Source organism: Muntiacus reevesi, chromosome 17 (genome assembly GCF_963930625.1).
Source record: "Muntiacus reevesi chromosome 17, mMunRee1.1, whole genome shotgun sequence".
Classification (NCBI taxonomy): Eukaryota; Metazoa; Chordata; class Mammalia; order Artiodactyla; family Cervidae; genus Muntiacus; species Muntiacus reevesi.
The window spans coordinates 43,448,471-43,557,390 of record NC_089265.1 but is presented as its reverse complement, the minus strand read 5'-3'; the positions used below and the strand labels follow the sequence as shown (position 1 = coordinate 43,557,390).

The 108,920-nt window shown below is 37.2% G+C and overlaps 1 protein-coding gene across 2 annotated transcripts; it reads right to left on the bottom strand.

Moving 5' to 3' along the window:
- Positions 1–3,841: 3,841 nt before the first annotated feature.
- Positions 3,842–108,436, bottom strand: SMC5 (structural maintenance of chromosomes 5). Of its 2 annotated transcripts, XM_065907929.1 has the most exons (25): positions 108,153–108,435; positions 102,250–102,391; positions 90,743–90,795; positions 66,722–66,884; positions 65,706–65,840; positions 64,073–64,213; positions 60,675–60,836; positions 59,806–59,877; positions 36,845–37,100; positions 34,919–35,073; positions 31,983–32,096; positions 21,707–21,801; positions 20,937–21,069; positions 18,305–18,478; positions 16,915–17,084; positions 14,400–14,523; positions 14,009–14,131; positions 9,945–10,070; positions 7,983–8,027; positions 7,438–7,533; positions 6,909–7,013; positions 6,599–6,718; positions 5,275–5,454; positions 5,100–5,195; positions 3,842–4,071 (listed from the first exon to the last, which is right to left on the bottom strand). In XM_065907929.1, the coding sequence occupies exons 1-25, from the start codon at positions 108,341–108,343 to the stop codon at positions 3,928–3,930; spliced, it is 3,315 nt and encodes a 1,104-aa protein (XP_065764001.1). In that variant the 5' UTR covers positions 108,344–108,435; the 3' UTR covers positions 3,842–3,927. The 2 variants fall into 2 exon arrangements, with proteins under 2 accessions (XP_065764001.1, XP_065764002.1); XM_065907930.1 differs by lacking the exon at positions 7,983–8,027 and having other exon boundaries at positions 108,153–108,436.
- Between the last annotated feature and the right edge of the window lie 484 nt (positions 108,437–108,920).

Sequence of the window (108,920 nt, the reverse complement as noted above, 5' to 3'; positions counted from 1 at the left end):
GAGGTGCCCACTGGCAGCAGCCACAAAAATCAGAACACAGATTTTTCTGGTGACACTGATTGTTACAGTCCCAAGGGCCCAGGAACACAAGCTCCTCTGGCCTCCAGAGCTAGGTGGTCCAGAGGTGTCCTCTGGGCAGTAGCCAGCAAAACCAGGGCATCAGATGCGTGTGAACCCTCTTGGCTAGGAGATACTTGTGCTCCGGGGCATGGGCATGAAAACAGCACTTGCCCGTCTCTGTACTGCCAACTAACTCCTACATGTGTATGTCAGAGTAGATGCCGCCTCTTAGGCAGACTGTTGCTTCAGTTTAAGCAGGTAAGCCTCCTTCATTTTATGTCTGGGTGTGATCTGTTGCTTCTGAGCTGGGCCCTGGGTAGATGAGTCTGAGCAGACTACCCTCTGAAGAATCACTTTTCAGATCACAAGCCTCACTGGTTATCAAAATCAGATGGGGGCTTCTCTTCCAGTGTAGGTCTTAAAGGTTGGAGTGCCTGAGGTGGGGTTCAAACTCCTCACTTCTCATCAAGCAGCTCTGGGCTTTCAGTTCTCTTCCAATTTGGGACCCACTGGGGGTGGGGTTTATGGTGAGTTTGTTCCAGCCTCTCCTACCTGCTTGCTTGATGTGTGGTTGTCACTCAGCCAGTGATGAAGAATTTTCTATTATGTAACACAGACGCAGTGTGTCTGTGGCAAAAGATAAGTTCAGGATGTTCAGGATGGGGTTTAACATCTTGAACTGGAATCACCACCCTGAACTAAGTTTCTTGACAGTGGAATCATATGCAGGCTGTATTTTTATTCTTCAAAATATACATCATTGTGTTTTGCCAGTGGTATATATTAGTGGCTTAGGGATGATACTTTCAGAGAAGGCAATGGCACCCCACTCCAGTACTCTTGCCTGGAAAATCCCGTGGATGGAGGAGCCTGGTAGGCTGCAGTCCATGGGGTCGCTAAGAGTCGGACACGACTAAGCAACTTCACTTTCACGCACTGGAGAAGAAAATGGCAACCCACTCCAGTGCTCTTGCCTGGAGAATCCCAGGGATGGGGGAGCCTGGTGGGCTGCCGTCTATGGGGTCACACAGAGTTGGACACAACTGAAGTGACTTAGCAGCAGCAGGGATGACACTTTAGATGAGGGCAGTGGGGGGAGATATGTATAAGTCTTGAAGGCTGTGACAACTGGATTTTTATGAGTGTGATGAAAGCTTATGAAGTCTTTCCCTCTGAAAACACTGTCAGCAAACCACAGGGTGACTTTCCGGATCGTGGCAGAGACTCCTGCTTATCTCTACTATTCACCCTCTCCCTCGAGTAACACAGCGAATGAAATTTAACTAGGTACACAGTCATATAGGTGAAGATGCCATATTCAAGGCTCTCTTGCAGGCCATCTAAGGTTTCAACCTAAAAATATTTATACTTACCTTGTAACTGGTTTCTTTAGATGATTTAAATACCTTTATTTTTCTGGTATGGCTTTATAAAAGACTAGGATCACCTTGCAGCAAAACAAGGGACTAAATTTTCTATCCTTTTGAACACAGACTGCCAAATAGTATTCTGTAAATGGTAGGCATTCAATAGACTTTTCAGCAAATCTGAAAACCAAAATGACTCTTACAAAGATTCAAAGTATATAAAAAACAGTGCTCATTTAAAAAGACATACACTAAATGAAAATATGCATTTATTACCAACAAAGTAGCATTTCCCACAAAGAGTTTTTTTCCAGTTACACCTGCAGATATATAGTAGCAGGACAAGTTACACTTTTTTTTTTGGCCATGCTGCACAGCTTGCAGGATCTTAGTTCCCCCACCAGGACTGAACCTGGGCCCTTGGCAGTAAAAGTATGAAGTCCTAACCACTGGACCACCAGTAATTCCCCCAAATTACGTTTTTTTTAGATACTAAAGATTCATACTCCAAACAAAACAAACACACGTCCAAAAGACAATTAGAAAGCAGCAAGAAACCTTTCCTTTTAATGCTAAAATCCTTAGGCAAATCAATTAAGATTTTGTCATTATAAATAATTGCTTGTCACCTTTTAGGGTTTTAAATATTTTATTCATCAAATGAGACTATTATATGAAGTTTTTACAACTTGTAATTAAAATCAACTTTTGCAGAAAATATGTGAAATTTCAAGTGGTTGAGTTATTGTGCAGGACTTACTATTTTATTAATGTTAAAATACATAATTTATTCTTCGCAGCTCAACTTTCAGTGTAAAACCAAGTATTTGTCCACTAGAAAGATACAAATGCTTATAAACAAGGTTTGGAATAATTACTGGCATATGCAAACTGAAATAACCTTCAAACTTTTTTCACATTGATGATCATTTTGTAGAAATAAGGTGACTGGCACTTAGACGATAAATGAACTCCACCAAGCACAGATTAGTAAAGGTACTTTGATGGAAAACAAAGTATTTAACAACAGAACATCTGGTAACAACATTCATTTACTAACATGTTACCAACATTTTCAATGTTTACATGAGTTTGCACTAGTAAAAATGTTGTTTTAAAATAATATTTTCATAGTACATGCATTAGACTTAGTTTAAGAGGGGAAGGTTCTTTAAAATTTTTATGAAGAAAAAAATAGTTTTTTAAAGAGAAAATGTCCAAATAAGAGGACGTAGACATTATTTTTTGACTTAACAAGAATATAAATTTCAGTAGCTATTTAAGAACATACAAAACCCAAACTCAATACAATTCTTCAATTTAGTCAAGCTACCAAGTCAAAAAAATAATTGTCATTACCTCTACAGATCCAATCCACTTTTTAAAGATATGTCCTTGATCCAATTCTTTATTTTACAAGATTTTAAAGAATAGAATGTTTTGGCACTGTTAATTAGTATAACTCAGAGATAAACAAATTATTTTCTAATCTGATTCTTCCATGCTGCAAGAACAGTTTAAATTAGATTTTCTAAGATAATGGGGTAGAATCAACACTGTAAATTAGAAGGACCTACATAAGCTTAAGGTCTAAAAACAGTTACGGTTTTAAACAAATCAATGCTTTTGCTCACTCTACATGACACTGAGAAATTTCAAATATAAACTGTAGAAACCAGTATAAGAAATGTTAAGAAAAATTTTACTAAAAATAATTATAAAAATGCTTTAGAAATTTAAGATGTAAAAATTTACTTTAAATTAAAAAAAGAAAAAAAAGATTAAGCCCGAAAAGACCCACCCACATTTTACAGGGTTATTCTTTCAAAACTCTTGCCACTTTATTCTCTGTCAATCTTTTGGTTGCATTTTGCATCATCTAGTGGCCATCTTGTGGCATTTCAAAGAAGTCCTGCTACCAGTACTTTCCCCTCCTTTGAGATACCAATACAATTACAGTATCAAGTTTCATAAAACTTTTTTTTAAAAGGTTCCTAAAATCCCATTTCCTAGTGGAGATAAGGTAATCTTTTTAATAGGAAGAAATGAATAGATTTGTCATAAATTATTACTATACATTAGACATTTCCATATCAAATTTTAAAAATTAAATATAACACTGGGAGAAACTATGACTTTTAGAGTCTAAAGATGACTCTAAAGCTTGTTAAAATTACATTGCAAGTGAAGCTCAGGGTTCCCATGTCAACTAAATTTCTTGTAACCAATAATACTGAGTTCTGATTTAAGTAGGAAATACTGTAGAAGTGGGGACCCAGTCACTTACGGTCAGAGTGCCAAGGACTCAAGATTTAAATTTTACTACCAAATGATGTTCCACAGAAAGAAGTTATTATGGGCTCTCTTCATCAACCCATTTGTATCTAATAGCAGGTTTCAAAAATAACTGATCCTTTAGTCTTAATGAATCTAACTTTTATTCAGTTGAGCCACACTTACATATAGGATTTAACAGAAAAGTCCCAAAGTTCTTGCCCTTTCATTGAGAAGGCTGAGTGAATGTAATACGGCGCCGCCGCCTTTGGAAAGCCTTTAAATTCCATCTGTTTGGTTCCAGCATATGAGGACCATTGTAGACAAACAATACTGTCATCTTTTCAGAATAAGGAAGATTTTGAAGGAGCTGTGAAGTGTTAAAACAAACTGTTATGGAATGCTATATATTAAGCACAACTTTCTGAACTTGCATGTATATTTTATTTGTAAAATTAATGAAACTCTTAATGAAGTTCTCAACTCAACATACACCCTGCCAGATGGTGATTTTTACTTGAATCAGCACATCAGAAACCTGGCCTAAGGACTTGTCAACATATCTTAGGAGCCTTCTATATTCACAGGCCAATGGGATCATGCTGTTTCCTAGGTTGACCCTGGAAACATATATCCTTCAGAACTTTCCTAGGATAATTTCACTCTTTTATCCACAAAACACCTTTCAAGCAACTTCTATAGTCAGGTACTGTAGATGAAAAGTAGCCTGAAAAGTGTATTAACAGAGTGGTTTGATTTATAGGCCAACAACAATAGGGTATTAACAGATCTAGCTATTCCACAAAGTATCTGCTGGAATAAGGAGAGATTATACTATTCAATAAAAAACTGAATTTAAGATAGGCTCTCCAATGAAATTTCTTTAAAAAAAAATCTGATTACATTTAATAAAAACATCTTTGATTGTTATACAGCAGTTTCATAATTAACCCATAGCACAAGAGGTAACAAAAGAAAATTTCCCATTGTAATGGTTCTATAAAGGTAAGTCTGTTTTTTATGTAAATAGAAGATTTTGAAGATACTTAGGATTTCCTCTGGGCCAGGACAGAGCAAAACAGGCCTTTCTAAGGAAATGAGGAGGACCAGTGCTATTTTTCAGTGCTGAGAGGAAGTTCCCTAGAGGAAGAATAAATGCCAAAAAAGCAGAGGAACCCTCAGTTCTAGAACATAATGCCATGCCTACTACTTTCTTCCTCTAATGATAAGGTTTCTGATTAAGTATGTTATTGGAACTTGTTCCCCTTTACTATAATCTTTAAAATTCTATTTTGGGACTGTTCCTGCTCATATTTACACATACTGGGCCAAAATCTGCTACATGTTTTAGCCATAAGGGACTTCCAAGTACGTATTTTTAGATTACTTATTACCTACCTTTGGTGTAATAAAGAAGTACTGAGATGTGTTTTCTTTGCAAGCAGTATTTACAACCATTTCAAACACTCTTCGTTCATTGATTGGGTCCATTCCCTAAAGAAAGACAATGATGATGATTACATTTAAATCTATTACAAGATACAGTGAAACCCAATAAAAGAATAAGCTATACCTGATTGATTTCATCAACTACTCGGAATGGACATCTATTAAGCTCCTGAAGTGCCATCAAGTATAACATAGTAGAAACACTTCTTTCACCTCCACTTTGATGATGAGGAGTTAATTCATGCAGTTGAGTACTACTGCGAAATTTAACTCTAATTCGAATTCCATATTTATCATAGTCTTCCTACAAAACATTTAAAAAGTTGGTGAAAGGTGAGTGTTTTCTCTGGCAATTTTATACTGTTTTCTTGAAAATAAACTGAAGTTCTTTACTCTTATAATGGACTTATTCATGATATCAGTTTTATCTAAATAGATCTTTGGAGACCTCTAGAGCTTGTAGAGAGCAAGTGGTTCTAACATTGTTTCAGTATAGAGTCAATAAAAAGTACCTGCTTTATAGAATGGTTCTGAAGATTAAAGAAGATAAACCTAGAAATGCTTGGCACAGTGTCTGGCACAAAGGAAATATATTATAAATTACATGTTATTACAATACATTTCTTCTTCTATCAAACCCAGACTATGTTGATGATGATTCTCTTGGCAGGTCTAATATCTTACTAAAACTTACAGTTACATGATGTTTGCAATCCTTATGTTTCATAATAAACAGATAAAGAAGTAATGGAACAAAATTCCTAAGGAGAAATAAAGGCTCTACCTTGCTTTATGTTTCTTCCTTCTTAAAAGAAATGCTTTATTAGGGAAAAATTTCAACATTTACAAAACTAGAACTCCCAAATAAGCTCAATGTATCTACCATCAACTAGTCTCAACTGTGATCCATATATGACCAATCTTGTTTCATCTATAGCTCCACCCACTCCTATTTTACCCACAATTGCAATGCACGAAACGTATACAGTTCAAGAAATCAGTACCAAATTTTTTCAGTATTTTTGTTCTTGTGAACTCAAATTCTTGATCAAAAGGAAATCACTGATACTATTCTATATTTCAGTTATGTTTGCCAATTTGTATATGACTCTTCAAAGTTGAGGAGTAGTGATTTCAAAAAGCAATGCATTTGTTCATCACAACTGAATAACCATTCAGCTATTCAGCTGGATATGAATTCAGTTAGGCTGGATATGAAGACAGTCTGTAAGGTATTAGTTGCTAATCCCAGATGTCACCAAGAAGAAAATCCTCAAAACAACAAGTGACCCTGATGGAATCCTAGATACGGTCTCTTCTTTCCTTTGGACATTTTTTTTAAATAAGCAGAATTTTCAAATATACCTTTAGAGTAAATAAACAATTTACATATACTTTTAGCATATAATTAAAATTCTTATCAGGAAACATATCAAATGCAATTTTACCTCATTTTCTGTATGGAGGTCAACTTCACCAGCACACTGCATAGAACTAAAAAAATAGCTAAATTTTTCGTTAATTTTTTCTACCAGCTCTTTTAAAGGATTAAGCCACCTTTCTTTTACCTGTAAGTAAAGCAATATAAAAATAAAAATGTAAAAGAAGTGTTATGACATTGATACAAGACTTTACATAAAACAAATTTAGTATCAATCTGGTCCTGAGAACATACATTTTTTTCTTAGAAATGTTATTTCATTTTGCATTATTCTACATTCCCATATTAATGCACATGAGAAAAAGTTGAATAATTACCTGTGAAATGTTTTCTCTGTATTTATCCAGTTCAACTTTCTTTATCTTTAGTTCCTCAGTTAATTGCTCTATTTCTTCTTCTCTTTTTGTGTATTCCTCAACAACCTGGCAGAAAAAAAACCTTTAAGAATAATCTACCAAAGGATAAAGGTACAAAAAATTTTACATCAATTAAAACATTAATTGAAAATGCCACTGTTTGTATGCAGTTAATTTATGTTCTTGTAACATACTAAAAATGTCATTTTTTTAATTCTTAAAAAAGACATCTCAGTATTTCAGGTTAGCCAAAGTATTCTTTTTATAAAGGAAAGGCACAGAACACTGTGTTCCTTAGGAAGAATCTATTTAAAATTCTAATAGATTCAGAATCTGGCATTTAAAAGTACATTGTACTAGGGTTCTTGGTAATAATAAGCTAGACAGCAGGAACAGAGTGGGAGGCAAGTGCTGGAGGGAACTGTGTGTGGGGCGGGGGTAGGGTGTGCTGTGGTGGCGACTGCAGCAGGCGTTAGGGGAGGACGCATACTGTAGGATTGAGTCCTGTGAAGCAAGATGCTCTCGATCTTTCCTCAGTTAATAAAGCATCAATTTCATCCAAGGTGTTTGGAAGATCTTGGAAAGCCTAAAGAAGGAAAAACTGTCCATTATTATGGGTAGTGCAGTGAAAACAGTTCAACTCAAATAGTTTAAACGGAAGTATTCTGTTGCGTGTCTGCTACATGCTGAACAGCATGCTAGCACACACAGCCAGGAATCAAAAGAACGACAAACATGGCTTTTTGCTTCAAAACGGGGTTTATACTTCAGAAGGAAATGAAATGTATAGACTTAGTAACAGGAGCTAACACCTTAAGGCAATGTAATGATGTTGAGTATTAAAATAAGCAGTACATATCATACAGGTTATGGAATTTAGAGAAAGGAATTATCAGTTCATGCTACAGGAGCTACAAGAAACAGTAAGAGAATTCAGAGGCCTCGAATTCATCTCTGGGCCTTAAAGCAAACAGCTAGGGAGAAGTAAGGCAGAGGAGAGGCAGGAGCTTGGAGAAAAAGAAGAGCACTGCATACCATGGGGGGTGAGGAGTTGTGTCCATTTGGAATGGTGGGTACTTGCTGAATTGGTAGAATGGGTCCAGAATATGTGGGGCATTGAAAGAGAGCAAGAAGTTAGAACTTTATACTGTACTTGTGAAGAACTACAAAAGCATCCTAAGAATCCAATTACTTTGACAGTAGAATTTCACCACAGTACTATCTTCTGAGACCATATCACAGAGACAAATTAGAACAGGGTGGGGGCAGGCAAGCAGTACAACGTTTTGTCGGCACAAGTTGCAAAAGCTTATGTACTACAATGTACAAAATCAATCTTAAAACTCTGAAAAAGACCCTAACATGCCACATAAATCTAATATCTTAACCTGTCTTTTTTTCCCTCTAACCTTCTGGAAAGCAGTTCAGCTTCTATAGGTTTTCAGATATTAAGTTCATTTTGTTGAATCTGACTTGTCCTTTGAGCTTTGAACTCATGTGCCACACACTTATTTCATATCTTCATTTGATTCTAAGAGACCAAACTTAAGATGGTGAAACAAATCTTCAACTTACCCACCTTCCCCACCAATTTGAGCAAACCTATTTGTCCTTCGAGCTTTTCCATCTCAGTAATTGGCAAAATTTAGGGATCCTCTCTCTACCCTTCAATTCAAATCCATTAGCAAGTCCTGCTGGTTCTGTCATTAAAAGATACCTCAAGTATGTAAACTGCTCTATCGTTTGTGTTTCCACCCTAATCCACACCACAATAGTCTCTTGCCTGGTCCAAAGCAATAATCTCCTAAATGGTCATCTTCCATTCTTGTATCCCTACTTTATTCTCCAGATTGCAGCTGGAGTGCTCTACAAACAGCTGTCCTACCTCTATCGATCTTCTGTTTAAAATTCTCCAGTGGACTTCATCTCAAAGTAGAGCCCAAATTCCTTCTGTGGTCTATAAGGCCCTACAGGATCTGACTTCTGCCCTCCTTGGATAATAAATTTTAGCCCCACTAAGATTCTTTCTATTCTGAAACAGGCCAAATATACTTCTGCCTCAAGAGCTTTGAATGAGCTGTTTTCTCTGCCTGGAATGCTTTTCCCTCAAACCTTCACTTGACTGATTTCTTCTGTTCATTCAGGACTCATCTAAAATAGTATCTTCTCAAAGGAGACTTCTCTGACACTAGCCTTTTACCTTGTATTATTATTCTTTTTAGCACCTCCTGCTATTCCCAACATAATCTATTTGCTTTTTGATTTGTTTTCCCCACCCTCCAGACTAGAATATAAATTTCAAGAGAGAAGAAAGTATGTGTTTTGTTTAATGTGTGATAGAAGGTAATCAAGGCATTACCCCTACCTGTCAGATAAAGCTTCAGGTCAAGGGGCTACCTACTCAATGGTAGAACTGGCAGGAAAGGGCAGTATCTTCTCATTTTACTAACTAAATGATATGTCAGAATATAAAGTACACATAATGAGAAGAAGGAAAGGCTCTTTTCTTTACCAACAGATGTTAGTCATAAAGAATCCACTCCCAAAGAACCCTAAATAAACACCCTGATTTCCAGGATAACATTTTCATTTTGTCTTTGTTTTTCTAACTATCACCTGTATGTACTGTTTCTTATATATCAATTACTAGTACAACTATATCCCATCTCCCAAACCTCTCCTAAAAAGGTGCTTGGGGAAAAAAAGCTTTTTACTGGATAAATGTTTTGGTAGAAACAATTTTGCAAAATGATACCCATATCTGAATAATTTTGGTACTAAGCAATAAGATTGAATAGTGTCCATCTGAGTACCAGGAAGAAAAAATTCATTGAGCAAAACTACATGCATACTCAGTTTAAAAATGGCGGCAGGGGTATCTCATTTTTTATGGCAAATCATGTTTTTCATGGCCTGTAAAATGCCTAACACACTTTAAGCTTAAAAATACTATGTTAAATATGTTAACTTGTAGCATTATATACTTTTTATACTTACTGTCTGATATTCTTGAGGAACAATCTGCTCTGCGCCCAGGTTACATACTTGCCTGGCTCTCTTCATAAGTTCCTTGCATTTCTGCAATAATCTCTGTCTATTTTCATCCAACTCAATGAAATGTTGCTATTATAAGAAAAATATTTTGAAAATGTATATGTTACTGTTCAATCAGAGGGTTCTTTATTAATAAATATCACCACACTATATCACATATATTACAAATTTTGATAACAGTAAGCAAATCATCCAAAAACCACATCTCAAATTATGACTGAGTTTATTGCTAAGGTAGAATTTGAACTTAAACTTCAAAATATATTAGGACATTAATAATATGGCATTCTTGAATCCCTAAAAGCTTTGAAATTTAAACTTCATTTCCTTTTTATGAAAGTTTAACCTATGTATAATTATACTCTAATAAAACAATATATACAATACATAGGCTTCATATCAGAAAACTCAGCAGAACCTTTAAATGATTCATGTAGTTATCATTTATTCATGGACCCATTCATTCCTTCACCAAATAATTACTGAGAACCTATTAAATATCAGTATTTTATCATGTATTGAGCATAGAAAGGTAAATAATAAGATGCACAGTCATTTTCATAAAGACACAGTACAGAAACATCCTTTGTATTTCTGCAGATTAAGTAAAAGAACTAAACTTGTGTAATCTTATTCACATCCATCATGCAGTGTGTGTCTGGTCCTTCCTCCCTCCCTCCCTTGTCAAATTTGGAGTTCAGACATCAGTGGTCTTCACAACGTTTAATATACAAGCTTGCAAGTTCTATTTCAATCAATCAAATAGTAAACAATGGTACTGGCAATAATACTGTTTACTTGGTAAAGGTCCCCTCCCTCCCCAAATACATATATATCATCTAAATCGAAAAAAAAGTCTTTCCTGAAGTTCAGTTTTTGCGGGAGAGTAGCGAGCAGGTAGGTAGTGTAAAGAACATTAGATGAAAGCACAATTTCTAAATTTGATAGTAGGAAAAAAAGTAAATTTAGCAACTTCCAGTTCTTATAATATGAATCTTGATGTAAATCCATACATGTTTCATGCTAGGGAGCACACTAAGCATCTTGATGTATTATTAAACTTACTATCACCATAGCCCTGCAAGTTAGGTAGGTATTGTAATATCTGTGGCTGAAGACAACAGGCTTGGAGTGGTCAGGAAATCTGCCCAAAGTAAAAAACCAAGTAACACGTTCATCCATCTGTCCACCTCCATATCTGGATTTATGTGCAGTCAGCTTATTAACTTGTAAAAATATTCCAGATGGTAGTGACATACCTCTGGAAATATTTAATGGGTTTGGATCCCTTTCCCACTATTTGCCCTCCAGTAATTTGAGGACGTTATTAAACTCAATGGTGTTTAGTTATCCTTAAGTTCCTTCATGAACACAACCTGTAGTGAAATTCTGTGTCAATCTTTTTTGTGTATGAATTTGTTTTTCATGATCAGGGTAAAAGACAAACCCCAAAGTAAGGTGAGGGGAAGAAAAGAAGGAAGGAAATGATCTCCTTTTGTTTCAAATAAAGAACAGCAAGAAGAATAAAGAAGAGCAAGTGTGGGCAAGTGACAGAAAACGTGAGAAGAAAAAAGAGCAAATGAAAGGCAAAATGAACTACTACAGACTCACTCTTCTCTGTGTCTCTCACTCATCACTCTTGACTATTTAAAATGCACAGCTGGTGACTATGATCAGTCAGTAACAAATACTTACCAAAACACAGTGCAAGAAAGAAAAGAACCCTACAAAAGGGTTGGTAAGACAATTATAAATAAAAAGCATTTAATAATTTTCAGATTAACGTATAAAAAAAGAGAAATAATGATGTAAAATATTGCTGAGAAAATAGAAAATAAAGTCAGGGGAAGTATCAAGATTAGTATGGAAAAACCTGTCAGAGTTTGTGTATATATCCAGGTAAGAAAACCTAGTGTGACAAGTAGCTAATGAGATTATATTTCGCTGGACAATATAATTAAGAGCCTTTCTACTGCCAGAGTAATCAGCTCAACTCAAAAATATTACTGTCTGCTGCTACTAACAATATGGACAGGAGACTCCCCTGTCAGGTTAGGGAAGGCAGCAGGTGTAGAAGTCTTTATTCTGATTATGTATGTAGACGTATGCTAAACATCCTTCCATTTTTATTTGAAAGATTATTTATGCGCAAGTATCTTATATAATATCCTTGCGGCCTGAGTATCTTGACATACTAGTTCCTACTATAAACAATGTTGAAATTCTCCCTCACTTCCCTCTCCTGAACCATCTAATCTGAGGTAGTATCCTTTTATTTCCTAATAGTACCTACAGGACAGTCAGCAAATACACTGTTTTACTTACACTGTCTCCCTTCCTGTGTTTGAGTGCTGTGCCTTTGGCTACCGTGTCGGCCTTCTGACCACATGACACACGCCTGCTGTCTCCCTAGCCTGCCCAGTGGTTCTAGTTCTCCTCAGTAAGCTACTCTGCTCTGCAAGGCAGTTTCAGGTGAGCAGCTGTTCATGGGACCTCAATCACCCCAGCACCACCTGACCTTTCTGGAATCTAAAAGTCACCTCCCAGTTTCAGCTGCTCTGAAATTGGTCTGCTAAACTTTGCACACCAAATGGGGCCTCTTTTCTTAAAAGATGAGAACCTGCTGGTGACTTAATTTTTGGATTCTTTAAGGTTTCTCTGTTTCTTACCGCATACTTGCAATACCACACCAGTCTTGATGCTGCTGCTGACTATCTTACCCACCTGTACTCTTGGGTTCATGGGTGTTGTAAAACACAGAACTTGACTGATGTTTGTCCCTGGTTCTCAGGAGGAAGACTGTAAAATCCTAGGAATTTTCTGAGTGATAGGAGCGTCTGAGTTTATGCTAAGGAGTGACGCAGAATGGGGGAAGTCAATGCCAGAAAGACAAATCATGTGACTAAAGGGTTGGGGCTTTGAGTCTTATTATTACCCCCACCCAGTTTCTTAAACTGCAGAGAGAAGGGCTACAGCCCAAGTTTAGCCACATGGCCAATGATCCAATCAGTCATGCCTAAGTAATCAACCTGGTAAAAACTCCAAACACTGATGCGCTACGAGAGCAATAAATTATTTCACCAGAAAAGGGCACAGAAACTGTGTGCAGGGCCCTCCCTGCCCTATATACCTCTTCACTTGACTAGTAGGGATTTGTATTGTTTATATAATAAAACTGTAATGGTTAAGAACAGCTTTTTCTTCAGTTCTGTGAGCCACACCAGTTAATTACCGAACTTGGGGAAGCCAAGAGAACCCTTGAATCAGTCACCAGTTGGTCAGAAGTGCAGGTGGCATCTGAAGGGCAGTTTCATCAAGGACTAAGCCTTTAACCTAGCCTTATGCTAATCCTGGGTGACGAGTGTGAGAATATGCTGCAGTGCACCTACAGGGACATCTTTAAGCCGAGTCTGTTGTCTACATTGTCCCTGGGCTTGCTGTGATCATAGTATCCCAGCTGCTCTTCTATTTGGGGGTAAGGATTTGAAAGACTCAAAAACTATGTCACTCTTACTACCTCATTTTGTTGCTTGGTCTTCTTTGGAATTTATGTTAACTTAGTACATCACCCCCTGCCCTCCCCCATTTCAATATTTATCATTAACAGAAGATTAAATCACCAGGATCACACACTAAGGCTATTCTTAGGAACTCATCTGTAGTTTATGGGATACAAACTGCAATAAAAGCTATTAGTTGCTTCTTGGCAACAGTACTAACTATAATTTGTATCAGCTAAGAAAGCAGAAATGGTGAGATTTTGATTTTCAAATGACTAAATCAGGTACTCTTTTTGTTATTTAATTGGGGAAGGGGAGTAATAATAATAAAAGGTACACAAAGGGTTTCAAATATTACTTCCTAATCAGCAGAGTGCATGAAATCTGTAAATTAAAGAGCATACCAAAACCTGCACACTGCAAGGCATGATATATACATACACATGTATATATAGCTTTCAAACTGGTCTGAAGTCCCAAAATAAAAAATAAAAGCAAAAACTTTACCTCTGTGATACGTAGCTGTGATGAGGTTGCCATATAATCTGATTCTAATTTGTTCTTCTCAGAGATCACTGTAGTATTTTGAAGAATTAAATCTACTTTTTGTATATGTAAAGCAGTACAATTCTAGGAATAAAAACCTCTATGAGTTTTATTTTACAATATAGTTTCTTAACATTTTTCTAATGTGATACTTCTCTTCAATCTTAAAATAGTTCTCCTTTGAGTCATTTGAAATAAATCAATTTAGCCTAATGAGTACTTTTAATCAATTTACTGATCTATAAAGAGAAATGTCAAACAGAAAGCTGAAATTACTAATAAAAATCTCTTGCTAAGATTTTACTATCGACTTGCAACAACAACAAAAATGACTAAAATGAAAATGTCTTACCTTTATCAGGTTTGTTAATTCAGTAACAAGTTTTGCTTTTTGAACATTTATTTCTTTGATTTTGGTACTTGCTTTTCGTTCTTCCTCTTCAAGATTGCAAGTATCCTGTTCCATCAGCTTTAAACTGTATGAAATGCATAATGATGTAGAAGTCAGAGAAAACACAAGGATTGCGCTCAATTCTCAGGTTTCCTGCTGCTTTATGGTCTATGTAGCGATGCTACTCAGATGTTAACTGATAGGTTCCTGATTAAATAATCATTTTATGCAACCACTCAGGATTGAAAACTATTTGTTGAGATGTATCAAATGCCCAGCATAGTCTAGGTAATGCTAGTGCTAATGGTATAGGATCTAGAGTCAGAAAGTTGGGTTTAAACTTCCTCTTTGCCACCAATGAGCAGTACAACTGAACAAGCTACTCTTCTAAGCTTTGGTTTCCTCATCTATAAACTGTAAATAAAAATAGTGCTTCTGCAGGGCTTTGGTGAAGACTAAAAAAAGGCAAATTGTGCAACACACTTAGTATAATGTCTGGTCCATAAGTGATAAGCATTCTTTATAAAAACAGTCCCTTCCCTTAAGGAGCTTAACTGTGGCAATCTAATAGGTAAAATAATAATGATGATGTCAAGAGACAATACAACAATTCTAAAAGTTAATACTTTGCTTTTTAACATGGAGACACAAAGGCTGAGAAGTTTACTTAAGTTACCTACCAATACAGATACTAAATTTTAAGATGTGTTTGACATCAAAGGCCAAGTTCTTTCCACTACAGGGAAAAATCAAAGATGGAAGCAATAAAAACAAGAATAAACAAGTTCAGTGGATGTTGTCGAGAGTGGGCTGAATGGTGAGTGAAGAGTGTGTCGGGGCAGAGAGGGAGGAAATTAGAATGGGTGGAGTGAAAGAAGATTTTGAAAAACGTGAAGGACAAGCTAAAGGAAAGCAGTATGTAAATTTCATACAGTAAAGGCAGGAAGCCACTAGAGATATCTTGAAGGGGGCAGGACCATGAAAAGATGATAGACTTGAGGACAGTATTCTCTATGCACTGAAGGGAGGCGACAAGTCAGGGGGAGCCCACTAACCACGCCCCCACTGCAGTGTTCCAGAGCAACTGCAGACACGAGACAGCAGGACGACAATGCACGTGAAAGGTTAGCTCACTACACAATTCAACATCATAAGGAGAAAGTTTAGTTTCAGGCCATGAGTTCAATACAGCAGTGCAATAGTAAAAGGCTGACTTGTGGATGACTAAAAATAAAAGTGAAGGGTTTATGTAGAAAAGAATTCTAGGCAGTTAAGACTCAGCAGATATATTTTCTTTTAAGCAACCAAGGTACATACACTACTGACTTTTAAAAGTTAACGGGCATTTTGCTTAAAAAAAAAAAAACATAAAAACCCAAATTTTCTAGAAGCATTTTAAATATTCAACTTATGTGTTTAGAAACACTATTATATTAGATCAAGGTAAATTTATACTGTACTCAAGGCAAGGAGCTATCATTTATTATGTCTTTAACACCTATATCTTTATTCTATAGGAAAGAAGCATAAAAGAACAATCACCAAAAAAGGTGTGCATTGTGTCCTGAAATGGGCATGGGAAAAACTTTGAAACTGGAAATCACTTTCCTCTCCCCTGGACTGAACACCCTAACAGCTTTTATCTGATCTTATATATTTCAAGTTTCTACAAAACCTCTAAGTTCAAAATAAAACTTACAATCAGTTCTGAGAACAATTGCCTGGGATCTCACAGTAAGCTAGCATAATGTGACAAAGTCATTCATGGGTAAAAGATGCACTTATGGTAATGTTAAGAGTATATTTCTTCACTAATGATTTCAGTTTCCATGTTGCAGTTAAACGTTAACAAACCACACTTTGGCAAGTTTTGATGTAACATTAAAGAATACATATGCTGACAAGTCTATTAAAGCAGTCCTCCCTTTCCTAATTGCATATATATGTGGGTCCAGATTTTCTTCATACACGTCAACCAAAATATCTCATAACCAAGTGAATGCAGAAGCACTTATGAAAAAACAACTAACTTCATCTAAAGAGATTTACAAATGTAAAAGTAATGTCCCTCTTCTTATGAAATGTATTTTGTTTGGAAAATTGTCTCATATTTTTTGTTAACATATAACAAATTTATCATTTTAACATACTATTTAATTTCTAATTTGGTAAATATCAGTAGATATAATCCATATAAACAAAACTTTCTCAAGGTCCTCAATAACTTTTGAGAATATAATGGGGTCCAGGGATGAAAATAGCTGACCAAGGAACAGAAAAATCTGTAACACTTCTAAGATTCCCCCCGCTTTGTCCTGTGTTTTGTGTAGAAGGGTTTGAGTTTGAGAGAGAAATTCTACACAGCATGCTGGTGGGAACTGTGTTGTCATTACAAGGTATGTATAACTAATAATATCCTTATAGTGCATTTGTATCACCCTCCCAACCCCCCAGCACAGAATAGGCTGAAAGATACCTTCCTAGTTTGGAAGTAATTTTTTGTTCCAGTTGTCTTTTCTTGGTTTTCCTTTCAAGAAGCTCCTTCTTCTTTTGTCTAAGTTCATTATCTTTGTGTTCCAGATGCTTGTTTGTCTCACGTAAGGCAATCAATCCTGATTCTACTGCTTGCAATTTTCTATTAATTTCCTATGGAATATGCAACATTGTTAGTATATTTAAAAAACATAACTAAAGTATTATAAACTAATATTTTTAAACACTCAAATCAAAATAACCAATCTTTAACTTCAATAGAAGATGTAACACCATAATTCTGACATGAATCATATCAATGTTTTCTTAAGTCAATCTTCCAAGACAACAGAAATAAAAGCAAAAAAAAAAAACCACAAATGGACTTAATCAAACTTACAAGTTTTACACAGTAAAGGAAACTATAAACAAAATGACAACCTGTGGACTGGGAAAAAAAATATTTGCAAAGGATGTGACTGACAAGGACTTAATTTCCAAAATATACGAAACAGCTCAGTAACAAACACAATCCAAACACTAAATGAGCAGAAGACTTACATAGATATTTCTCCAAAGAAAAACAAATGGCTAATAGGCACATGAAAAGATGCTCCACATTGCTAATAATATCAGAGAAACACAAATCAAAAGTAAAACAGAGTACCACCTCATACCACTCAGAATGGTCATCATTTTAAAAAGTGAACAATAAATGCTGGAGAGGGTGTGCAGAAAGGGGAACCCTCCTACACTGTTGGTGAGAATGTAAGCTGGTTCAGCCATCATGGAAAATAGTATGGAGGTTCCTCAAAAAACTAAAAATAGTTACCATATGGTCCAGCAATCCCACTCCTGGGCATACATCCAGACAAAACTATCATTTGAAAAGATACATGCACCCCCACTGTTCACAGCAGCACTGTTTACAACAGCCAAGACATGGATACAATCTAAATGTCCATCAACAGGTGGATGGATAAAGAACGGTACATTCAATGAATGGTATATCCAATGAAATAATACTTAGCCATAAAAGAATGAAATAATGCTATCTACAACAATATACTAGGTTAAGTAAGTCAGAAAAACAAATACCATATCACTTATATTGACAATCTAAAATGTGACACAAATTTCTTAATAAAACAGACTTGGATGCAGAGAACAGATTCCCAGTTGCCAAGGGAAAGGGTGAGGTGGGGTCAGATGGATTAGGGTTTTGGGATTAGCAGATGCAAACTATTATACACAGAATGGATAAGCAACAAGGTCCCACTGTATAGCACAGGGAACTATATTCAGTATCCTGTATCAAACCACAATGAAAAAAAATACAACTGAGTCAGTTTACACAACACTGTAGATCAACTGTAAAATAAAAAATGACCAACCTTTAACTGTTCTTCTAAGTGTCGTCTTTGCTCTAGATCCACGGTGACTGTGAGAAACTGGGCTACTTTTAGGGATGTGTTACTTGAAATGACTTTGTTCGAATAAAAAGAAGTTTTCACCACATATTTTTCTTCTGCTGTATAAATTTGTTTTAATCGGGTTTCATGTATTACCTATAATGTAAAATAAACATTTAGCAGACATCTAAGAATTATCAGATGGGGCTTCCCTGGTGGCTCAGACATAAAGAATCTGCTTGTAATGTGGGAGACCTGGGTTCGATCCCTGGGTTGGGAAGATCCCCTGGAGGAAGGCATGGCAACCCACTCCAGTATTCTTGCCTGGAGAGTCCCCATGAGAAGCCTAGTGAGTTACAGTACATGGGGTCGCAAAGAGTCAAACATGACTGAGTGACTAAGCACAAGAATAATTATAACATTAAAAACAAAAAAAAGGACTAAAGAATTAAAAATACAGATCAAGTGAAATACAGATCAAGTGAATTTTAGATCAAAATAGATTTATCTTCACTTTTTAAAAGAAATGTAACCCAACATCTCTAAAAAGGTGAGTGATAAATTTCAGGTTATTATTTTGGAAAAAAACACTAAGGAAGAGAACTATGAGAAAACTGAAACAACTACCAAAGTTAGCTGTATTTCTACTTTACTATACAATCTCTCCCAAGCAAGTGTACTTCTGGGGAGTCGGTTGCCCAGCAGAATGAAGTCTGTTATCTCAATTAACACATGTACTCTCCTTCCCCTTAGTTATATTGTTCAAAGATACATAATCTTATATTTAATTCCTATACATTTGGGGAATACTTAATGCACATACTTTTCAAGGATTTCAAGGACTTCTTTTTGCATTTTGGGGGAGAGTTTTTCTCTCAAGAATTTATTAAGGAGTTTTATAAACTACGCACATTCTAAACACTATAACATTGTTGGATCGGTTTCTGTATATTTATAAAGAATGGGCTGCTGTAATGTAGTTTTTCCCAATCTCTAAAGGTTTATTACCAGTATTCTTGTGGCTTGTTTCTCTGCAGAAGTTTACAGTCTAAGCGATGAGATATGACATATTTAAACATACTTAGCTTAACAGGGTATAAACTAGCATCCACAAATGGTCAGTAATTTGAAATGAAAGGAGAGCCCACATGACGTTAGCCTACCCACCACGTGTCATGAAAATAATCATTTACAGAGTCTAAAATGTCAGAATTTGATAATAAAGCAAATCTTACACTAAAGAATGCTATTTTTTTCTACGGGAGAAATATGACCATTGTTGTCAGGAGATAGACATGAAACGTTTAGATAGTAAATTTCTTCAGTGCAGGTTTGTGTTTTCTGAAAGATGGCCAAGACAATGTTAAGGGCTTCACGAGGTGTCTGACTTTGCTTTTCTATATACCATGTTTTTTTTCTAGTATAGACAGTAGAGTTAAAGCTCTCTAGGTGACCTAAACAGAATGTTAAAAAGTAAAGCACATAAAAATATTTCAACTTGAAGAACTGTTCAAAGAATGACAGGATTTTCCAAGTGCAGCACTTAGAGTAAAGCTATGAAAACCCTTAGCAAATTTTCTAGTCTTTTTGCAATAGTAAAGAATGCCTACTATCCTAACCTTAAGAGGTAGCACCCTACCTACCCCTGAAGTTATGACAGAAATTGGATGGTCTGTGCATATTGTCTTTTTTTTTTAAACCCCACCGATGAGTATTAAAGAACGGTTCACACACATAGTTCTATTTTTTTGGTTTCCCCAAATGATCACCATAATAAGATATGCAACTTAATAATTTGCTTGTCTTCGCAAAACAGGTTAGTAATGAGGCCCCATTTCTATCTTCTGTTAATGAGGTATACAAAGGCGCCAGACTACAAATGAATATTCTAGGGATACTTGTAGACGGGCTGTTAAAAACTTAAAACACATTCTCTAATAAATTCAGTGTTATAAACAGCAGTTAGGTCTGTAAATGCATACAAGCAGTATTAGTATTATGGACAAATCTGGCTGTTTCTCCCTGTGATTAAAAGGTGGTTTGGAGTCTTGGAGACTATTGGTAAGGAGAAGAAAACTTGAAGCAGCATCAGAGAACCTAGGAACCTAAGAGTTTATGTGGCTGTCAGATAAGAAAAGGAGATCCTCTTAAGAGTGGTCATTCACTTATGAGATAATCTTAAAAGGAACTTTAAGGGGAGGGCTTACCAGAACAGTTCTATATCCTAGCCTACCATCCTAAAGTATAATCTGTTTGAAAAATAATCTAGAATACAAGAATTTAAATGAATAAACCATTAATGTTTGAACAAATATTTGTCAAGCAAAGCAGAATTCAGTAAGAGAGTCAGGTGTCTCTTTTCAGGCTTTAATTTAGTTACCCTACAGGTATTAAGTATTTATTTAGGTAACTCCACATCCTTATTGTCATAAAGTATTAGTCAACATTCACTGTCCTATGTAATATCAGAAATGTAAAATTATTATTATAAGGTAATTCCTGTTTAGTTAAAAACAATGACAGGTTTCATTAAATTTCTCACCAGTTTTCCTTGACTTTAGTAACTTTTAACAAAACTACATTTTTGGTACTGATTGATTGAGTATTTTCTTACCCGTTCAATTTTTTCTCTGGTTCTTTCAGTTCCTACAGGAACTTCATGAATGTGATACTGGCAGCAAAGGTAACTCATGACAGGGTCAGGGGCATCAAACAACTCTCGCAAATAAGAGAAAAATCCATATTGTCTGAAAGGAAAAGCACCTTTTAGGATTTTCTTCTTAAAACAGCATTAAAAAAAAAAAAATCTCATAGTTGACAAGAGAATAAACAATAAATAAAACATAAATGAAAGATGGTACAGAAGTTAGTCACTTAAGTGATTTTATTTCCTGATCAGAAGATTCATTTCCTGATCAGAGAAGTTTAATATTTATAATTACAAACTATTAATCTCTTCTTTTGTGGTTTCTACCATTGCTTTTATACAGAGTTAAGACTTTATTTACTTGTAGGCATTTTATAACTGTAGTATTTCCATTTGATCCTTCTGGAAATTACTTTTACATTATGAAGTAATTTATCCTTCTATTTCCCCAATAACTAACCAACTCTTTTAGGAGCTCACTAAGTAAGTAGTCCAATATTATTCCAATGATTTGAAAAATTACCATCATATACTAAGAATACCACAATCTGTTCCTGGGCCTAGATTTTGCCTTTTTAGACTTAAGTAGAGATCCTAAAATGGAATAATACGGCCTATAACAAATTCGTGTTATATATTCGTGTGACAAAGAGATAATTTACATATATTTAAGAGACAGATGATTATTCAATATTCAAAAAGAACAGCTTAGTTCTAATACTATTTTCAAGACTTACTTCAGGTCATTCAAAGATCTTGAAGGTGCTTTGTCTGCATATGAACTCTTAGGAGCAATAACAGCATTTACTCTTAATTTTTTATTGTCACGAACCTTAATATAAGGAAAATAAAATACTTTAATTACCAAATACTTTAAATGAAGATTTTTAAAGTTATGATATTATTCTTACTGGCATTCATGGGATGATCAAAAAATTAAACACTGACTAGATACTTAATGGTACTCATAAGAAACTTTTTAGTGTGATATTAATAGTTATGTGTTTTCACAGAAAGTACATTTCTTTTATTATTTTCACTGATAAAGTCTATCAAACAGATAAGGAAGCAGTAACACCAAGTCAGAACACAGAAGGACAGAACACTTGCCAAGTCATTTTATGATTCCAGTATAATCCTGACAAAAACATTACAATATCCCTCCTGAACACATAAACAAAAATCCTTAACAAAATATTAGTAAACAGAATCTAGCAATACATCAACACTGTACATGACTCAGTCAAGTTTATCTCAGGAATATGAGATTGATTGACTTTGAATGCTACATCAGTCTAACTTACTGTATTGTCAGAATAAAGTACAAAACCATAAGATTAACTCAGAATTTTCAGTTAACTAAGAATAGAAGAAAACTTTCTACATGTGATAAAGGGCATCTATGATAAGCATATAGCAGACATAATACTTAATTGTGGATTAAAAGTGCTAGGCTTGGGAACAAGTAGGGATATCAAATCTTACCACTTTTTTTCAGCATTGCCCTAGAAGAGCTAGACAATGTAGTGAAGCACAATTAAGAGGTAAAAGATTGAAAAAGAACAAGTAAAAAGATCTGTTTGCAAAGATGGCAATTTTCTACACAGAAAGTCCTATGGAATCTATAAAGCAACTACTAGAATTCAGGAAATGAATTCAATAGTGTCACAAGATAGAGGTCAATGAAAAAAATCAAATTATGTTTATGTACTAGCAGTGAACAACTGAAAAATGAATTTTAGAAATCCATTTCTAAGAGTGTCAAAAAGATATTAAATACTTAAGAACATATTTAACAAAAGATGTATAAGACATCAACACAGATAAAGGTAAAATACTTCTCAGAGACATGATGGGATGATGGACTGGAGGGATTCCATGGTGGCACAAATAGCACTGCTGAAACTACTTTCACAGCCTAGTATGCTGTGACTACTTTCACAGCATTTTAGGCTTGAACAAATCAGTAAATAAATTGATGGTAAGGGGGAGAAGGAGGTATTTTTCCACTGCTACAGTAGGAAATTACAAATATGCAAAGGAAAAAAAGTAGAAGGTACCCTGTTGTGTTCGACTGTAATTTGAACACAAATTACAGTGCCCTTATGCACTTTTGTTCTCCAGATAAATATATAAATAAATATGGGTATAAGAGTTTGCACGTGAGGGCTTAGAAACCATGAGAGACTAGCAGCAATGGACACACCCAGCATCCAGATCCTAAGTTTCTAATAACTAGGGTTCTTTGGGGAAAAGGCTGATTTTTAAGCCCCAGACAGAGCAAAGATAAAGTTAAGTCAACATGCTTGCTCTGCCAGAGAGTAAGCAGTGCTCAAAATACACTGGCAAAATACCACACAGGAGTCAGCCTGAAGGTCTCACTGGAATCTGGAACAATTTGAGCATTCAAATAGAAAATTATAGTCATGGATTAAAATCCATAAGATGTAAAATCCTATGAATCTATATGATATAATAAATGAGTAAATAAATGGAGAAGAAAAAGCACTATCTTATAGTGTTAGTTGCTCAGTCGTGTCTGACTCTTTGCAACCCCATGGTCTGTCCATGGAATTCTCCAGGTAAGGATACTGGAGTAGGCTGCCATTCCCTTCTCCAGGGGATCTTCCTGACCCAGGGATCAAACCTGGGTCTCCTGCATTGCAGGCAGATTCTTTACCATATGAACTACCAGTGAAGTTCAAATAAATGAAGAAGAAAAAGCACTTCCTCATATAGTCGAATACCAACTAATAAATACAGAAAGAACAATTAGAATCATTAATGGTTCTTAAACCTATTAGGTAGTTCCATGAACAACAGAATATTTTAAAATTCTCTCCACATACATAATTACAAACAGAAAAATAGTTGTACTATAATGCTTATTTTTTTTCACTTTTGAACTTTCTACTTTGTATTCGGGTATAGCTGAGTAAGTCTCCTGATGGTTTCAGGAGAACAGTGAAGGGACTCAGCCATACATATACATGTATCCATTCTCTCCTAAACCCCTCTCCTATCCAAGCTGCCACATAACAGAGTTTCATGAGCTATACAACAGGCCCTTGTTGGCTATCCATTTTAAATACAGCAGTGTGTACATCTGTACCACTGTACCAGTGTGACCATCCCAAACTCCCTAGCTATCCCTTCCCTCTGGCAACCATAAGTCTGTGAGACTCTGTTTTTAAAGTTCATTTGTTTTGTATCATTTCTTTTTAGATTCCACATATAAGGGATGTCATACAGTATTTCTCCTTCTCTTGACTTACTTCACTAAGTATGACATTCTCTAGGTCCATCCATGTTGCTGTAAATGGTTAAAATGCTTGTTTTGAAGAAAAATTTCTTCCAAGTAATTTATATATTAGGGGACAATTTAAATAGTATGTGACTCTCATAGTTACTTATGTGCAATTAAATACATAAGAAAAATAAGGTTTTCTCTAGGTGAATGCAAAAAAATTACACCCAGCTGAATGAAGCTGTGAGGGAAGAGACATAATTTGTACACTAATACTTCTTCTCAAACATCCACCAGCTACCTCAGTTTACCACATATTATGAGACACACTCAACCACAGCTGGTGTTACAACTTTTCATCCAATTTCTGATAAATGCCCTGTAATTGCTTAACCCACAAAACAATTCGCAAACAGAACCCCTACAATGCTTACTTCCACAAGCCAATTTCAATAAGGCACAGTACGCGGAGCACAGCCAATATTTTACACTAACTTTGTGGGGTATGTAATCTGTACAAACATAGATTTACTGTGTTGTAAACCCAAAACTAGTAAGTCAACTATACTTCAATAAATAAATGAAACTGAAAAAGCACAGACTTAGAGAACAAACTTACGGTTACCAGGGGGAATGGTGTGGGGAAGGGATAGATTAGGAGCTTGGGAGTGACAGGTACACACTGCTGTATTGAAGAGAGAAAACCAACAAGGACCTACTGTGCAGCACAGGAAACCCTGCTCAGTACTCTGCAGTAACCTAAAGGGAAAAGAATTTGACAAAGAGTAGATACATGTATATCTGTTATATAACTGAATCACTTTGCTGTATTTCTGAAACTAACACAGAACTGTTAATCACCTATACTCCAATATAAATATTTAAAATTATTTTAAATTAAAGCAAATAGAACAAAATGCAAATAATTAGTAAATCTGGGTAAAAAGTATACAGCTGTCACATGTATGACTCTTGCAACTTTTCTGGAAGTCTGAAGTTATATCAAAATAAGTCATTAAAAAAATAGAGGAGTGTAGGCACAGATAAAACAATATTGGCCCTAAATCAATGGTATTAGTATGCAGCTCATTTAAGTTTAAAAATCTATTGTCTTAATGGTTACACTAAATAAAATTGTATTAGACAATGAGAAAGCAATTTCCTTTTCAATTCCCTTTCAATATTTCCAATCATACCAATGACATATGGTTCAGCATATCTTTAACTCCTTATTATGTCCTTTAAAACAAAATATTAGATTATCTGCTTTCAGGAAGCAACAACACAGATACAGGATTTACTAATACTGTTGTTCTTATTTTTACTGTTATGCAAATTATTTTTCTAATTTGGTAATGACACTATACTTCCTTTTAAAATTTCATTTCGGGAACAAGAAGTGATTTAAAAAAATTTAAATAATAGTATAGTTAGTACCTAGATATGATAAAAATTGTGATGGCAGTACATGTGTGCTGTGTGTGCTAAGTCGCTTCAGTCGTGTTTTACTCTTTGCAACCCTATGGATTGTATCTCGCCAAGCTCCTCTGTCCATGGGATTCTCTAGGTAACAACACTGGAGTGGGTTGCCATGCCCTCCTCCAGGGGATCTTCGAAACCTAGGGATCAACTCTTGTCTCCTATGTCTCCTGCACTGCAAGCCTGATTCCTTACCACTGAGCCACTGGAGAAACCCCATGCAGTACATGGTAGTGTATAAAAATGGCAAACACTATGAAGAGTTGTTTCTGCTTTGGCTCAGCCTCTTCATTCCTTCTGAAGCTCTTTCTCTGCTCTTGTCCAGTAGCATGTTGGACACCTACCAAAATGGGGGGTTCATATTTCATTGTCATATCTTTTTGCCTTTTCATTCCGTTCATGGGGTTCTCAAGGCAAGAACGCCTAAGTGGCTTGCCATTCCCTTCTCCAGTGGACCACGTTTTGTCAGAACTCCACACCATGACCTGTCCGTCTTGGTGGTCCTACGCAGCATGACCCATAATTTCACTGAGTTAGAGAAGGTTGTGATCCATGTGATCCGTTTGGCCAGATTTTTGCGATTGTGGTTTTCATTCTATCTGCCCTCTGATGGATGAGGAAAGAGACTTGTGGAAGCTTCCTGATGGGAGGGACTGGCTGTGCGGAAAACTGGGTCCTGTTCTGGTGGGCGGGGCCATGCTCCATAAATCTTTAATCCAATTTTCTGCTGATGGGTGGGGCTGTGTTCCCTCCCTGTATTGTGGCCTGAGGCCAAACTATGGTAGGGGTAATGGCAGTAACATGGGAACCTCCTTCAAAAGGACTTATGCCAGCATGCAAAAAGCTGCCTCCCAGGAATGCTGCAGTCAGAGGCCCAGCCCGGCGGCAGGCCACCACTGACCCAGCCTCTGCCAGGCTCCCAAGGACACAGGTTACGTCTGCCTCAGTCGCTTGTGGCGTCCCCGCTCCTTTCTCCTGGGTCCTGCTGTGCCCAAGACTGTGCTTGTGTCCTCCGAGTGCCTCTGCTTCGGAGTGCTATGGAAGTCTGTAATCAAACCCCACTGTTCTTCAAAGCCAAATTCCCTGGGGGTTCTCAGTCCCTTCGCTGGATCCCCAGGTTGGGAAGTCTGTTTTGGGGCTTAGAACTTTTGCAGCAGTGATTCAGAACTTCTTTGGAATAGCTGTTCTCCAGTTTGGAGAAGAGTAGAGAAATAGCTTCAGAAGGAATGAAGAAGCTGAGCCAAAGTGGAAACAATGCCCAGTTGTGGATGTGTCTGGTGGTGAAAGTAAAGTCCGCTGCTCTAAAGAACAGTATTACATAGAAACCTGGAATGTCAGTTCCATGAATCAAGGTAAACTGGAAGTGGTCAAACAGAAGATGGCAAGAATGAACATCAACATTTTAGGAATCTGAACTGAAATGGACAGCAATGGGCGAGTTTAATTCAGATGACCACTATATCTACTACTGTGAGCAAGAATCCCTTAGAAAGAACGGAGTGGCCCTCACAGTCAACAAGAGAGACTGAAATGCAGTACTTGGGTGCAGTCTCAAAAATGACAGAATGGTCTTTGTTTGTTTTCAAGGCAAACCATTCAACACCACAGTAATCCAAGTCTATGCCCCAACCACTAATGCCGAAGAAGCCTAAGTTGAACAATTCTATGAAGATCTACAAGACCTTCTAGAACTAACACCAAAAAAAAAGATGTCCTTTTCATCACAGGGGACTGGAATGCAAAAGTAGGAAGTCGAGAATACCTGGAGCAACAGGCAAGTTTGGTCCTGGAGTACAAAATGAAGCAGGGCAAAAGCTAACAGAGTTTTACCAAGAGAATGCACTGGACATAGCAAACGCCCTCTTCCAATAACACAAGAGATGACCCTACACATGAACATCACCAGACGGTCAATACAGGAATCAGACTGTTTATATTCTTTGCAGGCGAAGATGGAGAAGTTCTATACAATCAGCCCAAACAAAACAAGGAGCTAACTGTGGCTCACATCATGAACTCCTTATTGCAAAATTCAGACTTAAACTGAAGAATGTAGGGAAGACCACTAGGCTACTCAGGTACTTCCTGAATCAAATTCCTTATGATTATATAGTGGAAGTGACAAACAGATGGAAGGGATTAGATTTGATAGACAGACTGCCTAAAGAACTATAGACAGAGGTTCGTCACACTGTACAGAGGTGGTAACCGAAACCATCCCCAAGCAAAAGAAATGCAGGATGGCAAATGGTTGTCTGAGGAGACCTTGCAAATAGCTGAGTAAAGAAGAGAAGTGAAAGGTAAAGGAGAAAAGGAAAGATATACCCATCTGAATGCAGAGTTCCAAAGAATAGTAAGGAGAGATAAGAAAGCCTTTCTAAGTGAACAATGCAAAGAAACAGAGGAAAACAACAGAATGGGAAAGATTAGAGATCTCTTCTAGAAAATTAGAGACACCAAGGGAACATTTCATGCAAAGATGGGCACAATAAAGGACAGAAAGAGTACAGACCTAACAGAAGCAGAAGATATTAAGAAGAAGTGGCAAGAAATGGGCTTCCCTTGTGGTTCAGCTGGTAAAGAATCTACTTGCAATGTGGGTGACCTGGGTTTGATCCCTGGGTTGGGAAGATCCCTTGGAGAAGGGAATGGCTACCCACTCCAGTATTCTGGCCTGGAGAATTCCATGGACCATATAGGCAATGAGGTTGCAGAGTTAGACACACAGGCAAGAGTACACAGAAAAACCATACAAAAAAGATCTTCATGACCCATATAACCACGATGGTGTGATCACTCACCTAGAGCTGGACATTCTGGAGTGTGAAGTCAAATGGGCTTTAGGAAGCATCATTACGAACAAAACTAGTGGAAGTGATAGAATTCCAGTTAAGCTATTTCAAATCCTAAAGGATGATGCTGTTAAAGTGCTGCACTCAATATGCCAGCAAATCTGGAAAACTCAGCAGTCACAGAACTGGAAAAGGTCAGTTTTCATTCCTATCCCCAAAAAAGACAAGGCCAAACAATGCTCAAACTATTGCACAAGTGCACTCATTTCACATGCTTGCAAGGTAATGCTCAAAATCCTTCAAGCTAGGCTTCAACAGTATGTGAACCAAGAACTTCCAGATGTACAAGTTGGATTTAGAAAAAGCAGAGGAACCAGAGCTCAAACTGCCAACATCCACTGGATCATAAAAAAAGCAAGAGAATTCCAGAAAAATATCTACTGCTTCACTGACTATGCTAAAGCCTTTGACTGTGTGAAAGTGAAAGTGAAGTCACTCAGTTGTGTCCAACTCTTTGCGACCCCATGAACTGTAGTCCAATAGGCTCCTCCGTCCATGGGATTTTCCAGGCAAGAATACTGGGGTGGGTTGCCATTTCCTTCTCCAGGAGATCTTCCCAACCCAGGGATTGAACCCAGGTCTCCCACATTGTGACTGTGTGGATCACAACAAATTGTGGAAAATTTTTCAAGAGATGGGAATACCAGATCGTCTTGCCTGCCTCCTGTGAAACCTATACGCTAGTCAAGCAACAGTGAAAACCAGATATGGAACAACAGAATGGTTCAAAATTGGGAAAGGAGTACATCAAGGCTGTATACTGTCACCCCGCTCATCTAACTCCTATGTAGAGTACATGATGTAAAATGTCAGGCTGTATGAAGCATAACCTGAAATCAAGATTGCTGGGAGAAATATCAATAACCTAAAGATACAAAGATAACACCACCTTAATGGCAGAAGGCAAAGAGGAATTAAAGAGCCTCTTGATGAAAGAGGAGAATGAAAAAGCTGGCTTAAAATTCAACATCCAAAAAACTAAGATCATGGCATCTAGTACCATCACTTCATGGCAAACAGATGGTGACTGCAGCCATGAAATTAAAAGACGCTTGCTCCTTGGTAGAAAAGCTATGGCAAAGCTAGACAGTCTATTTAAAAGCAAAGACATTACTTTGATGACAAAGGTCCATATAGTCAAAGCTATGCTTTTTCCAGTAGCCATGTATGGATGTGAGAGCTGGACAATAAAAAAGGCTGAGTGCCAAAGAACTCATGCCTTTGAACTGTGGTGCTGGAGAAGACTCCTGATAGTTCCTTGGACAACAAGGAGATCAAACCAGACAATCCTAAAGGAAATCAGTACTGAACATTCATTGGAAGGACTGATGCTGAAGCTGAAGCTCTAATACTTTGGCCACCTGATAGGAAGAGCTAATTCACTGGAAAAATCCTGATGCTGGCAAAGATTGAAAGCAGTAGGAGAAGGGGACCACAGAGGATGAGATGGCTGGATGGCGTCACCAACTCAATGGACATGGGTTTAAGCAAACTCTGGGAAAGAGTGAAGGACAGGGAAGCCCAATGTGCTGCAGTTCATGGGGTCACAAAGAGTCTGATACAACTGAGTGACTGAACACCAACACAGTTGAGCAACTGGTTTGTAAGTTACCAAAGGATGGGAAATGGTACTCTATAGAAGATATAATTACAGGAGGAGATTACATACAATAAACTTCATAATTTAAAATACACACACAAAAAATCACATATGTAAGCAGTTCTAGTCCTAATGATGAGATGCAATGGATAGTTCTCATAATACAAAGAAAATAAAATGTCAAATTTCCTGGAAACTATGTCATATTGTCATATTGGGGCTTCCCTGGTGGTTCAGTGGTAAAAGAATCTGCCTGCCAATGCAGGAGATGCAAGAGATACAGGTTTGATCCCTTGGTTGGGAACATGCCCTAGAGAAGGGAATGGCAACCCACTCCAGTATTCTTGCCTGGGAAATCCCATGAACAGAGGAGCCTGGTGGGCTACAGTCATGGAGTCACAAAAGAGGTGGATACGACTTAGTGACTAAACAAAAAATGTCTCATTGTAGGGTTCAAATTCTTAGCACAGAGGAAGTATGAGTTTCTGAGGCAAATCCAGTTACTCAGTGTAGGCTAGGCTGGTCATCTGCAAAACAGAAATCATCTAATTATACCTGACTCCAGGCCCTTCACACTGTGCCATGTGTCACAGACTTGTCATCCAAGTAAACTACTTTTTCAGTGACATCAGGTCAAGAACCCAACTGTTTAGACTTAAATAGCTCTAAATACACAAATGCTTAACTTTTTGGAGTCCATTTTACACTTCCGTAGATTCAGCCTTTTTATCTGGTCATCATATATTCACATTCCCTGCCAACACCCAAACCAGAAGGAGGTGAATACAGTGAATGTCAAAGAAAGTAAAGATTTTTTCCCAGTAACTTGTGTACCAGAGAAACAGAGGACCACTTAAGCTGATTCAGGGTCCTGTCCTTACTTAGACTTACTATAAAAAGTTAAACCAAAACAAAATCTAAACGTCATCTTTCCAGGGTTTTTTAAAAAAACAGAAGGCATATTGCAAAAGGAAAAAGAAATCTTACTGACAAAATAGTAACATACATAGCTCACAATATATATTAATATTATACAGTGAAAACTATAGTACCTAACACTGCTCTTAACTTTTTCATTTAATAAGTTATTTAATCATCATGACCAGATTTTGAAAGTAGATATTACTCCATTTTATAGTGAAGAAATTAAGAAACAAAGTATTGAGTTTTTGAAAACAGCAGCAAAGACAGAATTCAAAGTCTGGTAGCCTGTCTATTGAGTCTATGCTCATAACTAAGCCATGCTGGTTTCTAGTGGCTTAGATTCTTGGTCAGTGGTGTTTTTCTAGTCAGATATAGGATTCTCACTCTTTTTAAAGTTTTATTTATTTGGTTGCACCATGCAGCCCATGGGACCTCAATTTGCCAACCAGGTACTGAACCTGTACTCCCTGCACTGGAAGTGCAGTATTACCCACTGGACCATCACGGAAGTACAGATGTTTTATTTATAAGCAGCAGCAATATTATATTAATTCCCTCTCCAAAGAAAAACTGAGTTCATTCCAATACATTTCCAAAAAGGATGTCCAAGACCAAAGGCTCATCATTAAGATGTTTCTTTTTCTTAATGTGACAGAATTACTTTATATTAATTCCAAATTATAATTTCAAAATATGTTACAGATGGAATTATGGCCTGTTTGTCCTCTTGTAAAACAAATTTAATTCTCAATAATGGCACAGAAAAGAAATTAGTGAATTTGAATGATTTTATACAAGAGTTATTGCTGGTAAAATAGGCCATTATCATTTTTTGCTCCAGGATGAAGTTAAAAACTCAAGCACTGGAAAATAAGTGTGAAGTGAGTTAAAATATGCTGGTCAGTACTTGCCTCTTTGAGGAAAACCTCCATATCTTCTTGACTTTCAAACACAAAAGCTCTCAGGTCATTTGATGGAATATGATTTTCAATGTATTTGGCATTTTTATTATCTTTCATATTTATCTATACAAAACAAAAAGAAAAGCTGATTTTCATGATACCCAAACTGATTACTAGAATGTAACTATATCTAACTTAGATTTATTTAATTAGGTTAAATTCAATCCTTGAGAAAAAAGTAGATCAAAAAAGAACAGTTTGGTATTGAAGAGTCAACAACTTAAAACACCTGTTTCATTTACTGTCCATACATAGTAAATAAAGCAAAAGCTAAGACTTTAACAGCACCTAATGCATACTGTCTTTAAGAGATATTCATACTATCCATAGCAAAAACTAATTAGTATAAAAACACAAAGGCCTAAATAAAATTTTGAGACTAATGAAAAAAACTTGCTATGGATTAATTATAACTATTAGTGTTTTCAAGGGAAACCTTGGGTTTATACTACAAGAGCATAAACTTAATCACTTATTTTAAAAACATTGACCAACAGATATTTCTGCATGTGAGGCTCAGTGCTATGAAAAATACTAAGGTATCAATAGTTCAAGAGCTAGGACTCTAGGATCCAACAGATGTCACTTCCATTCCTATCCTGATCTTGATCAAGTACCACCTAAATCTCTGAAAGCTTTAGCTACTTTATCTGTAAAATAGGTAAACAGTTTATATTTCATGGGACTTAAAGTGGATTAAAAGAAATAATATAAAAAAATTAGTACAGTGCTTGTCACATAAATTATTGGTCAGTATTACTTGAAATGACAGAGTATCAATCGGTATAGAAACATGGGAAAACTGATACACAAACAGAAAAAATAAATCACAGCCATATAGAATATTGTTACACAGACATAAATGCTATAGACATTAGATGTCTATTGTTCCATAATTTTTGGTATAAACTACTTTGTTGGAAGGAATGGAAAAAATGAAAAAAAAAAAAAAGTGGGTAAAGTAACCCCAATATCACTATAGGAAAATGTCTTTTATTTTTTTAAATAGATAAGCCAATCTAGGACTTAGCTCTCAATATCATTTTCCCCCAGGATACACTTATCAGAGATTTTCTGCCGTATCAGACTCTGGGGCCCACACATTCTGTAAGTTGGTTACATGGACATCTAACTCTGAGATGAATTTCACCTGCTTGTTTAGGTAATGAATCTCAAAGAAGCCACATAAGTAGGGGTCATTTTTGTCATTGGTCAGTTCCTGCATTTCCTGTAGTAATTGCCAATTTTTTCCAAGTGTATACACATTCCATTGCTGATATCCTGAAGGAAGATTTGGCCACCCTGTTGGTTTTGCACCTTGATCAGCTTTTTAGTGAACTCTTACTCCTTATGAGATTAGTGAAGAAAATATTTGGCAAAGTTCTTCAAAGCCACATCTTCACAAAATACTAAGACATAGACAGGTACCCATAGGAGGTGCAGCACTCCAAGATGTTCTGGTAGTTAATGGCAGACTCCTGTTTCGCTATTTTTTAAAATGAAATCTTTCTAATATCTATCCTGTAATCTGTTTTAAAATTCATGAATGTATCAAAAATGCCCCCCTTGTATTAGTAAATAGAGACCTTAAAGTGGCAACACTTTAAGGTCTATGGAGGTAGAGTGAAGTGTGGACAGGATACAGCTGGAAGGAGGTGGTAGGAAAGGTAAAAGGTTATTCCAGGAAAGGATAAAATGTAACAGAGTATCTCCCTGTATCTCAGACTCAAATGTAATTTAAAAAGTAAATACATGCCAGCTAGTAATCTGACTTGGTGACTGACTACTATCAGGAAATCAAGTGACAAAAAGATGACAGTATTTTGAGGTTGGCATTTTAATAAAAAATCTGTTGAAAATAACACTTGCATTATAATTTATTATACTAACAGTCACGTATTTTTCTTGTGTTTTCTTTCAATCCTTACTAGATTAATAAAAACAATAATGTCTGCATCCAAAAGAGGTATTCCCTTCCTGATCTGGCAAAAATATTCTAATAGTACATATTTGAGCAAGAAGAGAACACAGTATCATGCATACTAGTTTTGCTAATACAATGCACGTTATAATAAAAGACAAAGAACTATATGAAATGATTTTGAATAAAGAGTATTACAAACAGGAGTTACAGAAAACAGAACTTGTCATGAATCCTGCAAGGATCTGCAATGAATTCTTTCCCAAAGTTAAAAAACAATCACCTAGTAAAAATGATCCTTTTATCGTTTGGGGGTAACTTTTAATGTCTAACATATCATTAGCAAAGTGTTTTTATCTTTTCATTCCTCCTCACAGCCCAACTTACTATTATAAATATTTTAGATGGAAATCTTCCTATTAAATCCACACCCACATTTCATTAAATAATTTACCAAATACAGCCTGCCCTATTCTTGATGACCAATGGTCACCAATAAAACCTATCAAATGTTTATGAAGTCAATAAATTTGTTGGTTTTGACTCTCAGAATCCTCAGAATGCTTCATTTTTGTAGCAGATGATTTTCTTGTCTATCCTGTCAGATATCCCCTTATCAGTAGCATGTATTTACAGAAGTTTTCTACCCCTTTGGCAGAATTTACTATACTGCCTATTATAACTGAAAAATTATAACAGCAATAGCCAAAGGAACCAGCTAACCAAGTTTATACATGATTCTTGGATAATAAGCTGCCAGTTTCATACTTCTATCAAAAAACAGTTGAAAAGTTTATTATCAAAGACCCTTTAAAAAGGGTGCAGATTCAGCAGCATACCAGATGCCACAAGTCTACTAATAGAAAACTAGGGTGTTAATAAGACTAAGAATTCTTAAATCAACAAAATCTACAATGATTATAATAAAACTAACAGATATTACTAAGGTGAACAAATTTCTTACCGTGAGCATTATGGGCTCACAGACTCTTTGCTTAAATTTGTCTCTATTATTTCTTAGCCATAAAACAGCATCATAGGTATCACGATATCTCTGTCTCAGTTTATCTTCTTTTTGATTCATAAGATTGTCAAAACGTACAATATGATCATCTACACCTAAAATTGGAAAAAAAAAAGCATTATTTCTCTGAAAACTTTAATTAGTAAAATAACCTATTAATACAAAAGAGTATCTCAGATCTGAAAGCTATAAATATCACTCAGCAAGTATCCAGCACAGTGAAAAAGACCCACTGTGGACAAATCAATTCAAATTTCCAAACATCTGGGATAAAAGATGATCTTTAAGGTATCAAAAATAAACAGGTCATGTACAAAATAGTGAGAAAACACTAGACTTCCTATCAAAAAACAATCACAATAGGTGTTCAAAATTCTGAGAAAAATTGTTTTCAGGCCAGATTTTTATATACAACAAAAAAGGGGGGTAACAAAACAAATATTTTCAGGGATGCAAAGACTCAATTCTCAAATATCTCTTCCTAGGAGGCTACCTGAAGATGTACTCTTGGAAAATAAGGAATTAAAAAAAAAAAATGAAAACACAGAATTCAGCAATAGCTTTTTATGCAACACAGAAAAGGTGTGAGACAAGTCCTAGGTATCAGTCATGTAACAGACCTTGAGAACAATCAGTTTAGATGGGAGGGGGAAGACAGAAGGTTTCAGAACTCGAAGATAATTTTGTTCCCAATTAAGGAAATGCCAAACTAAATGTCATTTCTAAAATATGGTAAATTAAAATTTTTAAAAAAAATTATCAATGAATGGAAATTAGGTCATAATATACTACCTGGCTCTGTTGTGAACAAGTTTTACTGTTGTAATAACATAAATAATACTTAGTATTTCTAGCTGTTAGAATTAACCCATAAACAGAACATGTAACATTTAATTATGGTTCTCAATAAAATATATTTCAGCCTTTAAACTATAAAAACCAGAGTACACATTACAGATTTAGATTATGAGAAAGGAGGAAAGTAAAAAGGAAGTCTGGGAGCACCAATAATTTTAGCTTATAAATATGCAATCAAGCATTATCAACAAGTGCTAAACGGCAAAAAAAAGAGTAAGAATATTTATAGTAAGTCACATTAATATATGTTATGATTACTAATATTAAAATAATAATCCCACTTGAGGAATTACAACAATAGGTAAGGGAGGTGTCATGAGTTGAAATCCACATCTAAAGTAACAAACTATTAAAAGATGATATCTAAAGTTGATTAACCAAGACATGGAGAAACAAAAATATGATTAAGCTATATGAAAAAACACTAGAAAGAAAATTATTGAAATAGAGAGTGCTTACTCTTGACAGTGGATCAGGAAGTTGTCTTATCTAGTTCTGTCTTCTCTTAAAACCATACACCTAGCATTTTGCTAAATATATTTTAAAATGTTTTTAAACTGATTTCAGTCTTATATAGTGAGAAGACAGAATGCCAGATTTCCTCTGTCTGAACAATGATCTAGCCATATGATCTACAGGAAAAAAAAAATTATGAAACTGGAGAGGTTTCAAGGAATAAAGCTAACAGAAGGTTGTGAAAGCTAGAATAAAGAGCTTAAATTTGACCTGGGAAGTAACAGAAAACTGAGTGACTGTACAGAAAATATTTTTAGGGAATTAAATCAACTGCCATAATCTGATCTAAAACAGTGGTTTGCTAGTGGCAAACCATTACACAATAGATACAGGTATTAAAAAAAAAAAAAAAGAGATACAGGTATTAAATAAGCTTCCTCAACAAGCAGAGCTGAACATTTAGACATGATCAGGGAAAGAAGAAAGCCCATCAACAGAGACATATCTTCCATTTTATTAACATGTCTTCACCCTAAGTTTAGTAAAACTTACTCCTCTTCTCCTTCTCTAGAGTTTCCCTCTCTCTTCGCTTATCAATTATCTCGCTTTCGCATAATGCCTTTTCTTCTTGAACTCGTCTCAGATCATTTGTAATGGCATCAATTTGGGGTTGAAGATTCTCACAGTTTTCTGTGGTCTTCAGTTCATTTTGCAAATCTTCTATCATTTTGCGGGTGTTACTTATTCTCCTCTGTCGGTCATGCTCTTCATTTTGTTTTACTGTTAAAGCCTGCTGAAGCTCCTCAATCTAATAAAACAAAAGCAGATTAGTATTAGAGATTGTTTTTTCTCCTGGTTTATAAGGTTTTTATAGTGATAATAGTTTTAAAAATGCAAACACTCTAAGAACATGGGTTTTTTTCTCACTAAAAGGTATCCTGCTAGAATTAGACTGCTGCTCCTACCAACTACTTGTCTCTTTATTTCTTCAGTAATACATACCAAGTATCCAGAGCAGTGCTTAGTATATAGTAGCATTTATTATATATTTGCTGAATAAGCAAAATATTTATAAAGCCAATCAGCAGATCTCTAAATATTTACAGATTTTACATACATCATAAAGCTGAAAATAGTCACATGGTACAACAGACATTAAATAAAGCAGTAATAATAGAAACGATGATGAAGATTATATCCTACTAATTTTAAACCAAAATAAACCATTTTCTTTCAGTTACTTTCTACTAGCTTGTCAAATTAATATTTTAAGATTTCAATCCTCATCTGTATGCTCATGTTCAGGGTACGTGTGTGCTAAGTTGCTTCAGTTGTGTCCTACTCTTTGCAACCTTATGGTCGGCAGCCTGACAGGCTACTCTGCGCATGGGATTCTCCAGGCAAGAATACTGGAGTGGGTTGCTGTGAACTTCTTCAGGGGATCTTTGGAAATTTGGGTTGGTATCAATTTTCCTTTTTAAAAGTTTAGCTTTGACAGTATCAGACAATGAACTGAATATATGCCAAAAATCCCTCTCCTACAACAAACACACAGAAGAAAAAATATTTGAAAAAAATAAGATATATGTATGTGTGTGTGTGTATGTATGTGACTGAAAATTAACAATGTTCAACAGGCCTGAAAGAAGGAAGCAGACAAGAAGCCATAGTGTTCAGCCAGGAAGCCCATGTTTTAGGAGACTAAACTGGCAGGTCATGGGAGACAAGGATGGAATTAAGAATACACCAAACACATGAGGAAGTCCAAGTCAATCAAAAAGGGACAAGACATTTAATAAATATAACTTCTGCAATCCCAGCAAAAGAGACCACCAAGCTACCAAAAATCACTGAGCTGCTGAAAAAAATTTTACACCAAGAAGTATCCTGACACTGACCTGAAAAACTGAAAAGCAACCTGATGGTACCCTGTCCTTCTAGCTAAGTTTTGAGTTCTATCTTTAACTCATTCAACACCTTCATCCAACAAACTACCATAACTAATTCTGTATACCCAAGTTCAGCTCAGGCACAGTAAGTCCAAGCCTCTTAGATAATCCATGTTCACTAGGATACTATCCACATACTGCTCTATATATTTAATTTCTATGAAAGTCCTCTCTTCTTGTTCTAAGTAAAATTTGGTGATTGCTGGAAGACACTTCTCCCTGGAGCCCTTTCAAATGGTCACCTTTTCCTGCCATAATCCTTCAGGACACTTCAGGACTCAGGTGGGGAGGGTGTCCTTATTAATCTCCACTGTACTACTTTCTCCGTTAACTGAGCCCCACTTCAGATCCTTTGAAGACCATGCAATCAGACCACCCATTATCTTTGCTATGTTAACTACCTCCCTCAAACCCTTCATTCAATCATGACTTTAGCACCTGACTATGACTACCTTTTCTCTCCATCATTATGCTGGCCATCATCATACTTCAACATACATACAGAAAACCAGTTTAAGTATTTGGCCTCTGTGTTCCTTGACTTCTTCAACTTCAACCGTCTTTTCCTAAACACCACCTCAGCCAACCTCTCCTATAGTTGTATTTAATGATATCTATGGTTGTATCTCTAACTAGATCATGTAGATCACCAAAAATTCACACCACCTCCGAAAACTGTACTTACACAATCCTACTCTTTGATCACCGCCTTCCTCCCCTTCCATTTTACATCCATGGTATTACAACTATTGTTTGACTACACAGAGTCCTGCAAACCACAGAGCCTACTATCTTTCACCATCAACCGTCCCCCTCATTTCTTTCCTTCACCTGCTGAGGTTCCACAACTCAGCATGAGAATCACTCCCATACAAAGACCTCCTGACTCTGCACCATTCCTAATTCACATTAGCAAGGGAAAAGGTCAGTCCTTATTAAACCTAAATATATACCTTCTATTTATCTGGATCTAAACAACTGAACTAATTGGAGAAATTTCTGAAAACAGGTCTTAGTTCAAATTTATGGCCACATAACTTAAACAGGCACTCAGAACTCCCCCCAAAAACTACTGCATTTGTCTAATAAATGTATGCTCTCATTCTGAGATGAATTCACATCTTCTCCTCCCTCCTCAATCCAATATTGCTAAATGCTATCTACTCACTCAGTTAATATGAGACACTGTCTCAGATCTCATTAACAGCAGTGTTAAAAGCAGACTACTCTGATCAGAGTACTTCCCTCCTTTTAAAACCATCACCCTACCTCGAAGTATAATCACTCTGCTTTACCTTATACAATATAAGAGTTCTTATAGCTACCTAAATCTAACCCTCCAAGGCTACTCCAAGCAATATTTCCCAAGTTATTCATTGTGAAAGAACAGTAAAAAAATTCTTGGCAACCACAAGTCAACTTTTATCGATTGTTGTTCAGATGCTAAATCATGTCAAACTCTTCGTGACCCCATGGATAGCACTCAAGGCTTCCCTGTCCTTCACCATATCCCAGAGTTTGGTCAAACTCATGTCCATTGAGTCCGTGATGCCATCATCTCATCCTCTATCGTCCCCTTCTTCTCCTGCCTTCAATCTTTCCCAGCATCAGGGTCTTTTCCAATGAGTCAGTTCTTTATATCAGGTGGCCAAAGTATTGGAACTTCAGCTCCAGCATCAGTCATTCCAATGAATACTCAGGACTGATTTCCTTTAGGATTGACTGGTTTGATCTCATTGTTGTCCAAGAGACTCTCAAGAATCTTTTCCAACACCACAGTTAGAAAGCATGAATTCTTCGGTACTCAGTCTTCTTTATGGTTCAACTCTCACATCTGTACATGACTGCTGGGAAAACCATATAGCTTTAAGTAGACAGATCTTTGACAGCAAAGTAATGTCTCTGCTCTTTTGTATGATGTCTAGGTCTGTCACAGCTTTTCCAAGAAGCAAGCATCTTTTAATTTCACAGCTGCAGTTACCATCCACAGTGATTTTGGACTGTCAAAAAAGTCTGTAACTGTTTCCATTGTTTCCCGTTCTATTTGCCATGAAGTGGTGGGACTGGATGACACAATCTTAGTTTTTTGAATGTTGATTTTCAACCCAGCAATTTCACTCCCCTCTTTCACCTTCATCAAGAAGCTCTTTAGTTCCTCTTTCACTTTCTGCCATAAGGGTGGTATCATCTGTATATCTCAGGTTATCGATATTTCTCGTGGCAATCTTGACTCCAGCTTCTGTTTCATCCAGCCTGGAATTTCACATGATATACTCTGCATATCGGTTAAATAAGCAGGGTGATAAAATACAGCCTTGACATACTCCTTTCCCAATTCTGAAACAAGTATGTTATTCCATGTACAGTTCTAACTATTGCTTCTTGACCTGCATACAGGTTTCTTAGGAGGCAGGTAAGATGGTCTTGTACTCCCATCTCTTTAAGAAGTTTCCACAGTTTGTTTTGATCCATACAGTCAAAGGCTTTAGCATGGTCAATAAAGCAGAAGAAGATGTTTTTCTGGAATTCTCTTCCTTTCTCTATGATCCAGTGGATGTTGGCAATTTGAATTCTGGTTCTTATGTCTTTTCTAAATCCAGCTTGTACATCTGGAAGTTTTGGGTTCACATACTGCTGAAGTCTAGCTTGAAGGATTTTGATGATTACTTTGCTAGCATGTGAAATATAAGAAACTGAGCATTAGTGTGAACATTCTTTGGCATTGCCCTTCTTTAAGATGGGAATGAAAACTGATCTTTTCCAGGTCAAAACCCTGTGGGCACCAAGACCCAGGATAAACAAGCAGTGACCCCACAAGAGACTGAGCCAGACTTGCCTGTGAGTCTTCAGAAGTCTCTGGTGGAGGTGGTCAGCAGTGGCCTGCAGCAGGGTCAGGGGCACTGACTGCAGCAGCCCTGGGAGGTGTGGCAAGCTGGCATAAGTCCTTTTGGGAAGGTCGCCTTTATCCCTACCATAGGAACACAGCCCCATCAGTTAGCAGAAAATTGGATTAAAGATTTACTGAGAACAGCCTTACCCACCAGTTCAGTTCAGTCACTCAGTCATATCCGACCCTTTGTGACCCCATGGACTGTAGCACGCCAGGCCTCTCTGTCCATCACCAACTCCTGGAGCTTGCTCAAACTCATGTCCATTGTGTCGGTGATGCCATCCAATCATCTCATCCTCTATCGTCCTCTTCTTCTCCTGCCTTCAATCCTTCCCAGCAACACAGTCTTTTCCAATGAGTCAGTTCTTCAGATCAGGTGGCCAAAGTACTGAAGCTTCAGCACCAGTCTTTCCAATGAATATGCAGGACTGATCTCCTTTAGGATTGACTCTTTTGATCTTGCAGTCCAAGGGACTCTCAAGAGTCTTCTTCAACACCACAGTTCAACAGTATCAATTCTTCGGCACTCAGCTTTCTTTATAGTCCAACTCTCACATCTATACATGACTACTGGAAAAACCAAAGCTTTGACTAGATGGACCTTTGTTGGCAAAGTAATGTCTCTGCTTTTTAATAAGCTGTCTAGGTTGGTCATAGCTTTCCTTCCAAGGAGCGAAAAAAAAAAAAAAAAAAAAAAAACCTCAAATCACTGCCCACCAGAGTAAGATGCAGTTTTCCCCACAGCCAGTCCCTCTTATCAGGAAGCTTCCACAAGCCTCTTATCCTCTTTCATCAGAGAGCAGATAGAATGAAAACCACAATCACATAAAACGAACCAAACTGATCACTTGGATTACAGCCTTGTCTAACTTAATGAAACTATGAGCCACGTGGTGTAGGGCCACCCAAGAAAGATCATCTGCATATCTGAGGTTGTTGGTTTTTCTCCCAACGATATTGATTCAAGCTTGTAATTTATCCAGCCTGGTATTTTGCATGACATACTCTGCATGTAATTTAAATAAGCAGGTTGACAGTATAGGGCCTTGATGTACTCCTTTCCCAATCTGGAAGCAGTCAGTTGTTCCATGTCTTTTTCTGGCTACTGCTTCTTGACCCACATACAGGTTTCTCAGGAGACAGGTGCAGTGGTCTGGTACTTGCATGTCGTTAAGAATTTTGCACAGTTTGGGGAGACAGAAGAAGATGGAAGAGGAGTAAGACGGTGAGATCACCAGCCTCCCCACAAATATGTCAAAATCTCATCAAGATACAGAACAATTCCTACAAAGAACCTCTAGGTGACAGCAGAAGCCCCCCGGCCTCCAGGAGGCAAGCTAAGCTCCCTGGAAGGAGGTAAGAGAGAGTATGGAGACACAAAAAGGGAAGAGATAGAGAACTTCTGGATCGGAGGGAGGGAGGGAACAGTGAAGGAGGAAGAGTTTCCAAGCACAGGAACTCACAGTTGAGCCCAAGGGGAGTTGCAGAATCCTGGAAAGCCAGGCACAGCAGGGATCTAGGGGGCAGAAAACAGAGAAAGCTGCTGCACTTCTCAGCTCATAAACAGCTCACGGACTGTGGCCCTGACTAGACAGTGTGCTTGGGAAACCCAGAGAAGCCCACAGAGCCCTGCAGGGAAGAAGGTGCTGAGAGAGGCGCAGCATACAAACCTCTGCAGCGCAGACAAACCTCGCGGTGTAGAGGGTGAGGGGGGCGTGGTGTGAGAGGCACAGCGGCACATACAAACCTCTGTAGGGCGCACAAACCTTGTGGCACAGAGGCTGGGCCCTGGGGGCTGAAAGAGGGGCACACAAAAACCCCTGCAGGGCACACAAACCATGTGGTACAGAGGGTGAGCTCAGAGGGCTGAGGGAAGCCCACACAACTCTCCATGATGCAGAGGGCAGGGGTGGGGAGCCAAAAAATGATCCACACCAGTCCCTACCTAGAAAGCTTCGGCCTGTGGGGTGGGACTGGGGACAGAGGCACTGGCAATGATTCCAGGAACAAGTAGGGGGCTGGTGGCAGTGAAGATATGCTAAGAGGGCCACTTTGAGGTGGCTGCAGAAATAGATACATCTAACACTGCCAACAGAGAAGGCAATGGCAACCCACTCCAGTACTCTTGCCTGGAGAATCCCATGGACAGAGGAGCCGGGTAGGCTACAGTCCGTGGGGTTGCTAAGAGTTGGACAAGACTGAGTGACTTCACTTTCACTTTTCACTTTTATGCATTGGAGAAGGAAATGGCAACCCACTCCAGTATTCTTGCCTGGAGAATCCCAGGGACAGAGGAGCCTGTTGGGCTGCCGTCTATGGGGTTGCACAGAGTCAGACACGACTGGCGTGACTTAGCAGCAAGACTGCCAAACCAGAAAGGCTGCCCAAAGACATACTGAACCCACAGACACCAGAAACCTACTACTGGACACCACGCTGCCCTTCAGACAAGACCCAATTTGATCAACCAGAACACAGGCACAAGCTCCCCAACCATAAAACTATTACAGGACACTAACCCAACCCCATCCACGGGGGCAGACTCCACAACCAACATCTATGATCTTGAGAACTTTTTCTTCTTTTTTAAATCATACTCTTCATTCCCCCTACATATTTCTACCTTCACATTAGACTTTTGTGGTGCTGGGGAGTGTTCTTCTTTTTCTTGTTAAAAAAAAGAAATTAAAAAAAAATTTTTCACCCTTTCTTGGGTGATTTTTTGGATTTTTTTAATATATTTGTTTATATATATACATGCTTTTATATATATTAAAATATATTAAAATATTTTATATATTTTTATATAATTGATTGCTTTCTTATAGTTCTTCACCAGCTATAGCTGTTCCTGAATATATATAAATCTTTTTCAAATTAGTCTATTTATTTTTGTTTTTCTACTCTATTTTTAAGCTGTCTTTTCCTCCCCTTCTCTCTCCCTTCTCCTTTTCCTTTTCTTGGCCTTCACTCTTTCCTTTCACCATGTAGGTTAAGCTGCTGTGCTCTCCTGGCTATATTCCTCAGCTGGCACTCTGCTCAGGCTCAGTTTTCCAGACAGAGCATTAGCTAGCTCTGCTTTTAATTGGTTGATACCACTTTTGGTTTCCCTTGTTCACCAAGTCAATCTCCTATACTCTTTTCTTTAAAATATTTTGGTTATAACTATGCGTGGAAGTGTGTGTATATGTCCCATTATTTCTGTAATGTTGATTTTGTATTCATCATTCATCTGGGTTCATCTTTTATTTCATGGCATGTTTTACTTTTTGTCTTGGTGTTTGCTTTAACTCCCTTTAATCCCATAACAGGTGACTTATGGAGGCCCAATCCACAGACCAAGGATCACACCTGAACCAGTGAGCTGGGAGCATTGAGTCCAAGATCCCAGACTGCCAGAGAACTCCTAACCCCAGGGGGTATTAATTACTGAGAATTTTGACACCTGTACACAAAGCCTAGAATCATCCAGCTGTTGACAGCATCCACCCAGGACACTTTACTGAAACAACAAGCAAGAAAAAAACACAAAAACAATCATCAACAGATAGGAGTCCCACAGGCGCTCTAAAATATACCACCTCACACAGCCCTTCCCAAGGGGGGGAGGGGCAGGCGGGCAGGGAACCTCCCCTCTTCCCACCAGAACACAGGCACAAGTCACCCCTAATAAGAAGTCAACACAAACCACTAAACCAATCGTTCCCTCCAAGGACAAAAACCAAAAGCAAAAAGGTATACAACCCTAAAGCCTGGAAAAAGGAGACGTCAATCGGAGGAAGTTAGAAAAAAATAAATAAAAAGACAGAGAAATACAGTGCAAATGAAAGAATAAAGGAGAAACTCACAACACCAAATAAACAAAGAAGAAATAAGCAATCTATCTGAAAGAGAATTCAGAATGATGGTAGTAAAGATGTTCCAAAGACTTGAAAATAGAATGGAGAAAATGCAATAAACAATTAATACAGTTGCCAAGGGCATAGAAGAAATAAAGAATAAGCAAACTGAGATGAATAACACAATTACTGAAATTAAAAATACTCTAGAAAGAACTAACAGCACAACTGAGGCAGAAGAATGGTTAAGCGAGCTGGAAGACAGAATGGTGGAAATAACTGCTGAAGAGCACAATAAAGGAAAAGAATGAAAAGAACTGAGGACAGCCTCAGAGACCTTTGGGACAATATTAAACACACTGACATTCGAGTCATAGGGGTCCCAGAAGAAGAAGAAAAAAAGAAAGGCACTGAGAAAATTTTTGAAGAAATTATAGTTGAAAACTTCCCCAACATGGGAAAGGAAATAGTCAATCAAGTCCACGAAGCACAGAGAATCCCTTACAGGATAAAACCAAGGAGAAACACATCGAGACACGTATTAATCAAGCTAACAGAGATTAAACAGAAAGAAAGAATATTAAAAGCAGCAAGGGAAAAGCAACAAGTACCATAAAAGGGAAAACCCATATGATTAACAGCAGATCTTTCAGCAAAAACTCTGCGGGCCAGAAGGGAATGGCAGGATATATTTAAAGCACTGAAAGAAAAAAATCTACAATCAAGATTACTATACATAGCAAAGATCTCATTCAAAATTGATGGAGCAAATCAAATGCTTTATAGACAAAAGTTAAGAGAATTTAGCACCACCAGCCTTACAACAAATATTAAAGGGATTTACACTGCCAGTAAACCCAAGAGAAAGGAAAGATTACAAAAACAAACCCAGAACAATTACGAAAAAGCCAACACGAATATATATGTGTATATATATATATATCAATCATTCCTTTAAATGCAAACGGATTAACTGAACCAACCAAAAGATACAGACTAACTGAATGGATACAAAAATAAGACCCATTACATCTTGCCTACAAGAGACCCACTTCAGACCTAGAGACGCATACAGACTGAAAGTAAAGGACGGACAAAGATATTCCATGCAAATGCAATCCAAAAGAAAGCCAGAGAGGCAATCCTTATTGCAGACAAAATAGATTTTACAATAAATAATGTTATTAGAGATAAAGAAGGGCACTACATAATGATCAAGGGGCCAATCCAAGAAGAAGACGCAGCAACTGTAAATATTTATGCACCCAACACAGGAGCATCTCAATACACAAGGCAAACACTAACAGGCATAAAAGGGGAAATCACAGTAACACAGTAATAGTAGGGCACTTTAAAACTGCACTTGCACCAAGGGACAGATAGTCAAAACAGAGAATCAATAAGGAAACACAAGCCTTAAATGAAACATTAGACCAAATGGATCTAACTGGTATATTCAGGACTTTCCATCCAAATGCAGAAGAATACAACTTCTCAAGTGCACATAGAACATTCTCCAGGAGAGACTACATCTTGGGCCACAAGTCAAGCCTCAGTAAATTTAAGAAAACTGAAATAGTATCAAGTATCTTCTCTGACCACAAGGCTATGAGACTACAGGAAAAATGCAAAAAACACAAACCCATGGAGAGTAAACAATATATTACTAAGTAACAAAGAGGTTACTTAAGAAATAAGAAGGGAAATCAAAAAATTCCTGGGAAACAAATGACAATGGAAACACAATGCAAGACCTATGGGATTCAGCAAAAGCAGTTCTAAGAGCAATACAATCCTATCTCAAGAAACAAGAAAAACATCAAATAGACAACCTAACGCCACATCTAAAGCAGCTGGAAAAATAAGAACAAAAATCCCCAGAGTCAGCAGAAGGAAATAAATCATAAAGATCAAAGCAGAAATAAATGAAAAAAGAAATGAAGGAAACAATAGCAAAGATTAATAAACCAACAAAGCTGGTTCTTTCAGAAGATAAACTAACAAACCACTAGCCAGACCATTAAGCAAAAAAAAGGGAAGAAAAATCAACAAAATTAGAAATTAAAAAGGAAAGGTTACAACAGACCACACAGAAATACAAACAACCATAAGAGAATATTTATGAGCAACTATATGCTAGTAAAATGGACAACCTAGAGGAAATGGACAGATTCTTAGAAAAGTTCAACCTCCCATGACAGAATCAGGAAGAGAGAGAAATTATGAACAAGATAATTACAAACACTGAAATGAAACTGAGATGAAAAATCTCCCAAAAAGCAAAAGTCCAGGGTCAGATGGCTTCACAGGGCAATTCTATCGAACATTCAGAGAAGAGCTAATGCCTACTTTTCTGAAACTCTTTCAAAAAACTGCAGAAGAAGAAACACTTCTAAACTCATTCTACGAGGCCACAATCACCATGATAGGAAAACCAGGCAAAGACAACACAAAAATAGAAAATTACAGGTCAATATCACTGATGAACATAGATGTAAAAATCCTCAACAAAATTCTAACAAACAGAATTCAACAACACATTAAAAAGCTCACACACCATTGACAGCTTACTGTGAACAGTGTTGGATTTGAGATTTCTGAAGGAGAGAACTTTGCTTTGGGACCAAAGACATGGCTGCAGTTACTCATATCTTCTTAAGACACCAGTTTTATTAAAGTGGAAATGGACAGAGACAGCTTCTGACAAAGACACCAGAAGGGGCAGAGAGGGACCACTCACTAGGTTTATCAAGGTCTTACACACTTTTTCAACTGGTTATTAACAACAGAAAGGTCTGACCAGACTCACTCCCACAACATACATGTTTGGATAACAGGATTAGTCACAAGGTTCTTAAGGAGAAAACATGTCCTTCAGCAAGATACATTGTTATATAATCATTAGTACAGAGTTTAAGGAAAAACATACACGAGCAACATGAGTTGCTTTGCTATGTAACCATTAGCTCTGGGCTTAAAGAAAGTTAAGTCTTAGAAGAAATAGATTGTTGCCATAACAACTCAGAGCTTAAGAAAAAATGTCTTAGATGACTAAGACAAAGGAATGTAGGGAAAAAAAGTTTGTCCCTTTCTTCTCCTCCAGGGTCCTGAACCCTTTTCTCCTTGAGGGTCCCAGATTCCTTATCAACCTACCTAAGAATTCACTCCCTCACCATGATCAAGTCAGGTTTATTCCAGGGATGCAAGGATTTTTCAATATACGCAAATCAACCAATGTGAAACACCATATTAACAGATTGAAAGATAAAAAACATACGATCATCTTAATAAATGCAGAAAAAGCCTTTGACAAAACTCAACACCCGTTTATGATAGAAACACTTCAAAAAATGGGCATAGAAGGAACCTACCACAACACAGTAAAGGCCATATATGATAAGCACACAACAAACATTATTCTCTATGGTGAAAAACAGAAAGTATTCCCTCTAATATGAGGAACAAGACAAGGGTGTCTACTCTCACCACAATTATTCAACATAGTTTTGAAAGTCCTAGCTATGGCAAGTAGAGAAGAAAAAGAAATAAAAAAGAATCCAGATAAGAAAAGAAGTAAAACTCTGTCTGCAGATGACATGATATGATACACAGAAAACCTAAAAGAAACTATCAGAAACTTACTAGAGCTAATGAATGAATTTAGCATAGTTGCAATATATAAAGTCAATACACAGAAATCACTTGCAGTCCTATGTACTAAGAATGAAAAATCAGAAAGAGAAGTTAAGGGAACAATTCCATTCACCACTGAAACAAAAAGAATAAAATATCCAGGAATAAACCTACCTAAGGAACACACCTACCTAAGGAGACAAAAGAACTGTATATGGAAAATTATAAGACACTGATGAAAGAAATCAAAGACGACATAAACAGATGAAGAGATATTCCATGTTCCTGGGTAGGAAGAATCAATACTGAGAAAATGAGTATACCATAAAATGCAATCTACAGATTCAATGTGACCCCTATCAAATTACCAATGGCATTTTTCACAGAACTACAACAAAAAATTTCACAATTCATATGGAAACACAAAGACCCCTGAATAGTCAAAGCAGTCTTGAGAAAGAAGAATGGAGCTGGAGGAATCAATTTTCTTGATTTCAGACAATACTACAAAAGCTACAGTCATCAAAACAGTATGGTACTGGCACAAAAAAAACAGACCAATGGAACAAGATAGAGAGGCCAGAGAGAAACCCACGCACCTATGGATGTCTTATTTTTGACAAAGGAGGCAAGAATACACAATGGGGCAAAGATAGCCTCTTCAATAAGTGGTGCTGGGAAAACTGGACAGCTATGTGTAAAAGAGGAAATTAGAACACTTCCTAAAGTCATACACAAAATAAGCTCAAAAAGGTTAAAGACCTAAATGTAAGACACGAGACTATAAAACTCTTGGAGGCAAATACAGGCAAAACACTGCATGACATAAGTCAAAGCAAGATCCTCTATGACCCACCTCCCTAGAGTAAAGGAAGTAAAACCAAAAATAAACCAGTGGAACCTAATTAAACTTAAAAGCTTTTACACAGAAAAGGAAACTACAAACAAGTTGAAAAGACAACCCCCAGAATAGGAGAAAATAATTGCAAAGGAAACAACTGACAAAGAATTAATTTCCAAAATGTGTAAGCGGCTCAATATCAGAAAAATAAACGACCCACCCAAAAAGTCAAGAAAAAGACCTAAACAGACATTTCTCCAAAGAAGACATACAGATGGCTTACAAAAACATGAAAAGATGCTAAACATCACTCATTATTAGAGAAATGCTAATCAAACTACAATGAGATACCACCTCACACCAGTCAGAATGGCCCTCATCAAACAGTCTACAAACATTAAACGCTGCAGAGGGTGTGGAGAAAAGGAACCCCTCCTGCGTTGCTGGTTGGAATGTAAACTGACACAGCCACAATAGAAGATGGTATGGAGATTCCTAAAAAAACTAGAAATAAAAACCACCATATGACCCAGCAATCCCACTCTTAGGCATATACCCTGAGGAAACCAAAATTGAAAAAGGCACATGTACACCAATGTTCACTGCAGCACTATTTATAACAGCTAGACATGGAAGCAACCTAGATGTCGATTGAAAGATGAATGGATAAAGCAGCTGTGGTACATATATGATGGAATATTACTCAGCCAGAAGAAGGAACATATTTGAGTCAGTTCTAAAGAGGTGGACAAACCTAGAGCCTATCATACAGAGTGAAGAAAGTCAGAAATATGGAATCTAGAAAGATAGTACTGATGATAGGGCAGCAAAGGAGAAACAGACATACAAAACAGACATGGAGGGAGAGGAAGAGGGAGAAGGTGAGATGTGTGGAGAGAATAACATGGAAACTTACAACACCATATAAAAACAGACAGCCAATGGGAATTCGCTGTATGACTCAGGAACTCAGAGGCTCTGTAACGACCTAGAGGGGTGGGGTGGGGAGGGAGATGGGAAGGAGGTTTAAGAGGGAGGGGACATATATATCCCTATGACTGCTTCTTGTTGCTGTCTGACAGAAAACAACAAAATTCTGTACAGCAATTATCCTTCAATTAAAAAAATAAAATTAAAAAAAAACTTTCCAATTTGCTGTGATCCACACAGTCAAAGGCTTTAGCAGAGTCAATGAAACAATTACAACAACAAAAAGTTGATGATAATCATTTTGGAAAACAGCTTGACAAATCCTTCAAAAGTTACATGTATATCTACGATAGCTTACTTATAGGAAATTATCCAAAAGACATGAAAGCACATCTTGTATTACGTTAAGAACTTCACGACAGTTTTAGTACTAGCACCAAACAAGAAACAAACTAAACATCTGTGAACAGATAAATGGATAAACAAATTGTGATCTCAAGAAAAGTGGAAAATAAAACCTGAGCAAAAATAATAATACAATATATCAAAATCTGTGGGACACAAGTACAGCAGTGATGATAGAAAAACACAGCATTAAGTGCATATACACAAGAAAAGGAGAAAATTCTCAAATCAATAATCTGAGCATCAACCTCAGGAACCTAGAAAAAGAGCAAAACAAACCAACATCAAGCAGAAGAAGGGAAGTAATAAAAATATGAACAAACTTCAACGAAATTAGAAAAATAACAGAAAAGTCAGTGAAACAAAGAGCTATTCATCCCGAAAAACAATAAAATTAACATACCTCTACCAAGACTGAACCCATCCTCACACTCCAACAAAAGAAAAAAAAAAAGTAAGACACAAATGACCAATATCAGGAATCAAACAGGGATCAATCATCACTACAGAACCCACCTAAATCGAAAGAATAGTAAGAAAATTTGTGAACAGATAAATTTAACAACTTAGATAAAAATGGACCAATTTGGGGGGGGCGGGGAGGGAATCACTAGCACAAGTAAACCAACTGAAAGATTATTTGAACTGCCCTATAACTTTACCAGAGAATGCACTGGTCATAGCAAACACCCTATTCCAACAACACAAGAGAAGACTCTACACATGGACATCACCAGATGGTCAACACTGAAATCAGATTGATTATATTCTTTGCAGCCAAAGATGGAGAAGCACTGTACACTCAGCAAAAACAAGACCGGGAGCTGACTGTGGCTCAGATCATGAACTCCTTATTGCCAAATTCAGACTGAAATTGAAGAAAGTAGGGAAAACCACTAGACCATTCAAGTATGACCTAAATCAAATCCCTTACTATTACACAGGGGAAATGACAAATAGATTCAAGGGATTAGCTGATAGACAGAGTGCCTGTCTCTTCCAAACCTGGGAAGAGGAGAGAACACTTCTGAGTTCATTTAAAAAAACTAGTTATTACCCTGATATCAAAAGCAGACAAGCATGAAAAGAAAACCAGAGTATGTCCCTCATGAATATAGACAGAAAAATCCTTTAAATGTTAGTTAACAGAATTCAACAGTGTGTAAAAGGAATTATAAATTTATACACCATAACCAAACAGGGTTTACTTCAGAAATATAAGGTTGGTTTGATATTCAAAAATCAATGAAATTCATTTTTACAAGCTAAAATTGAACATGTGCATGATCATATCAATAGATACGCAGAAAAAGCATCTGACAAAATCCAGCACTCACGTTATTCTCAGAAACACAGAAATAGAGAACTGTCCGATCTATAAAAAATCTACAGCTAATGTTATACTCCACGGTGAAAAAATGAATCCTTTCCTCCTAAGACCAGGAATAAGGCAAGGATGCCCACTCTCACCATCTTTAGTCAACAGAAGTGCTGGAATTTCTAGCCAGTGCAGTAAGGCAAGAAAGGAAATAAAAAGCATAAAAATCAGAAAGGAAGAAATAAAGCTGTCTTCATTTGTAGATGACATGCTAGGCTCTGAAAAAATTCCAAGTAAATTATTTCAAAAAAAGAGAAAAAAGAAAAATCAAAGGAAAAACTTAGGTGTAATCTAACAAAATGCAGAGAACTTATATGCTGAAAACTATGTAGTGCTGATGGGAAAAAAATCAAAGGTCTAAATCAATGGCAGCACGCTGTGTTCATAGATTAGAAGATTCAACATGTTACTTTCTATTTTCCCCCAAACTGATATATATGTTTAATGCAAGTCCTATTAAAATCCTAGCAATGTTCTTCTGTAGATTCAGAAAAGATTTGGATGTCAATAGGATGACAAAGTAAGGAACTCTGAAAATCCTTTCCTCCAGAAAATTAATGAAAATGTTAGCAAAAACTGTCAAAAAATTAACTCTTTCAGAACTCTGGAATTACTCTACATGTAAGCTAAATAAGCAGGGTGACAATATACAGCCTTGATGCACTCTCCCAATTTGGAACCAGTCCATTATCCATGTCGGGTTCTAACTGTTGCTTCTTGACCTGCATACAGATTTCTCAGGAGGTAGGTAAGGTGGTATGGTATTCCCCTCTCTTCAAGAATTTTCCAGTTTGTTGTGATCCACACAGTCAAAGGCTTTAGCATAGTCAATGAAGCAGAAGTAGATGTTTTTCTGGAATTCTCCTGCTTTTTTGATAATTCAATGGATATTGGCAATTTGATCTCTGGTTCCTATGCCTTTTCTAAATCCAGTGTGAACATCTGGAAGTTCTCGGTTCATGTAATGTTGAAGGCTAGCTTGCAGAATTTAGAGCATTACTTTGCTAGCATGTGAAATGAGTGCAACAGTATGGTAGTTTGAACATTCTTTGGCATCACCTTTCTTTGCGATTGGAATGAAACCTGACCTTTTCCAGTCCTGTGGCCACTGCTGAGTTTTTCAAATTTGCTGGCATGTTGAATGCAGCACTTTCATAGCATCATCTTTTAGGATTTTCAACAGCTCAGCTGGAATTCCATCACCTCCACTAGCTTTGTTCACAGTGATCATTGTTCCATTTGCAGTTCCAACTCTTGCTTCTTGACCTGTGCTCAGGTTTCTCAGGAGGCAGGTAAGGCGATCCATTATTTCCATCTCTTTAAGAACTTTCCAGTTAATTGTGATCCAAACAGTGAAAAGATAACTTGTCAGGGACTCTATACAGCTTCAGGATAGAGACTGATTGCCCGAAGAAACAACCACATGATTAAAAGTTAGATTGCAAGTTTCAGCCGAACTCCATGTCCTCCAGGAGGTGAAAGAGGCTGGAGGTTGACCTCAATCACCAATAGCCAATAATTTAATCAATCATAATGAAACGTCAATAAAATCTCTTGAACAACATGGCTATTGAGCTTCTGGGTCAGTAAGCGTGTCCATATGCTGGGAAGGTGATGCACCCAGAAAGGGAACAGAAACTTTGCACCACCCTACCTTGTTCTATGCACCTCTTTCATTTGGCTGTTCCTGAGTTGTAACCTTTATAGCAAACCCATAATTGTTAAGTATAATGTTTTCCTGAGTTCTGTGAGTCATTCTAGTACATACTGAACCTGAAGGCAGGGGTAGTTGTGGGAACCTCTGAATTTGTACCCAAGTCAGAGAGAAGAGTAGGAAAACAGGTCAAGGGACTTGAGACTGGCATGAAGCCAGGGCTGTCTTGTGGGACTGAGCCATAAATTTGTAGAATCTACTTAAATTCTAAATAGTATCAGAACTTTCTGAGTTGAATTTATAGAACAGAGTTGGTGTCAAAGAATCAATTATTGCCACAAAAATGAAACTTCATAAAGAAATAACTACAAACTATTTTTGACAGGCTTATAATGCTTAAAAATGTAACTGGTATGACAATAACAGCACAAAGGAAGGAGAAGGGAATGGAGCTATATAGGAGCAAAGTTTTCTATACTACTCAAGTACATATTTATATGAACTAGACTATTATAAATTAAGATGTTATTTATATTTCTAAAGGCAGCCATTAAGAAAATAGTTCAAAAAAATACAGAAAAAAAAAGAGACAGGAATTAAAATGGTACATTAAAAAACAACACAAAATAAGGCAATATTGGAGAAAGAGAGGAGCAACAAAGTCCTAAGACATATGACAACAAATCACACAATGACTTAACAGCAATTACATCAAATGCAAATGGTTTAAACACTCCAATTAAAAGGCAGATGTAGGCAGAATGGATTAAAAAACCATCAAGACCAACTAAATACTGTTTTTAAGAAACACATTTTAGATTTGAAGATAGAAACAGGTATAAAGTAAAAAGATGTAACTCTTCTACACAGTCAGATAGAATTCTTTATTTTTCCTCTCCTGGTGGTGGTTTAGTCACTAAGTCATGTCCAACTCTTTGTGCCCCAGGGACTATGTAGCCTGCCAGGCTCCTCTGTCCATGGAACTCTCCAGGCAAGAATACTGGAGTGGGTTGCCATTTCCTTCTCCGTTTCCCTCTCCTAGCAAATTTCATTTCAGTAAAAGGCACCACTATCAACTGTAAGGTCAAAAGGTTAGGTCTGATCCTTGATTCTTTCACAATGTATTCTTATATCCACTTCCTGAGCAAATACTGTTGGTTCAATTTTTTAAATTTATCAACTGCTACTACCTTAGATGAAATCACTATTATCTCTTGCCTAGACTACTGCAATGGCCTCCTAAATGAAACTCCCACATGTGGGGCAAAAATGAACTATAGAGTCCATCTTCCATAAGGCAGTCCAAAATATTTTAAGATTTATGATATACTGTTTCTCTATAGCTTAAAAACTTTCAAACCAAAGCTTTCTTATAGTTTCGACTGTATAGTCCATTTACAATCAAGTTCGATTTGCCTTTATTCTTTCAAGGGTCTACCTAATAAGGTCTCTGTCTACCTCTCATATCTGCTGCTTCTCAGGAACAATACATTTGTCTCCTGACATCCTTGGGGGATTTGTTCCAGCACCTCACCATCCCCCCCCCCCCCCCCCCCCCCGCTACAGCTATCAACATCTACAGATGCTTAAGTCCCTTATATAAAATGGCACAGTATTTGCATAAAACCTACACACATTGTTATTACGGGATGCAAAAGTACATCATTATTGTAATTTAAATGTTGTACACAAGACATACTTTGGTTTTACTTTACACTTTTACTAAAAGATCTATTCCCTATCCCAAAGCAAACATGGATAAAATTAAATGTTAAAAAAAAAAACTCTAGAAAAAAAAATCATCTGTAGTACAACGTAAATACTATGAATAGTTTAGTTCTAGTACACAACAAATTCAAGTTTTGCTTTTTGGAACTTTCTGGAAATATTTTTTCCCAAATATTTTGCTCCATCTTTGGTTGAATCCACAAATACAGAATCCACTGACATGGAGGGTCAACTATATTAGACCCAGGAAGACACTGAGACAGACTGCCAAAGTCCTAAGGAAAAACAATTTATAATTTAGAATTCAACATCCAGCCATTTTAATATTCCTTAGTGACTGCAAAAAAGATATTTCCTAACATACAAGGACTCAGAAAGTTTATCACCCAAAGAACCTCTCTAAGACACCTACAAAAGAGAGATACTATGAAAAAACAACCTAAATTCCTCTCTCTTCAAACAAAGGAATCACAAAAAATGTGATGTAAGCAGTAACATGATCAAATAAACCAATAAAATATTTTAAGTCTAAATAAACACAGGCAGTAGAAAATAATACCTTAAATAACAGAGAAGTAAAATTTCTAACGACACTGGCACAGAGTGGCAGAAGAGGAAATAAAAGTTTGCTAAGATTCTGATCTTTCTCAAATAAAAGAGGAAAAATACTAATTAACTTTTTCTACTAAGAAAAATATGTTATGTAAACTTTTTAAGGGTAAGTAGAAGGCAGCGGTAAATGTGAACTGGTTAAACTTCTTTACTGTATGAGAAAGTGTCTCATACTGAATTTTAAAAATTACAAAGCAAAACCCAGTGTATGTTAGTTATAGCAGATAAAATAAAGAACAAACAATAAAGCTTTAATATCTAGAAAGCAAAAACACAATTACAAGAAAAACAGAAAAGTCTACATTCAAAGAAAAAGGAACTGGATAAATCAGGCTAGGAAAAAAAAAAGAGTAAAGTTTGCATAATATAATTACAGTAAAAGTCCAAAAAGGTTTCAAAAAATTTTAATATAAAGTCATAAAGGTCACATCTATTAACCATAAAGCAATATAACTGGGACTAAACTTTTTTTATAAAGATTAAAAATTCCATATCCAAGTAATCTGAAATAGTAAGAACTCCTATATAAATATAAATGAAAACCTGTGAATGAGAATTATAAAATCTTGAACCAAAACAATAAAGCACATACCACACATGTAAGATGTAACCAAATGATAATCAGAAAAAATTTATATGCTATAATGTATTATATTAAAAATTAAGAAAAGCTAAAACTTCAAGAACTTACAGAAGTGATAAACTGTTAATTATGACACAGGGGAAAAAAAAGAAAACACTGGTTCTAGGAGAACTAAACTACTTAAATGTTGGCTTAACACTGAAATAAACCAGTTAAGGGTGGAACAAAACAAAATTTTAGGTCAATCTTATCAGATGGTACAAAAAATGGTATAGACAAGATTTTCTATTTGAATCCACCAATGTATTAAAATACTAAGTGAGATTTATGTCAGAATGCAAGCTGTTCAGTTGCTCAGTTGGGTCCAACTCTTTGCAACCCCACAGACTGCAGCACGCCAGGATTCCCTGTCCTTCACCATCTCTTGGAGCTTGCTCAAACGCATGTCCATTAAGTCAGTGATGCCATCCAACCATCTTGTCCTCTGCTGAACCCTTCTTTTGCCTTCAATCTTTCCCAGCATCAGGGTCTTTTCCAATGAGTTGGCTCTTCCCATTAGGTAACCAAAGTACTGGAGCTTCAGCTTCAGCATCAGTTCTTCCAATGAACATTCAGAATTGATTTCCTTTAGGATTGACTAGTTTGATGTCCTTGATATCCCAGGTATGCTCAAGAGTCTTCTCCAACACGACAGTTAGAAAGCATCAATTCTTCGACAATCAGCCTTCTTTATTATGGCCCAAATCTCACATCCATATATGACTACTGGAAAAACCATAGCTTTGACTAGAAGGACCTTTATTGGCAAAGTAATGTCTCTGTTTTTTAATATGTTGTCTATGTTGGTCATAGTTTTTCTTCCAAGGAGCAAGCGTCTTTTAATCTCATGGCTGCAGTCAACAGAGGCAGTGATTTTGGAGTCCAAAATAATAAAGTCTCACTGTTTCCATTTTTCCCCATCTATTTGCCATGAAGGGATGGGACTGGATGCCATGATCTTAGTTTTTTGAAAGTTGAGTTTTAAGCCACCTTTTTCACTCTCCTCTTTCACTTTCATCAAGAGGCTCTTTACTTCTTCGCTTTCTGCCCTAAGGGTGGTGTCACCTGCATATCTGAGGTTACTGATATTTCTCCCAGCAATCTTGACTCCTGTGCTTCATCCAGTCAGGCATTTTTCATGATGTACTCTGCATATAAGTTAAATAAGCAGGGTAACAATATACAGCCTTGACCTACTCCTTTCCCAAGTTGGAACCAGTCTGTCGTTCTTTGTCCAATTCTAACTGTTGCTTCTTGACCTGCATAGATTCCTCAGGAGGCAGGTAAGGTGGCCTGGTACTCCCATCTCTTTCAGAATTTTCCAGTTTATTGTGATCCACACAGTCAAAGGCTTTAGGCACAGTCAATGAAGCAGAAGCAGATCTTTTTCTGGAATTCTCTTTCTTTGCTATGATCCAAGGAATACTGACAATTTGATCTCTGGTTCTTCTGCCTTTTTAAAATCCAGCTAAATGTTAGACAACCTATCAACCTAGCAGTTCCTGTTTGGGGTTTTAAAGACGAGTCTTTATGCCTTTTCCCTTCTAAACTCTAAATAAATAATACAAATGGAGCTAAAAGGGCTTGGTCCCACAAGGACAAAAGGAATAAAGTAACAACTGGAGAGTTCAATAAATATTCAGAAGAGTAAAAGCAGCAGAAGGACAATTTAGCAGCCTACTATAGGAACCACAGTATAAGGAGTGAATGAAAGAGAAAGAAACAAGAACTGATTCTTCCTAAAAAAAAAAAAACATAGAAGAATCTTACAACTAGGAAATGCCAAGTATACAGACCTCATATATTAAGTAATATTTTTGTGGAAATTTTTATTTTATACTGTGGAAAATAAAGTGTGGCACTCGGTGCCACTTCTGAGTTCTCTCAAGTCATTTAATTTTGTTGAGACACTATTTCTCCACCAGGTATTTAGATATAATAGTTACTGCCCTGTGCAAGCTTCAGAGGGATTTAGAGAAAGGAAATGATTGCTGAGCCTTCCAAAATGTAAAAAAAAAAAAGAGAGAGAAAGAGAGACATCACATAGAGGAGAATGATTCCTACCCACCCCACCTGGCTTCCCAGGTGGCACAGTGGTAAAGAATCTGCTTCCCAGGACAGGAGACAGAGGAGACGTGGGTCCAATCCCTGGGTCGGGAAGATCCACTGGAGAAGGAAATCGCAACCCATTCCAGTCTTCTTGCCTGGAAAATTCCATGGACAGAAGAGCCCAGAAGACTACAGTTCATGGCGTTGCAAAGGGCTGGACACAACTGAGCAATTGCACATGCATACTGCCCTACGTTTCTACTACAATGCATCCACACCCCCTCTATGCACACACCTTGAGCACTACTGCTATCAAGCAAGCTTCAGTCAAGAAAATTTAAGGTTTATCCTCTGGAGAAGTTAAATGAGAGAGGATTGGAATTTGAAGATAAAGATACAGGAAAAGGGATGAGGTTGAAAACGGACAGATTTAACATAAAGCTTTAAACACCAGAAATGCTTCAAGATGTGCATCCCTCTCTAAGAAAGGTAATTCAAGCTTTAGTTTCTGAATGGTCCTGGAAAACAGAACCCCAAAAATATTTGGGGATCTCTCTGACCCACCAGAGCCAGAGCAGCTAAAAAGCCCACTTCTTTGCACAATTATCCTAAAATAATTTTGCTATCAAGCTCCATCCATGCACAATGAATTTATAATCAGCTCTGAAATATCCAACACTAAACAAACAACAGAATCAATCCTTTGCAATTTAATTGCTGCTATGAAGACAACTAAATCCCATTTTACTATCACCCTATTAAATGCATATCTATAGAGTAGTTTTGAGCCATTCCCCCCGCAATTATCCTCTATGCAACTGGTATACTTCCAAATTTTAGGCCTCCTCACAGATTAAGACAAGAAAGAGAACGAGGAAGATCACAGGCAATTCAAAAACAAGAAACTCTCTCATAACCCACACCTGAACACAAAAGTTAGGGTAAATTAACAAAAAAATTTCAAATTCAATGCTAGATCTTACTTGTTTATCTTTTCTTTCTATAACATCTTGTTTATGTTTGCACTTTTGAGATGCCTCCTTAATAGCTAATGCCTGCAAAATTGAATCAAAAGAAGAGAAGTTAGTTAAAAAAAAAAAAGGCAAGGCAATTCTGTGACCCTGCTCATCCAAATATAAAATTGCTCTGTAAGTTTACCCACAATGCTCTTCTATGATTTCTTTCAAAGTAAATTCATTATCACCCAAAATACAATTACTTGAAAATTTATGAAAGGCTATTCCTATAGATATTAAAAGTATTTGCAGCTATATGCATACATATGTTTCTACATTTCTTCACATTTATTTCCTCATGTTATTTTATCCTAAAAGCAATAATACAGAATAGCAGGGTCCATAGTTTAAAATACTCTCAAAACAATTATGTGATTCCAAAATCTTCCCTAAAGGTTAAAAGCTATGATTGCAAAAATTTTAGTTACGTTTTCAAGGTATATAGAGAATATTCCATTATATTATTTATTCTAAAAAACATGAGGTTTTATACATTATGTTCCTACAAAAGGGGTTGTAATTATATAACATGTATGAGAAATTCACAAAAGGAGATCAATGTTTCTAGGAATATTGCTCTGAATCCTCCTGTAATTAGAACAATCACATTTCATTTCTCTCTTTTTATATCTTGAAATTTCTAGAGTAGCAAGTTCCTATAAAGTAGCAAGTGATGATTAGGATCTTGAAAGACCTGTGGTAGTAGAATTCCTAATAGAAGAACTTAAAGAACTAAAGTTACAAGTAAATCCACAAACATTACAAAACCTACAAAATATTTTTTATATTTGCTAAAATAAATGACAAGAAATCCAAAATTGAGCCAGAAATATAACCTTCTCTTTGATTCGAGCCTCCAAACTGTGACGCTGCCTTTCCATTTCTTCAATGCGTTCTGTTATAGGAATCTGACTTTCTTTAAGTTTTCTGACCTCTTCCTTTGCTTGGTCCCGAGCGAGTTTTACTTCTTCATATTCCTGACGAACATTTTCATATTCCTTACAATGAATTCAAGAAAGAAAAGTTAATATATTCTTTGCTTAAAATAACACATATACTAAAATCAAGCTATAGGCAGAAACCAAATCTATGAAAGACAATTTTTAATCCCTTTAGGAGGAGGTCTACTAATAAAAAAAATTTGCCCTCTAAAACAACTTCAGAAATAGCAAATATCAAATGATGATGAACTCAGTGATACTCACTGCAGACTTAAATCATTAGGCCAGATTCTGTCTTCCATCCCTTTCTGTTTCTGAGACATATATCCTAATGACTACTAAAGAGAGGATCTCCTCTAATCTCTCAATAATGAAGGGATTCAAAAATTTGTAAAGAACCAAAAGAAACTCACTTATGAAAAATTTTTAAAAACCAAAAAGGAAAATGGTTCAACAGAGAAACAAAACGAATCATCCAGGTAAAAATGATGCTTGTCACATCATAGGAATGAATAAATATTTGCTAAAAAAAAAAAAAATAAAGTGCTAAGAAAGCATATAGTAAGAATGAATGGGATGAACAAAGCTAAAAAAAAAAAAACAACACAAATAAACATTACAAATAACTGAGAAAACAAGAGCAGTAAAAGGCAAAGGAGAAAAGAAAAGATATAGCCATTTGAATGCAGAGTTCCAAAGAATAGCAAGAAGAGGTTAAGAAAGCTTTCCAAAGTGAACAATGCAAAGAAAAAGAGGAAAACAACAAAATGGGAAAAACTAGAGATTTCGTCAAGAAAATTAGAGATACCAAGTGAACATTTCATGCAAAGATGGGCACAATAAAAGGGCAGAGAAAGTATGGACCTAACAGAAGTAGAAATATTAAGAAGAGGTAGCAAGAATACACAAAACTATACAAAAAAGGTCTTAATGACCCAGACAACCAAGACAATGTGATCACTCACCTAGGGCCAGACATCTTGTGAGTGTGAAATCAAATGGGCCTTAGGAAGCATTACTAGGAACAAAGCTAGTGGAAGTGATGCAATTTCACTGAGCTATTTCAAATCCTAAAAGATGATGCAGTTAAAGTGCTGCACTCAATATGCCAGCAAATTTGGAAAACTCAGCAGTGGCCACAGGACTGGAAAAGCTCAGTTTTCATTCCAATCCCTAAGAAGGACAATGCCAAAGAACGTTCAAACTACCGCACAATTGCACTCATTTCACATGCTAGCAAGGTAATGATCAAAATCCTCCAAGCTAGGCTTCAACAATATGTGAACTGAGAACTTCCAGATGTACAAGCTGGATTTAGAAAAGGCAGAAGAACCAACATCAAATTGCCAACATCTGCTGGATCACAGGAAAAGCAAGGGAATTTCAGAAAGACATCTATTTCTGCTTCATTGACTATGCTAAAGCCTTTGACTGTGGATCACAACAAACTGCAAAACTCTGAAAGAGAAGGGAATACCAGACCACTGAGAAATCTGTATGCAGGTCAAGAAGCAACAGTTAGAACTGGACATGGACAACAGACTGGTTCCAAATTGGGAAAGGAATACATCAAAGTTGTATATTGTCACCTTGCTTATTTAACTTATATGCAGAGTACATCATGTGAAATGTTGGGCTGGATGAAGCACAAGCTGGAATCAAGACTGCCAGGAGAAATATCAATAACCTCGGATACAAAGATGACACCACCCTTATGGCAGAAAGCGAAGAGGAACTAAAAAGCCCCTTGATGAAGGTAAAAGAGGAAAGTGATAAAGCTGTCTTAAAACTCACCATTCAGAAAACTAAGATCATGTCATCTGGTCTTCATGGCAAATAGATGGTGTCAAAATGGAAACAGTGACAGAGTTTATTTTATTGGACTCCAAAATCACTGTGGACAGTGACTGAAGCCATGAAATTAAAAGATGCTTGCTCCTATGACAAACCTAGAAAGCGTATTAAAAAGCAGACACATCACTTTGCCAACAAAGGTTCATAAATTCATTGCTATGGTTTTTCTACTAGGCATATGGATGTGAGAGTTGGACTTAAAGAAGTCTATGTGCCAAAGAACTGATGCTTTCAAACTGTGGTGCTGGAGAAGACTCTTGAGAGTCCTTGAGACATCAAGGAGATCAAACCAGTCAATCCTCAAGGAGATCAACCCTGAATTTTCATTGGAAGGACTAATGCTGAATCTTCAATACTCTGGCCAGCTGAGGCAAAGAGTCAACTCACTGGAAAAGACCTGGATGCTGTGAAAGATTAAAGACAGTAGAAGGGGACAACAGAGGATGAGATGGTGGAATGGCATTACTGATTCAACGGAGATGAGCTTGAGCAAACTCTGGGAGACAGTCATGGACAGGGAAGCCTGGCATGCTGCAGTCCATGGGACCACAGTCAAACACAACTAAGCAACTGAACAACAATAAACATTATAGGAAATCAAAAAAGGAAACACTGAAAAATCATTAAACTCAATCTTTAAAGGGAGAAATCAAAAGGCTTCAGAGTACAAAGATAAAACAGGTGTCAGAATAATAATAAACACAGGAAAAACATTATGAAATTGAGCTGAAAAAGAAAGAAAAAGTTTAAGAAAAATGGAATTACGGAAAAGGATACGGTGAAACAGGTGGGACAGGCTGAATAAGGTCACAAATACAGCCATATATTTTTCCAATCTAATAATTATTTCCATCCTGACATTAAAAATATTATTAAACTTTCTTATTTTTGTTCCACCCACTGAAAAATAATGTATTGAGGGAAATGAATTTTTGACCAAACTGTGGTTCCAAATCATATACATTACAGTGATTAAAACAGTAAACTCAGTAAACTTATGAACCATAATGAGTAGATTACAGTTAATATCCTTCAGCTCTGTCTGTAGCTGAAGCTGATATCAGTAGCAACACTCCAAGTAAATTTTCAGTGACCTGAGGACATTTCATTTTTACACATGTACATATTTTTAGCTCATTAATATTTTATAAAACAAAACTATCTGTTGACTCAATTCTACTAATATTTTATAAAACAAAACTATCTGTTGACTCAATTCTGGAAGAATTAAGGACAAAGACTAAAATCAACTGTTACCTGTTATGCAATAACAATAACATAGCACAGTTACAAAATAACACAGAGACAGATAAATATTACTATGCACGATATACAAAGCAAAAATGAACAACAGCACCTAATTTAAGTATTTACTGTCTCCTTTATAATTTTCCTGACACTTAAAGAATCACTATTTTACTTTAGTAACTCAGACTTACCACCCACGGCCTTTTTGCTTCAAGCATCTCAATCAAATCTAAATGTCGCTTACGTTCATAGAACCTGTCCACATCTTGTTTATATCTTTCATTCCTCTGAATCATTTTCTCTAGATATTCAGTTTTCTCTTTGCATGAGGTCTAAAATAAATATTCATTTAACAATTAGCTTAATCAAAGAAAGACAAAAGGTCAAATCTTTTTATAATGAAAAATGTATAGTGCTAGCAAAATTTCACAATAGGAGTTCTTAAGAACTGTGTAAAACTAAAGTGCACACCTGAGTTCTGGTCTAAGCTCTACTATTTATCAATTATGGGACCCAGAGGAAGCCCTGCCACATCTCTAAGCTTGGACTCTTCTTGACTCTAGAGAAGAGAGATATCTGCCCCATTTATCTCACTGGTAGGAGCTACTCAACTTACTACAGGTGAAAGCTCAAAAGCTGTTACATGACATAGAGAAAAGTGATATTAGTAGTAGTATGTTATGAATACCCATGACTGAAGGACTTAGAAATGAGATAAAGGAAAGCTAAAATCTCGCCTTTATCTTGTGAACTAACAAACATGTAAAATGTACTCAGAATCTAGAAGAATATGTGCGTGTTTTCTTTCAGAAGTTGGTAGGTAGTTACAGTGTTTCAGAGGGGAGTATTAGATGATTTGATGTGGGGAAAAATAAAAAGGACTGACAGGGGTATCTAAAGTAGGATTAAAATAATTACAACTTCTTTGGTCATTCACTCTGAATAAGTATAACAACAACAATAGCATTAGATCAGAACAAATCACATTATCAAGTCCAGGTAGTTACAGTTTGTGTGTGCTCAGTCACTTCAGCTGTGTACAACTCTCTGCAATCCCATGGACTGCAGCCCAGCAGTCTCCTCTGTCCACAGGGTTTTCCAGGGAAGAACACTGGGGTGGGTTACCCTGCCCTCCTCCAGGGTCTCTTTCCAAACCAGGGATCAAACCTGCACCTCCTGCACTGCAGGCAGATTCCTTACTAATGAGCCCCCTGGGAAGTGCCAATTACAGTTTAAAAGAAAGCATTTATTTACTAGATTTCTCATTACAAAAACGTACTGAATTAATTTTAGCTGTTGAATTATGGAAAATGATTCATTAAATAAATATCTTTTAATGTGATATACTATAAAAGGACATTTAAATTTATATATTAAAGGTGAAAATAAAAATCAAACACTGCAACTAAATGTACAGTTTTTTTTTTTTTTTTTACAAAGTCTATCCTCACAACTGAATACAATATAAGAACAGGCTCAACAGAGTGCTGTATATATGCTGTATTACCCAAAACCCTATACAGCACCTGACATATCACAGTTGTTTAGTAAACACAGAATGAATAAAAGGATAACATCGAAACTTCCTGAGAGAAAAAAGTACTTTGTAATACTATAAATTGGCTTTTTAGAAATTCAATTAATAATATATATTTGATGACATGATAGTCAAAACTTTATATCAAAGCCATTCATACTTTTTAGTAACCTAATTTAATTACTGAAAATCCTTGCTGAAAAAAAATCACAAATATATGAATTCACTCAATGAACTATTATTTACTGGCCATTGAAAGACAATAAAATGAGTTGACTGTAAATTACCTCTAGTTGTTTCTCTTTCTCCCTGAAATTTTTGAGTTCACAGTGGTATTTGTGCATTTCTGGAGGACCAATTGACTTCTCAGTAGCTTCAAGGAGTTCAATTTTACTGAGTTTAGCAAATTCTCCAACTTTATCCTAGAGACAAAACTTAAATATCAACTAATATTATCATTTACAAAAATCTTCAAAACATTTTTCACTCAATGATACTTGTCAAGAAGAAACTGATTCAAAAGAAAAAAAAACCTTTGAGATATGAATCCTAAATCCTATCCTTTGATATATTATTCTTTAAAATAATAAACTTAGGGTATAAACTACCATCTTTTTGAGAACTTTAAAAAAATTTCAATGTCAGTATTTCCAGGTTGAAACTTTTATATACATTTAACACAGTTTGGAAATAAAAAATACTGCCCTGGATTGAAATGATCATTACCACATGTCAATCGGAATGAAATTATCAAATCAGCTGATAAATGCTTTCAAATTTTAACTTTTACTTAACTTAGACACAGTAATCAAACCACCACTGTTTCTGAAGAAAAAAACTAATTCAGTCACTAGAATAACATCCAAAGGCAAGTCTAAAAGATATTTGACTTTAATATTCTACATGGAGTATCAAGATGTTTTATTTTTTTTTGAACAGATTTAAAAATATAAAATGTTTCTAGAGGCATACACATAGATTTAACAGTCTTGGTATTATAAAGTATTTTATACAAATACACTGATTAAAAAGTTGTTTATTAACACAATTTTAAGAGCCTATAAATTGGAGCACAGAACTATTCAAGCTACTTTGTATACTGATAAATAATACCTTTATTTCCTTTATAATACTTCGATAGATTTATTAACTGAGTATTTCCAATTACTAAAAAGTAGTAAGATTTTACTATAAGAGATGAGATGCTACCTTTTACAATACAAAGAACTGTTAAGTATTAAGACCACTATGCTCATTTTAAATAGTAACAATAGCTCTCAAAAAGTATTTAATTCTCTCATACCTGAGGTAGAAACTGGCAAAGATTGCCCACTTGAATATTTAAGGCTGCAACTTGCTCTTCTACTATTTTTTGGGATGTAGATCTTTTGTTGATGAACCAAAAGGACTGATTTTTTGCCACATCAATCTCACGAGTGATTACAAGATTTCCAGAAGTCCTGAACCTATTTAAAAATTAGAAATCTTTATATTCAAAATACGTAATTTTAGAAATTTCTAAAATTCTCTTGCACCAAAGGTTTCCACATATGACTATTATTACAATTTTTATTCCTTTTAACATTATAGCCCCTCCAAAGAAGGAAAGCCTGGCATTTTATTAGTGGTAATAAATAACTGACCACAAATAAGTTACTTCTTTCAACTTCTGAAATCATTTAAACTGCTAAAATAAAATTACAACACACTGATATTAACTCCCAAACATTGCCTGAGGATTCACATATCTGGAGTTATTTATCCTTTAATCATTATGCTATTCTCCAGTCACATGTGCTCACTACAATTCAAACTGGGTTGATATATGAAAGCATAAAGAGTTCAACCTTGAAACTCTCTCTACTTGGAAAATGTACAAATGAAAACCAACTACTGTGTATGTATTTCCAGGTATCAATTGGAAATGCATAGAGGTGGCCCATGAATTCCTCATCTTATACTCCACCACTCTGAATTCAGAAGAAACTGTATCACATGACTATAAAGGAACACTGAACAAAAGAAAATTCATCTGAAAGAAGGGTATTTATTTTTCGCTTTTAGAAGCACTACTGCACCGAACCTCCTACCTATTCATCCACCTTCTTCGCTGGCAATCAGCAGCCTGTGGCATAAAGATAACTTATTGGTATCCAATGGCAAAATGACAATGTAAGTATTGTATATATTATCTAGATTATACTGCAATCAGAATACTCCAAACAGTAAGATTTTAGGATGTTCAACAAGGTATTTTAAACTTTCATTTCCAGGAGCATAACTAACAAAGTATTTTCTGATTCTCTTACTGAATAACTACTAAAAAAAAATTAGTAAAATATCTTTATAAATGTATTTATAGGTTAGCGTGAAAGTAAGGAATTCTGGCCAAAATACCAGTGCAGATGGGAAACCATCAGTGGAAAAATGAAATTGCCTTTCATTCTGAGGGCATTTACCAGGTAACCTGGTGTATTTATTTTTATGATCCCGAGAGAGGGGTGTTGAGGACAAAGTCCAGAGTTCTCCAAGGTAGAGAGTCTAACAGAAACCATCCCAGGGATCTGATCAAGGAGGCAGAGGAGTAGGACATGGGGACCACCTTCTCTGATAAATACATCAAAAATACATCTACATGCAGAATTATTTACATAGAACATCTACTGAACATTGGAAGAAGACTTCAGACTTTCTAAAGGGCAAGAAAATCTTCATGTAACTAAGCAGGACAAAAGAAGAAAGGAAAAAGAGAGAGCGAGAGGAACTGGGATGGAACCTGAGTCCCTGAGAGCAAGCTGTGAAAGAGTAAAGATTTCTGCACATTGTGAAGTTCCCTCTTTGGTGGTGAGATCAACTGGGACAAAGGGGTAGCTTTGGAGCCTCAGAGTGGGTGCAGCAACTGGCTTGCAAGGGCAAAGTGGAAAGACACCTTCAGACAGTAGGTGCCACCTGGCAGATCCCAGCCTGAGACACTCATCTGCTGGGCCAGGTGGAGCGAGGCTTGGGCTTTGGAGGTTAGACCGCAGGAGAGGACCGGGGTTGGCCGTGTAGGGACGACCTGAGGTGGGTAGGGTGTGGTGCACCACAACAGAGCGAGTATGGGAAGAAGCCTGGGGCTGATAGAGAGGCAAGGCACCACTGTTGGTGGCAGGACCATCAAAAAAACTTCCTTCTCTGAGTTCATGCTCTTAGGCAGCAGAGCACTGCCTACACGGGTTTCAGAGATGGGCATGAGCTACCACTATCATCTTGGACTCTAGAGATGGGCATGGGCTGCTGTTGCTCAGGATCCTGTGAGAGGTGGCTGGTCGTGGCCCCCACTTCCTGAGAGCATGTGTGGGCAGCACACCTGCACACTGCCTACCAATATCCAGTACACACTAAGGAAAGATATGATAAGCATCCAAACCAAAAGCAGCCCTCACACCAAAAAAAATTAAACCCATACAAGCTATGCAAGGATGCTCCCACATATTAATAGCCCTGCAAGAGAGCAGAGTGAAAAAGTTGGCTTAAAACTCAACATTCAAAAAACTAAAATTGTGGAATCTGGTCCCACCACTTCATGGCAAATAGATGGGGAAACAATGGGAACAGTGACAGACTTTATTTTGGGGGGCTCCAAAATCACTGCAAATGGTGACTGCAGCCATGAAATTAAAAGATGCTTGCTGCTTGGAAGGAAAACTATGCCCAATCTAAACAGCATGTTAAAAAGAAGAAATATTGCTTTGCCAACAAAGGTCCATCCAGCCAAGGCTATGGTTTTTACAGTGGTCATGTACTGGATGTGAAAGCTGGACTACAAAGAAACCTGAGTGCCAAAGAATTGATGCTTTTGAATTGTGGTATTGGAGAAGACTCTTGAGAGTCCCTTGGACAGCAAGGAGATCTGACCAGTCCATCCTAAAGGAAATCAGTCCTGAATACTCACTGGAAGGACTGACGCTGAAGCTGAAACTTCAATACTCTGGCCACCTGATGTGAAGAACTGACTCACTGGAAAAGACCCTGATGCTGGGAAGATTGAAGGCAGGAAGAGAAGGACGACAGAGGATGAGACGGTTGGATGACATCATTGACTCAATGGACATGAGTTTGAGTACTGGAAGGACTGATGCTGAATCTGAAACTTCAATACTTTGGCCACCTGATGTGAAGAACTGACTCACTGGAAAAGACCCTGATGCTGGGAAGATTGAAGGCAGGAAGAGAAGGACGACAGAGGGTGAGATGGTTGGATGACATCATTGACTCAATGGACATGAGTTTGAGTATTGGAAGGACTGATGCTGAATCTGAAACTTCAATACTTTGGCCACCTTATGTGAAGAACTGACTCACTGGAAAAGACCCTGATGCTGGGAAGATTGAAGGCAGGAAGAGAAGGACGACAGAGGATGAGATGGTTGGATGACATCACTGACTCAATGGACATGAGTTTGAGTAAACTTCGGGAGTTGGTGATAGACAGGGAAGCCTGTCATGCTATAGTCCATGGGGTCACAAAGAGTCGAACATGACTGAGTGACTGAACTGAACTGAACCAACAGAAATGCAAACTATTGTAAAAAGGAACTAAAAACTCTAAGGAAGAGTCAAGAAAAATTAGAAAATTCATTTGCTGAGACAAAGGCTAAACTACAGGCAATGCAAAACAAGAATGAATAATGCTGAAGAGAGAATAAGTGATCAAGAAGAAAGAATAATGGAAACAATCTGCTCGAAACAGCCAACAGCTAAAAAAAAAAAAAAAAGCAATATGAGACCTATGGAACAATATAAAGTATGCCAATCTACACATAACAGGGATTCCAAAAGGAGAAGAAAGAGAAAAGAGGATTGAAAATTTATTTGAAGAAACTATGGCTAAAAACTTCCCAAACTTAAAGGTGGAAACAGATACCCAGATACAGGAAACACACAGGGTTCTAAATAAGATGAACCCAAACAGACCTACACCAAGACATATTATTTTAAAAATGGCAAAAGTTAAAGAGATGATTAAGGCGGCAAGAGAAAAACAAAGAGTTAATGACAAGGGAACTCCCATAAGACTATCAGCTGATTTCTCTACAGAAATGTTACAGCCCAGAAAGAAGTAGCAAAATATATCCAAAGTCTCAAAAGGGAAAACTCTGCAACCTAGAATACTCTAACCAGTAAGATAACCATTTAGAATAGGAGTAGAGATAAAAAAATTTCTCAGACAAGCAAAAACTAAAAGAATACAGCAATACTAAACCTATCCTAAAAAAAATATTGAAACATCTTCTCTAAATAGAAAAGAAGTAAATAGATATAGGTAGGAGGAAATCACAATGGAAAAGGAAACCACTTAAGCCAGCGTACATACAGATAAAAAAAAAAACCAACCTATTTGTGAAAGCAATGATAAACATAATGAATAGCAAAAGGATAAACATGAAGATATAAAAAAGATATAAAATAAAATGTGTGAAAGAAGACTAAGAGAATGTAGATACTTTTTTCCTAAGAATGTTCACCTATGTGACTATTAAAGCAAGCAGATATAGGAAAGAGTTAACATACTTGAAAAAGAGAGCAACGACAAATTAAAAACATACAAAAATCCACAAAAACCAAAAAGAGAACGTAAGCATAAAATTTTCATCAAACCAGAGACAGGAAAAAAAGAAGAAATATAGTCAACTGGAAAACAAGGTTTAAAATGGCAGTAAATACTTATATATCAACAACTACCTTAAATGACAGTGGACTGAATACTCCAATCAAAAGACAGTGTTAAAAGATAGGATAAAAGAAAAAAAGAGCCTTCCACGTTAGGACAAAGGACACACAGACTGAAAGTGAGGGGATGGAAAACAGTATTTCATGCAAACAGAAATGACAAGAAGGCAGGAGTCACAATACTCATATCAAACAAAATAGACTTTAACAAAGGCCATAAAAAAAGGTTAAAAAGGACACCATATGATGATAAAAGGATCAATACAAGAAGAGGATTTTACACTCGTTAACATATACACACCCAATATAGGAGCACCCAGATATATAAGACAAATACTAACACGACACAAAGGTAGAAGCTGATAGGGATACAACAGGAAGAGACTTTATTACCTCGTTCACATCAGGGGATACATCCTCTAGAAAGAAAACCAACAAGGCAACAGAGATCTCATATGATGCAATAAAACAGATTCAAGTGATATTTTCAGGACACTGCATGCAAAAAAACCCAGGATACACATTCTTTTCAACTGCACATGAAACATTCTTTCAGCTCAGTTCAGTTGCTCAGTCGTGCTGGACTCTTTGCGACCCCATGAACTGCAGCACGCCAGGCTTCCCTGTCCATCAACAACTCCTGGAGTTTACCCAAACTCATGACCATTGAGTCGGTAATGCCATCTAACCATCTCATCATCTCATCTTCTGTCATCCCCTTCTCCTCCTGCCTTCAATCTTTCCCAACATCAGGGTCTTTTCAAATGAGTCAGTTCGCATCAGGTGGCCAAAGTATTGGAGTTTCAGCTTCAACATCAGTCCTTCCAATGAACACCCAGGACTGATTTCCTTTAGGATGGACTGGTTAGGAATGACCACATACTAGGGCACAAAATTAGCCGCAACAGATTTAAGAGTACAGAAATTATTTCAAGGATCTTCTCTAACCACAAAGGCATGAAACTAGAAATTAACCACAGGAAAAGAAATGAGAAAAAAAAATTACATGGAGATTAAACAAAATGTTACTAAAAAACCAATGGATCAAAGTGAAAGTTGCTCAGTCCTGTCAGACTCTTTCAACCCCACAGACTACATGGTCCATGGAATTCTCCAGGCCAGAATACTGGAGTGGGTAGCCTTTCCCCTCTCCAGGGAATCTTCCCAACCCAGGGATCGAACCCAGGTCTCCCACATTGCAGGTGGATTCTTTACCAGCTGAGCCACAAGGGAAGCCCAGGGTAGCCTATCCCTTCTCCAGAGGATCTTCCCAACCCAGGAATTGAACCAGGGTCTCCACCATTGCAGGTGGATTCTTTACCAACTGAGTTATGAGGGAATGAGGAAATCAAAAAGGAAATAGAAAAGAGTAAACAAAATTGACAAGCCATTGGCCACACTCACCAAGAAAGGATAGAGAACCCAAGTAAATAAAGTAAGAAACAAAAAAGAAGTCTCAACTGATACCACAGAAATACAAAACACTGTAAGAGAATACTATGAACAATTATATGCCAATAAATTCAACAACCCTGAAAAAAGGGATAAGTTTTCAGAAACATACAGTCCACCAAAATTCAATCTAAAAGAAATTGATAATTTGAACAATCATTAGAAGTGAAATAGAATCTGTAAATAAATAGAAGAAAGACACCCCCTACAAACACAAGTGCAGGACCTGATGGCTTCACGGGTTAATTCTACCAAACATACAAAGAAGAACTTAAACCCATCCTTCTCAAACTTTTCCATAAGAATGAAGAGAAAGGAATACTCCTAAAAACATTCGATGAAGCCACCATCACCGTGATACCAAAGCCAGACAAAGGCACCACCAAAAAGGAAAACTAAAAGCCTGTATCTTTGATGAATATAGATGCAAAAATTCTCAACAAAGTATTAATAAACCAAATACAACAACACATAAAATAAAAAATCATACACTACGACCAAGCTGGATTCATCCTAGGGTCACAAGAAGGGGTCGATATATGCAAACCAATCAATGTGATATGCCACATTAACAAAAGACAAAAACCACATTATCATCTCAATAGATGTGGAAAAAGCATTTGACAAACTTCAATATCGATTCATGATAAAACTCTTACCAAAGTGGTATAGAGGGAACATTTGCGTTAGTTGCTCAGTCATGTCCAACTCTGCAACTCCATGGACTGTCGCCCACTAGGCTCCCCTGTCCATGGAATTCTCCAAGCAAGAATACTGGAGTGGGTTGCCACTGCCTTCTCCAGTGGGCCTTTCGGACCTAAGGGTCAACCCAGGTCTACGGCACCGCAAACAAATTCATTATCATCCGAATCACCTGGGAAGCCCAGAGGGACCATATCTCAACATAATAAAAGCCATTTATGACAAACCCACACCCAGTATAACACTCAAAAGCAAAAAGCTGAAAGTCTTCTTGTTAACATCTGAAACAAGACAAGGATGCCCACTCTTATCTCTGATAGCATTAGAAGTCCTAGCCAACAAACAAAATGAAAAACTCTACTCAGCTATCCTTGCTTAAATGGGATACAAAAGATATTTTAAAAATGAAATAAATGAAAAAAAAAGGAAAATATTTAAAGAGAAAGCTGCTAACTATATTCATTAATGGCAAATTAAACAGATTTTAAGGCAGAAAGTCTCAAAAGATGAAGAATTCAGTATATAACAATAAAGAGTTCAATACTGTCCTATAAATATATAAAGGAAAGATAAGCAGAACAAAGGTAATTAACAAATCTACATAAAGAAAGGGATGGTGTAACGCTTTTCTCAGTAATAGTAAAAATAACTAATAACCTTGTACTAAATAAAGAACAGTGCACACACAACAGCAGAATACTCATTCTTTCAACCAAATAGGTAACAATTACAAGAGCTCAGTATGTAAGCCTTTTAAAATTTCCAAAGATTGGGAACATAAAGATCACCTACCTTATCTATTTTTTACCACATTACCATCAAAGTGAAGATCAATACTAAAATAAAACAGGAAGATCACTGCATTAGAATTTGAAACAGCTTTTAATTTGAGCTCAAAAACGAAGAAAACATTCACAACTGAAAAGTAGAAAAATACTATACCAAAATTTGGGAGATGGAAGTAAAGCAGTACTGATAGGCAGATTTTTACCCTTCACTATTTACACTAGGGAAAAAACAAGACTGAAAATGAGTACAATATCCATTTCAGGAAATGAGAAGAACAAAAGAAATCAAAAGTTTAAAGAAGAATTAGTAAAGAGAAGAGTAAACATGAATGAAATATAAAACCGTGATGTAAGACAGAAACAACAATGCAAAAAGTTAAACTCATTAAAAAAAGACGAATAAAACTGACAAATCAATTTTTTCCAAGCCATGAAAAAAAATGAATGAAAGAGGGGAAAACAACTACAGAATATACTTAGATAATATTTTTTATATATGAGAAGACATAATACAAACATAATAAAGTTACAAAGGAACATATTATTCAGCCAAATAAAATTAAAAGCTAAGATGAAAATATTTTTTAGAAAACTATAAATTACCATGATGACTCAAGAATAGAAACACTATTAAAAAAAAAAAAAAAAAAAAGAATAGAAACACTAAATAATTCACTGCTGCCACTGCTAAGTTGCTTCAGTCGTGTCCGACTCTGTGCGACCCCATAGACGGCAGCCCACAAGGCTCCCCGTCCCTGGGGTTCTTCAGGCAAGAACACTGGAGTGGGTTGCCATTTCCTTCTCCAATGCGTGAAAGTGAAAAGTGAAAGTGAAGTCACTCAGTCATGTCCGACTCTTAGCGACCCCATGGACTGCAGCCTACCAGGCTCCTCTGTCCATGGGATTTTCCAGGCAAGAGTACTGGAGTTAGTTGCCATTGCCTTCTCTGAAATAATTCATTATCATTAATTAAATCAATAGGCCCAGATGATTTTATCAGTAACTTTAATCAAACACCCAATCAACTAATATTTCACAAGCAAAATACAGACGTTAGAGAAGCAAGTCTACCAATGCAAAAACTATGACTATGTTGAATTTATTCTAAGAATGTAAAATAGAGTGAACATTAGGAAATTAACTGAATTTCCAATTAAAATAATATGATCAATTCAATACATGCTGATAAGATTCATTTGCTAGTTCTAATTAAAAGAACATGAAATCAGGAACAACAAGGAATTCCCCCAAACAAGTAAATCATATCTTTCAAAGTCCTACAACAAGCATCTCATTTCACTCCAGCCACCCTATCGTTTTTCTGTTTCTCAGCAACAACAAATTTAATTTTGCCTGAGATCCTCGGCACAAACTATTCCACCTGCGTGGAATACTCTACTCCCAGTTCTTATGGTTCTCATTCAGTTCTCACTTCCCAACAGGCCTTTCCTGAACATACAATAGGAATAAATAAAACACCACCTCCCCCAAACCCTGCCAAGGCCTACAATGAACTAAATCTGATGAAAGTTCTTTTTCTTTATTTTGTTCCATCTGTCAGCAGCATTGGACAGGTCGACACCATTGGACTCCTTGAGTGCTTTCCAGGTACTGCATTCTTCTCACTCACTAGCATTCCTCCCAGTCTCCTTTCCCCATGTTCAGCCTCTAAATGCAGCAGTACAACAGAATCTAGTTCTTAGAGGCTTCCTTCCTACATCTGCATCTTCTCCCTTGGAGATTTCAACCACCCTACCAACAACTCCCCATGTGTATTATCTTTGGCCCAGACTTCTCTAATGGGGCGGGGGGGGGGGGGGGGGGGGTGAGGCGGGGCGGGGCGGGAACTAACTGCCCATTCAACATTTCAACCTAAGTAAAATGAAGACACAAAACTGAATGAGATTTAGCTCATCACAGACCTTGGCAACATTTCTACCTGAATGTCTATATAAGCATCTCAACCTTAACTCTGTATTTTACTGACCCTAAAAGCATTTGTTTTTGTTGCTGTGCTTTTCCATCTTAACATTTCTGAAACTAGCTCACACGTTTCAAACTGTTTCATAGTTTAACTGGAAGTTGCATTTTACAAAGGTGGCATCTTAATTCGATTAAATATGGCTTACTCCAAAATGACCTTCTGATCTTACCCTAAACCTCCAGATGCAGGTTTCATTATCTCAGTTAAGGGAAACTTCACTCTTGAGGATGCCAGATACCTATATTGGTACACTTCCTCTTCGATGCCCCTCTCTCTTTCATATTCTGTATTTAATTTGTGAGCAAATTTCGGACTACTTTACTTTCTCTTAGAATTAATTAGAAGCTTCATTGATTTCCTTGCTTTTGCCTGTTTTCTTACAGCCTATTTTTCACAGAGCAACCTAAATGATCTGATTAAAATTTAAGCTATTAAATCATGTCACCTCTCTGCTCAAATTCTGATTGCTTCACAGCTTATTCAAAACAAATGCAAATTCCTTACAATGCTCTACAAAGTCTAATGAGTTGGCTCCCTTATATTTTCAGAACTTATCTTTTACTTCTATTTAACGCAACCCAGTGACACTAGGTACCACTCTGGGGTCTTAGCATTTACAGATTCCTCTACCTGAAATGCAGTACTTGGGTGCCATCTCAAAAACGACAGAATCATCTCTCTCTGCTCGTTTACAAGGCAAACCATTCAACATCACAGTAACCAAGCCTATGTCCCAGCCACTAATGCCAAAAAAGCTGAATGGTTTTACGAAGACATACAAAAGCTTATAGTAGTAACACCAAAAGAAAACAAAGGTCCTTTTCATCATAGGGGACTGGAATGCAAAAGCAGGAAGTCAAGAGATACCTGGAGTCAATGTATGGCAAAAACCATTACAATATTGTAAAGTAATTAGCCTCCAATTAACTAAATTAAATTTTTTAAAAAAGAGAGAGATACCTGTAGTAACAGGAAAGATTGGCATTAAGAGTACAAAATGAAGCAAGGCAAAGGTTAGAGTTTTGCCAAGAGAATCCACTGGTCATAGCAAACACCCCCTTCCAACAACACAAGAGATGATGATACACGTGGACATCACCAGATGGTCATTACATTCTTTGCAACCAAAGATGGAGAAGTTCTATACAGTCAGCAAAAACAAGACTGGGAGCTCGACTGTGGCTCAGATCATGAGCTCCTTATTGCAAAATTCAGACTTAAGTTGAAGAAAGTAGGGAAAACGACTAGGCCATTCAGGTATGACCTACATCAAATCCCTTATGATTACACACTGGAGGTGACGAATGGATTCAAGGGATTAGATCTGATAGACAAAGTGCCTGAAGAACTACAGACATATATTTGTAATACTGTACAGGAGGCAGTGATCAAAACCATCCCCAAGATAAAGAAATGAAAAAGGCAAAACGGTTGTCTGAGGAGACCTTACAAATAGTTGAGAAAAGAAGAGAAGCAAAAAGTAAAGGAGAAAAGGAAAGATATACCCATATGAATGCAGAGTTCCAAAGAAAATAGCAAAGAGAGATAAGAAAGCCTTCCTCAGTGATCAATGCAAAGAAATAGAAGATAACAATAGAATGGGAAAGCCTAGAGTCCTCTTCAAGAAAATTATAGATACACCAAGGGAACATTTCATGCAAAGATGAGCACAATAAAGGACAGAAATGGTATGGACCTAACAGAAGCAGAAGACATTAAGAAGAGGTGACAAGAAAACACAGAAGAACAAAAGGTCTCAGCGACACAGATAACCATGACACTGTGGTCACTCACATAGACAGAGCCAGACATACTGGCGTGTGAAGTCAAGTAGGCTTTTGGAAATGTTACTAAGAACAGGCTAGTACGGTGATGGAATTCCAGCTGAGTCATTTCAAATTCTAAAAGATGATGCAGTTAAAGTGCTGCACTCAATATGCCAGCAAATTTGGAAAATTCAGCAGTGGCCCCAGCACTGGAAAAGGTCAGTTTTCATTCCAATCCCAATGAAGGGCAACTCCAAAGAATGTTCAAACTACCACATAGCTGCACTCATTTCATATGCTAGCAAGGTAATGCTCAAAATCCTTCAAGCTAGGCTTCAACAGTATTTGTGAACCAAGAACTTTCAGATGTAAAATCTCGATTTAGAAAAGGCAAAAGAACCAGAGATCAAATTGCCAATATCTGCTGGATCAAACAAAAAAGAAGTGAATTCCAGAAAAACATCTACTTCTGCTTCACTGACTACACTAAAGCCTTTGACTGTGTGGATACAATAAACTGTGGAAAATTCTTAAAGAATTGGGAATACCAGACCACCTTACCTGTCTCCTGAGAAATCGGTATGCAGGTCAAGAAGCAACAGTTAGAACCAGATATGGAACAATGGACTGGTTGTTCAAAACTGGGAAAGGAGTAGGTCAAGGCTGTATATTGTCACCCTGCTTATTTAACTTACATACAGAATATATCAAGCAAAATGCCGGACTGGATGAAGCACAAGTTGGAATCAAGAAGGCCGGAGAAATGTCAATAACCTCAGATATGCAGATGACGCCACCCTTACGGAAGAAAGCAAAGAGGAACTAAAGAGTCTCTTGATGAAAGTGAAAGAGGACAGTGAAAAAGCTGTCTTAAAACTCAACATTCAAAAAACTAAGATCATGGCATCCAGTCCATTACTTCATGGCAAACAGATGGGGAAACAATGGAAACAGTGACAGACTTTATTTTCTTGGGCTCCAAAATCACTACAAATGGTGACTGCAGCCATGAAATTAAAAGATGCTTGCACCTTGGGAAAAAAGCTATGACCAACCTAGACAGTATTAAAAAGCAGAGACATCACTTTGCCAACAAAGATACATATAGTCTAAGCTATGGTTTTTCCGGTAGTCATGTATGGATATGAGAGTTGGACCATAAACACTGCTAATGAATTGATGCTATGGTCTGTGGTGTTGGAGAACTCTTGAGAGTCCCTTGGACAGCAAGGAGATCCAACCAGTCCATTCTAAAGGAAATCAGTCCTGAATCTTCATTGGAAGGACTGATCCTGAAGCTGAAGCTCCAATACTTTGGCTACCTGATGTGAAGAGCCAACTCATTACAAAAGACCCTGATGCTGGGAAAAACTGAAGTCAGGAAAAGAAGGGAACGACACAGGACAAGATGTTTGGATGGCATTACTGACTCAATGGACATAAGTTTGAGCAAGCTCTAGGAGATCGTGAAGGACAGGGAAGCCTGGTGTGTGGCAGTACACAGGGTCGCAAAGAGTCGGACAAGACTGAGCGACTGAACAACAATATATCCCATGACGGCAGAATGCTGTTCCCCTCCAAAAAGAATGCTGTATCCCTCAATGTACTAAAAAATATTTTAAAAATGACTGCATAAATGCATGTCAGAGACCATTTATTCTACCCACCATTCCCTTCAACGAATACATGACCAGTTATTGCCTCCATTCAATAGCAATGACAGTGTTGACGACTGATAATCAGCCATCTGGGGCTTGGTATTCTCAAAGTCACAAGGACCCTAATGGAACAAAAGAGCACAACATAATCATGTTGAGTATGTGGAAAGGAGAACTTCCCTTGTGCTAGACCTGGTAACAGAACTCTGGTTAACAGTCGCTGGTTAGATTATTAGAGCAAGTAGCTATTGAACACCAGAATAGCTTACCTCTTTAGATAACAAGACAACTGGGCGGTGGTAACTCAGAGTAAAAAGTCAGGAGTGCTTAAGACCTACAGCCATCCTTAATGGACTTCTGAAACTTAAATGTTAATACTCCCTGTGTTTTATAAATATACTGGTCTAGTATAGTTTTTCAGTTTCAGTATCTAGGAAACCATCATGATCAATGCTAACCTAGGAGTATCTTGGCAATTACAGTCATATCTCAGATACATTGTGGGTTTGGTTCCAGAACACTGCAATAAAGTAAACATTGCAGTAAAGTGTACTGTATCCATTTTTTGGTTTCCCAGTACAAACGAAAGTCACGTTTATACTATACTGTAGTCTACTAAGTGTGCAAAAGCATTACATCTAAAAAAATAACCTACCTTGGTAAAAATATTTTATTTCTAAAAAATGCTAACCATCATTTGACAATGCAGAGTTGCCTCAAAATTTTAATTTATATAAATACACCTGCAAAGCACAATGAAACAAGATATGCTTGTGTTTTTTAAACTGAAATATAATTCACAAACCACAGAATCCACCATTTCAATTGTACAATTAATGTTTTTTTAAAAAGATGGTAAATGTATAAAATTTACTCTTTTAGCCATTTTTAGGTGTCCAGTTAAAGGTGTGCATCAACAGAGGTTTTTAAGTACATTCACCAAGTTATGCAGCCATCACCATCATCTAATTTCAGAATATTTTTATCATGCAAAAGAAGAGCCCATACCTGTTAAGCCAGTCACTCCTCATTCTTTCCTCCACTCAAACACCAAGTACCACTAATCTATTTTCTGTCTCATGAATTTACTTATTCTGGACATTTCACATAAATGGATGGAGAAAGAAATGGCAACCCACTCCAGTGTTCTTGCCTGGAGAATCCCAGGGATGGGGGAGCCTAGTGGGCTGCTGTCTATGGGGTCACACAGAGTCGGACACAACTGATGCGATTTAGCAGCAGCAGCATATAAATGGAATCATGCATATGCAATGTTTTGTGTCTAGTTTCTTCACCAAGCATAATCTTTGGTAAACAAGGTTTACCCATGTTACAGGATCTATCAGTACTTCAGTCCTTTGTATGGCTCAATAATGTGTTATAGTATGGATATATCACAATTTGTTTAGCCATTTTTCAGGCAATGGACATCCGGGTTATTCATAATTCTTATCATTAAAATTAGGAAAAAGCTACGTTATGCCAGTGAGCAATCATTCCCTAGAACAGTGACAGGACCAAAGAAAACTTGTATTTAAAATTTAACAGATACTGCAGAATAGGATATAGTGCCTATACTCCCACAATAGTGCATAACAGGATTCTCTTTTCTGTAACTTCATGTAATTGAACTTTATTTTAAATTTTTCTAAGCTGAAAGGAAAACAATCTTCATCTTGATTTCCCTTGTAACTGGTCTTTTTTTTTAATATACTTGTCATTTATAGTACTTTGTATTAAACTTCTTTGCTTGTTTCCTATTAAGTTGCTTATAATTTTTACTGACTTAATGAGCTATTGAAATCTTAGTGATTTTAAGACATGTACATATTATCTGTGCTGAAAATGTTTCCTCCCATCTGTCACTCATTTTTAATTATGGCGCCATTATTTTGGACTGAATTTTTATGGAGCCTAAATTTCCTATCTTTTGTTTTCTTTTCCAGGCAAGGTTTTATAGGGCTCATGCTGCAGCATGAGGGAGTGAAAACGTGAGTCTGGTGCCCATGCACTCCAAGAGGAGCTGTTTGGGTCCTTAAAACAGGGGCAGCTTATGTGGGTTGGGCAGGAGGTATAGCTTAATCTGCCCGCCACCCTGCCCACCACCTCGGTGGTGCTGTGTGCAAGAACCACACACAGTGCCCCGCTTTTGCTACTGGTACTTGTCGGTTTATGGCTTTTTCTGTATCTTATTGTTTATAATTGTACCAACTTCCATGTGTGCAGTTATTTTCAGTCCCTTATAGTTTCCCTGCATTCTGTTGCTTCAGGGGATATTTCTCCATGTTCAAGTATTCTGAGAAACGGTCCCAGGTCCCAGCCGATCTTGGTGAAGACCTGCTATCCTCAGGCTACCTTATCACAGGTTGGGCAGAGGCCAAGCAGTTCCGGGCATCAAAAGAGCCTTCTCTTCCTTAGAGTTTCTTCTATCTTCCTTTATCTGGTTATTGGCTATCCTGTTTTACTGAGAAAGGTCTTTCCCTTCCCTGAGATTTAAAAAATATTCGACACCATTTTTCTATTCTTTTTTAAGCATACATATTTTTTCACTCAAGTCTTTAACAAATCAAGATTTTACTTATGTACAAGGTTACCTGATAAAGCTCTAAATATATCTGTTTTAAACAACTAACAGCCAATTATCTCAACTCAGTTCAAGTAATTTACATGCTAAGCTGTGTCCAACAGACTCTTTGCGAACCCATGGACTGCAGCCTGCCAGGCTCCTCTGTCCATGGAATTTTCCAGGCAAGAATACTGGGGTGGTTTGCCTTTTCCTTCTTCAGGAGATCTTCCTAACCGAGGAATTGAACCCGCATCTCTTACATCTCCTGCCCTGGCAGGTGGATTCTTTACTACTCTGCTACGTGGGAAAGGATCCAGGAATCAAGGTAAATTAGAAGTGGTCAAACAGGAGATGGCAACAGTCAACATCGACATTTTAGGAATCAGTGAGCTAAAGTGGACTGGAATGGGTGAGTTTAACTCAGATGATATTATATCTACTACTGTGGATAAGAATCCCTTAGAAGACATGGAGTAGCCATCACAGTCAACAAAAGTCTGAAATGCAGTACTTGGATGTGATCTCAAAAACGAGAGAATGATCTCTGCTCATTTCCAAGGCAAACCATTCATAATTACAGTAATCCAAGTCCATGCCCCAACTGGTAATGCTGAAGAAGCTGAAGTTGAATGGTTTTATGAAGACCTACAAGACCTTCTAGAACTAACACCCAAAAAAGATTACTTTTCATTTTAAGGGAATGGAATGCAAAAGTAGGAAGTTAAGACATACCTGGAGTAACAGGCAAATTCAACCTTGGAGTACAAAATGGAGCAAGGCAAAGGTAATAGTTCTGCAAAGAGAACACACTGGTCATAGCAAACGCCCTCTTCCAACAACACAAGAGACGACTCTACACATGGACATCACCAGATGGTCAATACTGAAATCAGACTGCTTGTATTCTTTGCAGCCAAAGATGGAGAAGCACTGTACACTCAGCAAAAACAAGACAGGGAGCCGACTGTGGCTCAGATCATGAAAATAAATATTGCCAAATTCAGACTTAAATTGAAGAAAGTAGGGAAAACCACTAACCACTCAGGTATGACCTAAATCAAATCCCTTACGACCTGGAAGTGACAAGTAAATTCAAGATTAGATCTGATAGACGGAGTGCCTGAAAAACTATGGATGGAGGTTCGTGACACTGTACAGGAGGCAGTGATCAAGACCATCACAAAGAAAAAGAAATGCAAAAAGGCAAAATGGTTGTCTGAAGAGGCCTTACAAATAGATGAGAAAAGAAGAGATGCTAAAGGCAAAGGAGAAAAGGACGGATAATTCCATTTGAATGCAGAGTTCCAAATAATAGCATGGAGAGATAAGAAAGCCTTTCTCAGTGATCAATGCAAAGAAATAGAGGAAAACAACAGAATGGGAGAGACTAGAGATCTCTTCAAGAAAACTGAAGATACCAAGGGAACATTTCATGCAAATATGGGCACAATAAAGGACAGAAACGGTATGGAACAGAAGCAGAAGATATTAAAAAGAGGTGGCAAGAAAACACAGAACTATACAAAAACAAGCTTCATGACCCAGATAAACACTGATGGTGTGATCACAAACCTAGAGCCACACATCCTGGAATGTGAAGTCAAGCGCGCCTTAGAAAGCATCACTATGAACAAAACTACTGGAGGTGATGGAATTCCACTTCAACTATTTCAGATCCTAAAAGATGATTCTGTTAAAAGTACTGCACTCAATATGCCAGCAAATTTGGAAAACTCATCAGTGGTCACAAGATTGGAAAAGGTGAATTTTTATTCCAATCCCAAAGGCAATGCCAAAGAATGTTCAAACTACCGCACAATTGCACTCATCTCACACACTAGTAAAGTAATGCTCAAAATTCTCCAAGCCAGGCTTCAGCAGTATATGAACAACGAAGTTGCAGACATTTAAAATGGATTTAGAAAAGGCAGAGGAACCAGAGATCAAATTACCAATATCCACTGGATCATCAAAAAAGCAAGAGAATTCCAGAAGAACATCTACTTCTGCTTTATTGATTACGCCAAAGTCTGACTGTGTAGATCACAACAAACTGTGGAAAATTCTTGACTAGATGGGAATACCAGACCACCTTACCTGCCTCCTGAGAAACCTATATGCAGGTGAAGAAGCAAGAGTTTAAATCAGACATGAAACAATGGACTTAGTTCAAAATTGGGAAAGGAGTACATCAAGGCTGTATATAGTCACATGCTTATTTAACTAACATGCAGAGTTTATCATGTGAAATGCCAGGCTGGATGAAGCACAAACTGGAATTAAGATTTCCGGTAGAAGTATCAACAACCTCAAATACGTGGATGACACTGATGGCAGAAAGCGAAGAACTAAATAGCCTCTTGATAAAAGTGAGAGAGGAGATAAAAAAGCTGTCTTAAAACACAACATTCAAAAAATTAACATCATGGCATCTGGTCCCACCACCTCATAGCAAATAGATGAGGAAACACTGCAAAGAGTGACATACTTTATTTTCTTGGGCTCCAAAATCACTGCAGATGGTGACTGCAGCCATGAAATTAAAAGATGTTTGCTCCTTGGAAGAAAAGCTACGACCAACCTAAACAGCACATTAAAAAGAAGAGACATTACTTTGACGACAAAGGTCCATCTAGTCAAAGCTCTGGTTTTTCCAGTCGTCATGTATGGATGTGAGAGTTGGACTATAAAGAAACCTGAGCACCAAAGAATTGATGCTTTTGAACTGTGGTGTTGGAGAAGACTCTTGAGAGTCCTGAATCAGTCCTGAATATTCATTGGAAGGACGATGCTGAAGCTGAAATTCCAATACTTTGGCCACCTGATGTGAAGAAGTGATTCACTGGACAAGATCCTGATGCTGGGAAGATTGAAGGCAGGAAGAGAAGGGGACGGCAGAGGATAAGATGGTTGGATGGCATCACCAATTCGACTGACATGAGTTGAGCAAGCTCTGGGAGTTGCTGATAGACAGGGAAGCATAACGTACTGCATTCCATGGGGTTGCAAAGAATCAGACATGACCCAGCAACTGAACTTAACTAAACCTGGGAGAGTGAAAGTCACTCAGTTGTGTCCGACTCTTTGTGACCCCCATGGACTATACAGTCTATGGAATTCTCCAGGCCAGGATACTGGAGTGGGGAGCCATTCCCTTCTCCAGGGGATCTTTCCAATCCAGGGGTCGAACCCAGGTCTCCCGCACTGCAGGAGAATTCTTTACCAGCTGAGCCACCAGGGAAGCCTGCAGTAATTTATACCCCATGCTTACACAGCCACCTTTACAAACCTTTACATAGCTACCTTACATACCACCTCTCAATAAATTAAACTCTTACATGCGTTTAGAACTGTTACTATTTTCTTCATTCTATTCCTCTGGTTTCTCTGTACTAATACCATACTATTAACAGCTTTATTAACTTGACACCTATATGTAAAAAAATGAAACCAGAACATTCACTAACACCACTCACAAAAATAAATTCAAAATGGATTAAAGACCTGAATGTAAGGCTGGATACTATAAAACTCTTAGAGGAAAGGAAAACATAGGCAGAATACCCTTTGACATAAACCACAGCATTATCTTTTTGAACTGATCTACAGTAATGAAAATAAAAGCAAAAATAAACAAACGGGACCTACTTAACTTGAGAAGTTTTGCAAAGCAAAGGAAACTATAAACAAGACAAAAAGACAATCCTCAGAATGGGAGAAACTATTTGCAAATGAAGCAGCTGACAAGGGATTAATTTCCAAAATATACAAACTCTCATGCAGCTCAATATCAAAAACAACCCAACCAAACAACAGGCAGAAGACTTAAAGACATTTCTCTAGAGAAGGCATACAGATGATCTCAACAAACACATTTGAGAAGATGCTCAACATCCCTAATTATTAGAGAAATGCAAATCAAAACTATAATGAGGTATCACTTCACACTAGTCAAAATGGCCATCATCAGAAAACTCTACAAACAGTAAATGCTAGAGAGGTGTGGAGAAAAGGAAACACTCCTATACTGTTGGGAATGCAAACTGGTATAGCCACTACAAAGAACAGTATGGAGATTCCCTAAGAAACTAAACACAGAATCACCATATGATTTACACTATTTAAGAGCCAAGAAATGGAAGCAACCTAAATGTCCACCATCAGAGAAATGGATAAAGAAAGTCTGGTACACATAAACAATGGATTACTACTCAGCCATAAAAAGAATGAAATAATGTCATCTTCAACAACATGAATGGACCTAGAAATGATCATACTAAGTGAAGTAACTCAGAGAAAACTAAATATCATATGGTAACACATATGTGTGGAATCTCTTAAAAAAAAAAAAAAAAAAAAGTGATACAAAAGAACTTATTTGCACAACAGAAACAGACTCAGATTTCCAAAGCAGATTTGTGGTCACCAGGTGAGGACATGTGGGGGAAAGGGATAAATTAGGAGTTTGGGATTAACATATACACACTATTAAATATAAAATAGATAATCAACGAAGATCTCCTATATTGCACAGGAAACTCTACTCAATATTCTGCAATAACCTATATAGGAAAAGAATCTGAAAATGAATAGATATATGTATAACTGAATCACTTAGCTGTACAGTGATGGAACTAACACTGTATATCAACTACACTCCTATGTAAAATAAAAATTAAATTTAAAAAAAAAAAGCTTTACTGTTCACTTTAACATCTGTTACACAAATGCTTTACTCATGATTGTGCTTTTTCAAAACCTCTTGGGTTTCTGGCACATTTATTCTTCCAGATGAACTTTATAATCAATTTATACACTGTTGAGGCTCTCACTGGAATTATATCAAATTTATGCATTAGTGTGGAAATAACTGGCATTCTGATGATGATTGCAATTTTGTATTTTTAGAACATAATAAGCTTCCTCATTTATTCAGGCCTTAGTTTTATATCCTTCAGTAAAACACCACCATTATATTTTAGGGAGTTGAACATAATCTCTTAACTGTTTCCTTACATGTGGGTCTCTTTCTCATCTCTACATAAATTTAAAAATTTTCCAACAATTTTTGAATAAAAAGATCATTTCTTTATATCCCATAAAATGACAGGGCTATTAGGTATTTTTTAAGAGCTATTTCAGCTATGAAAATTCAATAACTTTCCATAAACATTCCAAAAAATGATCTAAAAATCATCTAAAGAATGCACATATTGTGCACGTTTATTATGTATAAAAAACAAAGTATATACATGAAGGATATACTGCTTTCATCTTGGAGAGGAACTCTCATCCATCAGAAATCACTGCCAAGAGCAGTAGAAAGAATATCTAGGTTAAGGGAAACGAATACTATAATGAATTGTTGATTTCTGCCATAAGGGAGGGAATAGAAAATGGTGACATAAATGCCAAGTTTTTGCCATACAAGAAATTCACCAAACTATTAACAAAGGTTGTTTCTAGAACTGGATTGTCAAGAAAGCCTTCATTTTCTACTTTTTATAACCCTAGATTAAGGTTTTTTTTTTTCTAACAATCAAGTATTTTGCTTTCAAAATTCAGAAAAAAAAAATAATTTCCCTGCTGGTCCAGTGGTTAAAAATATGCCTTCCAATGCAGGGGATGCAGGTTTGATCCTGGTCAGGGGACTAAGAACCCACATACTGCAGAGCAACTAAGTCACTGCACAACTAGGGAGCCAGAGCTACAAATAGAGAGGCTGTGTATCCCAGTTACTGAGTCTGCATGCTCTAGAGCCTGCATGCCACAACTAGAAAGAAGCCTGCAGGCCTTAACAATGATCCTGTGGGTGCAACTGAGATGCAGCCAAATAAATATTTCTGAAAGATAAAGAAAAAAAGCTTAAGTTTGTAAAAATACTGCAACTTCTTAATGAATAATTAATATTTAATAGTGGTATAGTATTATTTCATTATCTCCCATAAATTTCTAATTTCTTATGAATTTTTCCAGAAAAAAGTTCTTATAATTCAAGCTTTAAAAGACGCATTAAAGAAAAAAGAAACTTACTTTTCTGGATGAAGTATTCCTTAAATATTATTTCTAATATTAATGTCATAATATAGTCTTATACCACTGATGCTGAAGAAGGTAAAGTTGAACAATTCTATTAAGACCTTTAAGACCTTCTAGAACCAACCAAAAAAAGATGTCCTTTTCATCGTAGGGTGCTGGAATGCAAGAGTAGGAAGTCAAGAGATACCTAGAGGAACAGGCAAGTTTGGCCTTGGAGTACAAAATGAAACAGGGCAAAGGCTAACAGAGTTTTCTCAAGAGAACACACTGGACATAGCAAACACCCTCTTACAACACAAGAGATGACCCTACACACATACATCACCAAATGGTCAATACCGAAATAAGACTGATCATATTCTTTGCAGTCAAAGATGGTGTAACTCTATACAGTCAGCAAAACCAAGACTCGGAGCTGTGGCTCAGATAATTAGCTCCTCATTGCAAAACTCAGGCTTAACTTGAACAAAGTAGGGAAAACCACTAGGCCATTCAGGTATGACCTAATTCAAATCCCTTATGATCATACAGTAGAGGTGATGAATAGATTCAAGAGATTAGATCTGGTAGCCAGAGTGTCTGAAGAACTATGGACAGAGGTCCATAACCTTGTACAGGAGGCAGTGACCAAAACCACCCCAAAGGAAAAGAAATGCAAGAAGGCAAAATGGTTGTGTAAGGAGGCTTTACACATAGCTGAGAAAAGAAAAGCAAAAAGCAAGGGCGAAAGGGAAAGACATACCCAACTGAAAGCAGAGTTCCAGAAAAGAGAAGAGATAAGAAGGCCTTCTTAAATGAACAGTGCAAAGTAGAGGAAAATGACAGAATGGGAAAGACATGGGGTTGCAAAGAGTTGGACACGACTGAGCAACTCCACTTCAGAGATCTTTTAAAAAAAACTAGAGGTATCAGGGGAACATTTCATGCAAGAATGAGCATGATAAAGGACAGAAACAGTAAGAACCTAACAAAAGCAGAAGAGATTAAAAAGAGGTGGAAAGAATACACAGAAGAACTATACAAAAAACGTCTTAATGATCCAGATAACCAAGATGGTGTGGTCACTCACCTAGAGCTTGACATCCTAGAGTGAAGTCAAGTGGGCCTTAGGAAGCTTTACTACAAACAAGGTTAGTGAAGTAATGGAATTCCAGCTGAGCTATTAAAATCCTAAAAGATGATGCTGTAGAAGTGTTGCACTCAGAATGTCAGCAAATTTGGGAAACTCAGCAGTGGTCAGAGGACTGGAAAAGGTCCATTTTCATTCCGATCCCAGAGAAGGGCAGTGTTAATCTACAAACTATTGTATAATTATGCACATTGTGCATGCTAGTAAGGTTATACTGAAAATCCTTCAAGCTTGGCTTCAACAGTATGTGAACTAAGAATTTTCAGATGTACAAGTGGGTTTAGAGAAGGCAGAGGAAACAGAGATTAAACCACCAGCATTCATTGGATCATAGAGAAACCAAAGCAATTCCACAAAAACATCTACTTCTGCTTCATTGACTATGGTAAAGCCTTTGACTGTGTGGATCACAACAAACTGGAAAATCTTAAAGAGATGGGAATACCAAACCACCTTACCTGCCTCCTGAGAAACCTGTATGCTGGTCAAGAAGCAACCTTTAGAACCAGTTAAAACATTTCATGGACTGGTTAAAACTTGTAAAATGAGTACCACAAGGTTGTATGCTGTCATTCCATTTATTTAACCTCTATACAGAGTACATCATGAAAAATGCTGGGCTGCATGAATCACAAGCTGGAATCAAGACTGCCAGAAGAAACATCAACAACCTCAGACATGCAGATGATACTACTCTAATAGCAGAAAGTGATGAGAAACTAGAGTCTCTTGATGAGGATTAAAGGGTGAAAAAGTTGGCTTAAAACTTAACATTCAAAAAACTTAAGATCATGGCATCCAGTCACATCCCTTCATGGCAAATAGAGAGGGGAAAAGTGGAAGCAGACTTTATTTTCTTGGGCTCCAAAATTACTGCAGACAGTGACTGCAGCCACAAAATTAAGACACTTGCTCCTTAGAAGGAAAACTATGACAAACCTAGACAGAGTATTAAGATATCATTTTGCTGACAAAGGCCCATATGGTCAAAGCTACGCTTTTTCCAGTAGTCATGTATGAATGTGAGAGTTGGAAAATAAAGAAGGCTGAGCACTGAAGAACCGATGCCACAGAATTGTGGTGCTAGAGATGACTCTTGACATTCTCTTGGACAGCAAGGAGATCAAACTAGTCAGTCTTAAAGGAAATTAACCCTGAATGTTCATTGGAAGGACTGATGCTGAAGCTCCCGTACTTTGGCATCTGATGTGAACAGTCAACTCACTGAAAAATACCCTGATGCTAGGAAAGACTGAAGGTAAAAGAAGGCGGTGTCAGAGGATGAGATGGTTGGATAGCATCATCAACGAACTAGATGTGAATCTGAGCAAACTCCAGGAGATAGTGAAGGTCAGGGAAGCCTGGAGTGCTGTAGTTCATGGGGTTGCAAACAGTCAGATAGGACTTAGTGACTGAACAACAAGAATAAACTGTGTATTATTACTCTTGACTAAAGTCATCAGGAATACATGAACATAAACTAAGAAATTATGCAGAAAAAACTGGTTTCAGTACTTTTAACACTTACAATTCAATTTCAACCATGCCTTTGGAACATCCTCTCTTCACAAAAAAGCCAACCTAAGATATAAAAAAAGACAAAGTGAGCTGTGTGGTGACATTCCCAGGTGAGATGTAGCCAAGTCATTATTATTTGTCAGATCAAGATTCTTTCCATAACTATTCTGTACATTCATTCCCTTCACCTTCTAACTGTACCCTTTCCAGATTTAGGCTCCTCTACTGTTTCCACTCACAGATGATAATATTCTAAGATATCAATATTATAATATTCTAATATTTACTGATCTTTCTATGTGTCTAACAGCCTCTTACAAAGTTCATGACAAAGCTATTTACAATAAGTAGTGCGGAGCAAAAATCTGAGTCCAAGTTATCGAGCTCCAGATCCTGAGTACTTCTATAGAGCTGCACTGATTAAATATTATTAATAATCACTCTAAATAATAGTACCCATCCTGCTATTAATTAGTAAACACCTATCACCAAGCACTTTTTAAAAAGGCCAATAAACACAGTAAATACAATTTAAGTGAGCACAATTTATATCATAAAATAGATATATTTAAGCTACTTCCTATATGTATGTGAGTGTAAAGTATAAAAAAGACCCTGGGCCTAAAAAAATCAGATTGGATCTTAAATCAGGCTATAATTAAGTAATACTCAAAAAAGGTGGGAAATACACCTTGCAAATAATTGTTTTTTTGATAGTGGTAATGACAATGATGATGACAATTATAACCACAACAGTTAACATTTATTAAGCATTACTATGTTTATGTTCTAAGCACCTGATATACAATTTTCTCATTTTTAATACTCATGAGCAAATTTGAGATATGTATTATATCCATTTTATAGATGCTGAAACTGAGAACCAGAAAGATGAAAAAGAAAGTCTGCTCCTGTAACAAGTACAATTGAATGATCAAGAGTACAGGCTTCCACATAAACCATGTCCAGTTCAAATAGCTCTGCCATATACAAGCTGTTACACCTTGACCAGGTTACTTAACATCTCTGTTTCAGTTTTTTCATAAATAAGGAAAACAATGGCATTTTTTAGGAGTGGGGCATCTGCTCATTAGGTTGCAATAATTAAAATACTTGGTACCAAATGGAAGAAATGAAAAAATTAGAAGGCAGTTCTTATTATAAAGTATTTGTACCAGTGGGACATGCTTGTACTAAATTTTTACATTGCATTTAAATAGAAATAGAATATTAAAATTTTTTTTTGCTAAGAACTTAGACATCCCCTGAACACATCTGTGAATACATAAAGGTCTGCAATCTGTCATCTAAGAAAACTGCACTTCACAGCCTCCTTTAAAAAGCCTACCACTCAAGGGTGAGGACAGATGTATCTTCATGACAAAAATAAAGAAGAAGGTTGGTGAAAATTGTTACAGTCCAATCCATTCTGACTATGGCAGCCCTTGGAATATAATCCAGCAGACCATTACAGAGAGACAATGATTTAATAAACAATTTCTGACAATTTAAAAAACTACATATAGGGAATTCCCTGGCAGTCCAGTGGTTACAACTGGCACTTTCACTGCCAAAGGCCTGCATTAGATTCCTGGTTGGGGAACTAAAATCCCACAAGCTGTGCAGTGCAGCCAAAAAACAAACACCACATGATATTAATAAAAATCTGAGTATGTCCTTGGAAATTATCGACTCCAACCCCTGTTCTCTGAAATAAAAACTGAATTCCAGACAACTGACTCAGATTACAAAACCTATCATTAACAAAGCAGTATCTTTTCTACCTCATAAAAGTCTCCCTTATAGCATTAAAAATTTTGTTTTGAATAGGTTATTTACAATCTTAAGGGGTATATAAATCCATCTTGTAACCTACATTAAATTTTTCTGTTGTTTAGTCGCTAAGTTGTGTCTGACTCTTTTGTAACGCCATGGACTGTAGCCTGCCCAGCTCCTTCTGTTCATGAGATTCTCCAGGCAAGCATACTGGATTGGGTTGTCATTTTCTTCTACAGAACATTTTTCCAACCCAGGGATTGAACCTGCATCTCCTGTGCTGGCAGGCAGATTCTTTATCATGGAGACACCACGTAAGCCGGCACATTAAATATTAAGCTTTGCTTAAAAACCTGTAGTATCACTTTGATTATATTGTAATATTTACAGTAGTTTTAGAAAAATAAAAGAATCATTTCAAGTTTTAAAAATATTTTACAGTTAAAAAAAAACATTTCACAGTGAAATAACTCAACTTTCAGACTTTCTTTTTAAAATGTTTTTATGTGAAATATATACCAACAGTATATACAAACTTCATGAACTGTTTAGAAATAATAAAACAACTATCTATCTACCAGTTTAAGAAACTGATCACTGATCTGACATTCCTTAATTCATGCTAACTGCATCCTTTTTCTCTCAACTAATGGGGAAGAAATAGGGGAAGGAATAGTTAGGCCTTTGGGATCGACATGTACACACTGCTATAGATTTTAAATAGATAACCAATAAGGTCCTACTGTATATGTATAGCACAGGGAACTCTACTCAATGCTATCTGGCAGCCTGGATGGGAGGGGAGTTTGGGGGAGAATGGATACATGTATATGCATGGCTGAGTACCTCTGCTGTCCAGCTGAAACTACCACAACGTTGTTAATCAGCTATACTCCAATATGAAATAAAAAGTTTAAAAAATGAAACAACAACAAATGTAATCTCTAAACTGATTTAATTATCTCTAAACTGATAATTCCTTTGTTTTTGTTTTTTACTGTATGAGACTCCAAATGTTTTTGACTGTTCCAGAAACAAAGTCACATTACATGTATTTTTCCAAGATGGTAATTTTCCTTAAAATTATGTTTTTTATATTTAACCAATGAGCCAAAGTTTGTTTTCATTGTCATATAATATTCAATTGTATTTGACTATTCCAGAATTTACTGCAAATAATACTTCTATAAGTATTTCCATGATTTCTCCTAGTATAAATGCACAAAAGCTGACTAGGATACCTAGAAAGCAGAATTTTTGAGGCGCTAGATATAAGCATTTACAGATTTACTAGGTAATACCATAGTACTTTCCAAGGGGGTTGTACAAATTCATATTCCCACCAAGAATTCATCAGAGTTTCCCCTGCTTTATATCCTTCTAAGCACATGGCACCAACAGAATTCTGGTGGGTCTGATAGATATACCTTACCAGGGCTAATGTGCGTTTCTCTTATAATTAATGAAGTTGAGCATCTTTTCATGTCTGTAGGAATGCACTGGTTGTCTGGGTTGCCTCTTGACTGTGAGACTTTTAAGCATATCTTTTGCTCACGTGTCTTATGAGTTGTCATTATTTTGCTTATTATATAGGTTGTATATCAATCTTGTTATATGTGCTATATGTACATGTTCCCAATTTGTGACTAGTCTTTTCTCTACAAGGTGTCTTTTAGATGAACAGAAGTTCCTTAATTTTATTATAGCTGAAATTATCAACTTTTCCTTTTAGGTCTATGCTTTAAGACATTTTCATAACCTGAAGTCACAAAAATATTCTCTTCCAGTACTGATCTCTTCTAAAAACTTCCTGGTCAATCACATTTAGATATTTAATCCACCTGGAACTAATTTTTGTTAAAATATGAGGATAAGACTCAATCTCATCTTTTTGTATACCAATAACCAGTTGTCTCAGTACCATTTATCCATCTATTCCTCATTCACCTACAATGTCAGCTCTGTCATAAATCAAGTTTTTACTAAGCTTTGTATCTTGGCTCTTTATTCTGTCACATCACACTAGTCTATCCTACATCAATACCACAATGTCTTAATTTACCATAATTTTGTATCATCTTGATATCCAGTAGATAAGGTTTTCCACTTTATCCTATTGTTTTAGAAGGAGCTTAGCTATTTTTCGCCCTGTTTTTTCTAAATTTTAACCAGCTTGTAATTTTTAGACGGTAGCAGGATTCTGATTGGAATGACACTTATCATGACATGTACCAAATGTTAACATTTTAAAATAAAAACTGTAACCTCTGCATATATACCTTTTATTTGCAGCTATGTAACTTAAACCTTTGTTGCTATAATATCCATAATTGCATTTACTGTTCACTGTTAAGTGAACACAGAAATGCAAGTGATTTTTGTTATACAACTTTTTAAGGGGGTTCTCAGTTCTTATTTCTAATCTGCTAATTATAATTATTTCCAAGTTTATTATTAATTCTAATCAATACATATAACTCACAGAAAAGGTTTTGGAGTCCTTAGTAAAAATGTAAAAAGGTCCTTGACTTAGTCTGGGATTCTGTAACAAAAGTCCCCCAGGGTGGGTGGCTTAGCTTCAGAAATCTGAAGGCTAAGATATGCAAGATCAATGCACTCACAGATTCAGTGTCAGTGTTACACTATCTCACATCTCAGTTCAGTTCAGTCGCTCAGCCGTGTCTGACTCTGCGACACCATGCACCACAGCACACCAGGCCCCCCTGTCCATCGCCAACTCCCGGAGTTCTCAGACTCATGCACATTGAGTCAGTGATGCCAGCCAACCGTCTCATCCTTTGTCGTTCCCTTTTCCTCCTGCCCTCAATCTTTCCCACCATCAGGGTCTTTTCAAATGAGTCAGCTCTTCACATCAGGTGGCCAAAGTATTGAAGTTTCAGCTACAGCATCAGTCCTTCCAATGAACATTCAGAACTGATTTCCTTTAGGATGGATTGGCTGGATCTCCTTGGAGACCAAGGGACTCTCAAGACTCTTCTCCAACAACACAGTTTAAAAGCATCAATTCTTTGGCGCCTAGCTTTTTTTATATTTCAACTCTCACACCTATACTTGCCTACTGGAAAAACCATAGCTTTGACTAGGCGGACCTTTGTCAGCAAAGTAATGTCTCTGCTTTTTAATATGCTGACTGGGTTGGTCATACCTTTTCTTTCAAGGAGGAGGTCTTTCATGGCTGCAGTCACCATCTGCAGTGATTCTGGAGCCCCCCAAAATAAAGTCTCTCACTGTTTCCATTGTTTCCCCATCTGTGAAGTGATGAAGTGATGGGACCAGATGCCACGATGTCAGTTTCCTGAATGTTGAGTTTTAAGCCAACTTTTTCACTTTCCTCTTTCACTTTCATCAGGAGGCTCTCTAGTTCTTCTTCACGTTCTGCCGTAAGGGTGGCGTCATCTGCATATATGAGGTTACTCATATTTCTCCCAGCAAGTCTGATTCCAATTTGTGCTTCATCCACCCTAACATTTCACATGGTGTACTCTGCCTATAAGTTAAATGAGCAGGGTGACAATATTCAGCCTTGACATACTTCTTTCCTGATTTGGAACCAGTCTGTTGTTCCGTGTCCAGTTCTCACTGTTGCTTCTTGACCTGCATACAGGTTTCTCAGGAGGCAGGTAAGATGGTCTGGTATTCCCATCTCTTGAAGAATTTTCCATAGTTTATTGTGATCCACATAGTCAAAGGTTTTGGCATAGTCAATAAAGCAGAAGTAGATGTTTTTCTGGAACTCTCTTGCTTTTATGATGATCCAGCAAATGCTGGCAATTTGATCTCTGGTTCCTCTGCCTTTCCTAAATCCAGCTTGTACATCTGGAATTTCACGATTCATGTAATGTTGAAGCCTGGCTTGGAGAATTTTGAGCATTACTTTGCTAACATGTGAGATGAGTGCGATTGTGAGGTAGTTTGAACAATCTTTGGCACTGTCCTTCTTTGGGATTGGAATGAAAACTGACCTTTTGTAGTCCTGTGGCCACTGCTGAGTTTTCCAAATTTGCTGGTATATTGAGTGCAGCACTTTCACAGCATCATCTTATAGGATCTGAAATAGCTCAACTGAAGTTCCATTACTTCCACTAGTTTTGTTCGTAGTGATGCTTCCCCTAAGGCCCACTTGACTTTGCATTCCAAGATGTCTGGCTCTAGGTGAGTGAATACACCATCGTGATTATCTGGGTCATGAAGATTGTTTTTGTATAGTTCTGTGTTTTCTTGCCACCTCTTTTTAATATCTTCTGCTTCTGCTAGGTCCATACCATTTCTGTCCTTTATTGCGCCCATATTTGCATGAAATGTTCCCGTGGTATCTCCAATTTTCTTGAAGAGATCTCTAGTCTCTCCCATTCTGTTGTTTTCCTCTATTTCTTTGCATTGATCATTGAGAAAGGCTTTCTTTTCTCTCCATGCTATTCTTTGGAACTCTGCATTCAAATGGAATTATCTGTCCTTTTCTCCTTTGCCTTTAGCATCTCTTCTTTTCTCAGCTATTTGTAAGGACTCCTCAACCATTTTGCCTTTTTGCATTTCTTTTTCTTTGTGATGGTCTTGATCACTGCCTCCTGTACAATGTCACAAACCTCTGTCCATAGTTCTTCAGGCACTCTATCAGATCTAATCCCTTGAATCTATTTGTCACTTCCACTGTATAGCTGTAAGGATTTGATTTAGGACATACCTGAGTGGTTAGTGGTTTTCCCTACTTTCTTCAATTTAAGTCTGAATTTGGTAATATTTATTTTCATGATCTGAGCCACAGTCGGCTCCCTGTCTTGTTTTTGCTGAGTGTACAGTGCTTCTCCATCTTTGGCTGCAAAGAATATAAGCAGTCTGATTTCAGTACTGACCATCTGGTGATGTCCATGTGTAGAGTCGTCTCTTGTGTTGTTGGAAGAGGGCGTTTGCTGTGACCAGTGCGTTCTCTTGGCAGAACTGTTACCTTTGCCTTGCTACATTCTGTACTCCAAGGCCAATTTTGCCTGTTACTCCAGCTATTTCCTGACTTCCTACTTTTGCCTTCTAGTTCCCTAAAATGAAAAGGATTCTTTTTTGGGTGTTAGTTCTAGAAGGTTTTGGAGGTCTTTACAGAACTGTTCAACTTCAGCTTCTTACAGCATTACCAGTCAGGGCATAGACTTGGATAACTGTGATACTGAATGGTTTGCCTTGGAAACAAACAGAGATCATTCTGTCGTTTCTGAGAGTGTATCCAACTACTGCATTTCAGACTCTTTTGTTGACTATGATGGCTACTCCATGTCTTCTAAGGGATTCTTACCCACAGTAGTAGATATAATGGTCATCTGAGTTAAACTCACCCATTCCAGTCCACTTTAGTTCACTGATTCCTAAAATGTCGATGTTCACTCTTGCCACCTCCTGTTTGATCATTTCCAATATGACTTGATTCATGGGCCTAACATTCCAGATACCTATGCAATATTGCTCTTTACAACATCGGATTTTACTTCCATTACCAGTCACATCCACAACTGAGTGTTGTTGTTGCTTTGGCTCCATCTCTTCATTCTTTCTGAACTTATTTCTCCACTGATCTCCCATAGCATACTGGACACCTACCGACCTGGGGAGTTCATCTTTCAGTGTCCTATCTTTTTGTCTTTTCATACTGTTCAAGGGGTTCTCAAGGAAATACTACTGAAGTGGTTTGCTGTTCCCTTCTCCAGTGGACCATGTTTTGTCAGAATTCTCCACCATGACCTGTCTGTCTTGGGTGGCCTTACATGGCATGGCTCATAGTTTCATTGAGTTAGATAAGGCTGTGGTCCATGTGAGCAGATTGGTTAGGTTTATGTGATTGTGGTTTTCAGTTTGTCTGCCCTCTAATGGAGAAGGTAAGAGGCTTATAGAAGCTTCCTGATGGGAGAGACTGACTCAGGGGGAAACTGGGTCTTGTTCTGATGGGCGGGGCCATGCTCAGTAAATCTTTAATCCAATTTTCTGTTGATGGGTGACTTAACCCTATTAAATTTGCATATTAATCCATCAGGAGGCTTAGCCAAAATTTCTTTATGGTTTTTAAGCAGACATTCCTACGATCTGTGAACGAGTTTTCTTTCTTTTTAACACATATCTTTTCTTTTCTACCTAGAACTTCCAATGAAATGTTCAATAGTAATGATAGTAGGTAACCTTGACATGTACATTTTCATAGATATCTCCTGAATTTAAGAAAGGTCCATTCTATTCCTAGTTTACTAAGAGTTTTTAATCATAAATTACTATGGAATTTAACAGAATGCTTTTTATTTGTTGAGAAATTATTGAGTTCTACTTCTTTAAAACATGGTGTATTATGTTCATTTTTTTCTAATAATCAATCTCTCATTTTTTTAATAACTTTGTTCACAATGTATTATATATTATTAAATTCAGCATGCTAAAGTTCCTTTTTTGTGTGTGATTTTTGCCTCCAGATTCATGAGTGAAATGGGCTTGTTATTTTCTCACGCTATCCTTGATTGATTTGGGTACCTAAAGTCACATTTCCCTGTGTAAACAGCAACTTTTGCTGTTAGGACTAATTCACATTTTGTTTTTGTCTGGTGTTCTCTATGAGAAAAAACTTACCAGCTAATTTATCTTCTCTACTTAAGAGTCAGTTTTGATCATTTAAATAGCTGTAGAAATATATACAGTCACGCCAGTCAGGATGGCTGCTATCCAAAAGTCTACAAGCAATAAATGCTGGAGAGGGTGTGGAGAAAAGGGAACCCTCTTACACTGTTGGTGGGAATGCAAACTAGTACAGCCACTATGGAGAACAGTGTGGAGATTTCTTAAAAAACTGGAAATAGAACTGCCATATGACCCAGCAATCCCACTTCTGGGCATACACACTGAGGAAACCAGATCTGAAAGAGACATGTGCACCCCAATGTTCATCACAGCACTGTTTATAATAGCCAGGACATGGAAGCAGCCTAGATGCCCATGAGCAGACGAATGGATAAGGAAGCTGTGGTACATATACACCATGGAATATTACTCAGCCATTAAAAAGAATTCATTTGAATCAGTTCTAATGAGATGGATGAAACTGGAGCCCATTATACAGAGTGAAGTAAGCCAGAAAAATAAATAACATTATAGCATACTAACACATATATATGGAATTTAGAAAGATGGTAACGATAACCCTATATGCAAAACAGAAAAAGAGACACAGATGTACAGAACAGACTTTTGGACTCTGTGGGAGAAGGCGAGGGTGGGATGTTTCGAGAGAACAGCATGTATATTATCTATAGTGAAACAGATCACCAGCCCAGGTGGGATGCATGAGACGAGTGCTCGGGCCTGGTACACTGGGAGGACCCAGAGGAATAGGGTGGAGAGGGAGGTGGGAGGGGGGATCAGGATGGGGAATACATGTAACTCCATGGCTGATTCATGTCAGTGTATGACAAAACCCAGTGCAATGCTGTGAAGTAATTAGCCTCCAACTAATAAAAATAAAGGAAAAAATAAATAAATAAAATAAAATAAAATTTAAGTCTCAAAAAAAAAAAAAAGAAATATATACAGTCACAACTTTTAAAACATATACACTTTAGTGGAATGATTCTCATAATATTCTTTTATTATGAATATATAAACCTCTGCTGCATTCTTGTAATGCCCTAGTGGCAGTCATAATTATTGTGAAAGGTATTGTGCGTGTATTTCCACTCTTTCTTATGTTTTCTAATGATGTCCTTTTTCACATTTCTGTTTCTTTTCTCTCTCTCCTTTCTCAAGATTCCTTCTGGAATGTTTGGGCAGTGGTCATTTTTCCTCTACTTTGCTCCTCCTACTTTAACCTTTCCTGTTTGGAAGTTACATATTTCAATTTCTCTTTTTTTTTTTTTAACTGGTTTACCCTACAAATTTTAACATGCACATTTCACTTAATAAACTCTTAAGTTAACCAATTATCTTAACTTTCTCCCAACAATACAGAGAATACTTTAACTCTGATCACTGCTTTTGACAACATTTAGTTCTATCTTCTTTGATTTAAAAAAGTGACAAATGAGACATCAGTATTATTTTATACAGTTTACACATAACTTTACTACTTGTTTAGTAGACTTCACTGGTGAGATGGTGAAGAATCTGTCTGCAATGTGGGAGACCTGGGTTCGATCCCTGGGTTGGGTAGTTCCCCAGGAGAAGGGAATGGCAACCTATTCCAGTATTCTTGACTGGAGAATTCCATGGACATAGGAGCCTGCTGGGCTACAGTCCACAGGATTGCAAAGTGTCAGGCACAATTGTGCAACTAACACTTAACTATGTACCATTTCATTGCTCACATCTTTTTACCTCTCAGACTTTCTTTTGAAATAATTTTCCTTCTTCCTCAATTAAACACTTTCAAAGTTCCTTTATGAGGATCTCAGACTGTTTTCTCAACTCCTTCACATTCTGAGACCATATCACTACCATGTTTGGTATTCTAAAATTTACTACAATGTGTCTATTTATGTATTTCTTTCATTTACACCATCTGGAACATATTTAGGTGCAATGAATCTGAGGATTCAAGTTTTTCAGCATTTCTGGAAAATTCTTAGTCATTCTTTGCTTGAGTACTGCCTCTTCCTTAGTCCATTATTTTCCTTTAACTAGCAGGTCTCAATCTTGATTTCATACTTTTTATTTTTTTGCTTTAGCTCTATATTTCATTTGTAGAAAAACTGTCAAGTATTTTGGTTCACATATTCTCAAATATGCCTGCTTTGTTGTTTTACCTGTTCATCAAGTTTCTCTCTCATGTATTTTTATTTATATTCTCACTGATTCTTTTTCAAATTTACCTGATCTTTTTGTTACTTACTCCTTTGCAACCTTCTTTCAGTTCCTAAATAAACTAAATATTCCTAGTTTACATTCTATATATACAAGCTCTACAGGTCAGATTATATAACCTGTTGTTTTTATTAGGTCTCATTTCTGATGGTTCATTTCCTCCTATGCTTTGTGATTTTTTGGGGGTATGGATTCATGAATTTCTTGGAACTTTACGTTAGATTACTTTTCAGGACTGTATTGAAGGCATTTTCCTTCAGAGGATTTGCATTTGTTTCTGCCAGAGATATTACTAAGCGAGGACACTTTAAACTAAAATTACAATGTATTTGTTGAGGCTTGTTTGAAAGATTTTTTTCTTTTTCCTTCTACTACTGTATTCAGAGATAACAAAGAGACAAGTAGCCCTACTTTGTGATTTTTTTTTCCCCTGCTACACACTACTCATAGTTTTATCTTCTAACTCTTCTACACCCTCAGGACCCCCAATCCTATGCAACAAATTCAAAGCCAGGTTTCAGGGCACAAGGTAAGTAAACAACCCTGGGAAAACAACTTTAGAGTTTGCAGAAATCTTCGGATCCAAATCACTTTGTTTGTGCCATTTGTAAACTTACTTCTCCTTTTCACAAGTCCAGTAATACATTTAAAAAGTTTCTTACACTATTTCTAAGGCTGAAGGTGTTACACACTTGGAGAATTCTCTAGGTATATAGCAAACTACATAGCAAACTACTTCTGGAAATTGAGATCTTTCCTCAGTGTCTCTACCTGCCAACTTCATTATCTATACTCAAGCAAAACACATTTGACATAACCAAGGAATTAAGATGCAGAAATTGATTTGTTACCAAAAGCAATTCATGGTTTTGAATTTTGTTAAAAGTACCTATGTTAACTTACCTTATCTGCCCGTCCCATGAAAGCAGGTTTGCCTGCTAATCCAAGGCAAATGGCACATACGATGCTGGACTTCCCTGTTCCATTAGCTCCAATGATCATATTCAAGTGGGGCCCAGGAGATACTTCACAGACATCATATGTCCTAAATTATAAAGAGGTGAGATTACTAAGTAGGGACAAGAAGTGAAGAATATTTTCCTACTTAAAGCACTTGCTTTACCCTTATCACTATCTATAGGTTTCCTCAAATTCTTTAAAAACCAACTAAACTTATAAATTTTAATGTAAGTAAGATTAGTTTATAGGTTGTTAATTTAGATGGGAAAAAAAAAATCTGTCAGTGAGAGAAATGAAAAAGTGACAAAGTATATCTACAATTAGGACATTCATGGGAAAATAAAAGTTCACGTAATTTTTTTCAAATATTAAGTCTGCTGAATAGAGCAAAGTTTGATACAATTTATTCTTAAGTAATTCTAATACATTAGAAACTACATCAAAGCTACTGTACAAATGAGTTTTAAACAAATTATATGTAAGTGAAGTAATGGCTCATTCTAAATTTGTGTATTTTACATTTCTATTTCTCTTGAATTAAAATGCTTACTAGAAACTTATCATAGTCAACTGAATTATTTTTATTATAATTAGAAAACTGAAGACATAGCAACTCAATAGTTTATTAATTTTTAAAAATAACATGAATTTCCTTTAATATGCTGCCAGACATTCACCAAAGGGTCTATTTCTAGTACAAATTAAATTTTATTCCTATGGGAGGAAACAAGAGTGCATCATCACCAAGCATGTCTGTAACATTCCCTCATACCAGAAAGCAGCATGCTGTCCCACTCTCTACCTGCAACAGTAGCATCTAATCCAGATTAGTCTTCAGGGACAGTTATGGCAAGATGTGAAGGAAACTGACTCAGTATCTCTGTACCATGTCCTTGAATATCTGGAACTGGAGCCCATAAGTAATGTCCTGTGCCCAGTTTCAGCTGGCTACCAACTAATTCCCCAAGGGTAAAAGCTTAACCTATTACTAACTTGCTAGGTATTCAAAGAATTTAACCAAGCACACTTCAACTTTAATACTCCCAGAAATTAATAATTCTGAAATTCCAAGTGGTAATAAAATAAATACAGGTGGTAAAGAAAAGTATTTTCTGGCAGGTTTCCAACCCCACTTCTCTGCAGAGCATTCATCTTTTCAGAAGCTTTATTCTAGTAACAACAGAGTCTTGAAACAATCCTTTACAACAGTTAAAATAAAACTAGTTTGGGAATTTCAGACATCTGGAAAATTATCTGACTTGGAGCTTCTTAATCCCAACACATGCAGTTACATTCTTTTAATATTTGAATTTCCTGCTCTGAACTGTCTTACTAAAATACTGATGCAACTAGTATTTAAGCAAACAAATGCAGCAGAAAAAAAGCATGAAAACGTCTGACCTATATCGTTACACATAAATACTAAAAACACAAAAAGCTGCCAAAAACTAAATAAAGCCTCTGCAATAAAAACAAAAACAAACAAAAAAAACCATTCTGAGTCTACAATATATTTATTGGAAATTACCTTTTGTGAGTTCCCTTTTCTCTGACCTCTCCCTGAAAAAGCTAACTTCAGAGGCCAGTTTACATACTTTATATAGTACCTCATAATATTCTCCATGGTCTCAGGTAATATCTATATACTGAAAGTCAGCTCTGATGACCTACAGATGCAATTCCCACCTCAAGAACTCTATTTGGATGTCCCACAACAGTCACTTCAAACTTAACATATTCAAAACTATTACACTGGTGCAAAAGTAACTGTGGTTTTGCATTGTTGAACTTTGCTGTTTGATATTGGAATAGATTTTCAAATAAATGTGGTTATGTTACACATCATTTTAATGCACATTTTTTGCCTCTTTTTTGCTAATGACTTACTACTTGCTGTGTATTTTATATTTATTTTAGACTAGGGAAATGATGTTAGACAAAATGCAAATTCAAGCAATTTTCTTATTCGAGTTCAAAATGGGTCCATAAGGCAGCGGAGATAACTCTCAACATCAACCACGCATTTGGCCCAGGAACTGCTAATGAAACTGCACCGTCTCAAGAAGTTTTGCAAAGGAGATGAAAGCCTTGAAGATGAGTAGCGCACTGGCCGGCCATTGGAAGTTGAATGACAACAACCAACTGAGCGGATCATCAATGCAGAACCTCTTACAACTACATCAGAAGTTGCCCAAGAACTCAGTGTCAATCCTCCTATGGTCATTTGGCATTTGAAGCAAATTGGAAAGGTGGAAAAGCTCGCTAAGTGGGTGCCTCATGAACTGACAAAAAAAAAAAATCGTTGTTCTGAAGTGCCATCTTCTCTTATTGTATGCAACAACAAACCATTTCTTGATTGGATTGTGACATGTGACAAAAAGTGGACTTCATATCACAACCAGTGATGACCTGCTCAGTGGTTGGACCAAGAAGAAACTCCAAAGCACTTTCCAAAGCCAAACCAAAAAAAAAAAAAGGTCATGATCACTCTTTTGGTGGTCTGCTGCCCATCTGAGACACTACAGCTTTCTGAATCCTGGTGTAAAGAAACCATTACATCTGAGAAGTGTGCTCAGCAAATCGATGAGATGCACAGAAACTGCAATGCCTGCAGCCAACACTGGCCAACTGAATGGGCCCAATTCATCTCCATGACAACGCCTGACCATACATCACAAAACCAACTCTTCAAAAGTTGAATGAATTGGGCTATGAAGTTTTGCCTCAACAGCCACATAACCTATCGCCAACCGATTACCACTTCTTCAAGCATCTCGACAACATTTTGCAGGCAAATCACTTCCACAACCAGCATGAAACAGAAAATGCTTTCCAACAGTTCAACAAATCCTGAAGGACGGATTTTTACGCTACAAGAATAAACAAACTTAATTTTTGTTGGCAAAAATGTGTTGACTGTAATGGTTGCTATTTTGATCAATAAAGATGTGTTTCAGTCTAGCTATAATAATTTAAAATTCACAGTCCAAAACCGGAATTACTTTTTCATAAGCCTTAAAAAAAAACAAACAAACAAAAAACTAAAACCACTCTTGCAATCTCTTAGTGAAAGATACCATTACTCATTCCCCTGCCGACAGCAGAAACCTAGGCATCATCTTTGGTTCTTTTCATCTCCTTCACCTCTGTTCACACTACTCACCCACTCATCATTCCATTTATCACCAAATAAAGTTGGTAAACAAGAAAATCTGACATACATTGTTTTTAAAAAAAGAAACAGATAAAATAGGACCTTTCATAATTTAGATCATCTAGATCATCTTTTTCTACTTTCTATCTCCTTCCCCTATTCTCTAATTAGACCTTTAAAGTTTACCTGTAAGGAATTTCCTTCAGTTTCTTGACTATCTTATGCTTCCTTCTTTCTCAAAGCCTTTGCATATGCTATTACTGCTGCCTAGAAATCTCTTCCCTCTACTCTCAATCCCACTGGACTTGGTTAACTCACAGCAATCTTTCCCTTGACTACTCTCTTCCAGGCCATTTCAGTTCTCTAGGCCTTCTTACTTCATTCCTAAAACTCAAAGTCCTCTCACAAAAATAAACAAAACCTTACTTAGTTATGCACTTTCCAGCTACCTTTTCTTTCTCCTCTTCACGTCCAAGCTTTACTTCCTCACACTCATTCATTCTTCTGACTGCAAAGTTTTCCACTTCCACTACCTCAAAGTGCCAAAGATCTCCTGACTGCTAAATGCAGCAGGTTCTTTTCTGTAATCTGACTTCACAGTATCACATGTTTTTGAAGCACTCTTTTTCCTTGGGTTCTCTGATAATACTCTCCCACCGGTCCCCCCTTATTTCCCTGAATAGTTTCTTCTCAATCTGTCAGTTCTGCTTGCCCATAAATGTTGGCATTCCTCTCGAACTCTGTACTTGGACTTCTATTTCTATTCCCTTCGAGGCAACTTCAACCATTTCTGCAATTTTAACAATCACCTATATGCATGATTCTCAAGTCTCTCATCTATTAACATTTTCCTATAAGCTCCAAACCCTTACAAATACTGCCCATTGAAGACCTTTTAGATGCCCCACAGGAAACTTCAATTCACAACATACAAAAGGCATTTATTATTACCCTCCCAGAATTACTCCCTCTTTGGCACAGCTCTATACCAACTAGCCAAGAGAGAGACTTGAGAAAAATGCTCCATTTCTCCTTCACCCTGATGCCTTGCAATTAATCTGCAGACAAAATCCTGTCAAATCTATTCTTTCTGCTCCTAACTTCCCACTGCGAGACTCAAATCCCGATTATCTCTGCCTTCATATTGTAAAAGCTTTCTTGCCTCCAATCTTGCCCCCTTCCTAAATCATCCTTCACACTGCTTCCAAAGTAATATAAACCACATGAGGGTGCATGCGTGTGCGCTTTTTCAGTCATGTCCAACTTTTTGTGATGCTATGGATGAAGCCCACCAGGCTACTCTGTCCACAGAATTCTCCAGGCAAGAATACTGGAGTGAGTTCCGATGAAGCCCTCCAGGAGATCCATCCCCCGTCTCCTATTTCTCTTCCATTGGCAAGCAGGTTATTTAGCACTAGCACCACCTTTGAAGCTCAAACCACATGTGATGCCCTATTTAAAATGCATCCTGGCTGCCTACAGGATAAAGTTGCAATTTCTCAGCACAGGAAACACAGACCCTCAATAATCCTATTTATCATCAGTATCAACTCTATCCATACACTCACTCACATCCTATGTCCTAGTCATACTAGGATACTGGAAACTTACTAAATACAGCAAACTGTTTCAGGTAGTTCCATGCTGTTCCCTTAAGACTTTCATATCCTCCAGTACAAGGCCCTTCCTGATAACACACACACACAATTATGGTAGCATCCTGATCTCACACACACACACACACACACACACACAATTATGGTAGGTACTTCATTTGACTATATTTATCTTTCCTGATTTGAATTTAAACTCAGGTTAAGTATCAGCTGAGTAACCCTGGGCAAATTAACCTCTCTGAGCTTATCAGTGGAGATACTATAAAGAGTTATGAGGAATGAATGAGGGTACTGTGTAAATAAAGTACCTGTTTCTATACCTCGCACAGGATAGATGCTTTTAAAAAAATGTCGTTATTGTTACTGTAATTGTTTTCCTTGGGCCACTGTGCAAGCTTAAAATATAATAGACAAATGAACTGCAAGGTGCTAGACGGATACACGGTAGTTGTGTTACAATATCTTTACAATTCTAAAGTGAATACTATGAAAAAAAAAAAATAATAAAGTGAATACTAAGATTAGTTAGTTGTCTGAAGGGTGAGAAAGGAACCAGGGAAGAAAGTCAGATTTGAAGGAGTCAAGGCTCTGCTGCGTAACGCAACAATTGAGAGCAGGGTTTAATTTTCTGGTACATTTCAGGAAATGTCTCCATCCATGACAACCATCACCATCTTTGTCCACCTGATAACTGCCTTCTCTTCACGAATGTGCCACAGCGTCACTGTCGCACTGATTTAACTGTTGCTTTTTGACTTCCCAGGTTTTGTGAATTACAGATTATGTCTACAGGCCGTGACTCCCAGCGGGAGGAGATGTAATTCCTACTACGTCCACTGCCCGCCATTTGACGCCTTCAAACAACTTTGGCATTAGGAATTAAAAAATTGCAATACACAACGCACACACCTACCACATCAACAAACACGTCAGTCTCCTCGGCCCACAAGCAAATCTCCTCACCGCAATACCCGGGCGAATTTACTAAAACCTCAAAAGCCAGGCACACCTCTACCGACCCGCCCGTGTGCCGGCCGCTGGCCTCCCACGCCGCGGCACGGCCTCCGGTCACTCACAGGAAGTTCTCCATCGCGATGCGGACGATAGAGCCTTCCACGAAAGGCCCGGACGACAGCAGTGGCGGTGGCGCCGCCGGTGGGACCGAACTCTTTTTCTTGCTCGGGACTTCCGACGAGGGCTCACTCAGGACAGCTCTCTTGGAGGCCAGGGAGCTTGGAGTGGACGTTTTCCTGCTCGGTGTCGCCATCCTGGCGGTCTCTCTTCCCGGTAGTGGCTTCTGTTCCCACCTACCTGCGGCCCCAGCGCGCCGGCGTCCCAGTCCCGCGCGAATAGCGCGGCGCGCGACTGCGCGAGAGCCCGCCCGGCGCCTGCGCAGTCCCTGCCTGGTAGCGTCAGCGGGCACGCCCCACCCCTCCGCCCCTTGCGGCTCCTAGGAGACCCGAGCTGGCGGGAATGGGACGCGGTGGCACGCGGGACCCCGCGGGAAGCGGCCACGGGACTACTCTGTACATTTCTGCCTTTTTCCGATTTTTTTTTTTTAAACTCAGAAAAAAATGTCAGCTGCATTTAATGTTTTGGAAGCCTTTTCAGTGCTCAAGGAAACATCCACGAGGGGAGGGAGTGCGGGACCTCGTCATCTTCTGACTGTGCTTTTAATCAGGTCCCCGTGTCTAAACAAAAACCCCAACAAATAAAGCTTTCAAATGACTATGCCAGATCTTCCCTTAAAACATAGCGCTCGGGTCTGTTCCGCTCTCTAACAGGTGGAAAGATTACACCGCACAGATTTTCTTCACGACCCCCACCACCACCCCTGCTCCCTA

What these genes read in the sequence shown, in the direction of transcription:
- SMC5 (XM_065907929.1), bottom strand. Translation starts at nt 108,343, where the DNA reads ATGGCGACACCGAGCAGGAAAACGTCCACTCCAAGCTCCCTGGCCTCC. An exon ending in GGCATGGTTGAAATTGAATT is followed by an intron (nt 66,885 to 90,742) that starts GTAAGTGTTAAA and finishes ATTTTTAAATAG; the next exon opens with GTTCAGGACTTCTGGAAATC. An exon ending in TTTGCCAGTTTCTACCTCAG is followed by an intron (nt 65,841 to 66,721) that starts GTATGAGAGAAT and finishes TTTTGTCTCTAG; the next exon opens with GATAAAGTTGGAGAATTTGC.